Genomic DNA, 144,179 nt, shown 5'->3' on the forward strand with positions numbered 1-144,179 from the left:
AGAGACACTACAAAGGAACACCCCTCTGATTATTAGGACTAAAAACACAGTCCACTATGTTTTTTCTTTGTAATGGAAACAGTGTTATACAGACCTTGCTAAAATTAAATGTTGTTTAATCTTGAATAATAGCACTGAAGATGTGATAAATACATGTGAGATGGATTGAAATCTATGAATTGATGTTCTCTGTGTCTTATTTTGAAAGGAATGGAGTATGAAGAACACTTAGGATATTTCCTGTTCTCTGAATAGGAAATGAATTCCTATCATCAGGGGTAGTGAAAATTGGATGAAACCTCCTTCTCAAGTTGTTCCAGCTTAACAGTTTGTATGAGTTTGAAGTATGCAGTTTAGGAAACAGAAGTTTATTTAAGGTAGTTGTCATTATGGGATATGGTACTTAAATGGGTTCAGTTTCTCTGAAAAATAAGAACATCTTGGATCCAGAAACAATATTTTTAATGTAGAGATTGGTAATTAAACTTCTACTTTTTTTTTTTTTTTTTTTTTTTTTTTTTTTTTTTTTTTTTTCCCTAAGTTCTGTTTAGAGCAGCTTCTAATTAGCATTTGGTAGTAGAGCTCTATAATCAGAAATCTTTGCTGACTTTCTAAAGCGACAAGGTCAGTGAGATCCCTATGTCTCCCTTCTGTGTTTCACTTACCACTGATAGATTTTGAACCCATTCAGCACTTAGAATGCAATGCCCCAAAGTCTTGAAAGTCCTTGAATTAAGTTCATATATTTTAGAAACCTGGAAGACCAATAGAAGAGGTGGATTCATATATGACCTCAAGAACTATGCTTTGAGTATCCGTCACATTAAGGGTATAAGTCTGATGGATGGCTCACTGGGGAAACTTACTGATGAGATACAAGGTTCAGAAAGGAACCTCTTGTTTTCTAAATTCCTTTTCAGAGTAATCTGAGTGTAGCTAGGCTCAGTCAAAGTCCCAAACTTGGTCAAGGGCTGATGTCTAAAGGACAGGGGTTATCATAGTGAACTTTTTTTTTTTTTTTTTTTTTTTTTTTTTCTAGAGACCTCTCAAGGAATTTCACTGAAACAGATTCACAAATGCCTGTGTAACAGAGCCCCTCAAGGACTTTCACTGTAACAGGTTTGTACAGACAAAAATTAATGATTTTTTTAAGAGACAGATAACAGATATGGAATTGCCTCCTGATAAGTGAACTAGCTGTGTTAATACTAATACCTCAAGGCTAGCCGGTAATTAATCAATAAATCACTCAAGTATCATCCACAGAGTAGCAGACGGGTGATATCTTGCACTGCGAGGCAGTCCTGCTGACTAGGTCAGGAAGATGGGTCAGATCTGCCCATAATAATCCCAAACTGATGGAGTGTCTCTTCTCAACAAAGTGATAGAGGGTGGGACTGAGTCATGTGTGCTGATAGGCATCTAAACAAGATTTGTTGTGTTAAGTGGAGAGTGGGAGGGATTGATGGGGAGGTGCTCAGGCCAATGGTTGTTACAGAGGTGGTGTTGCTCTCCAGTCCTTACTGAAACAACATTTTTACTGGAAAAACACATGAAACTGTGAGGGCCCTGCCTCATTCCAAGCAGGAATCAGCTCCTACAGTCCCCAGGCCTCAGGCAATATGTTAAACTGCACATCTCTAGTCTGCCTGGTGCTTTGGCCAGATATGCAAGTTGCTCAACTCTAGTCTTTTTTCAAGCCCAGTGTAAGATTACCACATTGAATAAATCACATTCCTGCTTAAGCTGCAATTTTTTTGCTGGTTTATGGTCATTTTGTATTTTTATGTAGTATATCTGGTGATTTCCTGCATTCCCTGCGAAGATAAGAGGTAAGGAAAGAAAATGTGGATACTTTGATAAAATAGAAGATATTGGAAATAAATCAGAGAATGGAAATCTCTGCAAAATTAGGAAGAGAAATGTAGATTGCTCCAAAATTAAAGTCTCCTATTTATTTCCATGAAAACTACAATAGATAGAAAGAGAACAATTATTGATAGAGAAAATTCTCAGCTGCAGATCTGTATTATTCATCATAATCACCACCATTAACTATGCATTTACATCAGCAGTGAACAAGAGATTGATGCTGTGCTCAAAGAAATTCACCCAGGTGGAGGTGACCCACTGTTTCACAGTTGCTATGGTGGCATCGTTGCTAGGAAAATGTTGTCCACTCAACTGATCTTTCATTGTCCTGAACAGATGGATGTCAGAAGGTGCTTCTGTTCTCTCTAAAAGCTCAGCAAGCACTGATGGATATCAGTAAGATGAGACTTTTTTTCTGCATGGAGGAATTAATGTTACAGCTTTGCTCCATATACCCTTAAATGTCAGACACTGTTTTGTCAGACTGTCCCTCTGCTGCCATCTGTCATATGGCAACAGTATGTAAAGGAATATTGGTGGGAAGGTTCAACCTCTACTGCCAAATCATCATTTGCCTCTGATGCCATGGGCCAACATAACAAAACAAGAGGCATTACTTTCAGAGCAACCCTCATACATTTCAATTGCCTTGTAAATTAAATTTCATAATTTAATTTGTCCTTGGAACATGTTGTTTGTTGTTAGGAAAGAAAAAAACATAACACAGTACTGTAGCTTTTCCAGCATTTGAATTTTGGTGCAATAAAACTTTCAAAGGAGATATAACTTCCATTTCATGTGAGTGATTTTATGGTCCTGGGCTTCCAACTAAGATATTCAGCAGCATTTAGTAATGTTATGATTTTAATTATTTTAATAGCTAACAGCTGATGCTGTAATAAACTCAAATTTTCAGGAAGTATCAATCATTTTATCTTTCAAATACATGATTCTTCCTTTCGGTAGTGACCAGAGCAGAGCAAGATCAAGAGTTTACATACAGGATGTTACTTCCTTTCAGTCTTCATCATGAGATAATTTACAGGTCTGTTTACTTACAAGAATGCCATATTCTTCTGTTATGTTCATTCTACAGTTGTCTTACACTTCAGGTGGATGTTTTGGCCAACAAAGGTGCAGGAGGTAAGCAATGATTATTTTTACCTCTGTTCTTTTCTTCAGACATGTTACAAAGCACATGTTACAAAGGAAAGCATGTAGGACGTGCTAGCTGTGTAATTGATTGCTTTTGAAGGAGAAAGTATATAACTATGTATTCACCAGATACTCACCCATTTAGCCTCTAGAGACAGAAGAAACAGATTGCTACCCATCTGTTCAGGAAAGATAAAGTCAGCAGACAAACTTCACACTGTTTCACACTCTATTACCAGTTTTTACCAAATAGTGCTACAAAAGGAATTCCTTTCACTAAGGGTAGGAGTGCTACAGGCTTAACTGGGTTTTTCATTGTGGACTGTGGGAGAAAAGGGTTTTTTTTTTTTTTTTTTTTTTTTTTTTTTTTTTTTCAGTACTTAGGCCAGTAAACTACAGCAAATAGCAGATCTCAACTTGCAAAAATTCAGGATCTGTGAGCTAATAAAAAAATAAAAAGAATTTGAAGATCTGAAGATTGAGTCACTTATTTTCAGACATTTTTGAGATACATGAGTAGCCAAATGTAAAATAGTAAAGGCCTACTTTTATCATTCAGGTAATCTTTGGATTCCTGCACTGAGGTTGAAGAGCCAATATAAAATTTCTGTACTGTATTCCAGAGGGGTGTCTTCCTCTCCACAATCTACTAATTAGTTTACATTATTTCCCTCTGTAAAAACAGCATACTGAAATTAAATCTATGTGAAACTTTGATTGTTCTTTCTGAATGTTTTGTTTGTTTGTTTGTTTGTTTGTTTTGTTTTGTATGTTTCTGGACTTTGTTATTTAAACTATTTGGACAAATAAATCTAGCATAAAAATTTTCAAAACTCATCTGTGACCTGCTCGAAAAGCCTTAGTTCCCTCTTAATATTTATCAGATACTGTTAAGTCTATGCTTTTTGTTGTTTTTTTCTTTTGTTTGTTTGTTTGTTTTGTTTTTTTCTCTTCATAATTATTCCCCTTGAGTTCTACTGTGCTGATGCAGTAGCACTGAGAGAAACCTTTAAAAGCTGCTACAGTACAGATAACACATTAATAAAGAATTACTTGGTCTGCTTTCATGGAAAGCCAGAGGCTGAATACTCTTGAACTCCATATACATTTCCTATACATACACTTTGCATACATGGAAACTGTTTTTCTACTGTCTAATTTAGATTGCTCACTGAATAATTTGCATTGTTGGATTTTTATTTTTTTTTTTAATTTATTTATTTATTTTTCTTTCTCATTCTTCATTTTCCACAAATCTTGTTTTCAAATGCTTGGTCCTTTTTCCCCCTCTGAATCTATCAGTCTTTACTTTTTAACAGAAAAGAGATTAGTGCTGCATTTGAGACTGGACAAAATTTTAAAGTATTTATTTTTATTCTGAGTAATAATAAAAATAATACTATAAAAATCAAAATCACAATTAATAAATTTTAAAGTAATAAAAAATATAATTATAATAATTTAAAGGAAATTCTTTTAAAATTAATAGCCTAAGCTGTCTTACAGTAGAAATACTCAACATCCACAAGGTTGCTGTATTGCTGTTCTTTATTATGTGGAGTAATCACTGACATCACTCCACTGTTTCTTATAGTGATCATTGTAAAAGCTTGTTCTGTAGTCTGGCAAATATTTAATACTCCACAATCTTATAAACGTCTTCTATATATCTTACTAAAATGCAGAAGCCATTACAGAAGTATATTTCTTACTAGTAATATAGCAACCATTAGGATGATGATCAATATATCTTATTAACATAGCAATGACCATTAAACTATTTTAATATTAATAAAAGTATATAAAGATGTCATTTTAATATACAACCCTAGTACCTTTTGTATACAGTATACATTTATTGTAATGGTACAATAAAAAAGAAAATATTATTCAATAAATATAGCAGACATACACTTTTATGTAACGTGAGGGATAGTTCAAAAGAATTCCTACAATTCAACATAAACCTTCATAAAGATGCATGCTGTGCTTAGGTAAGTATACTTTGGATCTAGATTAATTGATCAGTGAGAGTATTTGCCTACCTATTTAATGGATTTTTGTTATGGTAAGGCGGTATAATTAATCTGAGCTTTTTGCATTAACTCTTCTTGACTGTGAGGGTGGAGAGACACTGGAAAAGTTTGCCCAGAGAGGTAGTGGATGCCCCCGCTCTGATGCTCAAAGTCAGTCTGGATGGGGCTTTGAGCCTGGTCTAGTGAGAGATGTCCTTCCCATGGCAGGAGGAATTAGAACAAAATGATCTTTAAGGTCACTTTCAAACCAAACCATTCTATGATTGTTTGATTTTATGACCGGAACTCTCATTAATACTCACCATTTTTGAGCAGCTACAAGCAGCTGCATTTTAAAATTAAGGAGAATGGGATAAAAGATCTTATGAGAAAATGGTGATTTTATGATTTTTTACCTCTATGTCAATACTGAGATACCTTTAGAAGTCTCTACATCTTCTTAATTTCTACTTTCTACATCATACATAAGCTTTTTTTTATTATTAATATTTTATTTTATTTTATTTTATTATTATTATCTTTTTAATTTGGAAATTAAGGCAGGATATTTCTTCATGGTAGAACTATTGAAAACAGTTTTTGGTGGACTTCTTCTACCTCCACACTATAGAGCTTCTCTGAATTCACTGAATTTTGATTTATTTATTTATTTCCTCCTGTGGATTGGAGAATTGATAGATTATTTATTTATTTATTTATTTATTCATTATCTGCCTGGGTATTAATTTTCATGAAAGCTGTAGAAAAAATATCTTTTGAAATAATGTATATTCTGAAGATGTAGCAGAAACTGAACAGCTGGTTTGTAAGCTACTAGCAAGGAATTCACATTCAACAGCCTTACTTCAGTGTCTCTGTGTATGTGTGTTTGTATATGTGTCTATGTGCACAGTTACATAGTCTATGGCCCACAATAGCAAGCAAAAGGAATGCTAATGTGTTCTTAGGGCCTTGAATATTATATCAGTTCTGTTATTCATATTTTCCTGTTGAGTCATGTACTTAGACATACACTATAAAAGAATTCTTATTTCAAGAATTTAATGGAAAAGAAAGCACGCAATTATCTGATATGTGGAATCTTTAAAACGTGTGCACATTTATGTTTATGACTAAGACCTAAGTCTCTGATTCTTTAAGAGTACAATTAATTTGTGAATGAATCTACCTTTACTAACCTAAATTATCCTTTAAGTGGCTCATATCCTTCATAGTTAATATATATATATATATGTGTGTGTGTGTATATATATATATATATATATATATATATATTCCCCAAAATTTCCAAACTATGAGAGGTTAAAGCCTGCATAAATGTTTCTTTGCTATTATTTGTTCACCAGTTTTCAGTACATGCTGAACTGTGTTAATCAGCAGATGGGAACATTTTGTAAATACTGAGATACAAATTCATGGTAATATTAAAAATTAAGGCTTGTGTTTGTGTGTGTGTGTCTGTGTGCATCAAATGTATTATGATTAAAAACCAGAATTTAAAAGTTTTAAGACAAAACTGTAAGCTCATAAGGTATATCAAGTACTAGCAAATGAGTTCCAGAGAGGACTGTAGATTTTGAAAAATTCAGTGTTAATAAGTATTCTGCATTTTTTTTCCCTACATTTCCAAATTCCACTTAGTCAGAATTTTGAATGTCCTAAGAATGAAAAGTTAGATCCTAAACAACTCTATGCATGTAAATGCTAGTCATCTGACAATTCTCCTGTTTTTGTCTGTTTGTTTGTTTGTTTGTTTGTTTTTTCCTCTCTGTTTCTACAGACTTTCTCTCTCTCTTTCAATCAAAAGCTAACTGGTTTCACTGTTTCTTAAAATATACATTACAATGTCCTATTCTATTTGGTGAATTTATTTATCTTCAGTACTGGAATAAAAAACTGTTCATAAGAAAGAAAGAAAAAAAAAAAAAAAAAAAAAAAAGGAATCAAGGAATCATAACAACTATTATATTGCTACTTTCACATCTGGATCTTGGTATTATTTATATGGTGCCCTTACTTGTGTGATATTTTTCCATCCATCAACAAATAATCCAGTTTGGATCCACGATCCACATACTGAAAATAAAATAGTGAGAATAATTTTATTAAAGATTCAAACTGTGTTGTTATATATAACTTAGTGACTCCTCATGTAATAGATAATAACAGCTTGAGAAGAAAAGTATTTCCAGTAGTTTTAAGCCATCATCTGAAGTAGCTACTGTGTGACTGTTAATAGGCCAGTACAAATTTACTTCAGTAAGTACTCAGACTCTCACAATTGGATAGAGTTTCTTACCTATTATTACCTAACTTATTACCCCACAGAATTTAATTCATGAATTAACTGTTGATAGCAAATTTGTACACTTATAGCAATGCCCTAATACTCATTGGGGATGCCAAGGATAAGCAAGTTTAATCAGAGAACTATTACAAGTAACATCTCTGTATAAGAAAAAGTTATATATCCTTCCTTAGACTGTCTTAAAATATTTTAGGAAATAATAAAGCATTTTAGTATATTTAAGTACATATAAATCAAAGGTATATGGACATGCAATATATAAAAGGATTTCAGACACCATGGAAATGATATTCTGATTCCATAAAGTTTTAAGAACTATATGAGAGGAAATGGTCTAATAATAAATGGGAACACAAAAGGAACACAGAGAAATTGAAAATGCTAATGGGCTAGTAGGAATTGACAGGCTCACTGGATACAATTTTTATTTATTTATTTATTTATTTATATATATATATATATATATATATTTATTTTTTTTTTGGCATTTTTTATGTGCAATAGTTTCCTACTTTGAATCAACCTCCAGTGCTGACTGATATGGCTAACAGTATTCATAGCTTTGTTAAGGTGATGATTTTTTCCTTGGATACCCACTCCAGTAGTTAATGATAGCTGGGAAGATTTTGACTACTCAGATACTGCATGCCTATAATAACTTTTATAGATTCTATGCATCCAAGAGCTATTGGACATATAATTTTAGGTGATTTTGCACATGGACAATGAATCCAAACATTCTTTTCCATGTAACATTTTGGAAGAGATATGGAGGTGAAGAGAAACTTAGAAGTCTGTCCCATACAGAGGAAGAAAAGGCAACATTATGTTCATCACAGTGAAGAATTTCTATTTTGTTTCTATTTTGAAGAATTGCAGTGAATTATCAGTCACTGGAGATCAGATTGCCACTGACTGTAAAATGGAACTTTTTTTTTTTTTTTTTTAAATATTCTAAAATTGTTTTATAGTGATAGAAAAATTTGGATGAAGAAGAAAGTTCAGGAATCCATTCACAAAATGGCCAATAATAATAATAATGATAATGATAATAATAATAATAATAATAATTAATAAATTCAAAGGAAATGGCAGAATGGCAGGAAATGGCCTCTCTCTTCCAATAGTTTCATACTGCTGTTCTTTATGAGCTTCAGTGGAATTAATCCCAATATATGCTAATGGAAGAGGCAGAAAATCATATCCTAGGTCTTCAGATGTCATTTCAAAGAACAGCTTGATAAAAATACACTTTGGCATATTCAGCTTCAAGCAATTAAAGATTTGAAAACTAAACTGGAGACTAAAATTGGTAAAAAAAATTGTATGTATTTAAAAGGGAAATTATAATTAATTCTCCCTAACTAATATGTATCAATCAGATGAAAATTCAGTGTTCTTTTGGCAGTTCTAATTATTCATTGTTCATACTGAGATTAATGCATTAAGAAAATCTTTAAATGCTGCTTATTTTAAACTACTGGAATTATGTAAAAAGCTGAATGTTCTTGGTCATGTTATAACCTCATGGTTGTTCTTGGATCTTTGTGACAAAGAAAGGACTGCTCTGATTTGGTAAAGACCGGCAGTAAGCGGAGAAAAGTTATTCTGGGTATTAGCTCGGAAAAAAAGCAGCATCTAAAAAAATTGTGCTATCAACACAGATGTAAATATGGGAGAAGAAAGGATTTGTTTTACACAGGTTTATACACATGCACAAAAGATAGTATATATTATACATATATATAATCAGAGTTTAAAAATTAAGTATAGCTGATTATTACAAAATAATTTAAACATTTGCATATGGAGCTTATGTTTTAATTTTCTACATATCAGAATTAGTGTTGTCCCTATCAGATTAATATTGACCTCTTTCACTAAGTTTGACGACATTTTAGAGACTTGCAGATGCATTAATGCTCCATAAACTTTTCAGACCTATTCTTGGTGGAATTTGGTCTCATTCAAAAAATTTTTTACCATGACTGCCTTCTATTCTGTCATGACAATTTGTCTGTTTTCTCCATACTTAAACATTTTCTGCAAATTTTGTTCTTTATATATACGTGGAAAGAAAATTATTGTACAGAAAGTGATGAAAAAACATGTTACAAAATTCATAATTCATTTTAGAAATATTTCTTCTTGAGAAGCCAGCTTCTCCTCCAAGGAAGCTGCATACTAACTATTACAAATATTTCAAACTTGTATTGTACACATCTCAAACTTGTACTAGGCATTATGCCTTATGCTAAATGACAAGGTTGTATCTCAAGTTCATCTGAGCAATCTTAACGACTGGTCTCAGAGGCAAACTTGCTGCTGCCAAGGATTTCTTCCAACAGAAGAAAACGTGCTTCTGTTGCTCCCATTGCAATAACTATAATGATCCTTAGAAAGCTGAAGGAAAATAAATAAATAAATAAATAAAGGAAGAAGAAGAAAGAATAATTTTCTGCCTAGCTATTGAGATACATTTGCTCATTTTTTAGTAAATTATTTCATAGTCAGTCTAACAAGTGTTAGTTATCATGAAGCAGGCGACAGAATGATGCAGAAATTTATGAGACACATGGGAGAACCTTGCAGGAATTAACCTCTATTTTTAGTATCAACTGTAATGTAGACTGACTCATCTAACCACATCCCTCTTTTCTAGACAATGGTTTCAGTACCTCATGTAAATGAATAAGAGCTCATGTTATGTTTCAGGAATCTTGTTTGTCCTTCCACTAAGTTTAAAAACCTCATGTAAACGCAGCTCTGACTGCATTAGACAAATCCACACACCAAATTCTTCAGTACTTTGCTTTTCTATCTAGATAACACGTAGAGAGATTTGAATTGACATCTCTCCTATGTTCAGTATCACTGTAATCCTCCTGAGAGTTTAATATCTCCACAAGTTCATTTAGATTCATTTAGCATCAAAAGCAGGTACATCTCCAGCTGTGCATTGATATTGCATCATAATGTAACATAGTGCCTACATTTTTCTTTCTATCTTTCCTCTAGTTGTGTTTTCCATTTTTATCTGACTAAAAGTGTCTTGCTGGATAAAGCTGCAGTGAAGGAGAAAGAGGAACAGAAAATTATCATATTCAAAATAAGTATATTTAAGTAGGTTTCCATGTCTTAGGTAGCAACATATGGTGGTCAAGTGTTTTAAGTAATACTTTTCATATTGGATATGGATCCACGTATTCAACTTAAGGAGTACAATCAACCTGGACCCAGTTGTTTGTGGATTCAGATCTCATTTCAAACAGATAGGTATGGAAGCTATTGATTTCATCAAAAGTCATTTGCTCATTTCAGTTTAGTGCAAAAAATAATTACATTTGCTAGCTTATGTTTAATCAGTAATTAATGATATTAATCTGCATGGCCTTGATCTTGAAGTTTAAAAGATCTATTATCTTGAAGTTTAAAAGATCTATTAATGCTTTATTTTTTATTTCTCAGAGCCATTTTTAAGGTTCTTATGTTGGCACTGGGTTAATTTTGAAGAAGCTTTTTATATACGTGGTCAGATTAAGACCAAGGCAATTTCAAAAAGTAAACAAGAAAGCAGAGATAGTTAACAGCAGAAACAATGTAAAACAAGCTGAGAAAGCTCATAGGACATGGCTGACAAGAACCATCTCTAGAAGCCTTAAATTGAATGCCCTTGTCAACTGAAAATGTAGTAAGGCAATTTTGAGGCCTGATCCTAGAAGTTACTGGAGAGCTCAGCAAATTAGTACTGTACTTATTACAACCTATGCAAAATGCTATAATGACATTCATTATTTCTGGCCTTAAAGAGATAAGTACAGTTCTGTCTCTCTCTGCTGATATGTTGCTTACACTTTGAAAACAGCAAGATGTGAAAAAAAGGTTAGAGAGACTGGACTCACAGCTGCAACTTGAATAGTTTAAAGACAACTTGGACTTCACTTAATGAAGTCAAAGAATAATTGTATGCATCTTCTGGTACAAAAGAACTCAAGGTAGTTTGTGGCCATTTCCATATTGATCTGTCTTTCAGGAATTTTGCAGATATCATGCTTACTGACACTGGAATCAGACACAGGGAGACAACACTGTAAACGATCTTGATGGCTGATGTCTGTGGTTAGTATGAAAAGCAAGATGGTTTAGCTTGACCTCAACACTGCACTGAAATATCCATATATATTTTGGAGTGCTGAGTTTTAGTCACATCATTCTGAAATGTAGTTAGGATGTGCTCGTGTAAACACCAACCGGTGTACAGCCTTGCAGCAGAATTTAATAAAATCTATTTAACATGCAACATCACTTAAGATTTTCACTTTATTTCAATGAAACATGTTTCCTCCATGTGAAGTTAATGTTTTTTTCTATGCAAGTACCTCCTTATTGTTAGTACTATTGAAATTGTTTATTTCTTTTCTGTATTTTGGTCCTAATTTATTATGTTATTACAATAGTTGTTAAAATTTACTTCTTTGTAAATTTGAGAAAATATATATTTTAATGTTTGATCCTTCTCATACTCTGTAGGAAAGTGATAACATAGGAGTGTAAGGAAGAAACTACTGAAATGGAGTTTATCCTAAATTCTTTTTAATTGTTGAACTAAATAAGTTTCATACACATCGTGTGTGCATCAAGACTAATTAGTAATGCTTTACCTAGCAAAAAACAAGAAAAGTCAAAAAAGATGGGGATTTTTCAGTCTTAAACTAAATTTAATTTTATTTAATCGAAGTGGAAGTTTTTTTCAAATGTGTTTTATTTGTAATTAAAAAAACAAACAAACAAAAGCTTTTTATAATTTACTGTCTTAGTACATACATATTATGCATAAATAGCAATAAGCCAATTTTCAAATTAATGACTGGAAATGTTGCTCCAAAGGCCCCTCAGAATGGGAAACAAAAAACCTCAAACCCCACTCAATGACAGATGTGCATGCATGACCTCTGGTCACCTACATTCCTTGTCCATCTGTTTGGGTGGCATTATGTTTAATCACAAGTAAATTGAAGCCTACCACAAGAGTATTGTGGTTTGGCAAAAATAAGTACTGAAGTAACAGTTTGGATTAAGCTACATGTGCCACTTTTCCTCTAGGCCAGCATTGTATGTTAGTAGATGCCTCCTGCATTTAATCACATCTGTTCAGTTCTTAGCCAAATCTAGTAAATGATTAGAATAAAAGCAAAACTGTACAGATAGTCAAGCTTTGCAGAACAGGTTGCATATCAGTGGGTGTTCATGGAAGTCAGAATTCAGGTCTTGACTTTAATAGATAAGGTCTCACTCATAAAATGATGCCATTTACTTTATAATGCAAAATCTCACAGACTGCCAGTAAAAAAGAGAAGCAGAGCAAACTCTGAAAAAATGTCTGAGATAATGAATTAGCATGAAAAGTAAGAAGTTCACAGGGCGTAGCATCCACAGAAATAAGCTGTGAAACACATTTCAAAAGGTTTAACAGAAGTAAGTATCTGTGCTTTTCAAAGGAAACTTCTGCGTGCTCTTTTTAATCAAAACAAAACAAAACAAAAATAATAAGAAGATATTTAAAGAAAAATCATCTCATGTTTACCCCTAAAGAGTGTGAGAGCATGCCAATATTTCACTTTCACAGAATCACAGAATCACAGAATCACAGAATTGTAGGGGTTGGAAGGGACCACTAGAGATCATCGTGTCCAACCCCCCTGCCAAAGCAGGCTCCCTACACCACATCACACAGGTAGGTGTCCCGGCGGGTCTCCAGAGAAGGAGACTCCACCACCTCCCTGGGCAGCCTGTTCCAGTGCTCCGTCATCCTCACTGTAAAGAAGTTCTTGTGCACATTCGTGCGGAACTTCCTATGCTGAAGTTTCAGCCCATTACCCCTAGTCCTGTCCCCACGCACTACTGAAAAGAGACCAGCCTCGCCACTATGGCTCCCACACTTCAGGTATTTATAAACCTGGATCAAATCCCCTCTCAGTCTTCTTTTCCCAAGGCTAAACTGACCCAGTTCACTTAGTCTCTCCTCATATGGGAGATGCTCCAGGCCTTTCACCACCTTTGTGGCCCTCCGCTGGACTCTTTCCAAGAGATCCCTGTCTTTTTTGTACTGGGGAGCCCAGAACTGGACACAGTATTCCAGATGAGGCCTCACCAGGGCAGAGTAGAGGGGGAGGATCACCTCCCTCGACCTGATGGCCACGCTCTTTTTAATGCACCCCAGTATGCCATTGGCCTTTTTGGCTACAAGGGCACACTGCTGGCTCATGGCCAACCTGTCGTCCACCAGGATGCCCACATCCCTCTCAGCAGAGCTCCTCTCCAGCAGGTCTTCCCCCAGTCTGTACTGGTGCATGCAATTATTTATACCTAGGTGCAAGACTCTACACTTGCTTTTGTAAAACCTCATCTGGTTTCTTACTGCCCAGCTCTCCAGACTGTCCAGGTCTCGCTGAGTGGCAGCACAGCCTTCAAGCGTGTCAGCCAACCCTCCCAACTTCGTGTCATCAGCAAACTTGCTGAGGGTGGTCACTATCCCCTCATCAAGGTCGTTGATGAAGATGTTGAACAAGACCGTCCACTCATCTAACCCATACTTCCTCAGCTTTGTTATAAGGATGTCATGGGGGACAGTATCAAAAGCCTTTGTTCTGTTAAAATCCAAAATAACAACATTTTTCTTTCTTCAAATTTTGCATGGAGGAAAATGAAGTCTGCTTTACTGCTTAAGATGTTATGGTTCCAGAAGGTGAATTGGCTAAATCGGATGTTCAATTGCCATGTTTTAGAAAACACTTCATCCTAGATGATCCTCTGTACAAAATTACATTTTGTTTCAGCCTGAAAAATATGCCTTCTGCAACCATTGCTCCAGTTCCCTTAGAAAATTATATGTCATTTTTTCTAGACTATGAATGGCTTAATGAAGAATGAGTCATGTTTGAAGGAAATGTGCTTCGGGAAAGCTTTCAACACCATTGTATTTTCATATAATAGTGTTTAAAAAAAACAAAACACATCTTTTAATCATAAATGATTCTTCCAAGTGGTTTTCTGTGGAAAGATGCTAGAATAGCCATGGGTTTAAGCATCAGACATAAGGTTTTACTGTCCAGGGATGTCTAAGTCCTGAATAGGATGCCATTGCCAGCTGAAAATGAGCTAAAACATTTCATTTTCTTTCAGTTCATCCAGAAGAGGTGCTGAAGGGAATTCCAAGTGTCATGGTTTTGTAATTTTGCTATCAGTATTCCACATCATAACATCATGTAAAGTATGGATAATTTACCGAATGTTCAGCTCACAGAAAAAAGACTATGTATCCCAGAGGTCAGGGATAAGTCACGGGACAAGGACACTATATAATCTCACTCCTGGGCTGGAATTGCTCTCTTGGATCCTCGGAGCAGGGGGGAGCATTCCAGCCGTTTCGCCTGGAGCTTACAGTAGGCCTCTCGGTTTTGGGACTCACTCTTTCTTCTATTTTGCTTGATTCATTAGCCTTAATTTCAACTATATTGTATTATATTGTGTTACATTGTATTTCGATAAAGTATTTAGTAAATAAGTGTGCCTCCTTAGATCGTTGCCGCTGTTTTCTTTTCCCTTTTCCCTTTTTCCCTTCCCTTTTTGGGCCAGCGGCCCTGCGGGACAGTTGCCTCCATCACGGGCACAGGTAGATTTTCAGTTAACCCGCAACACCAAGTTTTCAGTGTTCAGTCTGTATACTGTGCAGTCTATAGGTCACTACAAAACTATGTTTCCTATTTATTTTCATGGAAATGTCAATAGAGACAAAAAGCATGATAACACTGTTTGATAGAGCAAATTCTCTGCTACAAGATATTATTTGTAACATAGTTAACAATATTAGCTATGCATTTTTATTTTTTTCCCCAGCGATGAACAAGAGCCTGCATGATGTGCTCATAAAAATATGCACCATTAGAGGTTACTCATTGTTTCACAGCTGCTATGATGACATCATTGCTAGGAAACTGTTGCAGTTCATCTTGTCTTTCTATACACCGTATGTGGTAGGATAGTGCAGCCATGACTGGCAGTGTGTTCCATGGTCTTCAAACTGTTATGGGCTCTGGTGTTATGGTGCTGCAAGAGAGAGACTTTAATTTTGTCCTTTTTCTAATTCTTCTTAGTACTTTACAAATTATATTTGTAATGATATATGGAACGTCTAGTACTTGTGCATTCTTTGTGTAAAAGGCTAATAATAATACATTTGAAAAAACTATTGTTCCAGAAATCTAATAATTCATGTGGAAGGAATTAATGCTCTCATTATGTGACTGTGACCAAAATATTAAGTTCAAAGCAGTTTGGTAGTACTGTTGCTTAATATGACTGAAAATACTATAGTCCAATCGTAAAATAATTAATTCATTAATTAATATTAATAATAATAATATTGTTTGGGAGGGGGAGGAACAGAGCCAAAAATCAAAGGACTAGGATTTGAAGCCCATTTAAAAAGTATATTGATTTCCAAATGTAGACTATACTGTGATTTTAATTCCTTGCTTGGTTTAATGAGTTGCCCCATCAAATATAAAAAAAAGTCTAGAAATCTAGAGGTCATTATGTCTTGATCTGTTATTCCAAAGCAAGAACTTACTAAGCTAAGAAAAAAAGTATAATAATTGTCTCTGAATAAACCAAATTAATAAACATTTTCTGCCATGATGTAACTTGCTCTTTTTTCCCACCTGAAAACAGTACTGAAGTAGGAAGTTGTGAGTAAGTTAATAAAACTTCCCTTTGGAATGACACTAGGATATAGTAGTAAAATCTACTGCAAAGTCTTTTCAAACTTAATTATCTTTATGCCCAGAACACAGATTAGATAACCAGCTATACCTGAGAAGAAAATTAAGAAATACGTAGTCTTGTGTTTTACTCTTTTTTTTTTTTTTTTTTTTTTTTAGCTTTTTAACAATTCTTCCTCACTGAGGAACAAATGAGGGAATGGGAGACTTTTAGAATGAATAAACAAGTCAATTTTTACCTTGTACATAGTTGTTTCTCAAATACAGTAAATTGTAATAGGAAGTTTGCCACCGCCAGCAATGACAGTCAGGGTGAATGGACAGGGAGACAGCTCCCAAAGCATCTACGGCAAAGTGGACAGAATAACAGACTGGCACTATCATAGTGATATCTGTCTTCCAGCTTTATTATGTGGAACAGAAGAAAAGAAAAAACCCTGCCCATACAGCAAGGAGAACATTCTTTTAGTGCTGAACAAACACATCGGAGCCCTGGTTGGCTCCTCTCAGCATTGTGTCCAGTTTGGATTGGTTGTTGCCAGACTTCCTCATGAACTCCTGTCAGGGTTGGTTCAAGTAGCCTCTTGGTACACTGGGTTGCTCAATTCCAGCTGAAGGAGATCATGGCCCTTCTCTGTCAAAAACATCTCCACAGAAGTTCTTATTTATTTATGTGTTTTATCTTTGCCTGTTTTCTCTGTGTTCTGAACGGTTCACTCATTCTAAATATGAAAGTGATGGAAAACTCAGATACCATGAAGAAGTTGATTTTGATTAATTCATATTGGATGCTGTTGAAATTACACAAACATTACCTTACAGTAAATAAAATTCCATTGCCAGGCCTAGGGCTCTACTTTATTTAACATCAACAGTGGACTTTCACGGTACCAAGAGGTTCTAGAGCCTAAAAACTTTGAAGTAAGTTGTGAATATCATCATTTGACTTCTGTGCTTTGTCGAAACTGAACTGAACCTCTCAACTGTTTGAAGTGTATTCATTCCTGATTAGAGAAAAAACCTAACTGATGATAGAAAAAATACCTGCCATTTTCAAAAGTAATGCAATAATATTCTGTTGTTATATTATTTTAATAGTTTGTCTTATACTTACACAGCTCAAGAATCAGTGGAACTTACTGTTCAGCTTCTGTAATTTTATAAATAAGATTGAATTTATCCAGCTGTTGCATGAATTGGTGTTCATTCCTTTCATACTGTTGAAGTGCTAGGCAAAAACTGCCTGACCTTTTCCTTTTAAAAATAAATTGCTTTCCCCTTAATAGGTTATGTAAGATTATTTGTGCATTAAATGGCTTAGAATTTTATAAATAGCTGACACTGACTGAGAGGAGTTATTTTCAGTAAGTTTACACAGGCAGTATGTACTTACAAATGTTGATTAATATTGCTTTTAGTTATATTAATTAAATTAATGGATGTAATCATAGAAATTTTTAGTCTTCATTGAAAAGGAGAAAAGTGATAAATAACTACAGAGATGAAGCTTTGCTATCCAAACTATGTACATTCTTGTTAGCTTAGTAGATTATTATTTTTTCTTCTTAACAAACTTTGAGAAAGATTTTCTTTTCTAATTACAGGTTTTAAAAGGTACTCTCAAACCTGTTCATGGTGTTTAAAACAAAGCTTACTGACATTCTAGTTAATTGTATTAAGGCATACTTATTGTTTTGTAACACATGCTTTGCTTGATGATGAAAGCACTAGCCTCTCTTAGTAATGAATTATCAGCTTTATAATGTTGGAGTTCTACAGGCTCTAACCTTGAAAGCAGATACTCTGAGTCTTGTTTGGTCTCTAAACTAAAATACACTCTTTGAGTTTACAAGATTTGTCTTATATCTGCAAGAATAATGTTATGTCCTGAACCAAATGTAAAAGGCTAAACTACTTCTATCCAAGTAGTTTCACTTCAGAAATTTGATATTATTCTGATAGTCAAGATTAATACAGGGAAGCTCTATAGTATTACTCAAGACATGCCTGTGAATCAAATCACAATCACACATTCAGAGTTTTACTAACTAATCCCAGAGTGTATTTCAATTCTGTCACATAACAACTATCAAATCCCATTTGAGACTGAGTGATAGGCCTCCAGAAGAGACTATAGTGAATTTTGAGGTTCATATCCCTAGAATTCAGTTTTATCTCTTTCTTCTTCTGTTTTGCAACTAAATTATCAATAAGAGATTTCAAAATATACGTGTTTACACAGAGGACTCCTCATCTTGCTACAGGAAAAATGTCATCCAGCTTCTCTCTGTTTTGTTCTCCCTTAGGAGCTGATTTCACAGAATCACACAATCACAGAATTTTTCAGGTTGGAAGAGACCTAGAAGATCATCTAGTCCAACCATTACCAATACTTCCCAGCTTAACCATATTCCTCAACGCAATATCCAAACGTTTCTGAACACTCCCATGGTCGGTGACTCTACCACCTCCCTGGGCAGTGCATTCCAATGCCTGACTACCCTTTCTGAGAAGAAATACTTCCTAATGTCCAGCCTGAACCTCCCCTGTCGCAGCTTGAAACCATTCCCTCTAGTTCTATCACTGTCTACACGAGAGAAAAGGCCAACCCCCAGCTCACCACAACCTCCCTTCAGGAAGTTATAGAGAGCTATAAGGTCTCCCCTGATCCTCCTCTTCTCCAGGCTGAACAATCCCAGTTCCCTCAGCCGCTCCTCATAAGGCCTGTGCTCCAGACCCCTCCGGATTTATTTGTCCTTTATTTGTCGTGGTCAGTAGGTAAAAACTACAAAGATTCTAATAACCCTAGCATTTGCATCTCTCTTCTCTCCTCTTGGGTTCCACCTCTATTTTCCATCTGTATAAGTCACTGGATAAAGAGACCATTCTGAGTTTAAACCTGTAATTATTGGTTAATTAATCATGCCTAATACCTCATATGGACACAATATTCAGTGGTTCTAGTCACTTACTGAGTAACCTCTTGTGCTCATGAATCTGAAATGTCAAAGAGAACTAGACATATTTTCCAGAAGAAATTAAAGTATATTAAGTCTTTAGAGCCAATCTTTAGCCCTACTTAGCTCAATGAGAAAAAAGACAATCTCCAGTTCAACATCTTGCTACATAACACTGAATATGAATCTTGTATTCAAACTGCATTTTGTGATAGCCTTCCTCACTGGGTCTCCACTGGGACTCCAGTATCTTAAAGGAAACACTAAATGACAGGGGCAAGTGCTTAAATTTCTGTGCCTCAGTGTGAGAAAATTCAGGAAGGTGACTCCTTATTATAGGACATATCAGATGCACTTGGAAAAGCCAATTAACTATCCAGAATTGAAATAAAACTAAAAAGAAAATGAAAACACGTCTACATTTGAAGTGCGAGTTGAGAACCAGATGAAGATGCCCAGGTGCTGGTAAGAGAAGCTGCAGGGGTTGCCTCTGTGAGAAGAGAAGGCACACTGTGTTGAGAAAGGCCTGTCAGGGAGGAACTGCTGGGGTCAGTTGCCAGCCCCAATCCCCAGCCTGTGTGCTACTACAAACCTCTATCAACAAGAGAGAAAATAAGAACAGATGTGTTTTCAGTTAATCTTTCCTAGTCATTAATTTAGGAATGTTTAGAGCTAATGGTCTCAAATTCTTTTTAAATATTTGTTTACATTAATAATTTTATTATTTTTTTTTTTAATGTATTGGCTGAAAATAATAGCATTTGGCTGAAGTATCAGAATGTGTTATAAAACTGACTCACATAAGTTTTCTTTTTGATTTTTTGAAAAAGCTTTAAATTGCAATTATATTCCTGATACATATCAAAGAAACACCAGAGAAGCAGAAAAGCAGGAAATTTCACTGGACGTTTTGGTAGAAGCTTCTGGTTTTTTTTAGGACAAGTAGAAACATTTCTGCTAGATAGGGAACAGTGAAGCAATCTAGACTTAATCAAATTTGAAAATAATTCAAATTTTTATGAATGCTTAACAATGAATGAATATTGGAATAGAAAATTTTGAAAAATTGTACCATGGCATTATTTGTTACACACTGCAGTATGGAAAGAGTTACATTTCAAAAGAAAAATTTGATGACTTTTAGCACATAATAGATGCTGTTGCATTTAAAAAACACTTTAGTACAAAGGTTGCAAAAAATGCCATTACTGACATTTTTATTCTTATTTATTCCTTCTACGTGCATTTAATTTTTAAATGCATAGTAATATGTTTTTTTTGTTTTTTGTTTGTTTGTTTGTTTGTTTGTTTGTTTCCTGGTTTCTGCATTACTGAATGTGAAGAATAGCCAGAATGCACTTCATAGGTAACTTTTATCCTTGCTCAATAAACATAATTTCATTTGCTCTACTCTGCTTACAACAGGCTATCAAGTATTGTATTTTCCAGTCATTCCTACGGTGCCCATCCCTATAGAAGGAGAGTGTCTCACAACTAGTTTAATCAGAAAAATTCCCAAGGCCTAAGGCTGTGGATTTTTTGTTTGATTGTGTTTGTTGTTGTTGTTGTTGGTAGTCTTTATTTTAAGTCTCCAGTTTGCAATTGTGAAGCTAAGAAATAACTCTTAAAACCAGACAGTGTTCAGATACATACCTCTAAATTGTCAGTCTTGAGGATCAATTGTTTTACATATCATGAATGATTTTTTCACAAATGTGGAACTCGGTAGTTCTGAACTATATGAGTAATGATTGCCAGTACTTATTTTATTTTCAATTTAGACTCTGTAGTAGAGTTATAATACTACTTGCCTGGTAAGAATGTAGTTTTTGTTAGAACATGTGTAATCCAAACTGCCAATTTCCATATAAAAGTAGGTAAATCTCTGCCAAAAAAAGTCATTATGTAGGAGTCTTGAATCATTCCCAAAGCAAGCCTGTTCAAAGCATAATTGAGGAAAACAGAGCAGCACGAACTATTGTAAGTGACAATATAGGAGCTATGAAAATACTTTGTGTATTGGGAAACTTGCAGTAAGAAAGTAGGTTTCTTACTCCCTCTCTCTTCTCACAGTGATGGCTGTGGAAGAAGGTCAGAGAAATTCAGCTCTTAGCAATAATGGAGTTCTTTTTTGCAATATTTCTTTTTTCCCTGATCCTGTAACTAAAGGCCAGAAGACAAACTCCATGCTTTCTTAAAAATCTATTTCTTTCCACCTCCTTTACTCTCAGCCTCATTTATATCAAGACTTCTCAGGTCACAGTTTTGAGATGATGACATGGAAAGGTTTATGCATTTTTGGCATAATTATGCATAGAAGCTCTAAAGTTTCTCTGCTGGAAGTATCATTTGCAAAGGTTACTGTGACATTTCCAAAATTGGTTCTTGTTTATATGAATGAAATATGCTTTCCATGTCATGCTTATATTTTGTGTACACATATATGTATATCTATGCAAAGACATACATGCATACAGTTGCCATACAGACAATATAGATATTCAAAATAAAGCTGGCTGTTGTTGTTGTTGTTGTTTTCTATTCTGCCTTGAATGCATCAATAAAGTGTAGTAAGCAAAACAAAACTTCCAAACATGGATAATTTGGAGAAGATAGACAAGTTTCCTTCCAATAATAATCATCAGCAAGTTTCACCCCTTTCTATTGCTAAATAATCTGCTGTTTATGGCAGATAAATTTACTATAGTATTCTTCAATGTGTCTAATAGACTTTGATCCAAACAAAGAAATTAAGTGGCAATTTAAATACAAAGCCTAAATATATAAATATTAAAAATAACAACTGCTACCAAAGTCTTTAAAATATATAAGATAAATTTTCTTAGGAAATTCATATTCCAAATCAACTTGCATTAAAAGGCAAGAAAAGGCAAGATGTTTTAAATTAGCATGGAGAAAAAATTCTGTCATTGCCATCTACTTTTCTTCTAGATGCAGTTGTTAAAGATATATATATATATATTTAAACTACCCTATGATCAGTCAGCAGAAGTTGCAGATTGAAAGGGTAAAAATGCCAAGGGTCATTAGTTTATTTGCATTCAGAATTATAGGGTGGGATTTGTTTTGGGGGCAAAGGGGGTGACTCCTGTTTCTTTTTCTAACAAGCACAGTGATTCTTCCTGTTTCCTTTATACCATTCGTGTTTTCACAGACATATATGTGATATGTACTGATCTTAATCTTAATCTTAATTATAATCACAGTTGAGCTTTGTTTATCCTGTATTACAAAATAAATAAATAAAAAAAAAATTAAAAAAATAAAAAAATATTTGTTTGTTAAAGAGAAATTTGTGTTTCTCTTTAAATTTACATGCTATGTAAATATCAGTGTTGGAGGTGTTACACCTGTGACAGTGAACTATTAAAGCATTACTTTAAAAGCTGTCATTGTGATTTCCTGCCTTCATGGGATGATGTGTAGATTATCTTATTCTCCTTTTTACAACTTTAATGATTCTAAGATTCTATAATATTCCTTTAGAATGCAACCAAGGTTAACTGTAAAGAAGAGAAAACATAATTATAATAAGGGGGGGGGGGGGGGGGAAGAAAGATCTTATCTGCTTTTCTGCAAATAAAGATTCTAATGTTGCTGCTATTTTTTCTCATCTTCAATTAAGTGGAAAGTGATTTTTCTGCCAATTCATCAAATATACTGGAGGAGAGAATGACTTTTTCTCTATAAAGCTGTAGAGATTATAGAGAAGGCCACAGCATTTCTGAGGGGGAAAGAAGTCATATACATATATCTTCTTTTATCTCCTTATGTTTACTGTTTGCATTTTACTGAACACAACATATAACATTATTATGAATATGTGCAATTGTTTTAGCTCATCTTGCTGTAAACGAATTAGGATAAAATAATGAAGTTGTGGAAAGCTCTTAGTAACTTTTGTAACTTTTTGTAATCACATCTGTAATTTACTGATTTGGAGAAAAGAAAGGAAGCCTAAACTCTTTTGTTGATGTGCTGTTATTACATGTATGTTGCTAACAAGCTTTCTAACAATGTTCATTGATTTTTCTTCATAGAAGTTAATAATGGGCCAAGAGAAAATATTTAGTTACATTTCTTCCCAAATATATTCCCTATATATATTAGTAGTGTATTTATATTTTGTTATATGCTTCTACAAGGTACACTACTATTTTATTTAATAGGGCAATTCTGCTAAGTGATTATAAAATTACATGCTCAAAGACAGCCATAGACAAAAACCCAACAATCAGAAATAATTATTGTATAATGCAAACCAAAATAATAGAACCTTCTTTGATATCTGCTGATATAGTTAAGAGAGTTTTGTGTTTTTTGTTTTTTCGTGTTTTTTGTTTGTTTGTTTTCCCCACAGATCCTTACTGAGTTGCATATAACAGTGCAGACTGCGTTTATTTATCCAAAATCTATTTTTAGCAAGAGAGAACAAACAGCTGTATTATAGCCTATTTTATCTCATACTGGTATGTACTCGGTTAATTATGTTGGGTGGCATTGATCTGAACTTAATACTGTTGCAGAGAAAAAATAGTATTGGAGGAGTCTTTTGGCTATGAATGTATTGAATCGATGAATTTTGATTATTTTACTAGTACATGATGTTAAAGAACAAATGAAGGTTAGGAAGGGAGAAAAAATTAGACCAATTTCACTAAATAGTCATAATAAAAATCAGCTCTTTGTATGGCCTGTCACGCTTCCAAAAGAACTTCATAATATCTAAATATCTAAGATATTTCATAATATTATAAGAATTATTTTTCTTTTAAAGAATATAAAAATGAAGTGTTTTTTTTTTGTTTGTTTGTTTTTTTATTGAAATGATGAGAAATCCATAATCTTCAAAGTGTTTTAATGGATCAAATAATTTAATTTGATACCAAGTCAATAAAAATTCATTCTTCATTGCACAGAAGTAGCTCGCGTAATGGCACTGTATTCAGCTTTCAACATCACTGCATTTAATCTCTCAATTTAGAAGAAATATCTGGTATAATAAGAATACAGCAATGCGCTTTACAAAGGACTAATGTATTTTCAATATTTGTTGATTTTATGCCAGTAAGAAGTTAAGGGAGATAGAAAAGGAGAGATTGTCCTTCAGATGTGTTTTTTTCACAGTAAAAAAGTAAATATAGACTCTATGACATCCCGCTTTTCCTCTGAAATTATCTAATTTCAGAAATGTTTATAGATCCCTAAGTGCATGTTCGCTGAATAGGTTTGTGTAATCTGGGGAAGAAAAGATATCTTAAAACATCTTGGAATGCCTAATTTTTATGATAGCTAGAATGTGTTTTCTGGTATGGTTGGCTAATTGCTTGGTTTTCTTTTTACTAGACTTTTCCAACCTATTAGAAAACTGAATAGATTCAGTAGGAGTTTGTGCTGGTTTTACTGACATTTTTTCATTCTTCAGCCTGACAGCTTTAAAGGAGATTACCCTCAGATAGCTACAGTAGAATGCAGTGTTTTGTCATCAAGTGATTTGTCTTAGGGGAGAGAGTTGGTGCATAACAATTGTTGCTTTAACATCTTTTTACATGTTTTTCACTGCAATTACAGATCACCTCTAATAATGTGATCACGATCCAGAATGGAGGATTAGAACCAATAATCCATATATTCCTCTGACGCATAATTTTATCAAAATGTTTTTGGAATTGTGTAATTCAAGACAAAATAGAACTTCATCTTTCCACATAAGATATCATTAACTTAGTTAAAAAATAAAGCTTTTCTTAAACATGACAACTGTTGAAAGTAACATTTTGAGCAAGGACATAGGTCTATGACTTTATCCTCTCACCATGAACTTATGCACTTCTGGCTGCACTACATGCATGCAGTTGACAGCAGTGCAGAATCATTGACACTTGGCTGTGCTGCCAGTGGAGAAATATCGTGATTTCTTCAAGACAGGAATTGATAGCCAGAAAAGGCAAGCAAGCATCAACATAGTTGTAAAAACTGGTTTATTTCTTAAAAATAAATACAAAAATATAAATATAAAACGTCGGCAGATAGAATTTGATGAAATGAAGTTGCACAAACTTTTTTTTTTTTTTTAAACCAGCTGCATATTACACTTATTAACACCACGTGTACATTTTGTTTCAGTTTTAATGTACAGAACAGAACATACTGGGTTTTTTCTTCTTTGCCTTCTTAAAAGCTGCACTTGCAAGGGAAGGACATGTACCTAACAGAAGCGGCTTGTACATGAGGTTACTTAAGGGATTATCACCCTGTTCAAATTTCTGAAGGTAAGGTATTTTTAATTACTAAAATGGACAACACTGAATTTCCATAGCTTTGGCTCTTGGAAGGTGATTAAATAAAATTCTGTATGTGTTCCAAGTGGCATCCTACTAGAAAGAATGAATGACATAAATGGACAAATTGAAAATAAATTTTAAAGGAAATCATTGTGCTGAGTGGCAGGAAAATTTTCCTGAATGTTAAATACTGTTGAGTGCAGAAGGTGTCTGTAAAATTACTTCCACTCAAAGGAACCAAAAAAGTAGACTACTGTAGATTAAGAAGTGTCTTTGTCACTTTCTCCTCCACCATACATTTCAGCAAGCTTATTAAACCGAGGGCCCCATTCTCGGAGGTAATCATAGTTTTGGTCTCCTTCAGTAGTACCCGACTCTAAGGAGCTCAAGGATTCAGCTATTGAATCATTTCCTTCATAGGCATAGGTTGCTAACGAGTCATATGGTGGTGCAGAAGGATCAGTATCATGCTCTTTTAGCCTTTGGTTAATGAAATCTCGGACATCTGTGTTATCCGGTGCTGAAGGAGTCCTCCGTGGTACAAATAACGTTTCAGGGATAATGTCTCGTCGAAGCTTCTTATCTTCGATAGCTGCAGGATTCCTCAGTGTGCCAATATCAAAGGCTTGGGTATCTTCCTCTCCACCGCCTTCATCATTATAACTCACAATGTTGTCTCTGATATCCTCTTTAGACAGGATCAAAGGCTCTTTCTTTCGTTGCCTCTTCAGAGCAGCAAACAGTACCACTATAACTTTAAGGGAGAGGAAAGAATGGGTAAGGATTGAACAATTTTTAGTAGCAATTCCATCAGATACAACAACTTTATTTCAGCTACATTTCACCAGTTCTTTTCTACCTGATAAGTGGATAAACATTGCTGTCTATATCACAGTAGTCAAGTAGAGACTGCATCAAAATGTGCTATTTTGTGCAGAGAACCATAAGCTTTGTCTATTGGCTCCTCCGTTAACTTTGTTGAGTTTTAAAATAGCCAGGTTTATTCTGAACATCTTTTCCCATTTTAAAGTATGGAGAATATTCAAACTGTTTTCCATCTGAACTGCAGATCACGATGTGATATTTTAAGAAACACAAAATGCAAACTTAAAAAAATTTACTTTTTTTTTTTTTTTTTTTTTTTTTTTCCCAGCACAGATTTAATATTGTGAAAATACTATTTACTGGCAAATTCTTTTTGAGTTTATGATGACTTTAAACATTTATTTAAAAAGGAGATTCTCTATCTCAAAAAAGTTAAAACAAAAGACACGAACGTGATTTTTGATTACGTTATTCCTTCTGCCTGATTTTTAAGACAATAAAATAATAAAAGTGCATTTAGCAGTCTGAAACTTGATTTCATTTTTACTATGTCCAATTATCAGGCAATTTTTGCCTCTATTTCTTTCTTTCAATTTGCTGTTGAGTGTCTCTTGCAAAAGAAGCGTACCCCATGATCATTTATTCTACCAACCTGCATAGGTATGTAAAGCGTGTCAGGCCTGAAGTATTTGTTTTCAGGAGAAAGATACATTTTTCTTACCCAGCAGGATGATGATGCAGAGGAGAATGGCAATCAGTGCCCCTGTGCTGAGGCCAGCAGGGAGGAGCAGGGCCTCCGCGTTGCAGGACTGCATGTTCCCTCGGCTATCACATGCACAAACTCGAATGGTAAGTGTGCCCGTACTGCTCTGGATTGGATAGTCATTGTCTGATATCACCACCGGTAAGAGGTATGTACTTATTTCATGTCGACTAAAGCCATTTCTTCTTGTTAAAATTCTGGCAGTGTTATCTAGATAGATTAAAATATAATACTATTTTGCATAGAAAAATAAATAGTGTATCACACATAGTACATGCAAAGTATAATAGTTTAGGTCACTGTTTGTATTTCGAAGCGGGCTAGTTCTCATTTCATAGTGACATCTGACTTTTCTAGTGACAATCCCATTTAATCAGAAAGCTATTTATAATTTTTTACATACAGCTGGCCAGCTCCTCTATGCCTCTGCAGCACCTTTGAGTGCAATTTGAAAAGAGGATTTCTGAAAGCTTAAAATGTTTTATGGATTAATGCATGCAGTGCACGACACAGTTCTGTTCCACGGCTAAAGCCCTGAAATGAAGTGGCCAACCGAGAAAAAATAACCTTCCACTTCATGCTGTTCAACAAGCACTCTGTTCTGAAAGATTCTTCCTATGGATCTTCTGTGACAGTACCCAGGGGAATGCTATCAGTAAATACAGGATGAGATTTTCCACACCAACAGACTTTCAACGGACTGTAGAACAATGAATTATGTACCTTTGCACATGGAGTAGAATTTTTGTTGGAAAAAAAGACAGTCTTGAGAAGGACTAAATTATACTTGCGGCCCACAAAAATAATGTGTATGCAGTGGCCAGGAAAGGAATGAAGGTGGTACTGGGAAGACATGTGTTACAGGGAAAGACTGTTCCTTCTAATGTCAAAGCTACATTATACTTATAAAACTGTGACCCAACACTAAGGTTGCTAACTTCTAAGTCCAAAAGGGAGAAAATATAGATTTAATCAATTAGAACAAAAATTTCATTGTCATCTCACAAATGAATTTCTTGAGGTAAATGTTAAATGTCGTGTGAGACAAATTCAGCCTGAATTAATTAATACAAAAGAAAGAAAATAATTTCATGTAGAAAAATACCAAGGTCAATACCTCTACATGGTCACTGGGACATAATTTTTGTTTAAAAAATTAAATGACTTTTCTTCATGGACTCCATGAACTGAAACACAAAGTTCTTTTTTACTGCATCCTCTGATTTATTTTGGGTATCTATATGTTATTTGTTTTCACACAACATCAAAAACAATGTATCTGATGTATTTTGAAATACCTTTCTCCGCACCCAAGAAATCTATATGGTACCTAAACATTCAACTTCAATTATTCAATTTCCCTACTGATATAATTTATTTCAACTAAATCTTCCACATGGTGTTTGCAGCCTGATACTTCCTGTAATTTTCATCATTCATAAAGAATTAGTCCCACTGCCAAGTCAAAAAACTTTAAAATATTTGAAGGTATTATGATATCTCCCCTTGTTTAATTCTTCTGTAGTCTAGAGCCCTCCCTATTGAAATGATAGTGAAGGCCAAAATGAGTGTGCTGTACACATCTCCTGATAAAAGCTGGACTGATCAAGGATCAAAGCAAATCCAAAGTGGCTGCATGTTACCAGCCATAATTGTCACTCATCATCAGAAAGAAGCAAAACAGAAAATCAGGTGACAGAAATGTGACAGAAGACTAAAAGTGAAACATCTGAACTTGGAAGGTGAAGTCATTTCTTAAGTTTTCTTCTGTTCGCCCCTCCCTATGTTTGACTATTTGATCCAAACCAACATTCACTGATTTTCTTTATAATTTATATGTTTCTCTTTTTTTTTTTTTTTTTTTCCCAAACTGAGTTTTGCCTTCCCTATACAGATGAAAATACAGAAGTCCCAAACCATGAACATTCAAATAAAATTAATCTTGTTGTTAACAGCAGCTTTAAGGGCTTCTCTACTTGCTGACAGACAATAGAAGTAAATTCAAAATATTGCAGGAATGTATGCCAGGCAATAAAGATCTAACTTCCATGGATCAGGGATGCATTTTACCTTCATTGTCCTGAACAGTGAAATTAGGGTTAACAGCTGCTAAACTGAAGAAAAATTTTTGTCCCCCAAGAGGGTCATCTTTGTCTACTGCACTTATGGTCTGGATAAGCTGCAGGAGAAAAAAAAAAAAAAAATGCAAACGACAATAACAAAATAAAACAAAATGCATCTAGGTTTTTAGATCTAATTATCTTAAGAATAGAAGAGTTGAGAAATTGCATATTTAAACTATGTGCATACTGATTTAATACTTAAACTGTAGGACAGATGAACAGATTTTAAACAAATTTGTAAGCTTTCTAACAAGAGCATCCTTATACTTTCTAGGGTGATACATGCACACATGCAAAATGGCAAGTATCAAACTAACTTAATTTGTCTTTTTTCAAGATATGTTTATGTATTTTTGTAAGTATATAAGGGACAAAACTATAATCAAAACAACCCCTAAGAGAATAATTCAGGGGAGATTTTGCTTTTGGAATGAAAATGTTATTTTATCAAATTAATGCTTGTGATAGGAAAGTTTAAGTTTCAAATTAAATTTCAAAATAAGAACATTTATTTCTAAAGCAAGATTTTCCTATTTCTTAATAAGTTATTTTATAAAGATTTTTATAATAAAAAAAAATAAATGCAAGGTAGATTATCTTTCTATTAAATGCCAGATTATATTTCTACTTGTAAGACACATCATAAGATACTGTACGGATTCACCCCCTCAGATGGAATCCAGTGCCACAGATTTATCAGATCTATTTGGTTCTTGGGTGGAATGCTTTCTGCAATTCCTGCAAAAAGATTTGTGTAATATTTCTGTTTGGAAGTAACAGCAAGGGTTTTATTAACATTTGCTTATCTGTCAGGTAAATGAACTTGCAGCTTTTTTATCCACTGAAATTTCTAGATGTAAGGTTGACAAGATGTCACTTTCCAAATAAAATACGTGTTTTGACATCTTCATTGATTGTGTTTCAGTTTTTGGTTTTCTTTTGGTTTGTTTTGTCCCACAGCGATAAAAAACTTAAGATTAACATTTTTGGGGGTGTATATATTCAGTTAAACTTGCCAAAAATAATTTACTCTTGTACAGGTTTCAGCTCAAACTGAGATGATTTTTCCTTCATAATGTCTGGTGTGATCCTACCTTTTGGCTTCAGGGGAAAACCAATGTTGATAATATATTTTGTGCTGTTGTTGAGCAGTGCTGCACAGAGCCAAGGACATTCCATTTTTTCAGCTTCTTGTGGACTGGCTGGACATCAGTCAGCAGGTGGATAACAATTGCTTAAGCATCACTTGTCTTGTGTACTTATATACACTCTATATTTATATATATATATCATTATCTTAACTGTTATCCTTTCTCCTCTTTCTTTGTTGGTCCTAGTAAATAGTTTTCATCTCAACCTACAAATTCTACTTTTTCATTTATTTATTTTGTTTAACTTTCTCATCCCACTGGTGGTGCTTAGCTACATTCTGGGTTAAACTACAAGAAATATTTAACCTAGATTTTTTTTTTATTATTTATTTTTATTTTTTATTCTTCATATCTAATCCATCATTTTAAATTGCAGTGTTTTTCCAAGCATGCAATAACTTCTAATTTTTGACATTACTTCTTCCCTGTGGCACACTTGTTAAACTCTGTTTTTCCGCTTTCCATTCTTCCAAATGCAGCCATTTCTCTTCATATTGCAGGTTTTGTCAGGACTGATAATTTTTAACATCAACAATTGCACTGTTCTCCTGCTTGCCTTTACAAACGCATGATTAACTCCCATCTTCTCTCTTGTACATCCCGAATACAGCAACAAATTTCTTCAAGAGTCATGGTCTGGATTTCTTTTAATGCATCATCTTGCATGCTTTTTCATCCAGAGTTTTCTCTTTCTCTAAATTTATTTTATCATGCATACTTACAATAGCTTGCTGGGTAAGATAAATAGATAAAAGAAGAGTTGCATAATATTTCATTTTAAAGAATTAAGCTTTTAATTATTTAGTTACTTTGCAAGTAACTAGCAAAAATTTTTTTAGAGATTTTCACAAACCTAGATATATTTTTCAAGTCAAGAAAAAACAAGTCAATTTTACTTCACAAGTGAAGACCATGAAAGGGGTCCGTTGTAGGTGTTAAACTGATGAAAATTAGATAAACCTCTTCTGATTGCCCATACCCATAATTTAGAATGAGTATGTATAAAATTTTTCAGAGATTTTTAATCTACTACAGTAATGCCAACCAATGTGCAAAACCCTTAACAGAACAACAGACAGCAGGATAATATCTCCTACCTGTCTATCATTCATTGTAGTAATTGAAATTTTCAGAGAACTTCTGTATTCAAATAGTCATCCTGTTTGACATTCAGATAATTTGCTTAAGTTAGGATTAAAAACAAAACAAAACAAAACAAAACAAAACAAAAAAAAAACCTGCTTGTAGGTTTTTATTAGTTTTTTTTTTTTTTTTTTCTTTAGCTTGCAAGTATCCTACATGTTTGAAAATGTTTGCCTTATTAAAAAATACTGACAAATACTTGACTAACTAAATATTATGCATTTTTCCACTACATGCTGGTGTGTATATTTAAAAGTCAAACATTTTGGGACAAAACTTAATGAGATAAAGTGTATAGGTACATTGTTATTTACCACATCTCTAAATTCAATTACAAAAAAACACAAACAAAAAAACCACCAACACAAAGATAAGCATTATTTGTTTTGCTTTTGTTCTTAATTAGAACTTGAATATATATATATATATATATATATATATATTTCTATTTTAAGAAATTCTTGCTAGTGAGTATATTACTGAAATTTTACACAGGAAGTCCATTAATAAATGAAGCACTCATCATCTCACATGTCAGCCTGGAAAGTTCTTGCATTACCTGTAGTGCACCTGAATTCCACCTGTATGTCATCATACAGGTGCTTTTGAACAGTGTGGATGAAATTAATTTACATCAGTACATGTGGTCTTTGAAGGAAGCAGCATCTTTCTGTCAGCCTTTTGAAGCACTGAACATTCTTATGTGTTCTGAAGTGTATTCAGACAATGCATGTCTACAACCTACCAATGAGTAAGGAGGACAGCAGGCTCCTAATACTCTGCCGTGAAGCACTCAAAATACAGATGTAGACCACAGGCAGTAATATAGGTTGTGAAATAATTTTTTTGCTTGCCTGCTCCATATCTCTTGCAGACAATTACAGCACCATCAGAGACTTGGATGTCAGATGAGATTCCATGTCCAAAAAGGATATTTGACTTGCTTTCTGTTGACTTGAGCAAAAAGAGTTGTCACAACTTCTGTTTGAGGGTAGGTTGAAGTATGCCTCATATACATTACTGTTCTTTGTTGTCAAAATAGCTCTTTTGTACTTGTTTCCTTAAATGTCTGTTTCAAAGGTTCTTGTCAAAATTAAGAAGAGACATGGATAATCCCACTGAAGAATAGCCACTGTCTACAGTGTTTTCATACAAGCCATTAGCTCCTCCTATTCTCCAAGATTTGTCTAATGAAGACTTGGGTTGGAGTCATATCTTATTTTCTTACCTAGTCCAAGCAACTACAATGTGACAGTAAGTGATTCTACCATAAACTGTTCTTTTACAGCTTTTCAGCATGTATTTATTGTGATTGCTGCTCCAGTATTTCAGTTTCAGCCACCTTGGGGCACTGCATCTTTAAGCAACCCCTTTAAGCACACAGTATCACTGTGTTCTGCAGGTAAATCCAATGAATCAACAATTTTCATCTGATTATTATCCAACTGTTTATGGGCACAGAACTGATGGAAGTAATTATGACTGTAATTAACCATGAGAGCTGTGTGGCACTAGCTTTCCCTCTTGCACCGTTGCTAGGCAGCCACCTGGAATACTATTTGTATTTTACTTAAGACAGACTCATTCATGAAGCTTCAAGGACTCAGAAACCTTTGGGCAGTTATTGATAGCAGGGTAACTATTTAGAGTCTGTTAAATATAAGCAAATCCACTTGAAGAACAAGACATTTCTCATTGGGTAGACCTGTTTATTTCTAATCGAGATGTATATTAGTCTCCAAGTAGCCTTTTCCTTTCTCAGTGTCTTCTAAGTATAAATCTACATTTGAGTGGAATTGAAATGGCAGACAGTAAACTCAGACTTACAGGTTACCTACTGTTCAGTGTTACATTTTAAATATAGATATTTTGTCTTACAGCATATTTGCTATTGGTAATGTACATTCTTATTATTTCAGAGAGAAACTGAACAATACTGAGACAAAGCTTTCAGTTCTCATTCTCGTAAATTTGTCTGTACCACTTTGTTTATTATTATTATTCTTATTTTAAATAATGTTAAATAATGTTAAATAAAGAAAGAAACATCTATCCAAGCACTCATATCTAATTACAAATCCTGTTGAAACATATGGGACACTGAAGAAAAAAATAAAAATAAATATGATCAAGTTCTATTATACCCATTCTTTTTCATGAGAGATTGATTTAACATAACAGAATTCCTGAAAGAAAATGAAAGCCAACCTGTAATTTGTCCCAGGATGTTTAAATACTATCAATGGAATTTCAAAGAATAGAAATCTGGGATTTTATTATTATTATTATTAATTATTATTTTTATTTATTTATTTATTGTCCCCTGAATTTATAATGAAATTGTTCCTCATAGCCTTTACAGCTAGAGGAGCTGTTTTGGTAATTGGGCTGACGCAATGTCATTACTAATCCAAAGGGGGTCTTGTTTGACATAATATGTATCAATATGAATAGAATAACTACAGAAACGTATTTGCTTTTGAGATGTGATGAGGGGCAAGCCTGGTAATTATTCATTGCTTCAAGCAGAGTATCAAAACATAAATAGTACATTCGGTGCTTCTTTGATCTATTTAACTCCAGTGGGCTGGGAAATGAGGAGAGGAAGTGTGATTTTGGTTTAGCTTAAACAAAGCAAATTTATTTACATAAATAAACTTTAATTTACTTAAATAAACTAAACATTTCTTTTTAAACTCCATGCAAAAATAAATAAATAAATAATCATAAAATGTGTTATTAAGGAAAAAACAAACAAACAAACAAACTAAAAACCTTTGAAAACTCTATGTTGAATTCCATTATAAAAGTTTTATTTTTACTGTAGAAAGTCAGAGTAGAACTCTGAGAATTACTGAATAAAATGGTTCAAGAAGAAAATTCTGACACCACTGTAAATGCTGAATGCAGAAATGCTGAATTATGGCCTGAAACAGTGATTGAGTGCCTGGTGGGAAAGCAGAGCCAACCCAGAGGAGCTCAGGTGCATTATATCATAGCATGTTTAAGCAATGTGTTGTAAGCATTAGCAGGGATTTGGGCTGTGATGTGGTAGGACCCCCCTGCTCCATCCCCCTGCCCTGTGATGTAAATTGGGCACATATTTCACACGTATGCTCAAGGGGCGTAGACAAAGTAATTAAAGTATATAAGGTGCTAACTGGCCACAATAAATGCCATTTTTGCAATCCATCAGATTGGTGTCAGTGTAGCTGATGGCCCTGGCGAGGTGACAGGGCCAGTTTAAGGGCAGGGGGTGGTTGAACCATGGGAGAACAGGGCAACAGCAATGTTATTATTGGAAAAATATTCCTGATGAAACAAAAGTTTGTTGTTTGTTTTTTTTTTGGTTTTTTTGTGTTTTTTTGGTTTTTTTTTTTTGGGTGTGTTTTTTTTGGGGGGGTGTGGTTTTGTTTTTTTTTTAATATATGAGTCAAATGAATTGATGAAAAGCAATATAAAGAAATAAGTGGTGAAAGAACTCAAGTGTGTTTATATAATCTATGAGGACTTAAGATTTAGGTTAAAAGAAGATAAAAAATAAATCATACATATTTAAAGTATCTTTGAAAAAAATAATTCACAGTGAGATAGACTGATTTTACATAATGCTGTGACAAATAAAAGGTAGTATGTATGTATAGATTTGGTACAATGAAGATTAATAACAGGAAAATTGCAACAAGCATACTTGGAGACCCTAACAGATGAAAACACAGCTTTCCTAATTATTTCTAACTAAGGTTTTGAAAATTGCAAGAAAACATGCAGTTTACCTATCTGCTATGTCTAGCTCAGGAAGGAACTGCCAGAGAAAGGGCATAGTCTTTTAAAAGAGCAGAGCAGTGCTGTGTTCCTGTGGCTATCCAGCTATCCAGATCTGTTACTATGAGGCCTATACCATTGGCTGTATGTTTGTTACTCAGTAATACTGCATTTCACATAAATTTAGAATCCCACAGATGCATATGTTCATGTATATATAGAAGTGACCAGAGTAACAGAGGATGATGGTGAACAGTAAAAAGGAAAAAAAAAAAAAAAAAAAAAAAAAAAAAAAAAAAAAAAAAGGGAGGAAAAAAAAGAGAAGAAATTGAACAGAAGAGAAAAAATAGCTGATGTGGGAGGATTCAAGCTATATTTAGTATGGATTAATTGGATTCAGTCCCTCAGGGTAGACTGAATTCCAAAATAATGATTCATTACTGATCTACCTGTAAGCAAGAATATAATTACATTCAAATAGATAATTTTTGTTATCCTGAATTGTATTGTTTTTTTCTCTACCTGTGAGTTGATTTTATTTAAATTCTCATTTAAAAATCAGACTGTTTTAAACGATTATTTAATTACTGTAATTGTTTAATAAATTTAATATTAGTTATCATATTGTAGTATATCTAATATTGGCACTTCGTTCTAATAAGGGAGACCTTTCTGAGCTTTATAATTTGAATAAATATGTATAGTTTTGTACACACATTTAGCTTCTTATTTATTAGTCATTAGTCCTTAGAGAGCTTTCTTCTTTTCTTTTTTAATTGACAACCTTTTCTGAATGTGTACAGATTTGTGATTAATTTGTGGATTAGTGCATTTCCAGTTTTTTTTCAGCCAGAGGTGCTGGTGAAACTGGGAGAAAAATTCAGTATTCTACATTTATAATTCTAAATCTATATCTTAAATTTGAATTAATTAAAATCTTATATTAGCACACATAGGCAACAATAGAACTATCATAGGAGACAATACAATTATCAGAAATTCTAGATGTTTTGCCAGAGATTTTCACTCATACAGCTCTAATTATCTTAAAATTCTACTAGTAGCAAATATTGATCAGTATTTTTAAGTATTTAATATGTTAGAAACAGGAAATTAAAGTTCTTTGTTTTAAGTTCTGACTACTGTTGCTTTAGAAAAAAGAATGGTAGCCTGAGTGTAAAACGTATGAAGCAAACTGAATGTGATACCTGTAGGTTAAGAGTTAAGAAAAGCTAACACTTCTACCATCTGAAATGCTTGCATTGAGGTTCTACTGTGACCATTTTACAGCATTTATTGCTGCCTGCCTGATCTCGGGGACATGCTGTGCAGTAATAGGCAAACAGTACTTAGTTCTAATAAGCAGCTGCCTATTAGGAACTAGATATTAAGCACTGCAGTCATTCTGATTAAATTCCAGTATGCCTTCTGTAGTCTGGAAGAAGCAAATCAAAAATATATATTGGCATTTCAAAAAAAAAAAATATGTATTTTGTGTTTTAATTTCAAAAACTTTTGCTGGAAAAATGAAAAACAAATATTACATTTGGAAAAGAAAAGGAAAGTATGACAGGTGTGCACGTGTGTAATCACCACCAGCATGGAAATATATGTGAGGCTTGCCACTTGTGAGTTCTTGAAAAGATCAATAAATTTTTTTAGTAGATATGTATAACATTTTGCTTTCACTGAGAAGGTAACAGCAAAGCTAATTATGTCCATATTTCCTGAGCTGATCTGTAAGGGAAAATGTTGATCACAGCCTGAACCCCTGATTAACCATCCGAGCAACAAGTCCACTGTGGGAGCACAGGTGAAGGTAATTCAGCTGTGCTCCTGGAAGTGGTGGAGCTTGACTCCACCTCTCCTAGATTCCATTTAAGGGCTGACCACCACTAAGGCTGCATCTCTTTCTGGTGCTTGCTCCTTTTTTGGAGTTTTTGTGGTGAGTCTCAACATTGGCAAGTATCCATCGTGACTGAAGGCCTTAGCTTTGGTGTGTCTTTTCTTAGATACCCTCTGGCTATTCATTTACTCTGTAATTATAACTATACTTGTATTATTCCAACTATACATGATCTAAACAGGCAAAATACTACAGTGTTAGGTGTAATTTATATGCTGTTGTTGAAATAAATTAGTATTTTGCTCTAAGCTTCATACAGTAAGCAACTTGCTATATTCATTTTCAACATTTAACAGGAAAGGATAACCAATAATTGAGTACTATGGTCAAATTAGACAGTAGAAAGTGTTTTATCAAAGGCATACCTGTCCAGCTCTTGCATTTTCACAAACAAAAGTATCATAGAACACAGCAAACTGTGGGGCATTGTCATTAACATCCAAAATTCTTACATAGACAGGAACACGGGTAGTATCTTTAGGATTGTCTGACAAGAGAAAAAGAAAAATGAATTTATCTTACTACTGAAAGTATTCTATCTTCCAAATTTAATGAGCAACAGGTATTTATGATCAGGTTTGAAACTGGTGAAAAAGTAAGAGGATGACTTTGATTTTAAGCATATGTATATATTTGAATCTAGTGAGCAATTAAAACTTTAAAATAGTGGCTGCCACTTCTGATGTTCAATGTAAATATAGCATATAGAAAGAATGCCCATTAGTATAATGATAAATTTATTTTGTGGACTCAAGTGTATTTTTCTGATGCAAGGTTATGAATTATAAAATGATTTGCAATCAGTTTAACACAAGAGCCATATTATTAAAGCTCTCCTATGCCTTAATAAGCAGAGAGAAAATTCAGAAAAGTCAAATATATCAATAAAAAACAGAACCAATTAGAGTTTTTATGTTTAAATTGTCTTAAAAAATACAAATCTAATTTTTTCAGACCTTAGAAGCAGTTAACGTTGTTGGTTTTAACCTATATCCCCAAATGCTCAAACCTCAGTATCATTTAGGATGAGCTCCCTTGCAGATCAAGCTGGCCTACAAAGGATCTGAAATAATGCCTTAGATTAAAAATGCAACTATTTCTTAGAATTGTGCTGGATATGAAATAGCTTAAAAATCATTTGATTTTGTTACTCTAATGGGACAGATAAATAAGAATAGAGATGATTCAAAATTACTTTGGATTGTTTTGTTTCTTTTGGTTTTATTTCCCTTTTAAGCTGCAACAAATAAAACACTAAACATTTAGGAAGAGCTGATGTTAAATTCACATGTAAAATAACATTTTTTTTCTGGAGAGTATGATGTTGGTCCTTTAACATGTTGTTTTTGCCTTGAGAAAAGGCTGAGAGGGGACTTGATCCAGGTTTATAAATACCTGAAGTGTGGGAGCCATAGTGGCGAGGCTGGTCTCTTTTCAGTAGTACATGGGGACAGGACTAGGGGAAATGGGCTGAAACTTCAGCATAGGAAGTTCCGCATGAATGTGCGCAAGAACTTTACAGTGAGGGTGACGGAGCACTGGAACAGGCTGCCCAGGGAGGTGGTGGAGTCTCCTTCTCTGGAGATACTCAAGACCCGCCTGGACGCCTACCTGTGCGACGTGGTGTAGGGAGCCTGCTTTGGCAGGGGGGTTGGACTCGATGATCTCTAGAGGTCCCTTCCAACCCCTACAATTCTGTGATTCTGTGAAAAATTTTAAATGGCAGGTTTTGGACACTGTTCTCACATGCTTTTGCATTTTTGTACTACCTTCCCAAATATGTTCTGTTCTTACAGTTGTTCTCTGACTGTGTCATGCTTCAGAGTTAACATTTTTAAACTAATGTCTTCCTTCCATACTTCCTCCAAAAGTGGTGTATCTCTTTGGAGAAGTTTAGCTACTCTTTGTGTGTCTAGAATGTAATTTCTCTCAAACTGTCCTGACAAGGAAATAAGTTTAATGTTATGACAGAGGGATAAAATTATTAGTGTCTTTGATATATAAGTACTTTTGAGTATTACTTTTACAGGAGTGGGTAGGACTGTTAAATAGAACAAGCTTAGAAACATTCATTCCTGATAAACTGATGTATGGAAACTGCTGAATCACAGCTGGAACCTCTGATGGATCCCCTGAGGCAAGCACTGAGTCAGCCATGGGAGCATATGTGAGGGCAATTCCACTGTGTGAACAGAAGGGGTGAAGCCTGACTCCACCTCTCCTAGACCCCATTTAAGGGCTGACTGCTACTGAGGAAGAATTTCTTCCTGGTGATTGCTCCCTTTGGAGTTTTTCTGTGTGCCTTGGACACAGATGAGTGTTTTCATTTAATTTTGATTATCCCTTTCCAATGTGATAATCTTTCTAGCTACATGATCTGTTGATACCAGCCTAACCACACCACTCTGTATATTTGTTGATTATGCAACTGAGGTCATTGTAGTTCCTGCCAGCCATGCTGCAGATCAACAATTTCTGCTTTTTGTAGTGATTTAGAGTTAACACTAAAAATTCAGTGGCTTTGAAAGTGTAAGACCCACTCTATTTTGAAAATCAAACTTCTGTCACATAGAAGATTTTCTTGAAACATAAAAATGTTATTTTTTAGGAGGAAGGAAATTTAACCTCTAGGAAATGGAATGAAAAGATACCAAATTAGCTTACTGATCTCAGCTGCTATAACACTGAGATTGTGCCACTGTGATATCTCACGATCCAGTGGCTTAGAGGTATAGATGGATCCATTTCCAGAATGAATATTGAAAATCCTGTCAAGATCTGTATGACGATCCAGTGAAAACCTATATTCAAAGAAAGAAAAAAACTGTTAATTGATTAAAAACATGGAAGAAAGCATTTGTTTCGCAATTCAATACAGCTTTTGGGTTCTGTACATTATATTAAAAAGCATGCTTTTCATAAAACAAATATTTCATTTCTGTAAATGGACTGATTCTTTTCTTTTCTCCTCCTGATAATTGGTAGTTAATGTAATTATTATATCTAAAACTGTATGTGCCAATTTCTAAAAATTCTCATGATAAGCTCTCTAGAATAAGGAATAAAAATTGATAGATTTCATAAGTCATTAAGTATAATAGTGTAATATTTTATCATCTGAACCTTCATAGACATATATAAGTCTCACCAAAAATTAAGTCAAAATTTCAATATAAGAATTAAAGAATTGTTTTAATCTTGAAAGGAAAGTTCTCTTTGATGTTCATTTCCTCCAGACTGAGACTGACAGCTAGTTTCTGATCTTTTCAAAACTACTCTTATAAACTCCATTTCTGTGCTTTAGGGCATGTTAAATTAACAGAGATGGAATAATAATAATAAAAGAAAACCTATAAAAATTAGATCATATGCAGAAATTTCACTTTTATGATTGTTGAAGTATCTTATGTGCTGTCATAGCTGCTATGCATCTACAGGAAAAATTCCTTCTATCACAAAATGGCAGATATGTCAAACTATGATCAGTAAACTGTTCTTCATTTCATTTTTTTTTTTTTTTTTCTAGTATTCAACACTGTCTTCAAAGTTAAGATTAAACCTTTGATGTGAAGTAAAATGTAAGATTTTGTGAGGTAAAGATCATTTGTCTAATTCTGGCAGTATTGGGTCAATTTATTGTGCAGTTTGTTAAAAATAATGACTTATGTTTTTATGAACTGTTATGACTGACCTAAACATTTCATTAATTATGTCAATTTTTACATGTAATATTTATCTGGACTGAGTGAAATGGGAAAATACCACAATAAAGAAATGTCTGTGAGAACAAAATTACAGAAGACTGGAACAGCCTAATATCTTCTGAAATTACAGGAAAAACTTGCTCAAATATTTTATTTTTTTTTTTCTCACCCAGTTGTCTATTAGTTAACATTATAAAATCTTTTTATATTTTTTAAATGAAATTATAATTACGACTATTCTGTTTATATGATAAAAAGCTGTTTTCCTTCATCCATGGAAGGAGGTTTAAAGAGAAAAATAACCTGTTTTGACAGCAATCTGTTTTTTATATAGATAACAACTTTACTGTTATCCAAAATCTATGCCATATTTTATGATTATAAATTTCTATGCTGTTTCATGTTTGATGTGATGTCATGTTAGATAAGTATATACCTTTACCCACCTCAGATGGCCAGGAAATTCTACTGAAATTATAGTTTTAAAAAAACTTCCATTAATTGAATAGAAATTAAAAAAAAAAAAAAGTGAAAGAAGAAGCTGCTAAACACTAGTGTTTAGAAACACTAAATTTATGGGAACTTGAATTTATTAGAATTTTAATTAACAGAAACTATTATTTAAAAAGCAGTAGTTAAAAAGAAATTTAAAGCCTGAATTAACTTTACAATCTGAAGCTGTGATTCTTTTATATTTAACATTAGCATTTAAATATACAAATTGCCTTAATGTCAAAATAATATGACAAGTTCAAAATATTTTAGTTTAAATGTTGGTTCTTCATGTTAGGATTGAACACATATTACTTTGTATTTAATATTGGTGTTGGAATAATAATAGCTTATAAGAGCTTATTCTAGGTACCTAATTATTCTTTGAAGCAAATAGACAAAGCAAATACTGAAAGGAAGAATTTGACCTATGCAGTGTGAATTGTTTTAACATTCCTGTCTTAAACTGTGTAGCATTTAAAAAACAAAAACATAAACCATGAAGAACATTATCACAGTTTTATTTTTTTCTGTAGTGAACTAAATCTAAATAATCCCCTTCATTATTTTCATTTTGCCAACCTGCCTTTTCTAAGTTATTTTCTTTAGGGGGATGACACAGACATCAACAGAACATAGAGAAATTATACAAAATACTTTTTAAATTGCTATTCTTAGTAAGTAATACTGATGAAGGAAATATATTCTTTAAGTTCATCGAGTTGTGTCAGCAACAAAATGAATAAAAGTGCTAAGTTTGTTCTTTTTCCACTCACAATTATGAAACATAACTGCTAAAATTGTCCCTTGTGTCATGAAATTAGTATTTCATCTTTATCCACTCAAAGTTATTTATCTGTTCTACAATTTTAGAGGATTGGTGCTTTCATCAGCTATCTTTTCTATACACATAAATCACTGTAGGAGAAAATTAGATTCAACTTCAGCTCCTAATACAGTTTTTCCACATGGGCCTCATTCAACTGCAAGTGACAATTTACTTCAAAGTTAGTAAATAATGTGGGTGGGTTTTTTTTTTGTTTGTTTGTTTGTTTTCCAAATATAGTTTTTATTCTGTTAGACATTTCAGGCAAGACATATCCAAGTTGGACAGATTTGTCTTATGTGTTTCTAAAGACTTATGTGTTGTAGCAACAATAAACTAAATAAAACAAAATACAGTTAACTATATCCAGCTAGATGTGATCTAGCAAGTAGCATCAAGAAGTATCCACAGAAGATATATCTTGAAGATTAATCTTTGAGTATTGAATTCCTTAGGGAGTTGGAAAAAACACTAGGATAATTCTATTATATATAGCAATCTCACTGTATAGCAGGAACCATTTGTGTGTGCCCCCGGTGGTGCAGTGGTATAAAGTGCTGCTTGCGGCACCGAAGGGCCCGGGTTCGAATCCCCCTTGTGGCGCAGGGGGTAGAAGTGCCGCTTCGCTACACAGAGGGCTCGAATCCCAGGAGTTGGACTCGATGATCTCTAAGGTCCCTTCCAACTCACACGATACTATGATACTATGATGATGATGACAACCACTGCATGTTTTCCAGGAGTAAATGTCAGAAGAAGTTAAATCCCTCACCAATAGACTAGTTTTGCAGATATTTATATATTTATTTATTTTTAATATTCTGAAGCAAGCAGTCCTAAAGAGCCTACTTAAAATCAGTGTGTAATTTTATGTTTTCTGAGATAGGAAGTACTAAGAAGCACTTATTCTGGGTCTTGTGTGTAAGTGAATTGCTGTTCCCTGAAGTATCTGAGGCTTACAGATAGATAGCATCATTTTCAATTCTGTCTAGTTGGCACACTAATAAACATGAGAAAAAGACATAGCAGTATGTCTACTATGTCTCTCAATACTTTCTTTACCAAATTTTTCTTTACAGAGAATCGAAGATTACCTTATAGGACTTGAAGCTGAATCAGGATCTCGTGCCATTACCGTCCCTATTATTGTCCCCAACTCAATATCTTCATGAACCTCAAAAAGGTAAGAAGATCTGCTGAAGACAGGAGGCTCATCTACGTCTTCTACAGAGATTTTCACAATAGTTGTGTCTTTGAAAGGCCCAAGGTAATAGAAGCGTGGATCCACATGGGTATTCTCAGCTTCTACTTTCAAGGTATAAAGCCTTCTTGTCTCATAGTCCAATGGCTGAAAATGAAGATGATGGTGAACTAGTAAATTACATTACATATGAACAAAAGCTGACCTAAACACACAGAATCAAGGAGGAGCAAAACCAAAGCCCTCTTAGATCTTGTTCTAAGCTGGGATAGCCCTAACAGTTCAAATTTCCTGAGTTAAAACCACTTTCCCTACTAAGAAATTATCATTTTGTAAGTTTTTTTACAGAAGCCCCCCTTAAAATTTCTTAACTACATAATAATTGAATTAACATAGCACCAATTTCAGAAATATTTTTCAGTGCAAATTTACTAGTCATTTGGTGAATTTTACAGTTCTTTCACAAGCATAGGAATGTGAAATAATATTGTAAGAATTTAAAAGTCCTAAAACACTGATTTAAAATTCTGACATTGCAGAACAAGGTGCTATTATTATTCCGAAATTACTATACACACCTCAAAATTCTGTATTTTAATTGTCAAACCAATGCCTGGCCTTCAAAATCAGTGTAGACTGTTGTTGTTTATTTATTATTTTTAAGAACAAGGATTCAAAATGCTTTCTATATAGTAAGAGCTTAATCTTGTTCCTTATCACTGAATTTCATAAAACATTTTTTTTTTTCCAAAATAGATTTAACATTTTTGTCAGCAGTTCCTTTTTAAAATGGAAGCAAAAGTTTTAAGGTTAAGAACAGTCATAGATGGGAAGAATTAGCTAATTAATGATACTTCCTTAATTCCCTATAAATCTCATGGAGATACCAACTAATTTTACTTCATCAAAAATGGCTGGTAGAAGACTTGCTTATTTCCTCACTTATGCCTTTAAAGACAAATTACTGTTCATGCAAAATACTAGGAGACAGCCTAGAGCAGAATGATGCAGTCCATTGAGAGCATAAGAAAGAATATATAAGAATATACCTAGGAAATGATAGTGATAGGAAGTGATAGTGTTGTTACCTAAGCTAAATATGTGATTACTGGTATTGTCTTAAAAGTGCAGCACACTGCTGTTAAGGGATGCTGCCTTCAAGCCTAGAGTCAAAGAAGCCATGTTAGCCTAACTATATAAAATTGTGACACAGCAACTAAGCAATAATTTTATCATTCTCTCACATTAAGATATAGTAACTGATGAACAAGAAAACATCCTGGACATTTCAGAATGTGTCAGGTTGCAAATCTCAAAATGAGAATAATTTATTCATTATAATTTGTGACATTTTTGGGGCTGATATCTTATAACATGAATCTCACACACTTGATAAAGTTGTAAGTCTATGTTTTTCAAGACTTTATTGATATACTGTAATAGAAGTCTGTGTAGAAGACCTCAAGCAAGAAAGAAATAGCCCAAGTCTTTATAAACTTCTAGGAAAAGATAAAATATCTGGTCCTTAGCTTGGTATTTTCAAACCTTCCCAGATAAATTTCATCCAAGGAATGCAAAATAACACAGGTTACAAAAAGGAACTCACTGTCATCTTTGCAGAATGTATCTTTAACTTAGTTGTCATTATCAAGAGATGTGGAGAGGGATACTGTTGTATAGTGGTGTTTTGTTTGTTATGTGATGCTTACGGTATTAGTTTGTGTTAGAAATACTGTGTAGATTCTTTAGATATGCTCAAAATCCCAAAGAAAAGGACTGGAGCACTTCAGGAGGAAAAATGTTTGAGGACCATGTTTGAGGTTGAGAATGACATTTGTCTCTGAGATCTTACAACCATGACAGTGCTTAGGGACAGAAGATAGAACTAAAGCTAGCTCTGAAACAAGTACACCAGAATTATGCACTAGTGTGTACCAGCTAACTTGCTGAAAACAGTAATAAAACAATGTAGCTTGTGATAGTTTCAACAAATATAACTTTTTTGGCATATGTTGGTCTCTGAAATTGGTGATGACTGGATGACAATCCCAAAGAAGGAAAGCCTATATTATTAGTGAGCTAACTGAATATTTCTTGCTGAGGAGAATAGCTTGCATGAATGCTAGAAAAGTCTATTTGAAATCACAGAAATAATTAGTACTAGCATTGTGAATGGCCAATTTTTTGCATACTTAGCTGGCAATAGTGCTTTAAGCCTGCATTTCTGTGACTCGGTGATACTGCTTCCATGTGTTATTTCTAGTTAATCTTGAAGGGAAATAGTACCATTCATTCACCAGTAGGAAAATATTTGCAAGTGTTAAGAAGTTCCAATCACCATCACATGATCTAAGCACTTATTTTAGAAAGAGCTGTGCCATAGCATTATCACCAAAGCCATTTAGTGAAACTGTTTAATAGGCACCTTCCGCACAGTAATGATGCCTTCCTGTGTGTCTTTCTGTGTCACAATGTCAAACATATCTGTCCCATCTCCATCTACAATTCTGTACTCTACTTCTGCATTTTTTCCAGTGTCTGCATCTGTGGCTTTGACGCTGCCAATAGCTGTCCCAACTGGAGAAGACTCGGGAATGCGGAGGTGGATGGTACCTGTCAAAGAGACAAAGAGCTGCTCAGGAGCCCCATAAGCCATTACACATGCATTAAGTAACATCATCTGCAGATTTTGGTTTATTTTTTATTCTAGAGATTTCCCTTTGTAAAGCATCTGAGGCAAAGAATTATGTAGGGGAGAACTTCAGGTATAAGAGCGAAAACAGTAGAAAACCAAAATCAGAGGAAAAAAATCCTAGAAAAAAAGAGTTGAAAAGGCCTTCTGTTTTCTATTTTTATTTTCCAGAAAACGATTGGTTGTATTTATTTATTTTTATTTGTGTAATTGCTGAAACACCATGGGAAAGATTGCTCTATGATCCCTTCAGACCTTACTCTTCTTAACAATTATTTTCCTCCCCAGCAAACTGAAGTTTTGACTTTCCAAACTAGACTGTCAGGTAAAGTATTAAATAAGTAGGGGGGAAAGTTAGGAAAATCCACAAGTAGGTGGACCCAGGAAGCAACATGCATATACCCAATTAAGTAAATTGATAAGGGAAATTAGTAAGTTGTGTGATCAGAAAGAACTATGGGGGATGGCAGTGGCAACACAATCCTAACATATCTTCAGGAAAGCAGAGGCAACTACAGAGTGACAAAGGTACTGTTTCCCTTTCTAAGGAGATTGGCTGAAAAAAACAAAACCACTCCTTGTCTGCTCAAAACTTTAAGAATTTCTCTTATACTGTGAAATTACTTTTTATTTTCCTTTGTAGCTTGCCAACATGAAAAAAAGAAAAATCTACAAAAAGCCCTCAATCACATTCACATATACTTTAGTAAATCTTGAATAGAGAAGTCTAAAATTGAATTTCTTAAAATTGTTTCATCAGCTTTTGATATGAAACCGGTATACAGTACCGGAATTAATACTTTATGACCGTAAACACTCCATATTCTATTTATATGAATTCATTTCTATGCAGCTGCTTTTTGGTGTTTCGTTTGAGTGATTTATCTTGCATTTGCTCTGATGTATTCATTACCTTTCTCTAAAACCTAAATCTGTGTACTTTGCTACATTAGTGTTTAATCTCTGTGTAATCTGTTAATGTTTAAAAAAAATAAAAAATAAAAAATGGGAGCAGAGGCTATTTTTTAGTATTTCACAGAATCATAGGGGCTGGAAAGGACCTCCAGTGCTCATTAAGTCCAACTCCCTTGCCAAAGCTGGTTCCCTACGCCAGGTCGCACAGGTAGGCATCCAGGTGGGTCTTGAATATCTCCAGAGAAGGAGACACCACAACCCTCCTGTGCAGCCTGTTCCAGTGCTATGTCACCGTCACCATAAAGTTCTTGTGCACATTTGTGTGGAACTTCCTATGCTCCAGTTTCCAGCTGTTTCCCCTTGTTCTGTCTCCACACACTGCTGAAAAGACTCTGGCCTCACCACTTTGCCCCCCACACCTTGGGTACTTATAGATCTGGATCAGGTCCCCTCTCAGTCTTCTCTCTTTTGTACTGGGGAGCCCAGAACTGGACACAGCACTCAAGATGAGGTCTTACCCAGGGTGTAAGTAGATGGGGAGGATCACCTTCCTTGACCTGCTGGCCATGCTCTTTTTAATGTACTCCAGAATGCCACTGGCCTTTTTGGTGATGAGGGCACATTGCTGGTTCATGGCCAACCTGTCATCCACCAGGATGCCCATATGGGACTACAGTGAAAGACTGCTCTTTTTACAAATATTTGATATGCTATAATTAGCACTATTGTATGTCAACTATTCTTTTTTTTTGTTTTTGTTTTTGTTTTTGTTTGTGTGTGCTTAATGCTACATCCCCAATCAGTGTATTGTGGACACTTTATTTACTTCCACTGTTATACCCAACTTTACAGACAATTTAATAAGTTGTAGGTTCATATAACACAGTGGAGACAAATGCTGAAAATAACCAGAAGTCTACCATGTGAAATAGAATTCTTCACCATAGTATAAAATACTGCCTTTTCTTATTTTTGTCACTGATGACTAGAAATCATTTAGGACATGGGGGAGGTAATGTAGGTTTAGCCACTGCATCAAAATGTAACTACACAAACTCAATTAGTTGTGCAAAATTCTACTGTAAATCCATTTTATTTATCTGCTCTTCTTCCCAAGTGAGAGGCATGTATTGTTTGCATTTATTCCAGGGAATGTTGTTCTTGCAGACATGATTGTATAAGCAAAAAGCTGCTCTATGTACCAAATAGTGTGGAAGCAAGGTGAAAGCCTGTCTGCATACTTGTGTCAGTGTGCACAATATTCCTACTTCTGGAAAACAGTTGAAAGTATAACAATTGAAACAATGATCCAATTAATTGCCTTTAATCACCTTTCTGTTCAAAATCTTGACTAACATGTTTATGCAGGCAGAGAGGGAAGGGCACAACTTTTTTCTGATCTGGGAACACTAGAGTGCAGTACTCTTTTGACACAAACAGGATGACCATGTGTCACAATGGACAGGCTGAGACAGAAACCCAGACTGAGAGGCCTTTCCCTGCTGATGTGTGACCCAGACAGAGTACTTGAAGAGCAAAATTTATGCTCAGACCTTCAGCTGTGGGAAATACCAGACTCTAGCATGAAGAAAGAACAGGGTGTCATAGATGTAAGTGTGCCCAGCATGCTGAATGTTTTGAGCATGCATTCAAAGTGTGAGGGCTGATTTAGTTGCCAGGCCACTCTCTGTTGTATTTGAAAAGTTGAGGTTGCCAGGTTAAGACCCCCAGCAACTGAAAAGGACAAAGGAAGACCTGGGGAACTAGAGACTGGTAAGCCTCATATCTGTGTCTAGGAATATCATAGATTGAATCCTCCTGGAAGAGATATTACAGCATATACAAGATTCACTAAAGGCAGATCACACCTGACCAATCTCATAGTCTTCTATGATGGTGCAATAGCATCAGCGGACAATGGAAATGCAATTGATATAGACTATCTGGTCTTAAGAAAGGCCTTAGGCATAGAGATGTGTTTGAAGGGTGGACTGTTCAGTACATACAGAATTGTTTGGATGACTGTAGCAAGAGGATTGTTGTCAGTGGTTCCATGTGACAGGTAGGGGTCCTGGGGGACAGTGATTTTTAACATCTCTACCAACAGCATAGGAAGGATAGAGTGCTTCCTCCTCAAATTTGCTGATAAGACCAAAGTTGCATGGTGGAATTGACATAATAGAAAGAAGGAATGCCAGCCAAAGTGACCTGGACAGAATTGAAAATGGAACCCATGTGAAACTAATGAAGTTCAACAAGGCCAGATGGCCTGATTTTACACCTGAATCAGGGCTATCCGAGATATGCATGCAGACTGGGAGAAGAACTCATTGAGAGCAATCCTACAGGGGATTTGTGAGTCCTGGTGGATGAACCACCAGTGCACACTCACAGCCCAGAAGGTCAAGATTTTTCTTGCCTGCATCAAAACAGTGTTGGCCAGCAAGACAGGGAGGTGACTAATCCCCCTCAACTGTTCTTGTATGACCCTGTCTGGAATACTGTGTCCAAACTGAGGGACTTCTGCACAGGAAGTCTGTGAAGCTGTTGGAGTGGGTCCACAGGAAGGATTGTGTTAAATGTTAGCATGTGATCACAGAACAGTCTTCTAGAAAGTCACTGATATAGACACAGTTTGAAGGGGATCTTTAAGAGTGGAAAAATACTCTGAAGAGGCCCCAGCCTATATATTAGAGCTAAGAGGTATCATTTTTTTTTTTTTTTCCCTCAAAAAAATACTCCTCCCACAAAGAAACTTCTCCCACAAAGAAACTCATTAATTCATCATTTATGCTACTGAGTCCTGTGAAAACATGTGGATTTTTTAAAAATAATTGTATTCTTATGAGATTTAACAATCATCGTATGAACCTATGTTCAAAAGAGAGTGGTAGGATGGAACTGAACAGTCATCAGTTCTCAGAGTCTCATTGAATTCTATTTATTTTTAATCTCTAAAGATTGTTTAAAAAAAAAAAAAAGTAACCATTGACCTTTAACTTTGTTATAACCAGTGAAATTACATTAACCTTTATGAATATTTTAGATTTTATTTCTAGTGAAACATGGTTGTAGTTAGTGTGACTATGGGCAGAGAGAAAAACAAAGTAAAAAAAAAGCCCACCAAGAATTAAAGTTAATTTAAACTAAACATCTCATCTGATTCACACCAAGAATAGAAAAATGCATATGAATATGGTGTTGGACTACCCCATAAATCATGTAAACACAGTCTAGAAAGCTGATTCCACTGCTCTAGATATTGATTTCACACAGTATTTAAGAAACAGGAAAAACAAAACAGAAAGACAAGAAGGAAGGAAGAAGGGAGAAGAGAACAGGGAAGGCTTAACTGAATATTTAATACTTAAAAACACAGGACATAAAAAGACAAATTAACAATAAATTCTGTCTAGAATAGGGTTTGTGCAGCTATGCACAAACTGTAACAGTTCAGTTGCTTGTGATATTCCTATGAGTGTATTTTAAATCCAATGCTGATAAACAGCTAAACACATATATGCTTTAATAACAATGCTAAATTGAACAAAGGTGTGTACTCTATTTGTGCCATAAAGAACACGCTAAACTCAGAATCATTAGAACCACTTTCAGTTAATTTGAGCTTAGAGGATGATTTCATATTTTAGTCAGAGGTTAAAGTGTCTTGATACTTATACTATCAAAAGTTAAAAATCAGTATAAAATGCATTGGTCAACATAAGTAAAACATGAGTAATAAAAAAAAAAAAAAAAAGTGAAATGCCATTTATTTCACTTTTGGAAATCTATCAGATTCTGGAGCACTATAACTAGAGAAGTACAAATCTGCTTGATTTTCTTCAAGTCATTCCTTTCCCAGTTTCTCCATGATTAAATATTTAAGCAGATAATACAATTCAAACATTTCTGTATATCTGCAACAACTACATGCTTTATTTTCTGGTAGGGGAATCTCTAGGAATTAAGCAATAGGTAAGGGGAAAGAAAAACACTGCTCTAATGCTCTTACGATTTCACCTCTCACGCCCTCTTCCATAGAGCTGGAAGGTATCCTAGGCCTGCCATCACTATAGCTGATCATGTAAATGTTTTCTTAACAATCAAGTGCTGTAACATTTAATATTCTGCTTTAATAATAGTGAATAAATCAGTACATAAGCCTTTTTTTTTTGTTGTTGTTGTTGCTCATGTGTGCCCTATAATCTAGATTTACTCTAAATTAAACCAGATGGTGATTGCTTAACTCTTTAGTTTGAAGCTCTTACAGTGCAGGACAACAATTAAATGCAGCTTACTCTGGGGAAATCGAGGTGGATTGTCATTGACATCAGTCAAAGTGATGTTCACAGTGGTGGTCCCTGATAATCCACCCATCTGGCCTCCCATGTCCTTTGCCTGGATAACCACTTGGTACTGCTCCCTGTTCTCTCTGTTCATATTTGGCAAAGCAGTCCGGATGATGCCTTAAATAAGGAACAAACAAAAATTGTTAATCACCCCTTTTTTTTTTTTTTTTTTTTTTTTTTTTTTTTTAACATGCAGCAATCTAATGCTTTTTGTGTTAGTCTGTGAAATGTACTTCTAAAATATTCATTTCATGCTTTAAAGTTCAAATTTATTTTCATAAGCTCCATAAATAGTCTTCAATAAAATCTGTTGAAAAAAAAAAAAAAATCCCCCTTCATTCTACATCACATCTCCCTTTCAAGTTTACATCTCAAGCTAAAGACAATTTGAGATACATACAAGAACACATTATTATACTAACTAGAACCATTAAAAAAAAATGCCAAGCAACATTTTCTAGTACAAGGATCCTTGTTGCCTTTATCACTTAGATTGTCACACAGTTGCAGCTATTTCAATTGTACCATTGTAACATTATTTACGTTTCATGGTATTAGCAACAATAATTGTGATTTTTTTTACATTTATAATAAGAAATATAAGTTACAATGAAAATAGCTAAATGTATTATTTAATTTCAGTTAGCGTTTAAATTTTTCTTAAGATGATTTCCAAAATGAAAGAACAAGTCTTCTGACCTGTTTCTGGTTCCACAGAGAAATACGGCTGTCCTTGAAGTATGCTGTAAATGATTCTGGCACTGTTACCATATGAAGGGTCATCGGCATCCGTAGCTGTGACTTGCACCACAGAGGTACCTTAAGCATCAAAAGTCAACTTAGTTTCACATGGTACTAGAGATTCAGAACTTTAGTTTCCATTCGAATAAACCCGAAAGAAATTTTCAGCTGATGCTGAAACACATTTATCATTTTAGTCTTCAGACTCACACGTTTCTGTTCCATCCTATATAAATTAGATCTAAATTTCCATAATCCCACAAGTGTAATTAAGATGAAATAAATAAAGGTAAACATTAGCAGTGTTTGAATTCTTATCCCTACCTTGGTATTATGCATTCATACTTATGTACACACTTTTATTAGAGGACATGTTCATTTTTATTGCAATAGATATCTGCTTTTCATTTCCCAGAACAATTTGTTTTCTTTTGTTTTTGATGTCAGTGCAATATAAAATGTCACACAGAAACACGCGACAGAAAAATATGTTTAAATAGGTCATCAAATGTGGGAGAAAAAAAAAAAAAAAAGTCATCAGTTCTACCTATCTTTTATGTGGAAACACAAGTATTAGCAGAAGAAATGCTATCATATAGTCTATGAAATGTCTTAGATATAGAGGTAGAACTGAGTTAAACACGTGCTGCCAGTATTGTGAAATAAATCACCTGTAAACACAAGCAACATGGAGGAATCAATTATTCCCTCATAGTTAGGGCTACATTACATATTTATTTTGACATGCATAGGTAAACAAATAGAAATAAAAGCTACGACACCCCTTTGAGAATTCATAGGATGATGACAAATTTTTCAATCATATGAACAATTTTTGCCAGTACCAATGATATGATTAGGTGCCTAACGGTTTAAACTGTGATGAGTTTTCAACTGTATTACAACAGAAATGCTTATTTCAGGAAGACCCTAGAATTATACTTACATCTCATAAATTAGTTGATAACTGGCAAATTCCTAGCTACATTGTTATTGATCTTAAAATAGAACGAATCATTGATTTAACAGAACAGAGTCTCAAACACAAAATTAAAAATTAAAAAAAGCTACACAAGTATAATGGAAAAAAAAAAAAAAAAAAAAAAAAAGGAAGCTCTGAATACTTTCCAATGAATTAATTTCTGTTTTAGTAAGCATCCAGAATAGGGTGGAAACTGAAAATGAGAACATTTGTTCAATGCAGTACTGTTTGTCGTAAAAACTTGGCCAGTTTCTGATTCACGGATATCTCACATAGGTACTGCTTCCTGGTAGGCAAGGGACAGAAGAATGAAAGCAGAAGTCAAAATAAATTTGTATGCTAGTTGATATTTTCAGACATGGAAGAAGAATGATTAAGTGGGAGCATGACAGGAGGATTGGGCTTGGAAAATAAGGCTCCGGTAGGAAGCCAGTGAGCATCATCACTTCAGAAGTTGAGGGCAGAAGTGAAAGGTCTTTTAGAAAGTTTGAGCTACTGCTTTAAACTCAAGACAGTCATTCACTTCAGATTTTTGTGTTGTTTGATAATTGCAGTTAGAATACGAATAATGGTAACTGGAGGTTAGCTTTATCTTCACTTCAGATTGCACATTTAACACTTCAAGAGATCATTTGAATCAAAAGAAATTAAGAAAACCACGCTCATTAATGTTATATTGTGCATATCAATTGTCAAACTATTAATTTCTTGTCCTGCATCAGTTCACTGAAGACTACTGATAACTCAATACTAGTAGTATATTGTTTGCATAAGTCTTAAATTTGAACCCAAGACACTGATTTTGATCACTCATGTTGGTGTTTGAAATGTGACTTAGTCCTTGTCATTTAGTCCAAGTCTTTCTCTCTGCCTTTCATATGAAGATCTACAGGATCCAAAGACTAATCTGAACTCTACAGGAGGACTTAAAGGACACAGCAATAACAAAGAATCTGGCACCAGCTATGGTATTACTAAGGCATGAATACAACTATGAACTATGTAACTTCCTCCTCATATTCTTGTAAGTTTCATTACACAGTAAACTAGAATTACATGGAGGTGTGATAGGCCCAGAAACAAACTGCCATTTGTCAGGTTATTGCAATTATTAGAAGGCAAATTTGTAAATATTTTTAATTATACTGTTCAGATTTCTCTAAGGCCTGATAATATAGTAGTACTTAATACAGTTGGCCCTTTTAAATGGCTTCTTCACAAACATCTCCAGACAATATACAAATATTAATGTTTTCAGCCTCACCATGTATTTATGATATAGAAGAATTACTGAAAATAATTAAACCTTCTGTTATTTCTAGTAGAAAAGAGGAAATAACGAGATATGTTCTCTTGTGTAACAAAGTATTAAATATGGCACAATAACAGAAGTGTAAAGGGTTGCATATTCGGAGAAGTCTGTCAGTGAACTTTGCTTACATGTTGCTTCTGTAACTTGGAAAATAATAAGCTGGAGACAAGGATGTCAGGGGATGCTTATAGTTCTAAAGTGATCTATTTAAAATTGTTTGTAAAATATTTAAATATGTAATATGACCACATTTTTCAGAGTCTGTTATTAACATTATAAAACTGCAAATCATTTAATATAAAAGATTTGGTGAAAGAACTACGGAAAAAAAAGAGTAAAGAAAAAATCTGTTAATAGGAAAAAAAGAAGCAAGTGTAATGAGATAAATGCAATGGTAGAAGTAAAGGATTAAGCTCTGGAAGTTGTTGGAGCAGCACTAATGAGGGAGTGAACAAAAAGCCTGGGGAGAAACCCAAGCAATAGTAACTCAAAACACTGTCTGAAGACAAAAAGATAGACACAGTTAAGGATGACAAGCTAACTGTGGGAGACCAAACCTGAAGATCACATGTAAACCCAGTGGGAGATTACACTGAGGTGTATATCAATATTTGTAATGCACAAGTGGAAAATAGATGCAACTAGAAATGCAAAGTGCTTCTGGGAAAAAGATTCATAAAATGTTGCTCAACATCATAGATATAGAATGAAATAAGGATAAGTAATGATTAGATTGCATCTGCATACAATGAATGAACAGAGAAGCAACATCAAATAAAAGAAAAGGTGTACTGTTCTGAAAAAGAAGTCTTGGCAATCCAGAAGATATGGAGAGTGCAGAAGGGGCAGAAGATAACAGTAAAAACCAGAAGAATTTCAGTGTAAGAAAGTAAGGACGGAGGGGGGGGGGGGGGTTGGTGTTGGAGGGAAAAAGTGAAAGGAGGAAAAATGTCTGGATATCTGAAAAATAATTTCAGGAAAACAAGATGTCTTCAAGTCTGTTGACCTAAATGTGAGATCCTGATGTTAGCCCATTTATCCCTGCCTTTACTATGATTAATGAGCAGTAGAAGAAAGATGAACAAGGCAATCCTAGACTGCAGTTTATCTCTACATTCCTTTTATCTAAGTCTTAAACTTCCTTAGTCCACAGTTAACATGAAAATGAAAGTGGAAGCTCTAAGACTGAAATCTTGACATGTGTCTCCAGACTATTCAGCAATGTCCTTTAAATATGCTTTCCCTAAGGGTATCTATTTTTATTTTTATTTTTTTATTTTTTTTAAAGGCATGATTCTAGAAATCAAATCAGCAAAACCAGTAAAAAAATTGTATTATATTTTATTTCTATTTTAGAGCAATAAATAAGGAAGCCTTTTCAGTTCTCTGACAGATGGAATTCCAGTGCAGACCAACATACAATCACAGAATCAGGATGCTCAAAGCCCCATCCAGAGCAGCCTCAAATATCTGAGATCCACAGCTTCCCTGGACAACTCGTTCTAGTTCATCACCACCCCTGGTAAATATCTAATCTAAATCTACCCTCTTTCTGGTGCAAAGTCATTATTTCTTGTCCTGATAGAGCCCCTTTACAGCTTTCTCATGTGTCTCCTTTAGGAGCTTTAGGTGATGTGGACAGTATATGAAGAAATCTAATACATTTGCTTTCCCTGACTTCCAGTTTTGAATACTAAAATCTTATTGCCAAGTGATGACTTTTAATGTTTCAATCACAACACACAAGAAGACTGAAATATTTTCTTAAGAATAGAACTGAAGCTACTGTGGACATTTCCTGGATGTTTAGAAATTAACATTTTTATCTACTGTAGTGTAATGAATAAGTGAATTTTTAAGGAAATATTTTGAAACTCAAAATACAGCCTAAAGATAGCTGTGCACTCCAAAATACTACTGTGTTTAATTCTGTCTAGCTGGCATGATACAGGCCAGAACTTCACAGTTGTGGATAAAAATCCATTCTGTTAGGATTGTGTCATTAATTTTGATAAAACTCTGACATGAAAAGAAAACAGTGTTTATCTTATCCTTAAGACTTGATCATGCTTAGCAAGCTGAGATCATTTTTCCACAATTCAGTGTTACTCAGATGTGGAGTCATGATGGAAAAACCTTTGGAAGACTCTAGGCAGAAATACATCAAGAAATGGTAAGGGTTTTATTAATGTAAAGTACTTGCTAAGTGCTCTGCCTGAAACAGAATGCAAAGAGGAGAATGAAGAGCAAACAGTCTACCTACAGGCAGTGAGTGCATTAACAGTACATAAGCAAACATGTCTTTCACTCTTTCTGTGGCTAAGCAAAGTCAAGACAGATCTCCACATAGTGCGTATCACTGGGCACTTCCAGTAAAATGAAAGAAAAGTTCATTGAGCATTCAACAAACTAATTTATTGATCTTATTCTAGTAATTCTTAAAGGTAAAAGTGATTCACCATTATTTACTTTCTGTTCCTGTTTGTATTGTAAACTGTTATGTTAATGATTTAAACATTCTAAGTAGAAATCACAGCATCTCTTTCTGAATGAAATACAGGTATTTGAATGAGCAAACCAAACTAAAAAGTAAATAGTCCATAAAGAAGAATTCCAGATATGACTGAATTTTCAGAAGATGGAGGAAAATATCTGTTGAATAACATAATTAGAGCAGGCATTTCTGTTACAGTATAAAGCACTCACCCACTACTGACATTTCAGGAACACTAGCAGTATAAATTTCTTCTGGAAATGTTGGTTCATTGTCATTGATGTCATGGATTTTGATGACAAACTCAGATTCAGGTTCCACTGGTCTCAGAGTTCTTCTGTTAATAGCTTGGGCACGCAGGGTGTAAAAGGCTTTCTCTTCCCTGTCAATTCTCCGAGTAGCATGAATGTCGCCTGTTTTCTCATCAATTATAAAAAGAGTACCTGCCCCATCTCCTGACAAAATGTATTTGAGGGATCCATCTCCCTTGTCCTGGTCAGAATGAAGCTGAAGTGAAAAACAAACAAAAATAGATCATTTTATTTAGAAGTAATGAAAAATATTTTTAATTACTATTATTATGATAAATAAAATTATTTTGAATCCATCAACCAAGAAAACAGTCATTTTCAATCACTTCTGACTAGAAGTCATGATGTTATACTGAGGCATTTGTTTCTTAACTTAGCTCCAAGAATCTTTTAATTGGACTATAATGGCAGATTTCAGTTTTGCAGCAACACCTGTTCTCTGCTAAGAAACCTTTGCACCACAATTCTTAAAGAAGATTTTTATGTTAATACTGACCTTTTCCTTCCTTGAAGAGATCCTATTAAAAATTCACAACCTGCTGTGCTAGTTGTAAATTCACTAAGCAGATAAAGAACATGGCAGGGTACATGACAATTAAAGAAAATAGAACAACTGGCTCCATGTCAGACTAATTTTAGCTTTTATATATCATAGTATTTATATTTCTCCTACACCAGGCTATTTATTTGAAGTCATTATCCTTTTAATTCCATCAACAAATGTAAATACCCTCAAGGAAATTCACAAATTTATTAGGGATTCAGATAACAGGTGTTATGTCAGTACGATGTAATATCTAAGCAGTATAATTTATCTATTATAACCTTCAGTACAAGCTTGTTTCAGTATATCTGTATTGAAGAAACCTTATTCTATTGCATTACCTTTTTTAGTACAGTATTGTAGTTGACTAATTTGATCTTAGGATACACTCATCACAGTTTCTCTCATCACCTTTCTGTATCTGTGTCATTGATTTCATATCTTACTGAATGAATCTGGCATTCAGATCTATTGTCACTAGGAAATGCACATTTTATTTTTAGATTCAGCAGAAGGGTTACATCAAGCAGAAGTTCTGATTAATTTTAAAGGATATTTTGAATACTTTCAATTCTATGCATGCAGCAGTAAGAAACACATTTTGTAGCATATGAATAAAAAGCTACCTGTGTGGATTAACTATGTTCATAAACTTGTACTTCCATACAGAATGATAAACATGACCAGTTTAAAGAGATTCAGGGAACTGCAGGTGTTGTAAATATAAATGATAACTATTTAGTTATTTTTATACTGTAAATCTAAAGACTACTCATTAGTTCTCATGACTACTTCAAATATATGCAAAATATATCTATATATCTATAAAACTTTCTAATCTACGTTATTTCAATGCATATTTTAGTGCAAGAAATTAGAGTGCAAGTGACTGTTTTTATAAATTAGACTCTAAAAATATCAGAATGTTCCAAGAATTTTTGACAGAACCAGTTCCTTTATAAACATAGTTAACTGAACACACATTATAAGCATCAATTGGAATTACACCAAGATCATATATAATCATCTGAATGATTTTTTTTAATTCAAATTCATATTTCAGGTCTCAAAAAACATCACACAATATAACTATCTCCCTTGAATAGAAACCCTGGATTTTTTTTCTCTTTCACTGTGGTTCCTTTCTACTGTTTTCCATACCATCCATTTTAAGTCATTGCTAGGGGTATAATATGCCCTTCGTATTGAAACCAGCCATAGTGGAGTGGTGGAATAAAATACAGTGAAACAGCAATCTTCCCTGCTGTGAAAAAATTTCAAACACTGATTGATTGATGGACACCTACAATATGTGGAAGAGAAGGTGCTCATACAGGATCTTGAATCAAAGTATTTATGGAAGAAATTTAGAAAGCTACACTTAATGTTGAACTACTTTGGTGTTTTATCTAAAGTTTCTTCTACTAGAAACACAATAAATATTCAAAGAATATTAAACACTGTAAATGTTAATACATCTAATGCATTTTTAGAAAATAAACTTATTCTTAATTTCTTCATTTTGTTCCACATGAACACTAAACATGTGACTAGGAAAACAAATGTAGGATTTACCAAGAAAAGATTTTATAATAATTATTATTATTTTCAATCCTTCCATTCTTCTCACCAAATTCAAACAGTAGTTTTCAAGACATTCTCACTTCCCTTCTGGGAAATTAGTTTTTCTTATAAAGTTTAATTCTTCATCCTCTTCTCAGACAGCAAATTTCAGTTGTGAGCTTTCACCCTTTTAGGATACATTCTTATCATGAACTGGACAGTTCTTTGGTGTTTGCAGTCCATTTTGTAGTGTCTTCTAGTGTAACTCAAAAGGCTACTAACTATTTTCTTCTTAAGAGCTTCCTAGGGTACCACTTTATATTAAAAAATGTTTTACTACTAGGAGGTCACTGGTGGCCCATAACCAGCAGATAAAGTATATTCATGGCAGAGTGATGAAGTACAGTTATGGGGGACGTTATTCCTCAGATATCTGCACAAGAAATAAAAAATAAGTGTCTCCTTGAGTATGAAATATTGAGGCAAAATAATTTTTAAAAAGTGAAAATAGATAAATTATAGTTTTCCCACATGCCCCACAAAGTTATGTCTGGTATTAAAAATGCTTATAAATTCAAGCTAAATGGACTTGTGATAATAGATTGAAGCTACAGTGCCTGTTCTCTGAAAATCCAGAAGTTATCTAGCATTGTTTGGCAACATCCTTTCTATGAAATTATCTACCTATGGTCCCACATAAACTGGCCCAAAGAACAGTATTAGTCAAAAGTGACTCACAGACCTTCCATGGAAATCATTTGGGGGAGTTATATTCAGTGAAACATTCCAGGGACTTGTTTAGTAATTCATCAACCCTGAAAACTGCCTTCTTTTGCCTGGGGATGTTGTCTGGAACCAGGAGTACAAAAACATTGTACTGAAGAGAACTAAATCAGAGGACAGAAGAAAATCTCTCCACAATACACAAAGCTTTTGAATAAACATCCAATTAAATACGTAAAGATAATTTAACATACTTATCTGATAAGTATTCAAGGTAACATCAAAAGTGATGATTTTTTTTTTCCCCTCCTCACTTCTCTCCTGTTGTTATGTGTACATAAATTCTTAGTAAACCAATTTGGAAGTGAAAAATGTTCTTTTTCTGCCACATTAAAAAAAAATAAAATCTCCCCCTCTAATTCAAAATGTATACTTTTTGAAAATAACTTATTTCTGGAAAGATGGTTGAACTTTGAGACGTTCACATACAAGAAATAGTTGTTCTTTTGAACAGTACATTCGTAAGACCAACCTGCATAGTTCAGCTTACATTTCCTAAAAATTGTTAAGCACCTCACTTTCACAAAACAAGAAACTTTTTTTTTTTTTTTTTTTTTTTTTTTTTTTTTTTTTTTCATATATACATAACAGTTCACAGATATTGGAGATCAACTACAAGTTCAGAATGACATTTTAGAAGATCTTGGAAGATCAGGATGCAAAACACCACAGAGACTGCATTATGAGCAAAGTTTCCAGAGATAATTAATAAGTAAAAATGCATACTTCACATAAGCAAGGAAAGAATACCTTCCACCTCATTTGTTTGTTTTTGTTTTTTCAGTTCTATCAATCTCAAGGTAGCCACAAGTAGCCCTGTATACTTTGCAACCTTGAACATCAAATCTTTACATGGGTCTGAAAATCCAAGTAGGGCTTCAATCAAGACAGAATAGCATTGCCAGTCTACTATAGCATTAAGAAAAACAAAACAAAACACCTTTGTTCCATAGCTTTTAGTATTAAATGTTTCCTATAGATATTTTGGAAAATGGACATCTGTGATTCACATCAGCCAAGCTGAGAAATGGAAAGACATCTGTTTCATTTAGCAATTTTATTGCACAAAGTGATCAGCTATGAAGCTGCAGCTTTGCTTTCACGTATGTTGCTAACATTCTGAAAACTGTTGTTTCAGTGTATTTCATTCTGTTTCTCCACAGAAAAACTTCCTATTTCAGCTGTCAGATGTACATATATTTTATCTACTAATTTAAGTTTACACAGCCTTGTTTTGTCATGAAGTAACTGCAAATACTATATCATAGAATCATAGAATTATCCAGGTTGGAAAAGACCATTAAGTCCAAATGCAGCCTAACCATAGTACCCTAACTCTAACAACCCTCTGCTAAGGTCTCCCCTCAGCCTCCTTTTCCCCAGATTAAACAGCCCCAGCTCCCTCAGCTTCTCCTCATAGGGCTGACTTTCCAAGCCCTTCACAAGCCTCACTGCCCTTCTCTGGACCTGCTCCAGTACCTTCATGTCCTTTTTGTACTGTGGTGTCCAAAACTGAACACAGTACTTGAGATGAGGTCTCACCAATGCCGAGTACAGGGGCAGGATGACTTCCCTAGTCCTGCTTACCACACCATTCCTGATACAATCCAGGATGCCATTGTCCTCCTTGGCCACCTGGGCACACTGCTGGCTCCTATTCAGCCGATTGTCCATCAGCACACTAAGGTCCCTTCCCATCAGGTAGCTTTCCAGCAACACCGTCCTAAGCTTGTATGGTTGCCAGGGGTTGTTGTGACTAAAATGCAAGACCTGACAATTGACCCTATTGAAACTCATGCTGTTAAACTTGGCCCATTGATCCAGCCTATCCAGGTCCCTCTGTAGTGCCCTTTTTCCCTCTGGCAGATTAACACTTCCTCCCAACTTCGTGTCATCTGCAAACTTACTCAATCCCCTCATCAAGATCATCAATGAAGACATCAAGCAGAAGGGGCCCCGGCACTGAGCCCAACCCAGTTCTGCATACTTGATCACCTATTTAAAGAATTAGAATAGGCTTTTCAATTGAGAAGCATAAAACAAACAAACAAACAAACAAAAAAAACTGTTACCTAGATTATACGTGGGGGCAGGCAGGAGAAATTAGAAGTGTTCTGTGAATGCTTCAGTTGTGCTATAACATGATGAAAAATACGCTGATAATAACAGGGTGGCAAAGTCTTCACTGAGAGCAAAATAGGACAAGGCTAAACCCAGCAGTTAAAAATGCAGACATGAAGGAAAAGAGCAGCTTATCATTGGAAGAACTTAAGTAAGCAGGGATCTCCAGTAAGAAACACATTCCTCCACTGTCAACCCTTAAATGAGTTCTGGGAAGGGGTGGATCCTGTCTCTACCAATTTCGGTCACTCAGGCACATTGCTTGCACCTGAGCTTCCATGGGTTGGTCCTGCCTTCCCACCAGGTGATCAATCATTGGTTCAGGCTGTGACTTAGCATTTCAACTACAACTTTGAAAAGAAATTGAGGTATCAATCCAAGACTGAGTGAAAAATAATTTTAAAAAGATGAACAATTTTTTAGCCTCAATTTCAATAAAAATAGATAATTTAGATACAATTCCTTGTTCTTTAAGGTGTGTGCAGTCATAAGTACAACTGGATAATGTAAAGATGTCAGAATCAAATTTAGCTTGATATCATTTCATATTTGTAAATGAACCCTCAGAAGATGTTAGATAAACAATGCAATAACTTTCCTCTAAAAAAGGCTTGGAAATTATAGTGTGGGAATTCTATGTTAATTGTCTTCCAATGACTCAAATCAAACTTGCCAATTAAGAGAGTGATTTTTTTTATTTTATTTTTTTATTTTTTTCCTCTGTGATTGCCAGCCAAGTCTGAGATCTCCAAATTGAATATAAAGTTTGTGAGCTTTTTTTCTAACAGCATATGGTATCTTAACTCTATTTTCATTTTGAAAATCAGGATCTGCTACTGTGAAAATAAAGGGCAGATCAAGATGGTTAGAAACATTTTTCCCTATAGAATACTTATGGAATATATAATGATTTATGACACCAGATAAAAACTAAAATCTTTAGTATGTGTTTGTATTTTAAATTCAGAAATCTCTATATATTTTCAGTGACTGGTATTTACGTAACTAGAGACTGGAATATGACTGTTATTCACAAACAATAGATTAATCTTCATATTGAGTTTTGTAGTTGTTAATGCAGTTCAGGTAATTTTTCTACATGGTTTTAATATACCATAATGTATAGGAAACTTTCTAATAAAATTTACACTTTTTTTGCAGCCTTTGTGAAATGACAAGACTACTCTGTTATCACCTTGCTAAAAATACTTTTATTCTTCTACTTCATAAAAATGTCTTTTTTTCTTTTTTAATTTTATGTAATCTAGAATTTGTTTTTCTTACTTTAGTCTGCAAAATATTTGCCAACATTTCCATTTAATCCATGTATTGCTATAGCAGTGTGACCTCAGTATGCTCCAGAATTAATCAAACATTCAGATTTTATTCAAGCAAGTTTTGGATTTCCCTTCATTATGAACCAATTTCAGGGCCACAGTGTTACCTATTAACTCTTTTCTAAGGAATCATATTAGCTATATGATGCCAAAATACAACTTTGGAATCATTCATAATTTTGCTCTACGTTTTCTACAGCATGAATTATAATATTACTGGGTACTTCATAGAATAATAATAATAGTCTCACTAAAAATAGTGAGATAGTGGGCAGATTTGATCTGCAGAGAATAATTGGCATATAAGTCCCACATCAGGGATATTTATTTTAAGCTCTGTGAACTGAGTTACTAAACGATGCAGTTGTTAGCTGAAATTATTCAAAAAGACCTTCAGACTTACCCTCAATCTTAAGTCCTTTGCATAGTCTCTTAGTTGCCAGATTTAACTATATTAGTTTTAAACCAGATTTACTCACCAAACAGATTAACTTATTTCAATTTATTCTTAAGGTAACATTTAAAGCAACTCTTTTCAGTCAAGAAAGATTTTATACTAAGTTTTCATGAGATATGTCATACATTTAATTTTCTCACTCTGCCATGTTGCCAGTTTTCAAGTCCTGTATATGTTATTTAACAGAAAAGTGAAAAGGAAAATGGCAAATTAAAAATAATAATTATATACATACATATATATACGAGTTCAAAAAACAAAAAAGCAAGAACAAAGTAAAATGCAAGCATAGCAAATAGTACAAGATGAGGAAAGAAATTATTTTGCTTCCTGAGAAGCAGCAAAAAGCAGAAATGAAAAACAACAATGTATAGTGCATTTTTACATTATATGAGTTTACAATAATTTGAGTTATAATCCAAAGGAGATAAAAATCATAATTGTTATTTCTATAAAGAAAGCTAACAACTGTTCCTTGCTAATCAAGACTTTTTATTGTTTCTATTAATGTTTTCAGGCGCTAAGATATGAATTAAATGTTTTAATATTTTGTACACATCCCTAGTGAAGTAATGTCTATCAAAGGATCAGAATGTGATTTTTCCCAGTCTTCTACAAACATCACAACCATGAGATATCATCTGCAAGATTCCACAGATTTTGAAGATACATTAAATATATCACTTCAGCTCTATATTTGCATCTTTCGAACATTATTGTGGCTTATTCTAAATGGAGAAATTAGAGTCTGGAGAAGGTAGATGGTCATGTTGCTTACATCTAATAATCAGCTGAGAAAGGTGGTTTCCTTTTTTACAATGTATTGCATGAGCAATCATCAAACTCCTTTCTTAAGCCAAGGTCTTTAGCTGATGTTCAGAGAGATGGAACAAGAAAGTTTTTACTTCATTGGACTGTTACAGGTTCTACTCCAGAAAATACAGAAGCTGCTATGAATGTGAGACTAATTGAATTTCATACATGGAAAGCTTTTTCCATAAGCCAATATGCATGTTTTCTTCTATTATTAGTATAATAAACATAGTCCCTATGTAAGATGCAGACAGAAAGTAGAGAATTGTATCTGGTACCGCAATGCTCTTACTTTCTAGTATGGGATTCTTACAGTAAAAGAAACCAACAACAACAAAATCATCAATCATATCAAATAAAGCCTATGCCTCTTGTTTCAGGTTCCCATTCATTAAAGAAGTGGGCTAAATTAAGAATCCTACTTCAGCTCCTACTCAGCTTGATTTTGCACAAGACTATTTTGATTAGTGGTCTCTAGACAAACCTGTTGTCTCAGGATGAAAATATATCCAATCAGATTTTCCTCATACATTTCTTTTGTAGACATACATTTTTTTTTTATTATTTTTTTTTTTACATTTTGTATTGTTTGTTTGGCCAATTCTGGACTGAAATGATAATCTTCATTAAATGTGGTATAAAGAACTAGAACGAACTCTGTATTCCACCAAGGGATAGCCGAGGAAGTCTGTGATAGATGTGCTAGCACATATGTTTTATTTACTGAATTTGGAACAGCTTTATATATATGTGTGTGTGTGTGTGTGACTTGTGCATTTAAAAGTCTTGTCTTTTACCTGTTTTGTTTTGTTATTAAGGAGAAATCATCTCTAATCCTATTGTTATAATGGACAATTTGCTATACATAAAAAAAAACATTGTTTTTATGTTTCTCTTTGAAACAAATTTGCAATACAATTAAAAACTGTGATACTTAGTTCCTTTTTGCCTACCTCTGTACGCCATATAAAAGCACATTTAAGACAATTCTTATTTCCAACTTTAATCACTATAAAATGTAGACTAACATGAGCAGTGAAAAAATTCTAGGTTTAAAGTGTCTGCGTTTTCTCCTTTTGAATATCCTACAGTCTTTGTGGCTCCCAAATATGTATACTTGGAGCAAAAACAAATATACCATAGAGAAGTGAATAACAGTGTCTACCAACCCCAAAAGTGCCAGCTTAGATGGGAAGTGTATATAGCAGAATTAAGAACTAAGTTGGCATTTTATTAATAAAGGGATATTTTAATAATTTAAATAAGTTATTCTCATGAGAACATAGCATTATGGTGAAATTATTCCCAATGCAAAGATGGAGAGGGGTGAGAACATGCCTATATTTTCAGTTTTTATTATGGCCTCAAGAAGTTACTGATGAATCTGACCTGATGCTACATTTAATACTGTATTTCAAACAAGACACAAAGTTGTCTTGGAACAGTCCTTACTGACTTCATTTCATATCCCGAAGAGGTCAGTGGAGCTGATTATTTAAGAGATGTCTGGTCCAGGAGATATGTACTGATATTTTGTAACATTACAAGAATAATCAAGGTATTGCAGATCGATTTGTGATAGGAAACTTTGAATATGCATAAATCCTTAAATGTAACCCACATTTTTGTTTGCCCATCAGACATAAGTTATTTTTTTTTTCATGGAGTTATAAAATAAATTATTCTAGAGAATAATACTTTTAAGAAAAATCATAACTATACACCTATTACTAAGTAAATGCACTATTTAAAACACTACATGCAATTACATTACAGTTACGTAAGTAAATTTAACTTCATTTGATCATGTTTCTATTAAGACTAGGCAGATATTCCTATCTGAAATTTAAATTAAAAACTGCTCTATAAAAGCAGCACCAGACTGAAAGATGCCAAAACCAGATCTGGATATAATTTTGGCAAGATTGATACAGAATAACTTATCTAATCCTATCTTATTTTATTTTATCTTATTGACAACATCAGCATTATTTATAAGCAGGCTTGCTGTTCTTTTTGAATGACCTGACATCCTGTTGATAGCAAGTTATTTCTAAGTCCTTTGAGAAATCTTTTGTGGAGCATTTTCAGCTGCATCACTGTATGAAAATGTAGCAGTGCTCCTGAATTATAGTTCTTACAAGCAAAATATATTTTTAAAGAACAAAAAGAGCAGTCAGTTCTGAAAGATTTTACAAGTAAAAAAACTTATCAGTTAAGCTTAAAAAAACTTATCAGTCAGCTAATCAGCTTAGAAAACTCTTTTACTTTCCTGACACTGTCTTCTCATAGATGTATTAATATGTAGGTTTTTTTAATCAATTTTAGTCACATCTGTGGTTCATATATTTGTCCTATAAATTTAGCATTTCACAATTGTTTCCTCTTAATTAAAAGCTATCTAAATTTTTGGCCAAACCATCCTTTCTGTTTTTCATCCACTTTCCTGAAAGTAGATTGTTTCAGGACATTTATTTAAATTCCTGTTCTTTACATTATAAAAACTATTAGGATTTCCCTCTTTTATTCTTCCTGATTACTTCACCTCTTACACAATTTAAGTAGTCATTTTCCTCACAGTCAAAACATGAAATATAGAAATCATTTTTATCATATAATATTAAACAATGACATTCATAATCATGATAATTTCCTAGGTAGTAGTATAATCGTTATATTATAAAATAATATTTCTTAAATGTTTCTACTTCCTAAAGGTTTTATTTGGGATGGAGCTGTAAAATGTTAAATTTTAATTTGTATGTATTTTACATCAAATGCCATACCTCATAAAAGGATATGCAAAAGTTCTTAAAAGATTGAGTTCTTACAATAAAAGGAAGAAATCTTAATTACTACCTCATGTCTAATATAATTTATTCCTCTTATCAATGTAACATATACCAGTAATTACATTTTAGAAAGAGTTAGGAACACAAGGCAATTTCTAAACTAAGTGGGAATAAAGAGTTTGCTTCTTTCCCTGGCTATTTTTTTGGATGAGGAAGACACACAATATTCTGCATGATCATCTCTACTCTGTCACGTCCCTGCTTTACCAAATATCTAGAATAGCAATCTTCCATGTTTTTTCTACAAATAAGTATTTTTGTAATTGTTTTGAATTTTGCAACTACAGTTTTATCTTATTTCGAGCTAAAAAGTCCAACCTCTATTTCCAGTTCTGTTGTCTTAATAAGTGTCATTTGCTTGAGAATTTTTAAGAAAGGACAACCATGCTTCAGCAAATTATTAGCAATGAAATATCCCAAACTTTACACCAAGGGGGAATTCATGTCTTCCCACTAGTGCTTTGAGATAGATATATAGGCAATCATGTTCCAAAAAAAGTATAGGATTGAAATAATAAAACACAAGAAGCAGAGACAATATCTCTTTGTCCAAATAAAAGTGACACAAGAAAAATTAATTCAGTGTCAGTTTGTACTGCCTATGAAACAGGAATGCTAAATACAGATAGCGCAATTGTACATAAGTCGTTGATGCATGAAAGAAAATGTGAAAGACATAGAGCTGATGTGAAGTAAAAAAAAAAACAAAAAAAAAAAAACAACAACAACAAAAACCCACAACATTTCTACAAATAGGAAAAGTTAACGGAGACAGAGTTGCAATTGAGCAATGAGATTTCTATGGACTAAAGTATTTCTTTTTTTCTGCCTTAGTGACCCAGTCCTCCTTTAACATACTCTAAAAAATAGTTATGAAATGTTTCAGGAAATAGAAATAATTTAGCTTGAGGATGTATCAGGAAAATGAATGACGTATTGGAAAATGTTGGTTGTTTACTTCTGAGAACAAATGTTGCTTTGTTCACCAGGGGCTTCAGATACATTGACTGTACAACTATAAAACAGAAGGCACTGGAGGGTTTGATAAAACCTGCCATTACAGCCTTTTTGGTTAAGCTTATTTTTAATTATCTTCAACACAAATATAAAGCAATGCTTCCAGCAGGAAGGCATTTTAAAAGGGTAAACATCAACTTTTAACTTCCCAGAACTTCTTCCCTCATGGGTATTTTGTTGCAAGCCACTGATTTTCCCTCAGTATTACCCCTGGCTCTTCCTTGCTATCTGTTTATACAAGATATTTAAAAGGTCATCTGCATTTGATTTAAAGAAAAAAGAAAAAAGAGACAAAAAATCCCCTAAAGCATTAGCCTTTGAATTGATGTAGAAACTATTGGCTATTTATACATTTATTGTTTCGAACAATGTGTAGGTCAAACATTTCTAAACTCTTTTTTCAATGATGTTTTCTATGTTCAATTAATTGATTGAATGAATGCAGTCAAATGAAGTGGACTCTAGTTTTACTGAGTTTTACTCTGAAAATAAATCATTCCAGTCATTCCTTTTTGGAATATCTTTCTATGACAAGATACAATTTTAAAATTGAAAGAGAAATAGAAGTTAAAGGAACTGCAGAGCTCAGACCAAATTATTTCCCCATTTCTTATACTATTTTGAAGCATTATGCTATTTTGAATGTACTATATAATCTCATACTACCTCTGAGTTTGGACTCAACCCAAGAGAGCTATGACTCTTATCTATGATGGCAGCAAAATGCATCTTATTGGTGATTTTATACGCACTGGAAGGATGTGCATAAATATCCCTGCTATAGTTCTTCCTGACAGTTCATCAACAATATTGTACTTTGTGCTTACACAGAGCTGAATTGTCTTTTTTAGAAATTAGATTTGCAATGGCAGATCACTGATATTGGAAGTATTAGGAAAAAAAACAAATCAAATGTTAAAACAGTTTTCTTAGAGACTGAGAAAGGCAGTAGCGGGAAATGTACTTCGGTGATTAGGACCATACTGACCTCTCAACCTCATTATCACTTATCATCAAACTAACATCAGAATCAGTCCTTTACTCAATGGATTATTCATTCTATAACTACTATCTCTTCTGCACTTGAAAGACAACTTCTGCACTTGGGAAGTCTGTCTTACACATACCTTATAGTGTGATGATCAAAACCATGTACAATCATAGAATAAATCTCTCTGACACTTTGTATCACAGTTTGAGTTGTCAGGTTCTGATTATCTATTATTATTATTGCAGTTTGACAAGATGATCTTTGAAGGTCGCTTCCAACTAAACTACTCTTTCCTTCTTTTTCCCTCTTCCCCTCCCCTCCCCTTCCTCCCTTCCCTTCTGCTCTCCTCCCCTCCCCTGTCCTTCCCTCTCAAACATTCACATATAGGTTGATCTGAAAGTAGCGCCTCCTATTTATTTTCATGGAAAGAAAAATAGATACGAAAATCACAATAACATTCGTTCACAGAGCAAATTCTCAGTTACAAAACAGTGTTTTTCAACACAGTTACCATTAGTTACGCATTTTCACCGGTGCTAAACTGGAGCCTGCATGCCACACTCGTACAAATCTGCACTTATTAGAGGTGACCCACTGTCACTGTTGCCATTGCTGAAACAGCACACACTGCCTCACTTTGCCCACATGCACTATTTGCATAAATGTTCAGCACGCATTGATGAATATCAATAGGTGCCATTTTTTCTGCACCAAGAAATGGAATGATGTTCCTTTGCTTCATAGGGACTTCTGTGTCAGATGCCATTCTGTCAGACTACCCCTCTGCTGCCTTCTGTCACATGGTAACTGAGTATTGGTGGGAAGGTTCCACCTCTACTGCCATAGTACCCACACTTGCTCTGAACTTTTTCAAATAAATGAGCCAAATATGCTACTGCATGGGGTGTGGACACCAGACACCCTCCAGAGGGCTTTGGGGCTGCAGTATGAGGCAAGGCTGAGGCTGCACAGCTGACTTCAGCAGCTCCACTGCTGGACATTGCTGGGCCCAGCATCTGTGAGTGGGCACCTTGGGGAGAGTCTAGGGAAGAGAGCAAAACCAGTGTGTTTTGCCTGTGAAGGTAACTTGTAAGTGATCTTCCAATCTTCATCTTGACCCACAAAATTTTTCATCTAATCTCCTCCCCCTGTGCTGCTGAGTCTGAGTGGACTCCTGGTAGATGACTAAGGTCGACCCATCATAGTTGTACTTTGTACTAATACTCACTTCCTATGAATTCAGAAGCAGTAAGAACCTTTCACATAGGACAGCATATAGGAAGTACAGTTTAGTGCGCTGCCTCAGAAATTAGGCATACTGGTAGTAGCAGGTGAAAAACATGATTGCCATGGGAAGTTTTTAATGCTTGCTAAGAGTCACTTTGGTAAGAAAGAACTAGAAAGCTCATTTAATTTTCAACTAATTAATAACTCTGTTCAGCAGAATTTAATATCTCAAGCTCTTTGTACTTCCTGGAAGAAATGGCAATTTTAATTTTATTTTCCTTAAGGGATCAACAAGCAAACAAACAAACAAAAAGTATTCTTAAAGTAATGATGATAAGCAGGCACATACTCCAACAGTCCCCCAAAATACCATTTCAGGTTTATGAACAATTACAGTTCCTTGCTTTCACTTTCAATTAAAGATCATTAACAGTGTCAAATGTAATAATAGTTATGGCCCCATAGAGGACAAGGAAATAAAACAGACTTCTGAAATTACACAAACTACATATAAAAATGTAACCATCTAAATGAAAAACATCCTGTACCAAGAATAGTGCTTTCAAGGTATTATCTATATGTACCTAAGACATAGATGCATATAAGAAATTTAGTGTCTTATAGTTCTTTTTCATGCATTTTACCTTACTTCAGTACCTTTGGAGTGCTGTAGGTACAGTGGTTCCTATGTAGCACTGCCAATTAGCTATCACCTTCAGTAAGGTTGCAGATGACACCAAGCTGAGCAGTGCAGAGAAGGATTTGGGGGTTGTGGTAGATGAGAAGCTGGACATGAGCCAGCATTGTGTGCTTGCAGCCTGGAAGGCCAACTACATTCTAGGCTGCATTAAGAAAGGGGTGGCCAGCAGGGAGAGGAAGGGGATCCCCTCTACTCAGCTCTTCTGAGGAGTCTGTGTCCAGTCCTGGGACCTGCAGCATAAGAAGGACATGGAACTCATGGAATATATCCAGAGTTGGGCCACTAGGATGATCAGAGGACTGGAGCACCTCTCCTATGAAAAAAGGTTGAGAGAACTGGGCTTCTTTAGCTTGGAGAAGAGAAAGCACTGAAAAGACCTCATTGTGGCCTTCCTGTATTTGAATGGAGTGTACAAACAGGAGGGAGAACAACTGTTTACGAGGGTAGATAGTGATAGGACAAGGGGGAATGGTTTTAAACTAAGACAGGAGAGGTTTAGGTTAGATGTTAGGAGGACGTTTTTCAAACAGAGTGTGGTGACTCATTGGAACAGATGGCCAAGGAGGTTGTGGATGCCCCATCCCTAGAGGCATTCAAGGCCAGGCTGGATGTGACTCTGGGCAGCCTGGTTGTTGGTTGGTGACCCTGCACATAGCAAGGGGATTGAAGCTAGATGATCACTGTGGCCCTTTTCAACCATTCTATGATTCTATGATCCTATGATGTGTGTGTATATGATGTGAGCCTAGAACTGGCAACTGCCACTTCATTGCCAATGAAGATTTGATGCAGATACAAACCACACTATTTCCCCTCTTTTAACCATATTAGATGGTAAAAAAAACGTGTAGACAACTGCTTAGACAATAGTTTGTCCCTAGCAGCACCCACACAGCCACTGTCATCTTTGAGAGCTTTTCTTCTCTTTTCTTAGTACGTACAGTATTAGAAATACAGAATACCTTGCCTTTCAGTTCTGTCAAACTAGATAGTCTCTGATAAGCTCATGCATGAATGAACAATGATTGGTTACCCTACCTTTAAATTTTCTAAGGCTTTGTGCTTTCATTTTTCTATTCTTGTATATATCTTCCCCTGCCCTTACTTTCTTACTTTCTTTCCTTCAGACCCAAGTTCTATCTCCTCTAATATCTCACTTGTCATTCTGTGTAGGAACTCAAACATGTACTCCCCAAAGCAAGCTTTCATATTCCCGTCATAACTTGGTACTGTAATGATCTTCACAGCCTACATGTTAAGTCTTGCTGAGAAGCAAAAACTTTCTCAGTGTTGATGTCCCTCAAGGGTCAGTTCCACCACAATGCAATATCTTCTGTGAGGTAAGGTTTTGTAGGTACAACATGCTTTTTGCATCCAGTCACACCCCAGCTCCCACATCAAGCCTTACATGGGATAAACTCTCTTATTTCACTCCGGCAGAAGAATACCAAATATATGTGTTCACAATTCATTTATTCATTGAGCAGAATATCTTACTTCCTTTCTATTCTTCTTTATTAATCACTGTCACAAGAATTGTCTCAAGCTGAAAATTTATCCTTTAAAGAACTTTGGTGCCATAGAGTTGATTCCCTACACATGAAGGGAAAGGCATTTTCAGCTCAATCAGATCTTCACACCAAATATTATGCCTACACGTGGGTATTTTCAATTCAAAATCTTACTTTTCAGTCTCTGTGGCAACAAGTCATCCAGGAATCAAAAATAAAATTGTTTTTTTGAAAGATTTGGAAGGTCTTCATTTTTCCACTACAACAGGAACATTTCAGTAGGATCTTATTTTTTAACCTGTCTTGATGATGAACTCTTTCAGTCACATTTCACTTCATAGGGTTCAACATCTGGTAAATAATCTTATAAGACACTAAAAAACACTGTAGTATATCTAAAAGCTTAACTCTCTCAAAGCACTGAAATATTCATACTGGTTGATCCCATATACACTAAAACTACCATCATGAATACCGCTGAGAAGACAGAATCTATCTCATCAAGCACAGGAGGAAATATCTGAAGGGTTGAAATAGAAGGGGAGATCAAAATAAATAGTAAAAAAGAAAAATATACTTCAATGTGGATGAATTTATTTGTGAATAATGGTGGATTAAGACACTGTTAGTACACAGTAGTGTTTCATTAAGAGAATAACTATCAGCATTTAAAGGAAAAATGTTAAATAATTTTCTCTTGTTAAACTCAAATTCAAAATATATGCTCTTTTTCAGAACAAATTTGAAAATGAGTAAGTCCTTGCAACTTCATCACTCTGAAAAAATAATATATAGGCACTGAAACTCATAGTAACAAAAAGAAATAAAAACTGTGAATAGGCTTTCAAAATATTAAGAACAATAGCACATACTATTGCTATAGCAATAGCACAGACTTTCTGCACAGGAAAAAAAAAAAATAAAAAAATAGAAAGATAGTATTAATCATAACTCCAAATCCAAATCCCAATAAAATGGCTTTTCTGATATGAAGCTTAAGGTTTATTTTGAACATCTCCATGACGCTTCTCTAGAATTTTAAGTGTCCTTTCTCAGAATTGCTGTCTTCTAGTATAGATCAGTAAATTGTGCAATAAATATATAGTCTCCTTTCCCATACTACTCTTATGGCTTTACTAGAAACTATCACTGTAACTACCATTTGAAGTTCTACATATATAAAATTCACCTAATATAATTTGATAATACTGATTTTTGCCCCCAGAATGCTATGTACTATGTGAAGACCATTTGTATTGGATTTCCATGTCAAGGCTTTGGTAACAAGGAGTGCTGCAGGGGTGAGCTCTGTGAGAAGTAACTGCCCCCACTTCAAATAAGAGCTACTTCCAATGATCTCACAGAGGAAACCACCATGACCTTATCAATTGTGTTGCCTCCAATTAAGAAAAGGTAAAAAATGCTGCTCAGCAGCTGTGCAAAACAAAGAGTGAGAAACAGCCCTGCAGGCACCCAGGAAAGCACAGGAGGAAAAGAGGATCTCTAGGCACAGAACAGCAGCTCTCTGCAGCCCAGGGCAGGCCCATGAAACCATCCCCCAACAGCCCATGGGCACTGTGTGAAGCAGATCTCCCTGTGCAGTCAAGGTCAAGAGCCTGCAGGGCAGTGGTGGATGAGGCCTTAAGGAGGCACAGCCTATGGATACCCTTGCAGGAGAATCCCAGGCCAGAGCTGCAACCCACTGGGAGCTGTGGGAAGCAGTACACAATGCTTTTTTTGATTTTAGTTTATAATTCTCCAGTCTGTTAATAATGGGCAATAAATTAAATTAAATTACTCTTCCTCGTTTGGTCTGCAATAGCAACTGGTAATTGGTCTCCCTGTCCTTACCTTGACACAAGGCCTTTTCATCTTATTTTCTTCCCTTCTGATGAGGAAGGGGTATGAGAGGAAGTCTTGGTCTACATAGGGCAGCCAGCTAACAAACTATCACATTATCTTCGTTTTCTAAAATTATGAATACTGAACTGAAACAGATAGTGAATGTTTTGACCCGGTCAGTTCTGCTGATTTTCCTGCTTAGACCTTACTACTGTTTCACAGGCAAGGATGAGTTAAGGGACTCTTCCACAGTCACTGGATTGCCCATCGCATTCATTCAGTGAACCTAATTTCCATAACATTATTCTGTGTAAGCCCTTTCATGCTGACTTAACAAGTAAATAAATGAATACACAGATTCTATTCTGAATTTTGGACACTGCTTTCAAGAGTAATGTGATATTCAACAGTTTTCAATCTCCCTTGACAGATATATTGATACAGAATGAGAAATTTAAGAAAAAAAAAATAAAATATGGCATTTATGAGCTCAGAAAGCAAGCAGATATAAATTCACAAATCCAGATGAATCTGGTAATCTCACTTTGCAATTCATGCTGATCCTTTCACTGATGCATTTGCCATCTAACTGCTGTTCTCAATTTTTATTTATTTATTTATTTTTTTAATATGGTAGTTTATTTTAAAATATTTAGTACTTATTTTTTACTAAAACCTGTTAATGATTAACATTCTTTTCTAGTCACTGGTCACAAATAATTTATTTCTAACTTGTGCTCCCATAATTTCCAAACACCATCATACCGCAAAGAAATAAATAGAAAGGTGGCATTTTATGTAACCCATCTATCCAAATCACTTTGGCTTTGAAGAAAATCACATAAAAAGAAACATCCAGAAAGATATTGAGTATACAACTAAACTGATGTAGTGGAATGCACCCTCGGCAAGTTCACAGTTGACAAAATACGAGTGATTGATAAACCATATGGATGTGCTAACATTCAGAGGAATTTTAATAGTCTGGGGAAAATAATAATAATAATAATAAATATATATGTATATACATATATATTTGTATCTGTCATGGCCCTTACAATATTCATTAAAAAGAAATGCCAAGTCATAAACTGGGGAGGAATAACTCCATGCACTGGTATGTACTGAGGACCAACTCATTCAAAAATAGCTTTGCAGATATGGGTGCAGTGGTCCTTGAGGACAGTAAAGTGACTGTGAGCCAGCAGTGTGCCCTTACAACACAGAAAGAAAACTCCATCCTGACTTGCATGAAGAAGAGTGTTGCCAGTGATCCTTCCCTTCTATTCAGCACCAGTGAGACATATTTGTAGTGCTGGGTTTAGTTCTCTAGTAAATGAGAAATGGAGCTACTAAAGAAAGCTCACTGAAGGGCCACTAAGACAATTAACAGCCTGGAGCATCTTTTATGTGGGGAGTGGCTCAGAGAATTTAGGCTGTTCACCCTGGAAAGGGGAAGGCTAAACAGGGACCTTACTAATGTATAAATTTTAACTGATGAGAGGAAGTGAGAATGAAGAGACAGACACTTGTCATTGGTGCCCAGCAGTCAGAAAAGAGGCAATTAACACAAGCTGAAATACAGGAAATTCTCTTTATATATAAGAAAAGCTTTTTTTACCTTGTGAATGGTAACACACTTCACTAAAGTGTTTGTTCAGAGGGATTGCAGAGTCTCTATCTTTTGCAGATATTTAAAATCTGACTGGACACAACCCTGAGCAAAGACCTGCTTTGAGTAGGAGAGTTGGACTATTTGATCATCAAAGCTCTATTACAACCTTGGCTATTCTGTGATTCTGAAATTTTCAACAAAACAACATTTCTCTGCAGTATTTTAGAAGTGAAGTATCATGTTAAAATGAAAGTATAGATTACAAAGAAATTTCTGTTTTTATCATCAAACAATATTGCTAACTGGTACCCATAACTTCTACCACTAACTTCCACTTTCAAGCAAATTGCCATTCTGAATTAATTCATTACTTACTTGTAACTAGTGGAATATTATTTGGCATTATATCTTCCTTAGTTTTTGATAAATTATATGGCAAAACAAGCTTTACATGAATTTCATCAGACTTCTGCTGTACTTCACTTCTTATACACCTCACTCTTTTCACACGTTTTTTTAATGGACATTATTCAGTGCTACTTATCAGAAGAAGATCTAAAAAGCAGATATCCTTAAATATCTTTTCTTTAAATGGGTTGCATTCTTCAAACATAAGCACAGAAAATGAATGTGTTATTTTGTACAAAACATGAAAAACTCAAATAAATACTAGATTTTATGATTAATTATAAGAGATTGATAAAGAAGAGAAATGGAGTGGCCTGCTGGTCGGAGTGATATGCTAAGGAATATCAATTAGTCAAAAATGTCTTGATTTGGTTCATTGAAATATTTCTGAATATAGTTTTATTACTTTTAGTGAGTCTGACAGTACAATCAATGCTACTATATATATTACCTAGAAATCTGCTTCTTATGCATGAGTGTAAAACAGAATATAGAGATCTGTGCTCTGTAGAAAGATGAATGTCCTGGTTTCAGCTGAGTTGGAATTGATGATGAAACCAAGACAGTGAGAAAAATTGACAATATTGCAGAGATATATTACTGGGAAACCTACCTTGCCTACATACTGATAATCAGATCCTGTGTATTCCTCTAAAAGGAAAAACTGGTTCCACATCCAGCCTCGCTTCTGGCGGTGAAGTGCTTTTCCATCACTCCCTGATGCACGTCCCGCAAAGCCTTTAGGTCTGAGATCGGGAGTCCTCCTGAACAGCATTTCTGTGCGGCAGTGATGTAGCAGCCACATCCAGAGCAGTAGAAGTAATAGAACTTGCTGTATTGTCATAATTATCCACTACTGATACTGTTTTGAGCTGGTCAGCAATGCAGTCTACGGTTTTATTTTTCCTGACTTGCTTTGTATGTTTCTAGTTCCGGGTGTAGCCAAGCCGTTTACAGCAACTCATCTCTGAAATGCACATAGTAACCAGGTCCTGAAAGCAGAGAGGAGACAGTGTAAGTTGGAATATATTTACTTACTAGTGTCCAACATCCCCCACTACCCTGCAGATAAAAAAAATAAAATTAAAAAAATAAAATAAAATTGTGACATGGAAAGCTACTTTATTAGCAATTTAAAAGCTGGCTTGCAAGAGGGGAACATCACAAATATGCTGCTTCCTGAGAAAGAACAAGTGTGTACTCAGATGATAAATTTCCCCATTAAAACCTTACAATTTAGATACTTTTAAGAACATTTTTTATATAGACTGGAGTATTATTACTGCTTGAAAATACACATTAAATACTGCAGCCTTTATTTCAGATATTTTCCACCTGATTTGATTTACAAGAATTCCAGTGTTTTGCTAATCTTGCTATCAAGGGGGCTGAAAAGCTAACAGAAAGTAGTTTTAGAAATGAGGAAATCGTGAAACTCCAGTTCTCCAGGGTGTTTTAAATGGCAAAAGAGAATATCATATGCATCAGAAATCATACAACATGACAAGAAGCAAACTTTTAAGTATAACAAGTTCTTGAGGTGATCTTACAGTATGTAGAGAGGTGCAGACTTTCCCTTAAAATGTAGAAAACATTTCAGAAATTAAGGCCTGTTCTGGAAGTATCCTGAATAATTTTAATTTTGCAAAATAGTGAAATATATCTTATCAAGGGAAGTGTTATAGCAGAGGAAAGACAATCTCCTAAATCATCTTTGCTTTGTGTCCACTTTTTTTTCTTTGTTTTGCTTACAGTTTTCCTTCTTTTAACAGTGACATGATATATCATTTTAGCAAGATGAGTTTCATCAGCTTCTCTTTGCTTCAATACTGGCATTTAAAGAGTAGTGCTTTTTGCTAGTGAGATCATTTGATGATTACTTCTTTCAGGACCTCATAAAAATTATGATTTGCCTTCCTAATAGGATATATTATAGGATATATTTTCTGTAAGTTTTAATAAGCTTTTAATCTTATTTATTTATTTATTTATTTGACACACCCACAGTAAATCACATTTATGGACTGGATTTACAGTACCCTGTATACTCCTCCAAATTTGGCAGAATAAGTCAACTGGTTGTTTTTAATACTCTCTACTGATTTTCATAGATCAGTAAGGTTGCACAGCCATCCCATGTGTTCTCTCATTTTAATTAGCACTATACTTCCTCCAGTTATCACCTTAAATATTTTATTTTTCAAATTGGAACAATGTAAAAGTGTCAGACATTCATTGGTGTTTGGTTTTGATAATAATGTGGTATGTAATATATGGCCAGTAAGTCTGTTATGATTTTATTAAAGTGTTTACAACAGCTTATAAAGCTTATAAAAGATAATGGTTTCTTATAGGTAAAATAATCTGGTCTTGTGTAGTCAACTAATGACTGAACAAATTTGGCTGAAGAACCATCTTTCATCTTCAGAGTTATGTTATCTGTGGAGAACACTTTCACCATTCCTCAAAGAAGATTCCGTAAATTGTCACAGCCACCATTCTCAAGGACTTCAGCCCCAAGGTTGTCCTAAGTAACTATCAAGCAATCATTTTTGTCTAAATAAAAAACAGATTATGTATCCTATCATTTACCTCTTCTTCTTTTCTCAAAAAAAACTTTGATAAAATATACTTTATTTGATACTTTGAACATTATTCAAAACAAGGAGTCTAAAGTATGTCACAAACAATATATGTCAAATTGTATCATAATCACAGAATCATAAAATTAAAGAATGGTTTGGGTTGGAAGAGACCTTTAAGATCATCTAGTTTCAATCCTGTTGCTGTTGGCAAGGACACTTCCCCTCTAGACCAGGTTGCTCACAGCCCCATCCAGCCTGGCATTGAATGTTTCCAGGGAGAGGGCATTGACAACCTCACTGGGCAACCTGTTCCAGTGTTTCACCACCCTCACAGTAAAGAATTTCTTTCCACTATCTAGTGTAGATCCTCCCTCTTCCAGTTTAAAGCCATTAACATGTACAACTGAATTTGTGGTCCTTTACCTTAAAAATTATCACAACTCATATTTACATTCTTTTGAAACAAAGGTATAATGAGTGAGAAACTATGATTTATTCTTAGAAACTTATAAAAGTTTCTTCTCAAAGCCCATAACAATTTCAAACTTGAAATCAGCTTTTCAGGATTTTATTAGTTTCTGTAAAAATTGAAAAGCTGTTTTGTCTTTTCTTGAAAAGGAGATACAGTACTTTCATTTTTGAGGGTTTTTTTGTTTGTTTTTTTGTGTTTTTTTTTTTTTGTTCTTTTTTTTTGTTCTTTTTTCTTCTTATTGCTATCCCTATATATAATCCACTATTCACACATTATTATTTGATGTGGAAGTGTTGTTAAATTCCTCTTGGGAAATAATGCTTCAATATTAGGGGCTGTTATTGAATTTCCTTCTTGTTAAATTAGGTCAGCAGAATGAAAGCTCAGATGAAATTTGTTAAAGTTAGAGAAGTAGCTAATGTACATGGACTTGGCAAGCATGGCTGCTTAATGGATGTACAAACCAGTAAGGCTTTTTTTCCCTCCTTTGAGACTCCTGTTGGAGTTCAACACCCTGCCCTAAATGTTTGACAGTCACCTACACTAAAGTAATAACAGGTAGATTTAAAAATAACATGACAAACAATAACCCTCAAATGTTTAAGAGAGAAATAAAAAGGCAAAAAGTCACTAAATAAAAAGCACTGGGGAAAACAAAACAAAACAAAACAAACCCTTAATGAGAATTAAATACAGGAAGACCTTCAATGTGCAAGTGCAAAACACAGACAGAAGTCCCAGATCTGTAGTACATTACATGCTTGATTTATGTCATATATTGCCAGAACTAGAGCAGTCAGTACAGGAAGATAAATGTATGATCCATTTTGAAATTCCCTGCAACTTTTTAAAATATCTAAATTTTGGTGAAATTTGTAACTAAAAGAGTGTCTGAGAACACAGCAGTAAGTTTTTCTGGTTTCAACTAATTTTTTACAGTAGTGCAATAGTTTTAAAAAGCAAAAATTATTTTAAAATCAAATTATTTAACCAGTCTTTCTCCTCATATCTCTTTCTTCTTCCAAAGAATGACTTGTGCATTTCTCCCACAATAGAAATTAAACCAAGAAAAATTAAAAAAAAAACAAACTCCAAAATTTAAATCTTTTAAGAAATACCAAATATATACCATAAGTTCATATGTTTGTGTAACATCCCTCTAAATTATATTAAACATATACAGAGAAAAACTGTGATCTACCTTGCTCCTGTTTACACAGGTTTCTGTTTTGAGTTTATTTTTAATTATTATTATTTTAAGAATATCCATTGTGAAAGAGATGGATCAGTCAGTGGCAAAACTGTTAACTGTTTCACATTTAGCTTTCAGCTAACAGTTTAAAAGTGCTTAGGCAGTCCTTACTTTCCACAGATTAATCACGCTGTATTCAGCTATAAATTTCTTAGAACTTGAAAAACACTATGTTTTGTTTACTCGGTTATGAAAACCATCTAATGATACAAAAAACATATTTCATTTCACTAGAAACTCATGAGATTTAATAGACACATAAAATGGGACATTAATACCTTCAATTGATGTATTAGCAGAAACATTCTGAAACATTTCAGATAACTGGCCTGAAGATATTTTTGCATTGCCTTGGTGTTCTCTCTATTTCTGTTTCAGTTGGGAGCCACAATTTAGTCAGCATCTCTAACCTTGTCTTTTAGCCATTTTTTCCCCATCTTTTTTATAAAAAGAAAATAGTTTTGAAACTTAAGATACATTGCAATAAATTAGGTTAAACTACACACTAATTTTATGAGAACAGTTTTTAATTTTTTTACAGTGGAACAAGGTGGAACATACTCTGGTTTTGTTTTTTCTTGTTCTGCAGAGATGACACCAATAGAGCTGTTCCTATGCATGTTCAAAGTGAGAAACATTTCATATTTTCCACTTTATTTCTTGAGATCATTGTTCTCATTCCAGGCATTATTACAGAGCTACCAGCACAATCTACAGATAATTAAAAGTGAAGAAGCAGCCCCATTTCTCGGTCAGCTACTGTTATTCTAACAATTTTTGCCATGTCTTTATTAAAATGGGGAAGAAAGTTATAATGCTGTAGAAGTAAGTACTTGAAAAACATACCTTTGCATGAGACTTTTCAAAATAAAACAAAGTTTTTATCTCTGTAAGCATAACTTAGAAGTACAATTTATCCTTTAGGGGAAGACTATTTTATAAAAGTTTTGTAAGAGTTCTTGAAGCAAACAAGTTATTTCAAATGACCATTTCTTAATGGATTCTAATCACATCATTCCATTTATTATAGATTTATGTTCTTTTCTTTGTCTGTTATTTCCCAATGAAGTATTCTAAAGCTGTTCACAATATAATTGCCTAGTTGTGAACTAAGGAGATAATTGGTAAATTGTCAATAAGCTGCACATTTTGTAGCCTCCAGTGGAACACTTAAACAGTACAGTGACCACCTTGCAGTTATTAAATTATAACATGAATTTGCAAAGTAGTCAGCTGTAACTTTGACCTTTAGAACTTAATCATCTTTATGAAATCCTGCAGAACTTGATCCACTTAGGATTTTGAATTTGAGTATTCATAGTCTGATGCTAAACTAAAAAAGACAACAAACTTTTCTCAAATTATGTAATTTAATTAGCTGTAGTAATCCTATTTTCCAACATGTTCAAAGTCATTTCACTGAAATGTAAGATTCTTATGTTATTTTCATAGTTCACAGGGAGAATGACAGAAAAAAGAAAAAAAAGAAAAAAAAAAAAAAAAGATGAAAGGAAATACTGAGCACTATAACTTTTCCCACTAAAGTTAATCAATATTAAAGGCATGAATGATTTCATAGACTCAAACCTTATTTTTAATCATATGTACATATATATGGGTCACTATGGAAGTAATGCCTCTATTTATTTCCATGAAAACTACAACAGACACAAAAAGCACAATAACATTATTTGGCAGAGTGCATTCTCAGCTACAAAGCATTAGTTATCAGTGTAGTCATCACCTTTAGCTATGCATTTTACCAGTGTTGAACAAGACACTGCATGCTGCACTCCTACAAATTTGTACCAGCAGAAGTGACCCATTGTCTCTGTTGCCACTGTTGAAATGCACCACACTCACCCCACTGTGCTCTTCATAATTCTCTTCAGTAATCCACTGTTTGGTCTTCATAAATGCTCAGCAAGTGTTAATGAATGTCAAGGGGTGCCACATTTTCCACATGGAGGAATTCAGTAACACACCTTTGCTTCATATGCGCTTCCAAATCAGACATCATTCTGTCAGACTGCCCTCTTGCTGCCATCTGTCACATGGCAACAAAATGTAATGGAATACTGGTGGGAAAGTTCAATTTCTGCTGATGTTATGGGCAAACATAATAAAATAAGAGGCACTACTTTCAGCCCTTGTACATGTGCTGATTTTGAAGCAGAAAGCTAAAGATTCTGCCTTCCACTGTTAGGTCAGTAAATGGTTGCTACATGCTGACAACTCTCTGCAATTCGTAGAATCATAGAATCATAGAATCACCAAGGTTGGAAAAGACCTGAAAGATCATCCAGTCTAACCGTTCACCTATTACCAATAGCTCCCACTAAACCATGTCCAATTCTTCCCTATCTTTCAGGAAGAGAGAAACCCTCAGTCTTAGAATGCGGGTGAATGTTGAAAGAGCAAGAAGGATAATGGAGAAAAGGCAGATTTTGCAAAATATTTTCGCATAACAATTCTGACTGTTTATTATTGAGGCATTTGTGTGATAATTCACTATGTAACAGCAAGTCATCTCCCTATATATATGACATCACCATTTTGTTTCCACAACACCTCAAGAATAGCATACTATTATGATAAATCAAAATTTAATAATAACACATTTACTTTTGATTTTATTTTGTGGAGAAATATTTTTATGCATCAATGATAAAAATAGTAAGTGACGTGTGTATATGCAAAAGTTAAATCTATCATTTCTGTCAGGTGCTCCCAGCATTTCATTTCTTGTTGCATACTGTTCTCACTTCTAGATGCCTCTATCATATCTGATTATAGAGACTGAGGGATCTTACACAGCACTTAATAACTATCTGGTGCTACCCTGCACAATTCGGATGAAAATTAGAGAACTTACTTATAATTTTCATGATGATTATCCAAAATAAATAAATAAGCAAATAAAATTATTCTCCCTAATATAAAGAGATTCTATGAAAGGTGCTGGATTTTATTTTTAAAATATAATAACAATAACAATAATAATAATAATAAGAAGAAGAAGTGGAAATGTCATAATAGATTGCATAACACAGGAAAAAACTGAATGTACACAGGTCTGGAGAATATAATTAAGGCATAAAAGAATAATAGGTCTGAACAATCTCAGTACTGTGGATTGTTTTATCATTCATCTTCTAAATAATGAAAGAAAACTCCCATAGAAGAAATGAAAATATTTGAACAGAATAACTGTTTTAAAGTATTAAATTATCCTTTCTCTCTACTTAGACTCATTTAAAATGTCCAGTTTTTAACATCATAGTATCAATATACAAATGAATAGAAATCAAGCTGGCAACAAAATGTTTAGGGAGGGGGAAAGGGGGGGGTAGAGTGGGGTAGAAATAAAAAAAAAATAAAAAAATGAAGAAAGTGGTAAGACTGTAGTTCACAGAATTAGAAATAGTGTTGAAAATAAGACATTACTCTAATTGTCCACAACTCGTATAAGCAATTTATTTCAGTTACAGTGATTTAGGTTAAACATTGTGAAACCCAAGGATAATCAGCAGCTGAAATAAGATGGGACTAAAGCTTGAAAAGAGCAAGCTAAATGGGTTGCTTTCAGGAATGGGTTACATACAGCTAGTGTGAGCAGAGCGTTTACCAAAGTCCTTTTTTAGCTCTGTCCTGTAGAACTCCATCCCGTATTTTTCCGTATCATTATTTCTCATTATGACTTCCTTCAGTCACCAGCGGCCACTCTATTCTCCTAAATATGAATACATATTATTCAAATCAGCTCAGTCATATTCTTTTCCATTTATTCAATTTCATCTCAAAATCAATTGCAGAGTGCCTGTTTTCTGTAAAAAGCAACTTCAATTATCCTGTTTTCCAGCCAGTGTAACACACAGTTCCACATACAATGACACAGTACTCATTACATAGTTCCCTCCTACTTAGGTTAAGGTCTGAGCTGGTCTTTTGCAACTACCCATAGTATTTTGGAGTCGCATTTATACTACTAACTGCTATGCTCTCCTAGCTTGAAAGAGAATTTTTACTCTTTCCCAACTTTATACCACGTACTTCCTAAATGCTTATCCCCATTATGTTTAGCAATGGCCACACTACCTTTTAAAATACTACATTCCATTCTTTGCAGACTCTACTTTTATAAAGGCAGACCTCTACTTCACCTATCAAACAAACAACAACAACAAAACCAAATACAAAGCAGTTATATGTTTTAGTATTTGTTTGTACTTTCTTTCTTCTTTAGTTTACTTAATAAAAAATCATTGTTCTGATATTCAGCACGTATGATAGGGAAAAAGGAGAAGTGAGTGCTGGTATAGCAGAGGAGAATATAACACTGTAGTATTGATACAAGATCAAGTACTGAAGAGTATAATAAATAGAATTTATAAACATCACAATTTCTTATTCAACTCAGTCCATCTGTCATAGGCTATGATTCCTTCCTTCCTTCCTTCCTTCCTTCCTTCCTTCCTTCCTTCCTTCCTTCCTTCCTTCCTTCCTTCCTTCCTTCCTTCCTTCCTTCCTTCCTTCCTTCCTTCCTTCCTTCCTTCCTTCCTTCCTTCCTTCCTTCCTTCCTTCCTTCCTTCCTTCCTTCCTTCCTTCCTTCCTTCCTTCCTTCCTTCCTTCCTTCCTTCCTTCCTTCCTTCCTTCCTTCCTTCCTTCCTTCCTTCCTTCCTTCCTTCCTTCCTTCCTTCCTTCCTTTCTTCCTAGCAGAAATTTCTGTCTGGATGTGGCAACGAGCCAAAACAGGGACCACCAAATATCTAGACCCGGGGACTTAATATTCTTTCTCTCTGTCCTGAAGGGTTTTCTTGAACAGGGTGTATTGTAATGAATAATGCTAAATGGTTATGAAAAAGACATGCTTTTCCTTCAGGGCAGGTGGAATTTTAAATTTCCTAGTCTTTGCTGTCCAGTGCTTTCACCTGCCGGCAAACTATCAGCTTTATTAGAGAAATAGAATAAGCGCAGAAGCGTGCCAAATATCTAAAAAACTCACCATAATCTCATCAGGAGTTTATATCTTCAGCTCAGGCTGAAACCTTACAGCTTCAGAGAGCACAGGCAGTTCACTAAAGCATAAAGAATTGGGGCACTGAGAGATCGTGCCTGCTTAGAAAACTGTATAATTTAATAAAGTGTTCATTGATGTCTACACAGTGGCTCCTCAAACTTGTGTTACTGCCTGTGCCTGCAGCATGGATAGTCCCATTCCTCCTAATTAGATGATAGCAGTAGGATTACATTCTCTCTTAGCAGTCAGGAAGAAATAGAAACAACCATTTCTCATGGAAACTCACATCTGAAATTTAAGAAAGAATAACAGTAAGGAAGCTAGTTCAGTCATATCTATGTATCTCAAATTTATTATAATAGAAGCATTAGTATGGAAAAATGCACCTTAATATTCACATATCTCAGATACGATAGATGGCATTACAAAATATTTCTTGAATGGCAAGAAAACTTAAGCTACTTTCAATTTGTGTTCAGTTCTTTTAATACATTAAAATTTCTACTGTTTGTTTTTTTCTGTTTAAGCAGAAAATTAAAAATTACATTGCATGTTGACAGATTTTGGGAGTTGGAATGAAATTCTGAAAAAGAAAGTAGGTATTGGTATTGTCTATCATAATACTAATTTCCTCTGGTTTGATAAAATTAGCATAATTTAATCATCATCAGAATTATGGACTATGCTTTATAATTAGTTTGGAAATTGTATTATGTTATTCTATGGCAAGAAACCACTGTTAAGAATATACTTCATATCTGTATATTTTGTAGTAACCTGTACCTAACATTGTACCACCTACTGTATTGAAATAATGTGTATAACATCAACAAGATGAAGCACTGTACATCAGGTGTTCCATGGAGGCAATATAATAATTTTATATTCTCTTTTGCAGCGTGAAGTTACTGGCTGTACAATCTACATGTGATGATGCCAGCTAATTGGATGATCACATTTTATTTTTTGCTTCAAATACTCATTTCTTTAAATCAAAATACAACGGGTTGAACCAGCATCTGTTCAAAATTGTCTTGGCACCAGCATTAACTGATTAACTGAGGATCTCTAATTCATATAATAAAAATTGACCTTTTTTTTTTTTTTTTTTTTTTGGTTTGTTTTTTTTTTTTTTTTTGTTTTTTTGGTTTTTGTTTTTTGTTTGTTTTCCCCGTATCTTAAGAATGTGTTTTGACTAAGTTTGAAAATAGGTACCTATTCCTACGTGGTAGTTCACTCTCACAACAAGGCACCAGAATTGGGCATTCAATTAGAAACTTCAGTGATGAGGAAAATTTCTCATAAGAATGCCTCCATCTACCTTGAAACTCCACCAGCAGTGCACTTATATGGACACTCAGACGGCTCTTCCCAGTTAGTAAATACCCCTCACACATCCACTGACAGTGCTACATGGGAATATATAGGTCAATGCATAAGCTAGCCATACAACCCCACAGCCCAAAAAGCCAACTGTATCCTGAGCTGCATCAAAAGAGGTGTGTCCAGCATGTCAAGGGAGATGATCCTTACCCTCTATTTTGTGCTGGTGAGACCTCACCTGGAGAACTGCATCCAGATGTGTAGTCCTTAGTACAGGCAAAATATGGGGGAGTGTCCAGAGTACTGACACAGAAATGATCTGAGGGATGGAACTGCTCCCCGTGAGGACAGGCTAAGAGTGCTGGGGCTCTTCAGCCTGGAGAAGAGAAGGCTCTGGGGAGACATGTTAGCAGCATTTCAGAATCTATAGGGGGGCTATGAAGAAAGGAGACAGACTCTTTAAAAGGACCCATTGTATTAAGACAAGAAAGAACCGTTTCAAACTAAAAGAGGAGAACTAGATGGTATATAGCAAAAAAGTTTTTTACAGTAAGGGTAGTGAGGCACTGACACAGGTTGCCCAGAGAGGTGGTGGATGTCGCATACTTGGAGACATTCAAGGGAAGGCTGGACCTGATGTAGCTGTAGATGTCCCTGTTCATTGCAGGAGAGCTGGACTAGATGACTTCTAAGGATCCCTTCCAAATCAAATAGTCCTACAATTCTATGATTCTATTGAATAGTCTTTCATTTATCCTCTTTGACAATGCTTCTATTTTTTATCCTACACTTACGTGCCTGTTTCAGATTTGCTTGATGAGATCATAAAGTTTATGAATTGTAATTAGTATAGTCAAGTGAAATCATTCAGCTGCTCAGTATGAGGTTGTATCTGTAGAAAAAAAACTATTAAGTACTCCTCTATAAGATAAAGCTATGTTCCAAAGTGCTATAAATACACTTGGATTATTGTACTTGCATAACTTAATAGAGCATTGATGTAACTGAGTGTGATTTGATGAGCAAATAGATAATGGGATAACAAGCAGAATGTCAATTATCTATAGCAAGTGTAACAATGTTTTAGAAAAGGTATCTATGCTATTATGAGAGGATACATACACTAGAAGGTGTCCATATATCACTTTCAAGTATGTATAAAATAATGGTCAGTACTGCCTGTTATAAAAATTTGTCAGATTATAGATGAAAAAATGAAGGTGGTGACCTATTGAAGTATGAATACTATGGACTGATAATTAACAGGGTAATAAATTATACAGCGTTTAAGAAACTGCTAAATTGATGTACAAGAGAGACCTTATTCTCTCTAAAGAAGCTACTCAAAACTGAAATTGTTTGAACAGTTTTTGGTTACTTGTACATAGGAAGGATTTACTATTTCAGTTTCATTGTGCCAAATAAAGAAACCAATATATCAAATGAAATATTGAGCAAAGTTCTGTGGGTAAGCTTGAGCAGCACATATTTTCTGAAGGTGTGAGATCTGAGACGTTTCAGGAACTCATTTGTGATAAGCGCAAGCGCAGTTGTCACTGGAGAATGAACAGCTAAACAATAATCTTACTGGCAAACAGGACAAAGTGGAGAGTGAGATAAAGACAGAGTGTAAAGAATATGGACCCTTAATTTCCTTTTCTCCTTCCCATCTCCCAGTTCTCATTTAGCAGCAATTAAGAAAGCAACAATATCATGCATTACAGCATGAAGATATTCTAGAGTTGAGTAAGGAAGCAATCAATAGAGTAGTAATGAATTATGGTAAACTTTAAAAGGAATGCTCATCTCTTGTTTGTATGTATGCATACTAACCTTGGGAAGTAAAGCTCATCCAGTGCAAGTGAAAACCAGTATTTCAGTGACTGGACTAAACAAAGCCTGTCATTCTGTTTGTTCTTAAGAGAGATCCTGAAAGGAAAGCAACTGATTTCCCACACTTTGGCAATGATCTGAGATGTTTCCTGTTGGTCTGTGCAGGCTGCCTTGAAGAAGGAAAAGTGACAGACCTTAAGAAAAGTCTACTGGATCTGAGGCTTTGAATTAAAATTTCAAATATATTGGCTTGAGCAAGTGTGTTAAACAAAACAAAACAAAACAAAACAAAAAAAAAAAAAAAAAAAAAGGAAAAGGGGGGGGGGGGAGGGAGGAGAAAAAACGGGGGAAAAAAAAGCTTTACTCATGGTAATTTCCCCAGTTTATCTCAAATCATTAAGCAAACTAGGTGCTATACATTATAAAATACAATTGTAAAAAAACTATTAATGAAAGAAAGGAGCATTTGTTTAAAAGGCTCTTTTTTTTTTTTTTTTTTTCTTCCCAGCTTATTTTGTCTCCAAAGTGTGACTTCATTAACTCCAAAATCATTCACAAATTAAATACAGATGGCAGCTAATCAGGGCAGAGATGTTAACTGAGGCCATTCATCTCCAGGAAACTATGCTGATCACCAGGTCCTAGGGTCTTCAAAATGAAATTATTCAATGGTGTGTGGACTTTTTAATATTTGATAAAACACAGTAAAAAAAAAATAAAAAAAAAAATTAAAAGGGAGTGACGATCATCCAGTACTCATTCCACTCAAGAAGGCCTCGGAGGAAGAAAAATCAAAGTCAGGCAGAATACTGTATTATAGTTGCTAATCTTTGTTCTGGCAACATTTCACTGCTCCTTCTTTTTGCTTGTAGCATCAATTAGTTTCTCTAGAACAATGTATAAGAAAAACACACAAGAAAATAAAAACAAAAACCCAAAGAACCAGAATAATATGGTGTTTTCATTACTATTTTTCAAGGTACTAACACATTTTGGAAACATAATTTGAGGCTTGCAATATCTAATTTCCCACGTATCCGTCATGGATAATTCCAATGGCCATGAATTTCAGGCTATGTTTGCTTTAATTAGGAATTTGAAAAGTAAAGTACTCTAAACAGGTGGACATTTGAATAGATTGGTAATGATCCTTCTGAAAAAAAAAAAAAAAAAAAAAAGGGTTTTGTCCTTTTTTTTTTTCTTCTTTTTTCCCTGATTTCTACTCTTTCTAGTGGTCACCTGAGACTTGCAGTGTTGATAGCTCTGAAGCAACACACTATTAAACCCATTGACAGTAGCTAACAGAACATATTTTTGTTGTGTACTGTTTTTAAGATGTACTTGTTTTCATTGTTGTTTTTTAGTAAATGACAGAGTACCATCTGCACACTAAATTAAACTTTCTTCTGCACCATTCTGTAGTCAAAAGAATGAAGATGCAATGTCATTTGCAGATAATTTAATAAATTTTACATCCAATTTCTTTATTACCGACAATTCAAATTACAAAAGGAATTTTCTACTCTTATTGTGAGCATTTGATACATTATAAAATGGTGTCTGGAGGGTGAGACTTAGGGAACACTTTGGCTGTAGAAGTTATCCTGTTGTCTTTACTGTTTTCTTTTTGGTCCAACCAGACTTAAATCTGGAATGCTTGAAGTAAACAGTGTGAATTAGCAATTGGCATGTTATGTAGAGCAACTACAGTGCCTATTGGTGATTTATTTGAAACTAGCATAAGCTAGAGGACTTTTTATGCTTTTCACTCAAAAACAGATAGAAGAAGCTAGTATTATACTAAAATTTATCAAAATATAGCTTTAGTACTCCAGCTCCTCCTGCCTTTTTTTTTTTTTTTTTTTTTTTTTTTTTTTTTTTTTTCCTGGCTTGACTTTTTAAAATTTATGTTTTTCTTAGTTCCTAGTGATTACAATGATACTTAAATTCCTAAATAATTACAGACAATTGCTCCTTTCCTCTATCTTAGAAATTTTCAGTGGGTGGCATATGATGGAAATCTGCTTGGCATATATGTTTGATTAATAATTCTTTTCAGTATTCCTTTTCAAGTAAAACTACTTCTACTCTGTTTCTCTGCTGAATCTCCTCTGATCAGCTTGATCAGCTGTGCTTCATTTGTGGTTTTATTTTTTCCTGTATCGTTGTAGTCCCCTTTATGTGGCTACTGAACATTAATGAACACAGTATGAACTATCCCATCAGTAAAAAAATTGTGGCTTTTGTGTCCCATCCAGAGTACCTGTTCCCTGACAATTGCCATGGTTAAGCAAAAATAGATTAATGTGACATAGGTTTATCTAATTTCTTCTTTTGTTAAACAATGAATAGCTTTAACATATGTATACATATAACAAATATACAAAAAGCTTTTTTTTTTTTAGTCAGATTCTGATGTATGATTACTTTTAGCCCACTAAAATGTGTTTGTTTAAATCAATATAACTTATCTGCTATGAATTGTCTTATTTTACATAGGAGGAAAATGTTTCATTATTTATGCAATAGTTTTAAAAATGTTCAGTTATCTCTCTGCTTTGTTTTATTTATTTGTTTTTAGGTACTTAGAATCTAAGATGAATAAATGACTATTTTATTTGGAAATTGAATGTTTATATTTGAATTATAAATTAAGAGTCAAGCCTTAAACTTCCATGCAAAAATGCTGTATAGGGCTTTTTTTAAATTATTTTATTTATTTATATTCAGTTTGACTGAAAAATAATTGTACAAGACAACTATGAGGCATAAAATTATTGGAATTCTTTATAGCTGTAAATTACTATCTACTCTTTGACTTTTGTATCTGCTTACAGTTAGGCACTACCTCATCAGAATTTGTACAACTATTAATTTAAATTCAGGATACTTTCAAACAGTAGTCTCTTTTCTAATTGGAAACAAATAAACCTTTATAAATGATGTATTGATCTTTGGATCTTACTAACCACAAAGTTTCACACCACAAAAAAAAAAAAAAAAAAAAAAAAAAAAAAAAAAAAAAAAAAAAAAAAAAAAAGCTTTAAAGTGTGTCTAGAGGTCTTAATTCTACGCTGAATTATTATACCACATTTCAGTGCAATTTTTGTACACGTGATGGTGTCTCAAGTGACATGCACACATTTTTCTCTACAGAACATTCTTTAGTAAAATTAGCAAAAACTGCAACAGCAACTGAAGTCTCTCATATGAAGATCCCAAATAGGTAACCACAAGGAGAGTGCAGAAAAATAATTATTTTATTTCAAAAGTCAACAGTGTACTCAAAGTGGTTTCTCAGCGATAAGCATCCTGTCCTTTCTGCATTAGTGTATAAATAATTACATGAATATTGTCTAGTTCACTGAGAAAACTGCCTTAGACAAAGCTGTATTCTTAGGATATAAAAAATTTGCCTACTTGAAATTTCTCAAAGAAAGCATCAGTTCATTGCTTGCTTTTAGCAAATAATCTAATGGATATTTACATCTATTTATGTGTCAAATATGTATTTTTTTACATAAATAGACATATATGATACATATATTTCTGTGCAACAGTCTATAATGTGTTGCAAAATTCCACAGCAAAGACATTTAATGTAAAATTTCTTTGCTTTACATTTGGACTAGCAAACAAGAACCGGATCAGCACATTTTACCTACATATTCCTTCAAAACAGAGAGAAGGAATCATCATAAAAATGCACAAAACTGTTTCTCATAGACAGTCCTTAGGATTCCTGGATTGCAGGATTACCAGGAAAATCTGACTCTCAATCTTCTACTAATGCTGTCATCTCCAAGCTGTTTGGGTAAAATAAATAAATAAATAAATAAATAAATAAATATATAAATAAATAAAAATCTATATATGCATATATATACACGCACAAAGGTTCACATGCAAAAGTACACATTCAGATACAATGTACCCAGAGAAATTTTGCAAAAATAAAAATTCTTGGAAGTTTCACTATAAGACTTGACTTTCTGTGACCAAAAACACAACTGAGGAAGGAAATCTATTATTTCCTTCCAAGGTATACTTTAACTTAATTAGTAGCTAAAGTTTTGTCTCATCAGACTTGATATATTTACATGACCAAGTCCAGCCTCTCACTTCTGGATGGCTGAATATCTGTCATGCTGCTTCGGGAAGTACTTTTCACACATACTGAGAACAATGAATGGACTCAGTGCATCAACATGGAGAAGCAAATGCTGAACTTTCAAAGTTTCCTATTTGCAGATTGCTTTATGTTAAAGCAAGCAATTTTAAGAAACATATAACTTTAGTCAAAAGTACAAAAAGTGCTAGTTGATACACATTCACAAAAGTCTAAAAAAAACAGTGGTTCCAAACTGGACAAAAAATGATTCCTAACCAGCCTTAAAAGTCACATAAATTAAATGGTAGTACCAGCAAAAATGATAAATGTTATTAGCTTTTTCAGTGACTCCTACAAGTCATTTTAGCACCAGTTTTCATCCAGTGCCATTCACAGTGCATTATTTGTTGTATTCTACAATTTAAACATGGATTTTGTTGGCATATTGACTTCTTTCTCCTCCTAACATTTTCATTTTATTCCTGGTCTTCCAAAAACTTGTTTGAGAAAGGTAGCTAGCACAAGGATCTAGAGCCAATAAAAGCATTATGTTGATACAGGTATGTCAAAGATCCATTCTTGCTTCAGCAACAAATAGCCAGCTATTTTAGTGACTGAAATGTACTTATTGAAGATATTCACTGATGTCACTCATAGCACAATGTGATATATATTTGAAGTATACGTTAGCATATTTGAAGAAACTATGAAGATTTTTCTCAAAGTGATAGGAAGCATAGAAAAGCAATGTTATTTTATATAAACATACACATCAGCAGTTTTAGATAAAATGTCAAGTAATGAATTCCTCCCTCTTCTTTATGCAGTATTAAAAGTAAAATAGGTATACCGTCTCTAATAATTGTTGTATAAGTGGAGATCAAATAAATCAAATGTGAAAGTTCCCTATGTCTATGAATTAATTTTAGCATTTGCTGTAGGTTCACCACATTACTCAGTGTAACTCTTCAAGAATACCAAAATAGGGAAGAGAAAAAACACATCAACTATAGAAGACGTGGACGGATGTTAAAAAAAATAAAAATGCTGGAAGTGGATGAAAGTCACTTTGATACTGTTGAAAGTTTTGCACTGTCAGCTTGTGAGTTGAGACATCAAACAGCGTCTGACAGATCATGAGCAACATATATATATATATATGTAGTCATATAGGTAGCAGATGGACTGCAACAGCAGCACTGCCACTGTCATTTCCACCCTCAGTCCTCCTGGCAGACACTGCAAATGTGGCCCTTCTCATGGTCTACAATTGGGCAATAGCCTTTTGAAAGCCTCTGTTTCTCAGATTTTTCCCAGCTCCTGTTCCACGGTCTGTTCCATTGTTAATATGGAAACATTCTTCCCCCCAAAACCTCTTTTTGGGTCTATAATTCTTAGTCCTCATCGAAGTGAAGGAACGTAAGTAAAGTATCATACACAGCACCAACATCTGTAATGATCTCTTTGTCTCCAAAATGCCTTTATTCATTACATTTTAGAGAACCCTCTCATTAGAAAGGAAACATCAGAAACATAGAATCATAGAATCATAGAATTACTCAGGTTGGAAAAGACCTTGAAGATCATCAAGTCCAACCGCAGCCTAACCAGTAGCCTATCTCTTAAAAAACAACCACAAAGCAATACCACAACAACAAACCTCTGCTAAATCATATCCCTGAGTACCACATCCAAGCGGCTCTTAAACACATCCAGGGATGGCGATTCAACCACCTCCTTGGGGAGCCCATTCCAGTACCTAACCACCCTTTCTGTAAAGAAGTTCTTTCTAATATCCAACCTAAACTTGCCCTGGCGCAACTTGAGGCCATTTCCCCTCGTCCTGTCACAAGTCAGTAGTGAGAATAGACCTGCCCCACTCTCACTGTAAGAACCTTTCAGGTACTGGAAGACAGCAATAAGGTCTCCCCTCAGCCTCCTCTTCCTCAGACTAAACAGCCCCAGCTTCCTTAGTCTCTCCTCATAGGGCTGATTCTCCAAGCCCTTAACAAGCCTCGTTGCCCTTCTCTGGACCTGCTCCAGTACCTCCATGTCCTTCTTGTGCTGAGGTGCCCAAAACTGGACACAGTACTCGAGGTGAGGCCTCACCAATGCTGAGTACAGGGGCAGGATGACTTCCTTAGTCCTGCTCACCACACCATTCCTGATACAAGCCAGGATGCCATTGGCCTTCTTGGCCACCTGGGCACACTGCTGGCTCATATTCAGCCGACTGTCCATCAGCACACCAAGGTCCCTTTCCGTCTGGGAGCTTTCCAGCCACACCTCCCCAAGCCTGTAGGATTGCCTGGGGTTGTTATGACCAAAATGCAGGACCCGACACTTGGCCCTGTTGAAACTCATTCCATTAACCTTGGCCCATCGATCAAGTCTATCCAGGTCTCTCTGTAGTGCCCTTCTCCCCTCAGGCAGATCAACACTCCCTCCCAGCTTAGTGTCGTCTGCGAACTTACTGAGGGTGCACTCAATCCCCTCATCCAAATCATCAATGAAGATGTTAAACAGAAGCGGCCCAAGCACCGAGCCCTGGGGGACGCCACTTGTGACCGGCCGCCAACTGGATTCCACTCCATTGACCACAACTCTCTGGGCCCGGCCATCCAACCAGTTCTTCACCCAGCGGAGCGTGCACCCATCCAAACCACGGGCAGCCAGCTTCTCTACCAGAATGTTATGGGGGACAGTGTCAAAGGCCTTACTGAAGTCCAGGTAGACCACGTCGACAGCCTTTCCCTCATCTACTAAGCGGGTCACCTTGTCATAGAATGAAATCAGGTTAGTCAGGCAGGATCTACCATTCATAAACCCATGCTGACTAGGCCCGATAGTGTTCTAGAAATACATTTATGACTGATGATATCACCCACACTGTTTTGGCTTCCCCACTTTGGGAACATTTTTCATTGAGTTCTTAGGTGAAGTTCTTTCTTATGAGTCCTGAGGGGAAACAAGGAAGAAAAACTGAGTTACTAACTTATTAAAGAGTATTTTAAAATAAGGTGAAATAAGGGAATGCTAACAAAAAAGTGTAATTTAGGTATGAACAGTCAGTTTCTGGAAACCAGTCCAGGTTATCCTCCAAAGTAAAAGGAATAGGTAAATGTAAGCCAAAGAGGATGAAGAAAATGCTGCATTAGCTATCTATCATCCTTGACATTTATGCAGTAATACAAAAGATATAATGAACAAACCCAGAAAATTGTAAGATTTTGTTTGTTTGTTTTTACATTGAAAATCATATGATAAGCACCATAGAGAACTATCGTGTAGGTCTGGAAGATTATGGTAATACAAATGATAATATTATAAACAGGAAAGTACAGAAGGAAAAATAGGAGACAGCTCTTGAAAGAGACAATACACTGCTAATAAAAGCTTGTCCTGTCCAAAAGTAGGACATGATAATCAGTAAAGAACAGACTTTGGCTAGGCCACTATCTTTTCATTCAAAACATACGGAAGCAAATCTTTCATAAATATAAAATATATGATATTGCTAAACATCAGTATAAAAGAAGAACAGGCAAAAGAAGAGATAAAATAGATACAGTCAAGGCAGAAAATGAGAAGTCAGACACATCTAAGTTGAAGTAATTCTCTAAAAACATTAGTAATAGAGGATGATTATAAATCTTGGTTCCATGATCAATGGAGAAGCAGAGCTTTTTCAGATAGAATGTAGGAAGTTGGAAAGTGCAATGTCTTTTTTTCAGCAGTTTTGTCTGTAAAGGTAAATTTAGAGCAAGTAGCTAATTAATGTGGGCAACAAGACTGTATGATCTTAACATTAAACAAGAAGAAGTCAAGATAAAGGAGTTGGGGAACTCAGATGAAAATGGCCAGCTTTTGTAGTCCTGTTAATTGTGAAACAAACTGTATTTGAAACCAAGAACCAAAAGGTCCAGAAACAGCTCCTAGGTGGCAGGTGAAGTGCACTCCTCTTGGGGGAAAGGGAGTGGCACTGGACAGGGTGTCCAAGTCAATTACACTGGGCTGCAGGACTCTTCATTCAGTGGCAAGGTGTTCAGAAAATGCAGCAACAATCCATCAGCATGTTTGTGTTGATAAAACAAAATCACCTCAGTGTGGGAATCATGCATGGCTCAAGGGCCACATACTGGCCACTGCAAATTATAGCTTTTTAAAGCATTGTGCCTAATGAATTCGCTATTAGAACAAGAATTGTCTGAAGCAGTTTCAGAATAATTAGAGTCTCTTATTGAAAACCTTATTTTCCACTCCAATTCCACTCTAAATTCTTTCCATAATTGAATAATTATCACGCCTTGTGGACAGAGAAAAATTATTAAATGCCAACTCTCTTAATGCTAGTGAGGCAAACAGATCTCTGAATATGCAGATTAGATCACTGAATATGATCTAACAGCATCATCTGGATCTTAATAGGAAACAGACATACAAAGAGGATTACTGTTCATAAAAAGAATGAAATATATCTTCAGCACTTGGGCAACAACAGGGAGAGCTCAGACTAAACTGAAACCCCATTTGTGAACAATGCACTTCTATACAGGTGTGGAGATCCCAATGTGAAAGAGAAACTGTCGTGACCACTGTGGTACAACTGAACAAGCTGGTGCCATTAGGTTCTGATGGAAAAGCCTGTGAGAAGGGAGATAAAGTTACAACTTTCAAGTATATAAAAGGCTTATGCAAAGAGACAGAGGATAATCTATTATCCATTTCTACTGAACATGACAAGACGTAATGGTTTAGATGATTTGTAGCTGGGAGGAAAAAAAAGCCCAGTGAATGAATTTTTTGTAACTTTAATGATAATTACATCTACAGACAGAACTAGCACACATTTACATAGTACAATCCATCTCCTAAGACTGTCTTGGAGATTAAATTCCCTTTCCACCTCTATCCATCCATAATCTTATAAAAGTTATACCCAGAAGATCAACCCTGAAGTTCATTTTATTTACACTGGAAGAGGTAAAAAAAAAAAAAAAAAAAAAGACCTTATATATAGCATTTATTTTCTGATTTTTTACTTCTGTTTTTCTGAGACAATCCTGATTACACAGATCCTAATTTAGGGAAAAAAAAAAAAAAAAAAAAAAAAAAGGAAAAGAGGCCTGTTAACCTAGATTTAACATAAAATAAATACTATTTGTAGTTGGCTTCCACAACCCTCTAGGGATTAAGCATAATTTGAAACACTAAATTCATATTTTGTTTAGCAGTAGCTCGTTCTATGACTTCTTTTCCAGAGTTATCACTTCAAAATACTGGATTTTCAGAAGTATCTTTCAGCATCACTGGGAAACACAGCCCAAGGCTCTGAAGACGCAATAGTTAATGGTTATATACCCACTGTGTCTTCAAGGAAAGGAAGGTGAAATGATTTCAAGTATGCAGAAGGGATGCAGTCTGAAAGAGGAAAAATACTATGAGAGCTTTAATCACATTGCTATTAAGGATGACCTGTCTCCAATATGATGTTTGATTCTTTTAGATATTTCAGCCATTTCAAATTACACTTAGCTCTAATGTGATATGTCATTTATCATCACATATAAAATACTACATTCCTAAAGCGACAAGGGGAGGAAGAAACAGAGGAAAGAAATAATTAATTTTTAATTTAGAGATAAAATGTAAAAAATATAAAATCCACATTTTGATGGATTTGTATCTACTTATTAGACTTGAAAGAGCTCATTACTTTCTTTCCTTATCATTCTGCATTTATTTTATTATTATTTTTTACATGTTTTGTATCTTGGGATACCTTTCTCAGCTCCCAGTTAGAAGTTCTGGCTTCCTGTTTCCCCTCTTCCCCTATATGCACCTCTACTCAACCATTCCACAAGCAATTCTCATAGCATAGGCTTTCAAGGGAGATGGAGGGATTTTGAGCAGGATAGGTAAGTCTCTCCAGAGTGGTTTTACAAAGAGAGTGATTATATCTAAAGCAGCCCAGTTAGTAGGATTAACTCTCAAGATGAAAGTGAGATGGAATTCCACTCTCTAAACCTAGGTATTTCTATTATAGTATAAATATTACTTTGCATATTATCCATAACACTTGACACATTACCCATTACATATCATTTGTATATTTGTATTATATAATATAATCTTTTTTTTTTTTTTTTTTTTTTTTTTTTAGTGGCTCTAAAAAGTCAAGAAAAACTTGATTTTATGTTTTACTTGGATACAGTCAGAACAGCATTGTTCTGTTTCTAGAACAAATGCTGATGATCAGTTCAAAAAAGCTCATCAGTTATGGAATTACGACTTATGTTACATTTCAGTAAATATTATCTGTGCACTTCCTGACCATGTGCAACTCAGAAATCTTCTAGGAGTTAATGGCACTTCAGACTAAGCAGAGTGATCTTCAATAACCACGAGGCACTCTCTGTTCTGCAAGCAAGGAGAGAGCAGACAAATATACAGAAAAAGAATACAAAACAAAAAACAATACTTTACCTGCCTATGAATAGCTGTAAGTGATTATTTTTATATCATTAGTTAAATGTTCTTAAATAATATTTATCATATACTGAAAATTATCCAGGAACTACAGCTTTACAGCATGAACACTTGGTAGTATTTCATATCTGTGAAGTGTATAAAAGTCACAACACGTAACATAAAATCCAGTAAGAGAATGCAGAAACACACACACAGAATGCCTGTTTGCAAGAACATCCTAAGTATAATAGCACAGCATACAGATTAAAATCAAACACCTGTAATTGCTGGGAAAAATGAACTGAGAAGCAAATAACATAAGATGTACTAAACAGAAAACATGATATACAAAAGGAACATCAAAATACCAGCATCTGCACAGAAAGAATGCAAATGGTCAAGTTTGGAAGACAGCAGAGCAACAGTTTGATATATACTCATAATTTTAGAAAGTTCATTAACAGAAGCACAAAAAAGCAAAACACAACAGATGCAAAAGTTCTAAGGGTAAAATCTGTAAAAATAAAAGCACAGAAATGACAGCTTGATTTCACTTATAGTTTGATATCAGTCTTAAAGAGAAGATTTCGTAATTCTTAGGTATTTGACAGTGTTTGACACCACTATAGCCCTTTTAGTGAGAAAGTATTTTGATGATATATTTAATATAGAATTCTATATATTGCTTTGGATGTGAAAATTTTTGTTTGTTGCACCCTGAAGCAGAAGTGCATTTCCCAGTTAAAAAGAATGATCAGCTCTACATAGATTCTTATTTTATTCTTCCCTTGCAGGAGAAGTTTTGGTCACACGGATTTTATATATAATTCATTCATTCCAACTGTCCTATGCACTTCATTACTGAGGCAGAAAGCTCACCTTGGTCTTTAAGTCAATTAAATCAAATCCTGACAAATACTTATTGGAGATCATTAAAAGGTTATGAAAATTAAAAAAAAAAAAAAAAAGAAAAAAAGGAAAAAAAAAAATCAACCCTCACACTGCAATCTAAGAATTATGTGAGGAATGAAAATTGCCCTTTTCTTAAAGTCTAGGTGAAAACTAATAAAATGCCTGAAAATAGATGTCTCGAACATACACCATTTGACTAATGCCACTAATAACAGCACAGCTAATCAAAGACTGTGACACAGAGAGATAAGGTTGATAGATAACACACTGTAAATATCAGATATACAAAACCATTTTTTTTTTTTTTTTAAATTTTCTACAAGAAAATTAAGGTCTGAGAACAAGGCAAAGCTTTCAGTAAGAACTAAGTTGGTCAAAGCATACAATTCTGTACAACTCTTCACAGTGTTAAAAGCAATCTCAGTATGCTTGCATTTGTATGTGTGATCAAACCCTGCCAACTGCAATGGGAATAAAGCACAGACTTCAGCCATATACAGAACACTGGGCTCTCCCATGCATTAAGTAATATTAGTGTAACAGTACAGCATGGCCCACAAACTTCTACAGTTTAATACATCCTCCAAGAAGATAATGCATTGCAGGAGGTGGCTTTTAGTCCTCCCTATAGACCTACCATCAAGCTCTTTTGTCCCACTAATTAGAGAAAAAGTGTCAGAAATTTGCTGACAACAAGAAGCTTCTGCAGTGCTGCTGAGCCCTACATCTTGCTCCTCACACGTGGCTTTTATATGTGAACACGTGCTTAACGTTTCAAACTCAGTCTAATCACCAAGAGCACCTGACTGTTGCTGTTAACCAAAATGCCTTTCATAGAAAGTACAAACAACAACAAACAAACAAACAAACAAAAAAAAAAAAAACAAAAACACAACAATCAACAAACAAAAAATCCACAGAAAGAGGCAGTGTAAATTAACACCTATTTATTCCCAAGTTTTCTGTTTTAATGAGGAGCAAGAAAGACTCTGGTGTGGTCTTTTCCAAGTGTAAAAACTGCAAAGAGACAAGAATCTGAACTGACCAGCAGAAAGCACCAGAACTGGCCTTTGTTACTGTACCTTTCTGGGGTTAATCAGCTGTCACAAACTATTTGAGCACCAAGAAAATAGCTGTAGCTTGGTCTATATAACCTGAGGAGAACTTGATTGTATGCTGTTGGAGAGCTAGAGCTCTAGATACACCAGGGTGTAATTTCTCTGAAAATTTTCTTTCCTGCACAGGATATTGTGAGGCTATTTGTGAATTACTGTTAAATCAAGAAGTTACATAAAGTTTTCTAGCCAGGCTTTTTCTCCCATTTTAAAGAAATACAATTTATTTCATTTTTCCTTTCCTGAATCATTCTCACAGTACTTGAGTGACAGATATCTATATGTGTTTCATAGTTTGCCCTACATCAAAGGACATAGATGTAAATTCATTTCAGGAAAACAAAATTTTATTTATGAAGCACTTGAACTTCAGAACATTAGTCCAGTTAACACACAGTTTTTTATCTTAGTGCTGTATGTTCATACCTCAAACAAAGCTTAAATTTAATACACTGTAAAAGATAGCAAAGAAAGTATCTCATTTGCAGACACTATACATACCATAGAATCACAGAATTCCACTGAGGCTGGAAGGGACCGCTGGGTCCCTCTGGTCCAGCTCCTGCTCTAGCAGGGATACTCAGAGCAGACTGACTAGGTCCATATCCAGGTGACTTCTAAAGATCTTCAAGGAGGAGACTGCTCTGTCCCTCTCCCAGTACAGAAATGCTTCTGGGTGTTCAAAGGGAATCTTTTCTGTTCAAATTTGTGCCTCTTTTCTTGGCACTGACAAAAAACTGATTCTGCCATCTTCACACCTTCCCTTCAAGTGTTTATAGGCATTGGTGAAATCTCCCTAAGCTTCCTCCAGACTGAACAGTCCTATCTCTCACAGATTCTCCTTGCAGTAGAAGTGCTCAGCTTCTCTGTTCACCTTTGTGACAAAACAGATATATTCACTTTGGAAAAGGAAAAAATCATTTAACCTCATGACTAAAATACATAAACAAAAAAATCAGTATCACTACTCAAGTTTAATTAAAATAGTGCTTTCTACTCTGCCCTTACTACTATAATTTCTGAAAGGCAAAGTCATAGCAACAAGCTCATTTGGACTGTTACTGAAGGTGTCTGAAAAGATGGCACACCTCTGTATTGTATGTAAGAACAGCATTCACAGTTGTTGTGATCCTGTGCTTTTGTGACCTTTTTATCTTGCTTAGAATTTCTCTAGGCAGTCAGGCCCTGAAACATGTCAGTTATATATTACTGCAGTTGTACAGCAGAATGAATTTTCTTCCTTCAGCGCCACAGCACATTGCTTGAACTAGCTGGTAGTCACACTAGGCATAAATAATTTTGACAGTCAGAAGAACACACTAAATATACAAGTTCCACAGATCAGCAATCAATCTTACCTGACGGACTAACCTCAGAAACAATTTTAAAAAACATTTTTTTCCTTTTGATCATCTAGACAAGTTCTATGGCAGTCACTTTTCTGTCTCCCTTTATATGTAGGATCTAACAGTTTTCAGCATAAATAATGTATTTACTTACCTGCCTAAAATTCTAACTAAATGAAGCACCCTGGGACTGAAAGATAAATATCTACAATTCAACAGGTGCAACTTGCAGAGGGGACATGCAAGGGATTTGGCAATAGTGATGCACAAATTGTAATAATTTCACTTATTCCAAAAACAGATTCTGAGATTTTACTAGGCAGATTATGTGGAGTTTCTGACTACTGTTAAAAAATCATTAACAACTAACAACTTTTCTTCTGTTTTCACCTCTATAAAACCCCAAGCAAAAACAATCACTTTGACAGTTTCCTTTTTGCTCTCTAGCTGTAGTGGAGACATCTATAGTTTCTGTCATTTTATCTTTACAAGACACTTTGCTAAGCACCCATAGCCTTTTTTTCCCCTTACATTTGTTTTACATCCCTCTTTCAAATCTACCTGTAAATTCTCTTAAACTCAGGTCAGATCATCCTGTCCTAACTCAGCAGCTTCATTTTTTAGATAAACGTTTTAGGAAGTAAAAATTAGAAGTATATATATAATTCTACATTTCTATTCTTTAATATTCTTTATAACATAATACATCTAAATTTCACTGACCTTAAATACAACTGCAGAAAAAATTACAGCACCACACATACACTAATGAAAATGATTTACACAGAATAAAATATTTAGAACATGAAATTTTTGGTACAGAACTTCCTAGGAACCTTTTTAAGATCTCATTCTTACAGAACAACAACAACAACAAAATGTACAGATAATCTTTAGGATTTCAATGTAATTATTATCATTGCCAAACTCTATATGCCATAATATTATTAATATTATAACATGCTTATAAGAATATTTTTATTAATAACAATATATTTTATTTAATTTTTATTATTTTTTTTAATCTATGCCTTCAACTTAGATCTCTTTTTTTTTTTTTTTTTTTTTTTTTTTTTTTTTTTTTTTTTTTTTTTTTTTTTTTTTTCCCTAAGGGAATTCATTCCAAGTGAATGCACTGGAACAAAAAGTTACAGTCCTTTCATTAATTCCTCTACCACTTTATTCTTGTATGTGAAGCACATCCTGCTAAGAACCAAAAGATACAAAAAGAGACAGTGAAACAATCAAGTCAGAACAATTTCACTGGAGTGAGAAGAAATTTGAATGAACGCAGCTTCACATACACACAAAACTTTTGAAAGTTTCTTATTGAATTAATGTTGTGATTCTCCTCTGCCTTGTAGCTGACAGACAAGAATTTTATCTCTAGCTAACCTAGGTAAACCTATTTAAAAAAAATGCAGGAACTCTAACCATCCAAAAACTCATTTCAGCCACTGATTTATCACACTCACATGCAGGTGTGGCGTACAACTGTAAATCAGCTAGTGACTGCCTATTAAAAAACAAACACAGTGTAATGAATAGTATTTTAATACATAGCAAACAACTGCTGGAAAAGATATATTGTATTAGCATCTTCATTTTCTGTGGATGTTCATGAAGCATCCACAGTAAGTATCACCAATGTGTACAAAAAGTGTTGCATCTTCCAAAATAACTATATGCAACTGAAATACTTCTTCAATTTCAAAGTTTTCAGAACATGAAAAGTATTCTCATTTTTATATGATATCCTTCTTCAACTGGAAACTATTACGATATCTAAATTCTGTTATGAAAGGCAGAAGAATAAGAAAAAAATGTACTTGTAATTAAATATATAATTAATTGTATTATCACAGGACTGAAATTCAAAATTTCAAGATCTGCTTTCTATTCCTGCAATATGAAAACTTTTAATTTTTATATGCTTTCAGTCCCCCCAACTGGAAAAAGGGGTGTTATAATAACTCACAGAGTTATAATCTTCAATCGGTCCTCAAAGTCCACAAGATTATATGTGAACATAATTTGGACCAGGTTTTAGTAATCATCTGTCAGGGGAACAAAACATAATAAAACAAAGATTAAAAAATCATCCTTTCTTTTGAAAGAATGAGAATCCCTAGTTTAAGTAAAAGCTGCATTGACATCTTGATTTTCTTTCCAGTCACTGAGAAAGGTTTTTGCACCTAGAAACTTTCAGCATGAATGGAACTCAGGGACAAATAAGTAAGCAAATACGGACTACCATACAGAAAATTCCTTACAAGATTGAGTTAGAATGTAATTTGTACTGATTGCAGACATCTACAAGCATTACCTTCAGAAAAGCAGGCATTATACTGTATTCATTTGGTTCAAACTCTAAGGCACTGATCTTGCCGAGCCCTGGTAAAAACACGAGGAAGAGGAAAAAAAAACCCCAAAAAACAACAACAACAACAAAAAAAACAGCATTTCTGTGCTTTTACTGCTTTTACTGTATACAGGCTGCTATGAATTTTCCAAAGAGCAGAGTGGAAAATAAAATCAAGAATGCCAGCAGAGACCCTGGCTTTTTTTCAACATTACTGGATGCTAAAGTGAATATTGCCTTGAGCTAGCTAAGTATTCTACAGAGATCTAATGAACTAATACAACACAGATCTATTGGAAATTGCCTTGAACTAGTTAAGCACTTAAGTATTCTACAGAATTCTAATGCATTAAGGACTAAAAATCTATTTCTATATGGTAATTATAGTCATTTTTCGTGAGACCTCTAAAATCAATATTTGTACTAATGCAGCTGAAAAGATCAGAAAAAGAAACAATAAAAAATAATCCTTTCCATTGCATGAGTTGATTTGATGCATTTGCTATGAAAAAAAACATCCATTTTTTTTGTATTTTACTGGCAGGCTTAGGAACTTCAGGTTAGTTTTCTTATAACTATCATCTTGCCACAAGATGGCACCAAAAGATCAAATATATCATCACTTCTCAGGTTCCCAATCAGGAAAAAAATTAAAAAATAAATAAATAAATAAATAATGGAATAAACTTTTTAAGCAGTTGTGCAGAAAAAGACAACATTTGGGTTTCAGTAGTAAATTATGAACATCATTCTGTTTACACTGGCAAACTGCTGAAATATATAGTCTTACCACAGGGTTAATGAATACTGAGGAAAGGACTGTTTCACTAGAGCTTAGGTTTTCTACCTTTTGCAAAACACAAAGAATGAACATTTAGAATAATATTGTTCCTTTTCCAGACAGGGAAATGAGGTCACATTTAAATGCATGAATAGAAACTAAATGGACACAAGAAAAATCTTCATGCTTGACAAAGAGTAGCATTATCTGATAGGAAGAGGCCATGTATAAACAAACAAAAAACAAAGGTTTCTGTAGAAGGAAATATTTTAAACCATAGTTAATTAATTGGCAATTATTTTATGCAATGAATTTTACTTTTGTATAGGAAAAAAAAAAAAAAACAAATAAAAACTGCTAAATAAATTCTTCACCCCGGAGGAAACCAAGCATCTCAAATTACACAACTGCTAATTCACTAGCAAATTTCTGTATGCCACTGTAATTGTTTCCTTTAATGAGAAAAGACCCTGAAAAATATCAAAACTACAAAGGAATTATTTTCATGTCAGTATTATCTCAAGTTCTGTTGCTAGTATTTCTAGTTGTACAGAAACACATTAAGCTAGTATCAAACTTTGTTTCCACATATCATTTCACTTTAGCTCATATGATTTAAAGTAGTGATGGACTATTCTGGAGAAGTACGTTAGATCCATTGTAATGAGATCTGTTTCATTCTGTTTTCTTAAACAAAACATAATCCTAGTAAATATATAGTTTTCTCTTGCAGTCATCACTCTATTATGACACTACAATTATTTCTTATGTTATTGTCCCGTTATCAAGTTTTAAGCTACTATAACAATAACAAAACGGCTTCTGAACTAGTCCAGACATTAATTTATGGTGCAGAATAGCACAATTTTGCTTGGGTGTTCTTTCTCAATGGAGAAAAACAAACAAACAAACAAATAAATAAATAAATAAAATAAGATTTTAGCATGCTAGAGCTATAAATGGTCTCCAAAAGGCAGAGTAACAAGGAATGAGTCACATAACTAAGTTACCATTGTCATGTACTTCTTTAAGGCAAGACTGTGCCTTTCAAGAGGCTGAACTGTAACTATCTAAATAGTAGCTGTGGGACTGATCCACCTAGCCTGCCATTAGATCTGACTTTTACAGATGTTCAAGTGACAAAACATCTCAGACTTTATATACAAGTGCAAGTACCTGCTGCTTAGATCTTGATGGCTGCAGCCATCGTAGAAGTAAAAGGTGAGCAATTACACTCCTGATTATACATAACACCCAGTTTACCAAGAAGTGGTTGCTGTGTCAACCCCCTTTTTCTTTATTTTTTTTTTTTTTTAATTTTGATCTTGTAATGAGGTAGGCTGAACTACTTTGAGCTATACCATTTGTGTTTAACACCCACTAAGTTTGCCTTGTTAAAACTGAAAACATAAAAAAGCTCATTTGTTCATGGTTGTGTGCAATTTCTGTTCTAAAACACAGGCATAGAAAATATAATTTAAACCTCTGAATGTAACAAATTGAAATTATCCTGTTACTTTTTAGACATCTTTTCATTTCAGAACTTAAATAACTGACTTCTTCTTTGTCACAAAGTTGTAGGTATCCAATTTAGAACAGTTCAAGCCCAGTGACCTTTCTCATTCACATTATAGATTCCTGAATTAACTTGAAGATTTATGCTCGTCAAAGCTATAATGATATTATTGCTATAATAGCTATGTCTTAGTTCATCATTCTTTTCTAAGCTCAAACAGTAAGCTAGGGGAAACCAAACCCCATGCAGAGTGTAATCGCAAATAGCAGATGTTTCAGTGTGGGTTCAGATGCCTTGCTGAAGTTGGTAAGAGGAAAAAGGGATATGATTATTGTCTTCATTTTATATCTTGTACAAATATATCACACAAATGCTTAAATTTTAGATAAAAGTTTTTCCATCATCAGAATAACTGTTATCCCATTGAAATGCCTAAATATTGTAGGTAAATTTAAAAGTAAATACAATTACTCTCTAAGAATGTTTTTTCTCAAATTAGTGAAATCACAGTAGTATCTCATTGAAGACTGAAAGAATTAAATGGTAAACAACAAAAAAAAAATAATAAAAATAATAACAAGAAAAGGAAGTGTATCATTTAAAAGGGTAATGTTACAGAGGAAAATCCATCTATCTGCACATCTGCCATCCACAGATGTAACTACCAGGAAAAAAATAAATAAATTATGGATCTAGTAACAGATAGCACATAAGCTTGCACGTTCTTAAGCACAAACTGTCAATAAAATGTGTCCTAGTATTAAGTCATGGAGAGAACCAAATGTACTTGATAAGCTTGGGGCTCAATTCACCTGTTTTAATCAAGGTGTCAGCTTCAGTGGTATCTTGACCACAAGAACCAAACTCCCACTCAAGGGAAAGAGCACATCTCAGCATGCTAAGGACAGAAAACCTTCATTCAACACAGGAAAAAGATCACACTTCTGTCCTTTTTTTGTGGACATCATATATTTCTTCCAAAAGACTGTGGTAAATTTCACAAGTGGAAAAGGAAGGAGACAGAAATACTATTTAAAACTTGCTCTTGGGAAGGGAGTAGCAGTAACATATTTGGAAAACTTACTTTGTTATATTATATGCTTAAGCAGATCTTGAACTGTCTTTCATGTAGTAATTAAATTTCTTACTTAAAAGAGAACAAAATGTTTCATACAGCTTCAGAGTTACTGGATAATCACTGGTAACTCACACAGGCCTATAGGTCTACACTATTATTTCCCATTTTATAATGGACTTGATGAAAACCTAAAGAAGCTGAATGCTGCTTACCTCTGCTGAAACTCCCTATATCCTGGGGAGGTGATTCCATAGTTTCTATGATGTCAATATAACATTGTTTCATTTTGGTTAAAGCTATATATTTAACTGTGACTTGTTATTAGATGTCTAAAAGATGGTTACTAGATGTTTTGATTTTTACATGAAACTTGCAAGAACAAGGTAGTAGCTTTATACAGCATACTTTGCAGCATCAAGTTTGTAATGTAAAAGAAAAAGTAATGTACAACTGTAATGACATGCAACAATATATACTGATATGACCTATAGTAGATTATATGTATTTTTATATATTAGAGTTTTTTTTGTTTGTTTGTTTGTTTGCTTGCTTTAAGACATTATATTGGCTTTTGTTAGTTTGCCTGTATTTTTCATTCTATTTTCTTGTTTTTGTCAGTTTCCTACTGAAAACTCAGGTCATCTTCTTAGTACCCTCAGTGTAAGAAATAGAATACATTAAGATCTAAATCTTATTCAGTTCATTAGTACACATACATCTTCAGTGGATGGATTACTTAGGATTTTTGTATTGTATTGAAATTCATGAGATCTAAGTCAACTTTTAACCGCTTTGCTGATGACACATTTATAAATGGATCTATAGTTCTTCAAGTAATTATGTACTATTACACAGGGAGGGACCCAAATAAAATGTTTGTAGATTCACACTTTATCTGCTGTTTTCAAGTTCAAATATTTCTCCAGTAATAAATGAAAAACAAAAACATGATTATAAGTCCATTTATATATGCATATATACAAAAAGACAGAAAATAACTTGAGGATTGAAAAAAGACATTATTTAAATTTCAAATTTCTATGTACAGATTTCAAACAAGACCAAAAGTGTTTTATGTCCCTCTTATCTCTGCCCTAGGAGGAAAAAAAGTATATGGAGTAAATGGAGTAAAGAAAGATGGGAGTTTTTCACCTTGAAAACAGGAACTTGTAGACATATCTAATATACTACAGTCCCAATTCAAAATTTAAGCTAATATATCTATCGTGACCACATCAAACAGCATTTTAAGGTCAAGTGATAGACAATATTTCTAAAGAAAATAATTAAAAAGATAAGCATAACAAGAAAAAAATATTGTGCCCATTAAACCAGGTAGATAGATCCCGGAAAATCTCAAGGCAGTGATGGATAAAGTACTCTCCCTCCCCACCTTGCTCACCTTGCTTTTAAAACAGAGTCCAAATCTCTGTTCTGGAGACTTCATCTTTATTAGCAGTACTAGTACAGATCTTAGCAGGGTTACAGAACTCTTGGCCCTAGAGAATCCAAGACTGAGGTCAAAGTCAAGGATGCAAACTGGGCACAGCAATGTTACTAAAGTTTCAGGTTTTGTGCATTACATAAATTTATGGCTATAGTTCCTCTCACCACAGAAAAGGCACTGGGAGAAGAACATGTGCCTATTTGTAAGAAAAAGGAATGTATAGATTTGTAAAACAAATTTTCTTAGAAACCTTAGAAAGAAGAAAATCTTTCTCTTACTGACATGACTGTTGTCAACATATAATTAGAAATAATTTTCATTTCTAAATTTTTCTCATTTTCATTTAAAAAAAGCCTAAGTTTTGGTCCAGTTACTTTGTTTTATGTTTACAATATGAATCATATTCAAGAAAATCTAGGTACAAAACTGTCTCTGTTCCAGAAGATGTAAAAATAACCTCTATGCTATTTTCACCTATACAAACCAATGGCAGAATACACCATATTGAAGTTTTCCTCAACAAAGTCATACGTCTATCCTAATCTTAGGATAGTGCAACAACTAATAATATTTTCACTCACTAAACAGATGTAAATATCATATGAACTACTATAGTGTGGTTGACAAGCACAAAATAGCAGCTCAGTTATATACATTTAAATTGTATGTTAATATAGGTGGCAGGGGATGAATACTAGTCTTGATACTAGCTTTGCTCAAAATGCATTAAATTACTTTGGTATCTATTCTTTAAGTCATAAAATCTGGTATCGTAGCACTGCAGATTTCATGAGGATTGCATTCATTTTTAAGGATCATGATCTGATCAGGCTAAGTGATGGTATGTCATGTTCTTTATGCTTTAATGCGAAGCACTGAAATAAAATAATAAAATACAACCAATCTGTAATGTGGCAGATGACACATATGGATAGAAATATATTTCAAATTACATCTAACTCTACATGAAAAACATTTCAGACTTTTTCTTGCTCTTGAAAAACAAAAGTGCGTAATTTTAGGTTTTGAGCAACAGAATTCTGGAAATATCTATTTCCAATTTTTCAAAAGATTATCTTTGTGTAAGCACACATACGCATGCTGTCTGCTTTACATGATTTCTTAATGTTTGAAACACGACTCAAAGTTCATTTTGAGTTAGTGTTACAAAGTTGCCATAATAAATTTCAAAATAGAAAAGCATTTTGTTGAAAACGATGTGTATACTGGAACAGCACTAGAAAGAGCAACTGCCATGTTCTTTTCACTGTGTCCACTTAACTTCCTAAGTCTCTGCACATTCTTAATGCAGCCTGTGGGTACAGATGTAGTACTTCACACTTCCAACTTGAGTTTATATCCCAGATCCTATGCCCTGTGACAGTGAAAGCTGGCGAACAACTTTAAGATATTGGTAGAGCTTCACATGCTCTGCTGCAAAGCCTTCTTTATGAACAAAGTGATTAACTTTTATTTCAAATAATTTAGCAGAGGCAAGAAATTAAAGTATGAGTTTACAGTGAAAGCAAAGTAAAAAAAAAAAAGGCTGACATAATTTGAGATAAATTTTACAGTATTCTATTTCCTAGAATGAAATCCCTGTACCAAACAAAGATATTCTCTGTTTTGCTTTTTCATTACACACACACACATACTTGATGTAACCAGTTCTGATGTTTAACAATCAGGAAGACTGCATGTACAAAGAAATGCATTAAAAGCCTCAGATGGCAGATTTCTGGCAAATCCTCCACTAAAATCTCGACCAATAAGGCAGGAAACAGAATGTACAAGCTCAATAGCTCTTTGGTTGGGTGGTGTTTTGGCTTGCCACCAGATAAAAACAGAATTAAGAAGAAAAAATAAATAAATAAATAAAACAAGGGTGCTTGGATCTGGCTGATATTTTCTGTGTGCTGTAATACATCCTGATGAGTGTAACACACTCTGCCCTCCAGAGATGAAGTTTGCCATTACTCTGTAGTAGAGGTTCTAACTCACAGATAAAAACATGTTAGGCAAGCCACCATGCTAGGGACTCAGAACTGAAGAGATGTAAATCTAGGGAAAGCAAATCAAACAACAGTCAACAGAGGAGTTTCTTTGGGACTGAGAGAGTTTTAGGGAACATTTAGTCCAAGAGAGAGCTCAGAATGCTATTATTTCTTGATTGTATCTTGAACTGATGTTTCTGCAGAAGTTGGACATTAGAGGAAAGCACTCTTTGTAAAAAATCAAGTGTCCACATTAGATTTGAAAGTGCAGGATGTGCAGTGTGTGTGTCATAAAGTGTGGCCAACCAAGTTTTCAGTGAACCATACCTTGAATGAGTGTTTGCTTAGAGCTGCATAATTTCCAGGGCAAATTAAGGTGTTCCATGGTGTGCTTATGTGTAGTCACTTCATAATATTTTACTTTGGAATACTTCAATTGTTAACAGGAAAAGAAGTTTGCTTCTGAATTTCAATACTTCTCTCATTATAAATACATCTAGTATATAATTAAATATCCCATAATAATAATAATAATAATAATAAAACAGCAATGAAGAATATGTATTTACATGGATCACAAAGAATTCACAAGATGTTTCTTAGACTGTCATATTTGGCCTATTAGCTTGTCCAATTACTCAGTCTTTCTTTTCCATTTCTATTTATTAAGAATGCCAAATAATGATGTGCAGATTTTTCAGGTGTACAAGCAAGAATATATTGCAGTGTTTTATTAGTATGTGCTTACAAATTAGATTTGTAATAATGAACTCATTAAAAATACTGTGATAACAATCAGACTGTTCACCCCATTGCTACACTTCAAAAATATTTGTCTAAATTTGACCCTTTGCACAAGTGCTGCAACCTAGTGGTGTGATAAGATATAAAATTACTCTTCTTTGAGGGTAGTGAATTTTCACCTGCCACCTGGCTGTGAACATGGTTAACAGGCATAGAAACTATGTTATCTCAGAGAACTACCTAGATGAGAAAGGCTCTGTCCCAGTCATTTGCTTCTTTGGGAAATCATGCTGAGAGTAGGAAATGATTGTCTCAGAAACAGTGGTGGTGATTATTCTCAGATTAATCTTTTCTGTCTTTTACAATGAGCTAACCAAAAAAAAAAAAAAAAAAAAAAAGAGTAGAAATGATATAACTTAACTGAATTTGTATATTGGTGTGCATGTATAGGTGTGTATGTTATGAATATCTATTTACATTCAATTAATGATGAGCTTATTTGCTTTAACATGTAGCAAAATCTTTACGTATTTTTCAACTACATCTGAGCACAGAACAGTAACCACAGTGTTTATTCTGAGCATATTTCACTATTTCATTAGTTTCTTTGCAGATTTTTTGTCTACTGAGAACATGCAAATAGGAAGTTTTAATAGATCTACACTCATTTGCTCTAATGCAAAACCAGCAAGACCATTACAGTCTACAACTTCCTACATGTCATCCTAGATTTTTCTATTTTATAGCAAACTGTTGCAAATGTTTATAATTGTTACAAAATTATAAACACAAACTCTTGGTGATGTGAGCAATCAAGGTCTTGTCCAGAGCCACCTAAAGAAACAAAAAATTCTCATCTGCTTTCTTGTTTAAATATCTGTATTATAATTAACACTCCTCAGACATTACAAAGTTCCTACTGAAGAATATCAAATCATCTTAGCTGCACACAAGGAAAACATGGACATAAAGCTAAACTAGAATTAGCAGAAACAGCTACAGACATGACCATTTCTTTCATATTATTGTTCAACAAAGTATATAAAAATTTGAGAAGAACCCCCTCAGGCACAAACTACATTATCAATTTCTAATCTGAGTACTCATGTCCTGATGCAAGCCCATATACTGACTCTAAAAAACTGTTTTTCAACTCTGGGAAAAATAGCTTCTCTATTTGCCTTACCCAGTTCCCTAAGTTCATTGTTTCTTCCTTTGCCTCTTTGAAAACAAAACAGACAGGCATTTCATTCACAAAGTATCCAATTAAGATAGAAGTTTAAGTAACAGGAAAATCTCAATAAATGCTTTTACCAGACTCATTATATTCCTGGTACATGGCATACTTAAAAAGGATTTAGATATTCAGTACAGTCCAATCTCTCATCTCTCCTTTCCCCCTCCAGTAACATTGCCATGTAAAAGTAGACACTACTACCACAGAGAAAGTAAAAAGAAAAAATAAAAACAATGAGATATAATTCTTCACAAACCCACTTCCTCACACCATGCACAACCTCACACACTCGTTTATGAGAACACACATACAGAAACAACAAGTTGTATAATTTATAAATATATATATATATATCTTAAAAGCAATGGGTGTACAGTTGGGTTAATACAGAGGCTTTTACTGAAATGAAAGATGAAGATTATAGGAAACAACTCCATTTGTGTGAAAGCAATGGAGATGATAGGTCAGTTTTAAAATGCTGGTTGCTATTTGTCTCTGATTACACGTGCAGATGCCTTCTCTTAAGCTAAAGGACTGTTAGATTTTTTATGGCTGCAACTAGTATCATGTGCTGTATTAGTCTATGGCAAATTTCTCATGCAGCTGACAATGCCACCAATAGTTAGTAGTTGGGAACATGGATTTAGTCTTGTACTGTGCTGCATTAATTTAACACCACATCAAATATGGATTTTATTGCAGCAGTGACAATAAATGCTCACATAGGTGCAGACTAATTTTTTTCTCCCTCCCTTTTTTCTCTTTTTCCCCCATACTGAAATTACAAATTTAACAATATTTTCCCCCATTTGTGTAAATGTATCTCTCTACCTATCTTTGAAATATTGCCTGTATCCACCCTCTTTCCCTCTCCGCAGGGATTTCCTTTGTTAAAAAACATTTCCTCTAAGTGCATACAATTATTCTGAAATTCAATTCAGGGCAAAATCAATATCAGTGAAAGCTGTAACAGACTTGCACTGACATAGAGAAAGTATGGACACATACGTGCTTCATGCTATGCCCATAACAGTTACACTGTGAAACGCTGTGCCTTTTTCAATTCAAACAGTATTGTTGCTGTCCCCATTGAATTTGCAAGAACTGAATACAGATTGAAACTGCTGCTTGGAAGACAGCCTGTTTACTGGTAGAGAAAGAGAAAAGAAATTTATGAAAAGCTTAGTAGACCAATCTTGAATACATATGATATTGGTTTACTTTAAGTAGAGAATGCACAGCATCTATTCCCTATCCCTCGTCTCATTACTCCTGAGGCATATTTATGAAATGTAAAAAGTTGCATACTGTAGAACAATTTGATGCACTGCATTATATACCATGCTGCTCATGCTCTAATGACAGTGATAATAACAACAACTACAAGGAGCTTAAGGAAACGCAAATAATAAAGACTCCTACCTTTTATTCTGCTTCTGAGAGAGTGAAGTAGTGTCCACCCCAAGGAAAACTGAAGAATGAGGTATTAGAGTCCTTTTCTTGTTTGTTTTCTGCTCTTATTTGCTAAGACTGATCCCACTTGGATCTAACTCAGGCTTTTTCTCCCAGCATGACTTAACTCTGGACAGCAGAGAACCAAAGCTGAGGGGGAGCTCTCCCTCTGACTGGCTTTCATTCAGAGCTTCTGATTAAAAAAAAAAAAAAAAAAAAAAAAAAAAAAAGGACACAACACTCGCTCACCCCCACGCACGCACTGACACACACCACACACACCACACTAATGGGCACACGAGCACCGCGGCTCGCTCTTCCCGGAGGAAGGCAGCGCAGAGCCAGGCGCTGCTGCCGGAGCCGCAGCACTTACCGGGAAGGCTGGGGACCAGGAGCGCAGGCTGTGCCGAGCACACAGCGATTTGCAACTGAATGCAGTGGGAGGGTACAGAGAGCGGAGAGCTTTTTTGTTAAAGCCTGTCGCCCTCCCTTCGCTGACAGAATGGTTCTCTGTTTTTGAAGTCTAAGGTAATCAGCAGCCTCATCTACTTAGCTCGTCGCGGCAATGCGGAGAGCACCATCACTTTTTGTGGTATGCTTTTCTTGATTAAATACAGCAGCTTGTCAATACCTCAGGTGATCTTTCTTTAATGTTTATAAAATATACATTTATTTATAGAAATTAGCGTGGTGCCAAATTAAATCACACCATCAGAGGGCTCAGATACTGCCACAAAGGCAGTTTCTTCACTGAACTATGGTATCTATTAGATTAGAAACATTTCTTTCTTCTGCTCCACCAGTTTTATGATTACTATAAAACAAGACAGGTTCATATGATATTAAATATTTTCCCATTTCCAGAGGTCATCTGAGAAAAATGTCAACATCTCTCTGAATCCTCCATTCTTATTCTTTCCCCAGTTGATATTTGTGATGCCTACATTTATTTTGTTTCAGTCTCTGTATTTGGACTCCTATTTTGTGCTCCTTTTCACTAAGCTGATCTGAGCTGGTGACACATTTCCAGTGTAGCAAACTGGACTCAGCACAATCCTACTTGGATCGTATAGTCAAGTACAATCCTTTTACTTGTGATATTGTAGAGAGTTCTATGTACGTTAGTTAGATTTAAGAAATAGTCACATAAGATTAAACCAATGGATGTCAGTATTGCTCTATCCAGAAAGTGTCATAAAGGATTTACTCTGGTTGTGAAAAAAGTCATCTAAAAATGAGAAAAAAAGTAAAAATCTCTTAAACAGCAGCTTAAAAATGTATTTGTGAGTGTGGATCACATGTTCTTATTAGGCTGCTTATTTGCTTGTTTTTGGATGTCCAAAAAACAAACAAACAAACCACGCAAAAGAAACACCAAACCCAATGACTACAACAACAGCAACAAAAAAGATCTTTCTCTTGCTGAGCATCATTTCCTAATGTAAGCAACTGGTATCAGAAATGGCGCAGCACCTGAACACAGCTGTTTCATGGAAAGCAAATGAGTATATAAGTAGCACACAACAGTATGACATAGCACATCACCACCACAGACAGAAGCAAAGCATCAAAACGTTAGGAAAACCAACTCTTCTTACCACAGCTAATAAATATAGCTAGCAAATATATCTGTCATGATAGATTTTTATTCTTTCAAATAAATACAATGATATTCATTTGCTTTGGCTATACCTGGGCACAGAAATACACATGATGCAAAGGTAAAGAAATTTCTATTGCTCATTTTCTCCCCTTCCCATTACTCTGTCAAGAAGAAAGTTAGTATTACCATATGTCCATCTGAGCCTGCTTTCCAAAGAACTTCATACAGTTCTATCTCAGGAAAGGAGGTTAGTGTAGAATCTAAGTTGAGCTCTCTAATCTCTGCCAGCATTTGACATTACACTATGAAGAAAAAGACATTCACAGATCCGAATGATCCATGTGGAACTGACAATATTGAGACATCTGCACTGTCTTCCTAGTTGACCCATTTATATGAGAAAAAGTATAAAGATAAAACTCCATATTTTTGGGCAAAACATTTCACCTTGATTCTGAAGCTAAAGTTCAAGGAACCATATTTTTTGTGTCTGAGAGCTGCATTTCTGCCTCCTCAGATTTGGTCAGGCTTGGTCCATGCAGTGTAAAGCTGAAGACTCTTAGAATAGCAGTTGCACTTTCAATTTGGCACTACAGATAAATTATAGTGAAAGGAGACATAAAGATGTGGAGATTAATGTACACAGCTAGGAAGTAATTTTTTATAGCTGGACTGCTTTTTGGATAATGAACAAAATATTGAGTGTTGAAAATTAAGTTAAAAGCTTTAGTTCCTTTTAACATTTTTTTTCTTCTATTACTTAAGTTGCAAATATGAAGTGAGAAATAAAGGACAGCTAGTGTATGTGTACAAGAATTTACTTCACTCTTGTGTGTACACATACACACTGAGCACTGCACCAAATTCTGAAGTAAAATGAACAAAAACATCTAATAGAATTATTCAGAAACAAGACCTCCAGAGTCACACAGGGTGCACTTAGTCTCCATCTTGTAGAGTATGTTGGTACATTTCTGTTAACATTTTGTAACATTAAAATGTACCAAGAGATATATGAATTTATTCAGGCATAGTTTCCACAAGTCACACATGCATCCTTAAATTGGGCTAAACTTGGGATTTACTGTTCTGCTCTCAAAAAGCCATGCATTGTCACTAAATCCTTTTTCTCTTGGTATGATCAACTATTTAAAAGTCAGAGTTTTTTGTTGTTGTTGTTTTCTTTTTTTAAATACTGGTAACATATGGATATTGAAGGCAAAACAGTTATTCATCCGTATCCTCAATCCTGCACAACAGTAAGTTTAAAATAAGGTGACATCATAATCTATTTATAATACTGCCTAATACTTCCCATTAAAAGCGTCCTTTTATAGATCCTTATAAATTTACCAAACAAATTATTTAGAATTAAATTTTCTGTGTTGACTATCTACCTCAGGCAGAAATCATCTAAAAACATTTTAGCCTAAATGATACTGAGATTTTGGAGAATGAGGAAAAATTATACTGCTCAAATTTTCACACAGAAGTAAAACAGCCTTCATTCTTTGAAGGCAGAATGTGAAACTCCACAGGGTACAGCTGGCCTTTGAGTCAGAGAAGCATACCAGTGGGGACAGATTAGGTCAAGTAGCATTAAGATAAAGGAAGAGTGGTAGGAGCAGAAGGAGTGGAGGCTGGAGGATGTGTTCTTGTTGGTCAGCAAGTGAAAAAATGATATATTCTGATAAAGAACCAACAAGGAAGAAGCAGTGGAAGACCAAGGGTAGAGGCATAAATTCATGCAGACTGAATAAAATAACAAGGCAAGGAGGGGTGGGGGGGAAGAAAAAAAAGAAAGGGAATTTAAAAAAAAAAAAAAAAAAAAAAAAAAAAGTCAGACAGAAGGATTCAGGCTGTACCAAGGACTGAGAAATTTCCCTATGTAAACTCCATCTTCAAAGTGGGCAGCTTCATCCACTGAAAATTATGAGCCTACCATGAAGCCTATTCAGTCAGCAGAGGAAATTCTTTCCTTGTTTTTCAGTGCTGATTACAAATTTGCCTGATATCCCTGAAGTCAAAAGCTGAAATTGCAGAAAGATGATGAGGTGTAGGAAAGAAAAGAGAAAGAGAAAAAAAATGGAATTAGACCACATTTTCCTAAGTAGTATATAAGGAAAATTTTATCAAGCATATTAGCATTCTCTCCAGCCAACACTGGCCCACAAAGAGTAGAAAAGTATAGTATTTTCTTCAAGAAAGAGAGATCAGAGTGCATTTTTTAAAGACACCAACCAAGCAGTGAGGTGGGTGGAACACGATGATCCGATTTTTCCTTGTTTTCATTCCATGTTTGATTGATTATTAATTTCTGTAAAATTGCACATAGAAATAAATCAGTAAAAAACAAGTACTTTGAAATTAATAAATGCTAGAATTCTTTATTTGTGTGCAGCCAAAATAGATAATTATAGTGTGTACATGAAAAGACACTTTCATCCTAATTCCACTCCATCTTCCTTAATACAGTCCCTAAAGTACCCGTTGTTGTTGCACAAGGTAGAATAGCCTCTCTGTAAGCTACGGAAAGGCAACAGTTGTCTAGGAAAAAAAATTATCTTTTTGTTTCAGAAGCCAGAAAGTGTGTTGCAAATGAAGCTGCGTGGTTGGAAAAACAGAAGTTCTCAAGTGAAAATATTTCCCTTTGAACTAGATCATATCCAATCCTGTCACCTACTTCAGACCAATTTCTGTCATAGGTACTTTCCTGTTTCTAAGTTTCTCAATCGAGAGATGAGACTTATTCACAGTCATAACACACATGTACTTATAAGAGCAAAACACTGTGAAAGTCAGATCTGTGTCTTGTACCTGGTGAACTACCAACTTGTACTTTTGATTGTGGTCTCTCTTCATGCCTTAAATTCTATTTTGTGAAAAAGGGTCAGCATTATAGCCTTTCAGAAATGCTTGAGAAAGCTATACAAAAGCAAGATATAAACGTATGCTTCAAACAAGGCTAGAAACTTGACCTTCAATAATTTTAAAGCAGCACTGGTTTTAATTAAGAAAGTATTGTTAATTATGTGGCATGGACATAACTGTGCAACGAAATATTATGATTCAGGATAAGCAAATGAGTTTAGCATTTCCTAATATCTGCAAGCTTGAATGTGAAATCTTATTATTGTTTTTAACAATGACTGTGTGTGCATCCATATTTGAACATTTTAATATTTATTAAGTGACTGTGAATGTACCATGTAAGTGCCATGCAGACATAAATACAGCAACAGATCCAACACAGATTGTTTCTGAACAGAAGACATGAAAAGATGGACAACATAACATAAAAAAACATGTGGCAAAGAAAAATAGAATCAATACAGATAAACAGAGGAGAGGAGCAAGACAGTAGCAATAAAGTAACAGAGGGTCCCAAGTCAAGCAGATGGAGTGCTGTGGAGGAAAACATAGTGCTGGGAACAAAAGGCTGTTCATGAAGGAAGCAAGAGCAAACTATTTCAGAGTATGTGCACTAAGCAAAGAAATAGAATAAAATCACAAGCAGAGCGGTGCCAGTCCCAAATATCACTCTCAAAAGCAACATCAGCAATCTATTCCACGTGGTAATGTTCATATCAGCTGGAGCTCCTGCTCTGACAATAGCACTACTTCCTCTAATTCTCCAGGCAGCCCTTGGCAATTCCGTGCCAGGAAGTGCCTTGACTTCTATTATAAATCACTTTTGATCTATCATGACAGAAAATAAATAGATAAATATATCAACAGTAACATTTTTTAAGTTCTATGAGTTTCGAGAATCTCATTTTTACTCAAACACATATTTATTGCAGTTAATGTAAGCCACAAGATTACTAATTGAAGGACCATTGTGGTCCTTACATAGAAGGAATGAACTATCTGTTTCATCATTCACTAGTTATTCCAGATTGAGTACTTTCAAGTCCCTTCAAAAACTGTTTTGTATTATTAATAAATTATCTAGTTCTGTATCAGAGTGTTCAAATGTTCTGAAGTAAATATTATTTAGGTAAAACAAGAATCACAGAATCACAGAATTGTAGGGGTTGGAAGGGACCTCTAGAGATCATCGAGTCCAACCCCCCTGCCAAAGCAGGCTCCCTACAACACGTTGCACAGGTAGGAGTCCAGGCGGGTCTTGAATATCTCCAGAGAAGGAGACTCCACCACCTCCCTGGGCAGCCTGTTCCAGTGCTCCGTCACCCTCACTGTAAAGAAGTTTTTGAGCACATTCGTGCGGAACTTCCTATGCTGAAGTTTCAGCCCATTACCCCTAGTCCTGTCCCCACACACTACTGAAAACAGACCAGCCTCGCCACTATGGCTCCCACACTTCAGGTATTTATAAACCTGGATCAAGTACCCTCTCAGCCTTCTTTTCTCAAGGCTAAACAGACCCAGTTCCCTAAGTCTCTCCTCATAGGGGAGATGCTCCAGGCCCTTCACCATCTTTGTGGCCCTCCGCTGGACTCTTTCCAAGAGATCCCTGTCTTTTTTGTACTGGGGAGCCCAGAACTGGACACAATATTCCAGATGAGGCCTCACCAGGGCAGAGTAGAGGGGAGGATCACCTCTGTTGACCTGCTGGCCACGCTCTTTTTAATGCACCCCAGTATGCCATTGGCCTTTTTGGCTACAAGGGCACACTGCTGGCTCATGGCCAACCTGTCGTCCACCAGGAGAACATTTAAGAACATTTATAGTTACCTAGAAAACATCCATAAAAGTGGTATTAAAAAAAAAACACAACACATAACTACTAAATGGTATACACACACAAGCTGAAACTACTAAGAAGAATATCAGTAAAACAGCCACATTATATACAAACATGCCTGTGATTCCTCCAGTGATTATGAAAACAATCTGAAACACCCATAGAGGTAAATCGTAATGGATTATGGTAGTATTCTTCAAATACCCTGCATTTGTAGTAGCATGAGCAGGAAGAATCTTTTTCTGGAAATAATACTTCATTAATACAACTAAACAGACTATTTCTTTTTTAAATAATAGAATAGATGTCATCTGATTTACAAAAAATGTATTACTTCTGGATAATACTATGAAAATAAACATTAAAAAAATAAAATAATAAAAAAAAATACTTCACTAGAATTATTATTTGAATCTCCCCTTTTCGTGTCAGTCAGTTTATTTTTCTGTTAGTACTGGATTTAACGCTGATGAAGTTTACTTCTAGATATGACACTATGTAAATATAATTCTTCTTTGAAAGATGTCCCCTAAAACAGTAACATGAAATACTTCTCCCTTGTTCTTTTCTTTTCTTAGTTTCTATTCAGTGGCAAAAACACTGGAAAAGATACAAATGACCACAACAGCCAGTTGTTTTATTCCTTTCTAACATCAATATGTGCCTCTGTATTGACAGGTAAAGAACATTTTTTATATATAGGGTCTATTCAGATATTTGCTTTATCTGTGTGATTGTAATTTTACTATAAAATAACAATGGTTATTTATGTATCTCTCATCACAGGTAAATGAAGAGGTTTAGTGCAATCCCATTTCACTTAAATAATGTACAATGGACATGCATATGCAAATACAAGAAAAGGAACAAATGCACAAAACATCCTTGAAAATATAATTGGAAAAACAAACATTAAATGAATCAATCTTGCATTTGGCAAATGTGATGTTGACATTTTAAGAAGAACGGCTAAACAGTTTTTGATCAACTACTCAGACTTCAAAAGAAGTCACATTTTTGCCAAGAACAAAATAAAATAAAGCACTCAATCTGAATAATACCAAGAATTAAAATTGTAGACTTCATGAAAACTAAAACCAGGCAAAAAACCACAGCCCTGCTCAGACAAAAAATCAAAACAAATCAACCAACAAAAGATCAGCAGCATGAAATGCTACATTTCAACATGTTTATAACATCTTCATCATATTAGAATTGTGAACTTTTTAAACCCTTATTCAATGAAGTGTTCACATACAATTGGAAGGATTACATCTCTTTCAAGCATTAACAGATTATGAAAAACTCTACTCTTGTGGTTTATCAAGAAGTACACCTTGAAGCTATGATAGCAAAAGAGTTGTGAGACTAAGAAAGGGCTTGTTTTTTTTCTTTTTTTATCCCTGATATGAGTCAAACTTTCAGTACATAAAGTGGTACACTTGTGAGAATGATTTTGTCCAATGAACAGAGTGTGACAGTGACATTGCACACACCACAAGCAGCCAGAACAAAACAAAACAATTATTTCTACTCCTCTATCCCCAGTTCTTCCCTAGCAGATTGTAAACGAATTGCAGTTTCTAAATCCACTTGCAACCAGAAGGTCTTTTTCATTCTTCCTGAGTTCTCACCTATATAATATAATCAGCATTCTAGCCTTGTGCTTGTACTCAACCTTTATTTTGAAACAAGTGTCCTCAGTAGGGCTTAGAGCAGGAACTAGGTGAGAATTCCTGTTCTGACTGAGAATACCAAGCTATGGAGTGACCGCAGTTGATAAATATTTTTTTCTTATTAGCAACAGATTCAGGTATCAGTTCTTAAGCTGCAAGCCTAAGCATTTTCATGCTGATATCTATAATTGCACAGGGAAAAACTAAATTGTTAGAGAGAGGGAAGTTTTCTAACAACACACATGGAACTTTCCAAATGTCCTGTCAAAACCAACAGTAAAAACAAATCTCAGGATAATGGGTACAAAAGCAATGTGGGCTCAAGATACAAACAGTTCAGGCTATATTTCTGTCTATGACAGAAATAAAAATCCTGAGGATAATTCAGTTTAGAACAATATGACAGTAGTAGGTACGTGCATCTTATTATCAGTAGCAGGCTTCTCCAAGCAAAAGGATTAAGGAGGTAGAAGGATCGCAGCATTTTGAAACAGCACTTTTTATTCCTTTAGAGCAAAAGAAGACTGTAGTTTAGAAATGTGATGATCAGAATGCAGAAGCAGTCAGGATTCTCTCTATGAGTTGTTTTCAATGGAATGCATAATTACTGTGAGAATTTTTTAATCTCTGTGCTTAAAGCATTCATCTGAGGCCAGAAAGTGTCAGAAACAAGAGATTTCTTATAAGTGTAAGCATGTCAAAACCAAACATGCTAGGATAAATGCACTACATAAGTTGTGGGTTTTTTGTCTTTCCCAAAAGACAAAGCCAAGTTCTGCACAGTTGTCTCCATTAAACTCTAACATTCCACCATACTGTATATTATTTCTTGATCTGATCTTGTAGTCATCCCTAATCAGAATTCTCAGAGCAGTCCTCCAGTTTACATCTCACCAAATGTTCCTTCTTCAGCCTATTATGTCTTAATATAACACCTTTCCCAGATAGACAATATGTTCAGCATTTCCTAACTTTAGTATCAGAAGTTTTCAAGTTGCTTGCATTTTGACAAGGACCTCAGGAAGCTAGTACTCCAATGTATGAAACCCCAAACATAATCAGATAGTCTGAATGGAATGAAGACATACAGTTGGTGAAAAAGAAAGATTGTAAAATTACTCCATGATAGAAATGTGAATAAGATCATAATTTTCTATTGCCTAGACTAGTGCTCTTTGACAATACAACCACTTCCTCCTAGTCTAAAAGGCTACAATTATTTTTTTCCTTTCTGCTTGGACTGTCAGGAGATCTGACCTTTTCACAGGTAATGATGAATTTCTCCTCACAAGGATATCCTTAAGGCCATTACTGTCCCCACTGGCTTTAGAGAAACTAAAGCACCAGGAGATACTGAATGCTCTACCCTCTGCCATTTAGGTTAGGCCATAACAGTAGAAGGAAAGGACTTCCAGCCCCATCAGATTACCAAGACTGTCCTTCTCTTCACCTTCTGCACTTATGTTAATCTGATGAATAATCATATCTAGGCCATGTTTGCACTAGGTACTACCTGTTTATGTTTCTGAATCAAGATCTGAAGAACAAAAAGGGATAACTAAAGAATTAGAAATTATAAATAAATATCTTAAAGTCTTGGAAAGAGTGTAAGTACTGTGAAAAGAAGTCTAATATTCAGTTTTACTGATAAATTTGGAATTTGAAATAAGACAAACAAAAAGGGAGGGAAGGAAAAGTCACATTCTAAAACAAAGGATGTTACATGGAGAAGTATGCTAAAAGACTTGTAAAAAAACAGCAGAATTTGTACTGGATTTTTTCAAAGGTGGTTTTATTATTCTTTTTGTAGAGGAAACAAGGCACTAGATAAAAAAAAAAGTGTGCCTCAGGTTAACACTGAAGTTTATCGTAAGTCCACAATCACAAAACTAAATCTCTCATTTGTATGATTTACTCTGAGAAAAGCTCAATAACAGGCCACCATAAAATAGAAGGATCACACTTAAGAAAAAAAAAATTGCCAGATAATTCACTTAAACTCTGCATTTCTGCTATAACAATGTGGCTGCTATTGCATACGGCGCCCTTTTCTTTTCATAGTAGCGTGTCTTAAACTTCCCCAGGGTAAACAAACAACTTTGCCACAGGAATAGAAATATTTTTCTCTGAGAAAGATGGAGAAAATATCAAAGGCAGAACACTCATTAGAGTTTGTAAAACCATCGTCATCAATATCTGCAGAACAGAACTCTTAGATTTCTAACCTTAAAGTTAATCTGTTTCACATGTTCTCTCTACCTCCACCCTGAGAAACTTATTCAAATCACTAGCTTCTCTATTACAAATGCAAGTCCAGTGCCAGATCAGTCAGGAGACTTAGAGCAATTTGGGTATGAAATAATTCCATAGGTTAGAGTTCTCGCTCATAGTGTTTGAGAGGGATGTCAGAGACATGCAGCTCCTGACTGCAGAAAGAAGAATGTCTGTTGTCACCCAGAAGAAAAGACTTCAGAGTACTGATGTGTGCTCAAGTCTAACTTGGGGCAAATTATCTGAAGTTAACAAATGTTCACATCCAGATTTAGACTGACACAGTTGCCTCTTTTCAAACCTTGAAATCTGATCTTTCTTGTAACTGAGATAAGAATCCTACTGGAGTGTCACTGAAGGAATATCTCATTTTCAACTGTGTCTGTCTTATACTAAGTCCAGATGAAAGATCTATATCTGCACTGCACACAGTACTTTCATCATTAGGCTTTCTGAAAAAGGAAACATGCTAATTATCAAAAGACAACTTCAAAATAATGGAATACTGAATTAAGATTCAATATCATGCAATAGTTATGGACAAGTCTAATCTTAGAAGTGGACATCATCAGAAAAAAAAAAAAAAAAAAAAAAAAAAAAGAGAGAGAGATATCAGGACCAAGCAAATAACTTACATTAAAATTTACTTTTTATTTACGATGAGAAATCATTGTCACCTAATGTCCAATTAGTGGTTTACATAAAATTATGTTTTTGCATTGGACAGATGCCCAATGAATAAGTAGTCATACCATAAATATGCACATATAAAAATCAGTTTTGGTACTAATTAGAGTAGCAACCTTGTTGGCAGACTCAACAGAAAAGGAAAGGAGATTTTGCTTAGGTGACAGCATAGCATCTGATGCCAAAATAAAAATGGTTGAACAAATGTTGGCACAGAACACTGCCTATGAAACCTGATGAGTAGATTTTTTTCTTTTTTTTATTTTATTTTTTTTTAATTGTTTATGTTTGGTTGTACTTAAATAAAGTGGGGAAAAAAAAACCCAAAATGAAACAAAAAACAAAACAAAACAAACAAACAAACAAACAAAAAAGAAAAAACAGCACATAGTCTGTTTCTTCCTTGCTGGTTTTCATAGATAGAAGGGAAAAATATTGCAGATAGAATAAGTTAAACACAGCTTAATATTTAAAAAATATTTTAAGACCATTATGTGTTAACTTACGTTTATGTATGTATGACAACTTTTTTTTTTTTTTTTTTTTTTTTTAATAAATTGTACACTTTCAGGTCTAAGTAAAAAGTGTTATTTTTGTGTTTTGTTACATATTTTGAAAACAACAGATGTTAACTGTTTTCGTTTCATGATTACTTGAAGCTAAGAAACTGTTACTTTGAAAAGCAGATGTCAAAATTCAGGATTTTCTGGGCTCCATATACATATTTTTCACTAGAATTCTATTACGTGGCTTTTGACAAATATACTGATGCATGAGCTGGAATATTCTGAATAAAATACAAGCACCTTTCAAGAAATATTTTCCTCTTTAATGAGTTATTTGTACAGGAGTCAGGAAGTGACCTTAAAGTTATAGGCAGTGAATTTACCTTCTAGCTCTGACCCTTCATAATTTCATCACGATACAGCAAGAATACTAATATAAACCAGGAAACAGTCGTTCACACTTCAGTCATTTAATGCTTTCTCCTTTCTTTAAAAATGTCACAACTTAGCATGAAATGAATTTTGCATACTGCTTTCTAAAAGACCATAAAATTTTAGCCTCAGGACAGCAACATAAAATAAATAAATAAATTAAAATAACCTAAATAAGGAAGACCCAAAACAGCCAACAGCCTTTTACAGCTTATCTGTAAACTGGACAGCAGCCAAGAGGCTTGGGTACACTCTCTCATTAGGTCATTTATTGTGCTCCATTCTCATCCCCAAGAAAGCAAGGATTTGAGAGTTCCAAGTTCTGACATTTTTTAATTACACTACTGTGCAGCATAACATGAAGTTATAAGGTATAATGAAGGCCTACGGGAGACTATTAGCACAGTTTTTTAGGAGCTAAAAAATAGTTTTTAATATTAATTTTGTCACAAACGCCATACTCTGAATTAGTAATTAAGATACAAAAGAATAGACCCCGAAGAACAGAATATCATTCATTGTATAACATTTTTAAAGTACTACGCCATTTGATTAGATTTTTGCTTTTAAGAAGAAAAAAATGGTGGAAAATATTTTCAATATGTAGGTCACAGGACACTTGAGTAGAAAGTACAGGACACTCAGACTACAGTGACAGCATCCTAGTTTTCACTGTGAGAAAAGAACTGTCTTGATATTTTCTAAAGTTGATAAACTTATGCAAGTCAGAAAAACAAAGCAAAATAAACAAACAAAAAAAGCCCTACTAAACCATGAAGGCTAAAAGATGATACATTATACTTCACTCTCACTATTAATGTCTTTGCCACAGAAAAAAATATGTGAGTAGGAAGAAGCTGATAATAACAGAAAAATCCTACTATCGGTGTTACACAATAGCTTGTAAATTAAGTTTGTTTAGTCTAACAGAACTACAGAACTGCACAGGGCAAATTCTAGGGATAATCACCTCTGTTGCATCTTTATCATCAACTCCTTTTGTGAATGTTGGCCAATCACTTATCACTTCATCACTACAGTGGAGAAATTAATTACAGAATGAATAAATTTCACCTTCAATTTGCAAATTGTTCATGCAAAGCGTACAGTTTCCTTGCATTTCTTCTGCATAATTAATCATTCACCTTCTCAAACATCTCTCCTCCCTCCCCACCCCCTGCACACTGGAACTCCAGCAATACTAGTTAAATTTGACCAGAAAAATTAATGATATTTGATTTATTCCTCCAGACTGGTTAAAGCATAACTTTTAACCAAATACATTTTTGTTATCAGCTACGCAGATCTGCAAATTCCTACTTACCTTCCACAAAATATTTTCTAAATTTATGGGAATTAAAAAAGAAAGCAGTTCACAAAAACATAAAGAGAAATAATGCTTCAATTGCTGTTAAAGACTATGAAAAAATTTCAGAAAATGTCACCACTTTGATTTCATTCATTGATTTTCCCAAGAACTGTAAGAAATGTTTTGCTGATGTTCATAATATGTTATTACAAGACAAATGGATATTCACAGTAATAGTAATATAAAGATTTACCAGAACTATATGCTTTCTACCAAGTGTATTAAAGAGCATAATATTTTATAAGCCTGTTTTGAGATTTTTATTTCATTTGGAGTGAGAGGAATAGTTTTAAGGTTTGTAGTAAATGTGACAAATCTGAAAGCCACAATCTCCAATGCAACACCAGAAGATTTTCCAAGGAATCCAGTAATACTTCTAGAAGAATTCTTTACTCCAGATTCAGATAGCAAGAGAAACAGTGCCTGCAGAGAGCAGCAGTGAACTTTTCACTGACTAAAGAAAAATATATAGGCAGGAAACACTGGCCAAAATACTCCTCCAAAACATTCTAGCCAATAGAACAGAAGTCAGTGCAAAATTACGATTAGACAAAACTGTTACTGATCATCAGTTAGGCAAAAAGAAATCCAAAACAACTCTTATCTTTATTAGAGACACAATGCTTTTCTCAAAATAACATTCTTTCTGGGTCATAGTAAAGGACAGTCAGGTTTTCCAGAGGAGGCAATAAGCCTTGTTAGTCTAATCTTCACATCATACAGACAAAGTACTATTATGTTATTTCATAACAGCACACATTATTGCAGAAGCTTTTTTTTGTTTGTTTTTTGTTTTTGTTTTAATTCTCTCTCACTTTCAGTCTCTGCAGATATAAGGCACAGAAATTAATCTCCTTAAAACAGACAGGATACTGAAAATAAATGCTCTTAGATTAGAGCATTTTGTCCTTTTAGAATAAGTATCTTTGACTTCCTAGGGGTAAGTTAAATGTGTCCCCTCAGATTCCGAGCAAATAACAACCAAGAAATGCAAGAACATTGTGCTTTTTTAAAATATGACAGGTAGTGCTACAGAGTTATCCTTGTAGGCTAATATCTGTCATATGACAGCGATATTATGTTTAGGTCATATACCCAGTGACTTTCTTACCAATATGATGAGAGTATACACGTAAGTGAAGAGCCATATCAAGATCTACTTTATCATTTAGCTTACTATGTATCTCTAAGTTGGTATATTTTTTAATATAAAAACCTTTATTTTCCTTGGATGATTTTTAAAAGAAACCTTTAATACTATATGATGAAAAGGCCATTAAATATTAAACTTAATTATAGAAGTAAATGACCTAAAAAAACAAAAAAGATTTCAAACAGTGCTGATCTAGGCCTTATTTGAAAACTCTGAAATGTGCATTTAGAGTTACTTTCAATCTAGCAGTCAGCCTTTAACATTCTTTGTCTATGAAGACAACTAAAAAAAAAAAAAAAAAAAAAAAAAAAAATAAAAGACTATATCACTTTTTCTTTGTCCACTTTATGAACAGTTTTATTCTACAGATCACCACATTTCTTCTGAACCACTATACAATATCAGCTTCAGAAATTCTTCTGTTTTTTGTTTACTTTTGAAAAAGAGGTAAGAACAAGGACAGGTAAAGAAGGAAAGTGTATTACATTAGGTGTATTAATTAAAATATGAAAGGATTAAACATTCACTTGTTAACCAAATTCAGGGAATTTCTACATGAAGTTCAAAATACAGACCATTTCTAATCTAAGCAGGTGTGCATTACATAAGAAAGTCAATAATTACAAGAGAATGATGGCTTTTTTAAAATATTGCGTACAAGCGAAAGAATCAATCAGGACAATGGCACAATCCTAATTTTATTGGCTTTCTCTTTTTCATGAGAATCACAATCTTGAGACATCCCACATATAAAAAAAAAAACCTTAAAAATTAATTTGGCCTGAAGTAGTATAATTGTGACATTTCCTGTAAGAGTAATTCTCTGATTACTATTCTTAGTGCCCAGAACTACTTGTCAACAAAACAGGTAACAAAACAGGTACCCACAGACACATATGATAGGTTAGGGCTGGGTTACTATGCCCCAAAGCTTCTTCTTCCGTTTCAGAACAAGGTGACAAATGTCAAATAATGCAGCAAAGTATTTACTACAACCGTGCCATCTACAGAAAAGAGACGTAGATACTGTTAACTCCTTTTTTCTTGTTAAGAAGTATAGTGGTTGTCTTTTTTTTGTTTGTTTGTTTTGTTTTGTTTTTTCCCCCCTCTTAAGAATGCTGGAGGAAGGGTACATATGCAAATGTGACCAGGAATTTTTATTTATTTATTTATTTATTTATTTATTTTTTCATAGAATCACAAAGTGTCGGGTTGGAGAGGACTCTTAAGATTGTCTAGTTCCAATCTTCCTGCCAGACACTAAATTAGGTTTCCCAGTGTCCCTACAAATCTGACCCTGAACACCTCCAGTGATGGAATAATCACAGTTTCTCAGGGCAGCCTGTTCCAGTGCCTCATCGCTGAGTAAAAAAATTCCTACAAACATCTAAAATAAATCTCCTTTTAGTTTAAAACCATTTCTCCTTGTCCTGTCACTGTTAAATCTTGAAAATACCAGTCTCTCTCCTGTATATGAGCTCCTTTTAAGTGCTGGAATTTTGCCATGAGGTCTCCTTGGAAGCTTCTTTTTCCCAAAATGAACAAGCCCAGCTTCCTCCGCCTTTTTTGTAGGAGAGGTTCTCCATCCCTCTGCTCATCTCTGTGGCCCAATTCTGGATGCGATCCAAGCCTTTAAAATTTTAATTATTTTACTTTATTTTAGAATAATCCTTTTCTTAGCAGTTCACTGAAGGAATGTGGAAATCAAGCCTTAGGCAGGGTCATTTTGTATGCAGTAGTAACTAATTTCCAGTTTAAAAACAGCCAAATCAGGATGCAGTAAGGAACTGGAACCATAGACACTATAATGCATCCTGAGATGCACTCTCATCTTAAGATGAAAATGCAGCTTTTCTACAACCCAAAAGTCACATTTTTGACAGGAGTAAATGAATAACAGTGTAGAAGTTAAAATAAAATATCTAAATAGAGATATACTTATTTAAATCAAAGAATACATAGATAGCCATATATATTTTTTTTTTTCCTGTTCAGAGGAGGATTGAAATCTCATTTCAAGTAATTTTTAAAGTCATTTTGATACATATACACACATCACATTTTGTGATGCATATAATTTTGATACTTTATAGAAGAAATCACAGTAATGTGCAATCTCCTGCAAAGGTTCTGTTTCATGATACATTAAAAACATATGTATATGCATAAAATGAAATAACCCTATATCTGCACATAAACAGACTATGAAATATCATGTGGAGAAATATTACATTCCACACATACAATAAGCATCTCTTCTAATGTCAGCAGACTTTGGTGTGGGAGGTGGAAACTGGCATGATCTGCATGTCAGGTTATAAAAAACAAACAAAACCCTACAGTAACTGGAGAGACACGCATCATGCAGAAGGCAAGTAATACTGAAAATGGAGGACAAAATGCTATTCTGTGCCTCAAAGAAGAAGAGAGGAAGATGACTAACTGCTATTGGCAGTGTGAGTACATACTTTGTATTATGCCATGAGAGATGCTGTCCAAATATTTCTTGGTGTTATGACATTTGTAACATCTCTCCTAAATGAGGGTTTTTCTGTGTCTTACAAAGGGTGAGTGTGTGCTAAATCTTCAGTGTAATTGAGCTTAAATAGTGAACCAACATGAAGAAACAAACACTGTAAATTAGGCTTCTGCAGACTCCTAAGTCTTAAACCAATTTAAGGAATTCTTCCTTAAAAAATGAAATTCATTTACATGTAAAAACCTCGGTTTTTAATTTACATTGTTTATGCCAGCATAAAATCTAGAAGGCCTTCATTTTATTAGCTCCTCAAAGCTAAGTTTTCACACAAATCACATATTCTTAGCCCATGAAAATATTAGTTTATTTTACCTGTGAAGTTAAATTTCAAATTGATTGGATGACTGAAGAAAAGTTGGCTTTTCTCACTTTGACGATGCACAAGTTTGCATTAGAAGCATTAACTAGTCTTATTATTTATCTCAGATTACCTTAGTAGATTGAGACTTCAGTTAAGAAAAGCTTTAATGTCATTACAATAATTGAGGTAAGGTAGTTAGTTTGTTCCCATCTGTCAACCTAGTTTTGTAAGTTCAGAATGCTAAGGGGGCTTAGACACTAGCATACACTACCAGCCATTAGTTGGTGATTGTCTGGATTTGTATAGTATCATGTTAATTTGCCATTCACACTAGAGTAAGGGTTTAATATTAAATTTGCATTAATTACCACATGCAATAAGAGGAACGTGATGTCTAAAACTTGTTACATTATTATAGAAGATCAAAATGATATTTTATTTATCTCACTATCAAAAATTGTATTAATTTGACCAAAGGAAAAATTATTTGAGTGGGACATCACTTACCAAATAAATCACCTCTCTCTCTGAGGAAATAGTAAGTTTCTTAATTATGACAGCAATACTTCTTAAAATTGTCTTCTAGCTGGAAAGGCTGCTGTCAGTATTTATTTTCTTTTCTTAACTACCAGCACAATCTAGTTTATTTAAATCCCTTGAGAAACATATTCTAGAACTCAAAGGAAAAAAAAAAAAAAAAAAAAAAATCTGAAGTCATATAGATATGAGCAACTGGTACTAATTTTTCACATAATTAATAAAGCAGAACCTCTCTCCCTCTAACCAAAAGTAAAAATATTTGCACTCTAATAGCAACTTCTCTCGTGCTTTCTTTTTTATACTAGAAATAGCTAGTCACATCAAACTGCTGTACATTGGGAAAAAAAAAAAAAAAAAAAAAAGTTACAAAACAAAGTCTACCAGAACGTTACCAGATAGGTGACAGAGTATATTTGAAAATTATTTTCTTGCTTTGACTCGTCTTGCTAGGCTTTTAATCATTAATTCCAGTATCTAATACTTCTTCACCTTCTTTTTCTCTTGCTGTGAGAGAGCAAGCTAACAACCCTGAATAGAAGTAGTATAGCTTCCTAAAAATGCTTTCTTAATGTTAACCCTACTGATTTGCTTTGTAGAAGGTAAAGCAACATTCTGAATTATTCCAGTCATCCCAAAGAGTGGATCTGATTGGAGCTGGCATTAACTAGAAAGGAAATAGAACAATTTAAATTCTCCACTATTCACTTTGAATTCTTCTCTGTACCCTTAAACTGCAAGTTAATGTCTGCCACATCAGAGTCTTCTGACCACTACAAAGGTGTATAGCCCAAGGCTGGAATGTTTTTTGTTTTTCTTATTTCTTTGGCCATTAACTGAACTCCACCTTCTCTAGAGTGGTATTCTTACAGTCTCTCTGACTCCTTTCACAAATCTCCATGCTCCTTTCTTTCACTAATCACTGGATCTTTTCCAAGAAGAAACTGAAGTAAGAACTTCTCACTTTATACCTTCCCTACAACCTCCTCCTCCCTACATATGTGAGTGTTTCTCATTAATTTTAAGCTTTCGAGTTGTAGTATTGTAAAAACATTTGTCTTGTTTTCCTTTGTATTTGGGAAGACACATTAAAATAATGCTGTGTAACAAGAACGTTTTTATACAACACACCAAATAAAAATTAAAAAATAGAGAAATGCAGAAGAATATTACAAGATGGATTACATTAGTATCATTGCTTGTGTCTTCTTTTCCAAAACAGCTGCTTGGACTAATAAGACAACTTGCATTTTATATCTGCATGATCTAGACAGCTCAGTAGAAACTCCTGTTCAATATAATAAAAAGAAAAAGAAGAAAAAAATCAGCTGGTGCATGTGTACATGGTTTAGAAACAAATGACTTCCCTCTTGCACAAAGGGTTCACAAACAATTACTTAAACTTTAAACAGTGAAGCTGATGAGGAAAATACAAAGTCACAGTAAAGAAAGTAATGCAGAAGATCCAAGTCATCTACTAAGACATTCCCTTGCCGGCAGCATGACCTTTTGTTTCTTCCAAGTTATTTGACTATATCTCAGTGATTTTCTGAAAGTAAAGCCCAGATTTTTTAATATAATTAACTTTACTAAATCCATTTTCAAAGTTTTTACCTTAATAACGCCAGTTACCAAGAAAATCTTAGTCAGTTGTGAAAGACTCATTTTAACCTTGGGAAAGAAACAAGAAAAGAAGAAAGAAACAAGAAAGAAAAAAAATCCAAAGTAATAAAGACAATCATTAAAAAGTGCTACACAGACATTTTTTTGTTTGCTTTTAATTAAAGCCAATGTTAAAAACAAACAAACAAACAAAAAAACAACTGATGAAAAGATAAAAGTTAGAGGAAAGTTATTAAAGTACTTAAGAGTGCATAAAAAAAAAAAAAATCTCTTGAAAGGAAGAGGAAGTTATTAGAAATCTGCCTTGTACCAATCTTGCAAAAATCTGGAAGATACATACTAGGAATAAAGGAATAAAATCAACCAACACCTTAAACAGCCTTGAGCAATTAGTCAGGAGCTTTCAAATAGGCATTCATTTTTCTAATGAAGGCTATAGTTTACTGTGAATTCAAACAGCAAACAAAATTTCTTCTATAATCCATATTTCCAAATGCTATTGCTACACAATGACATTATCAGCAATGTATAAGCAAAGATTAAGGGACTATTGCTGGCAACACAAATTGTGCATAGACCATAGGTGGGCATCCCAAGGGTGCAGTGGTAGAATTGCTACTTGCAACACCGGAGGCCTGGGGTTCGAATCCCCCCTGTGGCGCAAGTGGTAGAAATACTGCTCTGCTACACAGAAAGGCTCGAATCCCGGGAGTTGGACTCGATGATCTCTAAGGTCCCTTCCAACTCGCATGATACTGTGATACTGTGATCCCAGTATGTATGTGTGTGTGTGTGTATGTGTGCGTGTGTGTGTGTATATGATCTCCCATCCTGTCAAAAGAGATGATATAACTTTTAATCTTTCATGCAGTTTAATTAATTTTTAAAAAAACAATGCAATTATGGCCTTTTTTTTTTTTTTTTCTTTTTTTTTTTTTTTTCTTTTTGTTTTTGTTTTCTTATTTGAGAAGATTACATTCTGTTGAATGAGACAAACAAATGTTTTGGAAAACAGATCTCAAGTATCTTTGCACAAATCCTCCTCTTTTTCCCCTTTGCTGCCAAACCAAGCAAGCTATGAGTTCCATGCATATGGCACCTGCTGGCTCCTTACAAGAGTCACTTCAAAACTTTGCTCACAAACCTGCTCTCCCAGGAAGGTTCAGGGCTGGCTGCTGTTTTCACTTTGTGCTTGATGGAACAGGAACAAAGAAAAGAAATTCTGGGATGATTTATATGTACATATACATATTCCTAAATGTATATCAAATCTCTAAAATTACGTACCTTATATAGTTATCCTGAACCATTTTATAAAGATAATTTGAAGGTATAGTTTCTCATTCAAACTGTAATATTTCATTAGCTAACCAAATGCATCAGCATTCAGTACTTCTAGCTTTAATAATAAACATCGTATAAATTAGGTAAAAGGAAATGTAAGTATTAAGTATTTAGAATAGCTCTAAGTTATCTGACATGAGGAGTTGGATGGAAACCATTTAAATGAAAAGCACTAATGACACTAGTGACATTAATATTGTGTAGTAAGTTCAAAGCCAGAAGTATATGACATAACCTAAGGAGAGATGACAGTAAGAAAGCAGAATCAAAAAAAGTATTTTTAATGTTTTTAAGCTTAAGCATTCCTTAATGATTAAAAATCTCCAGTTATTGCCAATCTATTTTTCAGAAACTGTTTCAAGTATGAAAAAATAGAAAAAATATATATAAGAATTATCCACTTCTCACAAAAAGGGGGAACTTTGCTTTCTAGGAGAGGTTTCCTCCTCCTGCAGAGAATTAGATTATGCAGCTACTATTAGATAGTAGCAGTTCACTAAGATCAAAATTTTCCTCTTCTGCTCTTTCTTTTCTAACTTTCATTAAAATAAATAAGAAAAGTGCACTGGGAAACTGATCTACTGGTCCACTACAGGGATGTACAAGTAGCACAAGCAGTTAAGAAATCCCATTGAAAAGGTCTATTATTTTGTCTGCAGAAAGAATAAAAAAAAATACAGTGTTTTTTTGTTGTTGTTTTGTTTGTTTGTTTGTTTGTTTTCTTTTTAAATGGTCAATTTAGTTTGGTAATTCAAAAGCTACCAAAGATATTGCTAAGATCTATAGCTCTTCAATTGTTGTATTCACTTCAAATGGCTTCTTAAAAGCTAATTTAATAGCCTAAGTTTCTTTAAAAGCTAAAGAGAAATATGAGGTTATAAAGTACCAGTATGCTGCTATTATATACCCAAAGAGAAGATGACAGAGATGGGATCTCACCTGGCAATAGTCTGAGGTGGTGCTGTTGGAGTTCACTGGTCATGTCTGTGTCTGGTACCAGAGAAACCCAGGGACCCCAACTGGTACCTGAACACAGTAAATAACATTAGAAATATGAAAAATATCAGTGAATGGACAGCAAAATTCTGACCTCTAACTAGCTCCAGATTAGAGAACACCAAATACCAGTGACATTTTTCTAAACAACACAAAATTCTTGTCATTAGTGCAAATAAAACTCCCACTGAAGTATCATTAGGAAATACCTTAGATACATTCTACATCAGTAGGTGTGTTTTTTTTTGTGAAAGACAGAATATATAATGAGGTAGTAATAAGTGTTTTCATGGTCTCAAGGTCAGAAATATTTCAAGATATTTAGGAGCTTAGTAGCCATAGAGGAGAGAGCTTCAACTTCTTCCTACTCAGTTTTTCAGATATTCTTCAGATTTCTTGTGTTCTTCTGTCCCAGATTACTTCAGCAAATTCTTGATTTATTTATTTATTTTTTTTCTCCTCAGCAATTTTACTAACCACATTGATAATGTTTCCATTTACAGGAGATACTTAACTATGAGTTTAGATCACAGGTTTAGCACCATGTCACTCAGAGACATACAGAGAGTTACAGAAAAATGAAAACATTTTTCCTTTAATTTGAACCAAGTCAATTTTCAATTATTTCTTTTATTGTCTAAGTTAGATAAGTAACTCTCACTGTTACTGGTGTTAAATAAGGTAAAATTTCTTTGAACTTATTTAAATTCAGCATTTTTACTGTAAGAATTCAATTCAAAAATTTTTGTAAATCAGACAGAACATACGATGGCACGTCCTGGTTTTAATCTTTGTTAATTACAGTATCCATGATCTATGTATAACAATAATCTAATATTGAAGCATGCCAAGCTTTAGTCTCAAAGATTTTTGGCCATGTAAATCCAAACATTTAGGTAATAAGACCTAAGTTTTGTTCCTGTGGGTAACAGCTGTTAGTTCATTCAATAACTTCTGGCATAGCCTCTGCCCACACCGTACCCTCCCCATCTTCCCACACACCCATATATGAAAATTTGGCTTATGGGCTTCTTTCTAAATCAAGAGAAATTGTGTTGATTTCTGGAAGAACTATTCAACAGTCAAATACAATAGATTTCTTTGTTCATAGAAAAAATAAATATATATATATATATATATATATATCTTTCATAATCAAAAATAAAAAAGAATATTCTTTTATGATTTAATTGTAGGTTACAAAAGAAAGAAAGAAAAAAATCCCCTAAACTGATAACCTTTAATAGACTAAATAAATTAAAAGATAGAAAGCTGGTAGAGAAATGACAACTGCCATTTTACCACGGAAAGGAAGCTTCAAATTAAAACTGAATTTCTCATGATTTCATAACATAAAAAGCTCAAGAAGTAAACTACCTATCTAACTACCTTTCAGCCTTTAAGTCCTAATAGAAATTAGATACTACATAACGCATTACAGGCAAAAGGAAAACAAACACAGAAATATAATAAAAAATGAAACAGCCAGGAAACTAAACTACAAATCTCCTAGGTTCTGAAAATCCAGACAGCATTTATCTTCTGAAACACTACTCACAATTAAAATGCAAACTGAATTTGCAGAGGTAATCAAATTAGAAAGATGGGAATTAATTAAGTTCTAGCAATGAGAATCCAGCATTTTGTCATGATAAGCTAGGCAAGACTTTACATAATCAAATGTACAGTGACATTGGTAATACTGATCTTGTTGCCACGCTACATTACTGAATAGTATTTTTAAAGGAAGGAAGTTAAAGGATCAAACCAGTTGAAAATACTAATACAGGAAATTACCTGAATATTAAGGGAGATTTTGTGTACCAGATTATTATAATTAAGTATTCTAGTGACAGTTTGAGAGAGATACAGTCTAATTTCTATTTTTCAAACAGTTATCAGTCCTCAGCCCCTTCACAAAGATATTAAATCTTCAGTAATTCAGTCTTCTACTGCCAGCATGAAGGAATTCACTTCCTTCCAACTACCCTGTTTTTCACTTCTCTTTCTAAAAAAACTTCTGCATCCACTGTGAATCAGTATTTGATTCATTAATTATTCTCCTTCTCACTGCTTTTTCCTTCCCAGTTCACTTAATCACAAGTCCTTCCTCATCTCATCTAGTGAAAGGAAAAAAAGTTTCTTGAGTCTTTAGTCTTCAGTTTCCATCCTACCTTACAGTTTCCACAGTTCTGGGAAGAAAACAAAACAAAACAAAACAACAAAAAAAAAACCCTCCTTCTTGGCTCACCTCATAGATACTTTCAATTCCCTCTTGTCACTTCTCTGTCCCATCTGATCAGGCCGCTCTTGGTTTCAGGCCATGTTTTCCTCTTAACAGCCCAGAAAGTTCAAGTCTCAGTAGTCTGATTATTTTTCCCACACTTTCAGTTAAAAACACACTGCAGTTAAAAGCAGTTGGAAACAGCAGTAGCAGTTGCTTTTCCTACTTTATAGTGAAGAATTTCCATGTGAAATATTTCAGAATTTCTTTCTCCACAAGGTTTCCTAATTAAATTTATGACATTTTTATGATGAAATATCTGAAAGTGCTAGAACTTCCATGGAACAAGAAATGCATATTCAAGACAGTTCTCTTTTGTCTACCTGTCTACCTGCATTTTCTATCTGTATCTTGCACTGACTATCAGATTACAATACCTTTTTTTCTAAAATCATCTACAAGTACCCCTGCAACTTTGCCAGTATTACTACTTCGACATTAACTTTGCTGAAATACTCACTATTTTTTTTTTCTTTTTTATAAGGTAGATTCACCACTACATTTATTAAAAAATAAATAAATAAATAAATTAGTTGTTATTTCCCTTGTACTGGCAAGGGCCAATAAATTTTTTAGTTGAGCTTTGGAATTGACCTAATGTAAAGACAAAGCCATGCTGGGCAAAAGGATATGTAGAACAGACGGTTCATTTAGCAGCCACACAATACAGTATGCCAGTACTGCATGAGTGCCTGTAAACTATAGGAGAGGACATAATTAAAATTACATAAAATAATCAATTATTTTGTGATAAAATTTGTATGAAGCCTTTCTACAGAAAACAGCAATGAGAGCAACCTACAATCTTGGAAAGATTTTCTGAAACTGTAAGCCTCATTACTGTCAAAACTCTCAGTGAAATACTAAGATTCAGCTACTATTATTATAACGTTTTCCAGTATATTTAGGACATTTTAAAAATGAATGGAAAAGAAAGGAACTTCCTTGATCTTTGCACAAACAAGATTACAAGCATCTAGAAGGTAGAGCTTTAAAGGAGTAAATTTATTCTATACAAGCAAACAAAGACTGATTTTTTTCAACTACCATCTTCATTTTGGTCAGAAATTAGGTTGTTATATACATAACAGACCTGATTATTTCTTTTTCCACTATAATAAGTAATGAATAAAATTAAGCTTAAAAAAAAAAAAAAAAAGTAAACCAACTAATTTATAAATCATCATGAATAAGAAAATCATTCCATAAACTTTTTAAGTATTATTATTTTTTTTTTTTCCCAAAAATAAGTCCTATGTATATGGAATAGCATCCAAGCTGAGAATATGATGATCATTCATGAAAATATTTCCTTGCTGTGATGATCCAAATTTCTAAATTCTCAAAAAAATGTTTTGAATGAAAGAATGGGAAATAGTTTTGAGTTGAAAGAGGGAAGATTTAGGTTGGATGTTAGGGGGACGTTCTTTACTAGGAGAGTGGTGAGGTACTAGAGGAGGTTGCCCAGGGACACTGGATGCCCTGTCCCTGGAGGTGTTCAAGGCCGGGTTGGATGTGGCCCTGGGCAACCTGATCTAGTAAACATGGAAGTTTGGTGGCCCTGCCAGACAGGGGGGTTGGAGCTTCATGATCCTTGAGGTCCCTTCCTGCCTCAGTCATCCTGTGATTCTGTGAAAGTGCTACAGCATCATGAATTACATTTCTTAGAAGTGCTAGCTGGAAACCAGCAAACTATTTGCTAAAATATCCTCTGCTGATTCATGATGAAACATCCACACACACACAGATTTAGCTGAGTTACTGTTTGTTTGTTTTTAAAGGTGAGACTTTTAACACCTTAATGTGAAATATAGTCAGTTACCTGGGGCAATAAAATAGCACAGCAGTACTTACTTTGCCTGTATATTAGAAGACACGTAAGAGTGACATGAATCATTTTGCAGCTGGAATGTCACTACATATGTTTTACGCTAAACATTTAGAAAAACATTTTTCCTGTGTGCTTAAGAGCTGAATAATTAAATATTATCCTGCCTCAAACGAGACAGTTATACAGCAGGATTTTATAGAATATTCTCTAGTGAATAATGCATCTACATATCGCTCCTTTAATATAAGATACAGTCATGCTCAGTAACCTGCTAAGTATGTCTTACAATAATTGCAAATCTACAGAGTATCGTTAGTACTAAACAAATAGACCTCAAACATTGACACAATTATCCTCAAGTGACCTTTCAAATCAAGAAGCGGAATTTGATTTGTTTTTCTCTTCTGTATTAATAAATTCTGCACAAGTGCTAGACAGTTCCGTTATCTTTACCAACTACATAAGATAGTAGAAAAAAAAAAAAACAAACACAACAAAACCTGTTGCAGTAAGCATAGTTCTAAAACAGATCTGAAGAAAAAAGTTAGTTGAAATTAGACTTCAAAATATACTTCCTTTTTACAATATATTCCGCGTAGGAAGAATTTGTTTTAGGTTGATTGAATACCCCATTACCAATTCAAACTGCAGTTATATTTTGCAACTGAGGCTGCAGAAGTGTTGTGTGTTGTTGAATGCAAAGTAGCATTGTAAGCCTTAAGAATTTTCAATTGGGAAAAAAAAAATAAAAATATCACAGGTGAAAAAATATATGTGTATGTCCTGAATGAAGAGAGAAACAACAGCAGAATACACAAATGCAAAATACTTTATACCACCTCCAGAGACTTTTTCAGTCTAATACACATCTAGTCAAGGGAATTCATAATTCATAATTCAAGGGAATTCATAAATCATGCCTATTATGTATGTTATTGCCTAAAAAAAAAACCAACCAAACAAGCCAACAAACAAAAAAACCCAATCACAGATCCATTGATTACTGTGGCCTGGAAGAATATTTGGAGGATGTAAAGAAAACGTTGACACAAACTCTCCTGTCTTTCCTGTAGAAAGGATGCTTAAAATAAAGGAAAATCTGCCTTGTCGTCTCATAGGTCTGACTTAGACTAAATAGAAAATACTCAACACTTTGAAGACTGAGTTGTTGGCATTTCCTAGGACACACTGAAGTCTTTTTGCCTTATAGTTTCTAGTCAGACAGTCTTCAATAAAAATAGCTTGCTGCCACACCATAGTGTGTTTTCCTTGCTATTATTTACATAATAACCAGGAAAGCATGAAAAATTACCTGTTATATGCAATATGCAACAACAACAAACCTGTGCTGTGTAGTATTGTATAAATGAATATTGCAGATATTATCACGAAATACCATGTGTCAATTGAAATAATTCACTTTTGAAATGCAGACTCCTTATTTTAGTATGTGTCACTGTGACAAAGTTTTAAATTAATCACTAAAGTATCTCAGGAAAATAAAGACATTAAGACCATTATGAAATCAGTTTAGCTAAATTATTTTTAAAAGATTGGGACAAAAAGATCAGGTTAATATTACTTAAAACCTCAACAACAAAACCTAAACCCTTAGTGATTATACGTTGTCCATGTCAGCATAGTATGTTTATTATTTATATTTATACTTAAGTAAAAAGAAAAGTCAAAAGAAAGTTCCAAAACATTATTTTATTTTAATGTCATGGTTTTGCAATTTTGTAATTTTCCTATCAGTATTCCACATCATAACATCATGTTAAGCATAGATAATTTTGACGAAAGTGCTGCTCACAGAAAGAAGACTGCATGTCCCAGAGAACATCACGGTCAGTCATATGACACAGACTCTACATAATCTCACTTTGATGCTGGACTCCCTCTCTTGGACCTTGCCAGCCAGGGGGAGAGCCTTGTGGGAGCGTTCCAGCCGTTTCGCCTAGAGTTACAGTAGGCCTCTCGGTTTCGGGACTCACTCTCTCTTATTTTACTTGATTTGTTAGCCTTAATTCCAATTATATTGTATTATATTGTGTTCTTCTGTATTCCGATATAGTATTTAGTAAATAAGTGTGCCTCCTTAGATCGTTGCCGCTATATTTATTTTCCTTTTCCCTTTTTCCTTTTGGGATAGCGGCCCTGCAGGCTGTCTGTTCCCCTGTCATGGGTGCAGGTAGATTTTAGGTTAACCCATGACATTTAAACTTTTTAACTTTAAGAAAAAAAAACTCAAATACTTCCCCCTTGTGATGTTTACATACCTAGCAGTTGACATGCGTACATGTTTCTGTTGAGTGTTGTATGTTTCTTTCTTACCATATCTGAGTTGTAGAATTAACATCGGTATATTGTAAAAAGAAA

At 34.4% G+C, this 144,179-nt stretch overlaps 1 protein-coding gene across 6 annotated transcripts; it reads right to left on the reverse strand.

Moving 5' to 3' along the window:
* Positions 1-25,093: 25,093 nt before the first annotated feature.
* CDH10 (cadherin 10) lies at positions 25,094-116,535 on the reverse strand. Of its 6 annotated transcripts, none has more exons than XM_072327269.1 (13): positions 116,314-116,535; positions 115,911-116,069; positions 77,503-77,881; positions 57,010-57,304; positions 51,968-52,087; positions 51,218-51,385; positions 45,738-45,925; positions 43,206-43,459; positions 39,754-39,890; positions 37,455-37,576; positions 29,072-29,180; positions 26,960-27,211; positions 25,094-26,167 (listed from the first exon to the last, which is right to left on the reverse strand). In XM_072327269.1, the coding sequence occupies exons 3-13, from the start codon at positions 77,731-77,733 to the stop codon at positions 25,674-25,676; spliced, it is 2,370 nt and encodes a 789-aa protein (XP_072183370.1). In that variant the 5' UTR covers positions 77,734-77,881; positions 115,911-116,069; positions 116,314-116,535; the 3' UTR covers positions 25,094-25,673. The 6 variants fall into 6 exon arrangements, with proteins under 6 accessions (XP_072183370.1, XP_072183368.1, XP_072183366.1 ...); XM_072327267.1 differs by having other exon boundaries at positions 115,911-116,133; positions 116,314-116,363; XM_072327265.1 differs by lacking the exons at positions 115,911-116,069; positions 116,314-116,535 and adding exons at positions 84,827-84,931; positions 86,204-86,506.
* Between the last annotated feature and the right edge of the window lie 27,644 nt (positions 116,536-144,179).

The sequence above is a fragment of the Excalfactoria chinensis genome, chromosome 2 (assembly GCF_039878825.1).
Source record: "Excalfactoria chinensis isolate bCotChi1 chromosome 2, bCotChi1.hap2, whole genome shotgun sequence".
In the NCBI taxonomy this organism is placed as follows: Eukaryota; Metazoa; Chordata; class Aves; order Galliformes; family Phasianidae; genus Excalfactoria; species Excalfactoria chinensis.

Coding starts and splice junctions, on each gene's coding strand:
- CDH10 (XM_072327269.1), bottom strand. CDS start 77,733: ATGACAATACAGCAAGTTCTATTACTTCTACTGCTCTGGATGTGGCTG. Junction 57,305..77,502: donor ATTATCAGTATGTAGGCAAG/GTAGGTTTCCCA, acceptor TTTTCACTTCAG/CTTCATTCTGACCAGGACAA. Junction 27,212..29,071: donor CACTGTTCAGGACAATGAAG/GTAAAATGCATC, acceptor TAATCTATCTAG/ATAACACTGCCAGAATTTTA.